The sequence below is a fragment of the Prionailurus bengalensis genome, chromosome B3 (genome assembly GCF_016509475.1).
Source record: "Prionailurus bengalensis isolate Pbe53 chromosome B3, Fcat_Pben_1.1_paternal_pri, whole genome shotgun sequence".
Taxonomy (NCBI): Eukaryota; Metazoa; Chordata; class Mammalia; order Carnivora; family Felidae; genus Prionailurus; species Prionailurus bengalensis.
In genome coordinates, this window is record NC_057355.1 from 146,714,334 (window position 1) to 146,855,255 (window position 140,922).

The following is a 140,922-nucleotide window of genomic DNA, read 5'->3' on the forward strand; positions in this document are numbered from 1 at the left end:
TTTACCTGGGGCCGCGCTGGTCTATGCCTGCGAGTAATTCACACCAGGCTCATTTCGGATGCAGTCAAAGACCCCCGTATGTCACTATGACAATGTAATCACAGAGCCACATTAAAAAGTCATTATTGTTTAGAATCCAGCTTGGTTTGAAAAACACTTACTATAAAATTCAACAGCCTTTGTAAATTACCGAAAGGTTTACTCAAGAATACTAGGTGCCGTGATTTAGACGGGGAACTTACCACTTTATTGATTCTGTGGGGTTTTGCCGGTTCCCGCATTTATGGGGAATGATTAGTGAGTAATCAGAGTAATAAACCCCTCTGTGTTGGTTCGTAAATAATGATGAATTGGGTCTGTGTCCTCAGACTTCCCGTGCAACTTGCTCCTGCTCGGAGTCTGGGCTTCAACTTCGGGGCCGTTCTGCAGAGCCGTCTGGAAATCAGTCATCTGCGGGGCGAGGGAAGGTGAGAATTTGTTTCTCCACCCGTCGTGCTTCGAGCCGCCCCGGGAAGGACTGGCCGCCGCGTCCTGGAGACATGCGGGTTGGCGGGACGGTGCCTCCAGCCGGCACCCGGCGCTCCAGGACGCCCGGCCCCAGGAGTGGCCCAGACACCGATTTCTGTCCGTACGAGCGTTCCGTCCCTGGCACGCCGTCGGGCTCAGGAGTTCCGTCTTGGTTTGGCCTGAGAGCGGGAAGCAGATCGGCCGCCAAGCAAGGCGCTCATGTGGGGGTCCAGCTCAGCGAAGGCCCCAGAACCGCACCATCAGAGCCCGCCCTCCTCCCTCCCTCCACCTCCACCGGCAGCCGGCGTGGGAAGAGACCCGGCGGCCCTCAGCGCCGTCAGGGATCTGCTCTCTGCGATAGTGCTCGTCTGGAGCTGGTGCACTGCTTCTAGAAACCTCTACCTCTGCCCCTTCCTAGAAGCTCGCAATGCCCGAAAACACGTTGGGGTCTCTGCAGAGGACGGCAGCGAAGGATGTGGTTGCACGTGCCCAGTTGTGTCCCTGGCGGCCTAGACACGCCTTTGCCCACAGGCACCTGTGCTCTGCGGTGCCTCACGGTTGGTGCCCCTCCGGTGGGCACAGGGTCACGTGGCCTCCACCCTCTCCCTGCCACCCCTGGGCCGCCCTCCGGGCGAGACCCTCCCCGTGTCCCCGTTCCTGGCTCCCGGCCCGGCGCCCGATCACAGGAAGTGGATTAGGCAGAAATTGAGTCACACTGAGCTGAAAGCAGACTGGAAAGGGACGGAAGTCACATCGGAACCGAACTGAATTGGATCGAGTTGGAAGTGGATTGAAACCGGACGCTGGGCCGGTGGTGAGGACAGGCAGGCAGGCCAGGGGGACACAGTCCTTCCTGCCCCTTGCCCTCGGGGACCCTGGGGTCAACGGCATCAATGGGGGCTGAAAATTACAGACACCGTGTGCTGGCGGGTTTTCTTTAACAAGGCCTGATACGGCGCACGCGGGATGTTTCTGGAAGAACAGCAGCCTGGACTTTGGAGGCCACGCTGCACACGCTCCGGGCCCCTGAGACGCAGTGTAACCAGCACAGTGGGACTTCAGGGGGGTGAGCACGTGCACGGTAAGAGCCGTCTGCCTCCAGCAAGTTCCGTCCAGCCCCGGCGACCGGCCGGCCGGCCAGCACGCAGGGATGGGGAGCCTGGCCCCAGGGGAGGTCTGGAAGCCACACCCAATGTCGGGAGGAGGCACCAGCGTCCTGTGTCCTGAGACGGGTCACGGCAGTCCCCAGACCGTCGACAGCACCACAGGCTTTGTCGGGCCCGATGTGGAAAACCAGTCCCGGTGATCTTAGGCGCCCGCTGGGACCCCAGGGAAGAAGTCGCTGCAGGCAGGAGGGGACCGGGAGCCACCTGGCCAGGGAGTGACAGGCCTCTGGGGGCGGATCCGGGGGACTGGGCCCAGCTCTGTGACACGGGCCCGGAACCAGCGCCCGCCGCAGCCCTGAGCTCTCAGGGCAGCCAGCGACCCCAGCAGGTGCGCAAACAGCGGACGGCGACCCCGTCTTTACCAGGGCAGTGAAAACGTGCAGCGTCACCGCACATCCTGTCCCCACTGAGCGGCTGGGCCTTTAACTTCCTGCCGTGACAAGTGGGGAAAGGAACACATTGTCCACCCCGAGGCCTGACTGCTCCCCCGGCCCGCCCGGTGCGTGAGCTGCAGCCAAGCTCGCCCTGCGGGCGTCCAGGACCCGGCCCCACAGCCGCTGGCTTTCGGCGTGGAAGGGGCAGCGGTGCCTGCCGGGAGGCCTTCCCACCCTGTCCCCGGGCTCGGGACCTTATCCTCAGGGAGCTTGTTCACGACATCTGCTCAGATGCGTGTCGCCCGCGGCCGCTGAGGCTGAGTGTCCTGACGCGCACTCGCACCCACAGGAAGGTGCAAACACCCGGTCCACGGAGCGTGTGAATAGGCCAGCCCGCAAGGTGACGGGGACCCTGCAGGAGGGACTGAGCTGGGCCTCTTGGGGGATCATCGGGCACTGTCTGGTCGGCACAGTCGAATCACACGAGCCCTTGGAGTGGACAGCCTTTCCCGGCTGGTGTCAGATTCGGCACAGGAAGGGGCAGGAGAGCCTGCGTGTGAGGACTCCACCGGCCCTTGTTGGCTGTGAGGACGGAGCAAGGCAGCCATGGGCCGAGGGCTGTGGGAAGCTTCTGGAAGCTGAGAGCCGTCTTCACCTGGCTGCCAGCAAGGCCAAAAATGCCTGGAACTGAGCTGAATTCTGCCAGCAGCTGCCAAGCCTGGAAGTGTACTGGCTCCTAGACCTTCCAGAAGGGATGCCACGGGCAGACGCCTTCCTGCCCCCCAGGGAGACTCCGGACTGGCTCCCAGTCTACACGCCTGCGGGCCTGGGGCACCTCTGCTTCCCTGACCCCGCTCGGACACACCCCTGCGGGGAGGGTTTTCTGCTCTGTCCATTGTCCCCCCACCTCCCCACCTTCCCTCCCTCCCTTGCTCCTGGAGGGGAGGTGCTGAGGCCCCACAGACCCCTTCCTCCCTCCGCCTTGCAGCCTCCTTCCCTCTTCCTCCTCCGCCCCTCCACCCCGCCCTCCTGCCTGCGAACCACGGGGTCGCCCTGCCAACCCAGTGAGGCGGAGATCGGCTGTCCGTCCGCAGGCGCCGAGATCCCCGGGCCCCGTCTCAGCTGGGAGGACCCAGCCTCCGACCCCACACCCTGGCCGCCTCGCCATCCCCAGGCCACGGGGCGCCCTTTGCCCCACACGCCTCGGCTGCTGCCCCCGTGTTCATGCTCGTGCCCTTCCGCCAGCCCCTGAACGCGGGCCGTGCTGGACCCCGGGCCCAGGTGGGGCGCAGCCACTCCTAGGTGCCCTGGGACGCCGCACCCACCAGCCCGCCGTGGCCCCTCGGCAGCCCAGCCCCGGACTTGCCGTCTGCTTGTGGGCCCCCCCCCCACCCGGCTCGGGGCGGAAGGGACCCCTCCCAGTCCCCGGGGCCTGGCTCTCGCAGGGGTTCAACTATTATTTGCTGACTGAATGAGTGTCCTTGAGGCTGTAGCCGGCCGCCAGGTCCACACGCATCCCTGTGATGGTCCCTTTCTCTGTCACCTCCGCCCGGCAGGTGGCTCACGTCCGAGCTGCCACAAGGCCTTTTGTCTTCTCCCCTTTCTCCTTAGCTTTTTTTCCCTTCGGGATCTGTGTTCTTTGTCCCCTGAACGTTCTTTATGGGGTGGCCGGCACGTTCAGAACAAATCACGCAGGATGCTGCGTGCCCGTGCCCAGACTAGCAGGTGTCAGCCTCCGTCACATCCCCTCCTTCCCTCTCTCCTCCGTGTCGTTTCGGCAGGGACTTCACAGTTTCGCACAAACCCATCGCCCTCCGCGGCCCGCGCCGCCGCCCCCCTGCTGGCCCAGGTCTGTGCGCGCTTGCCGGCCCTGTTTTAACTGCTGTGTGAACGGGCCTCACAGAGAGCCTGTCCCCACCTGGTCCCCGCCACGGCTCCCACTTCTCCTGTAAAACGAGACAGTGTTTCCAGGGTCCGGGAGGGAGGGGATCCCGGGGTGGAGGGGCCCGCCGGGTCCAGCTTCACCAGCAGACAGGTTGCTTTTCAAACGGTGGGGCCAGAATCCCCCCCCCCCCCGCCTCGGGTGGTCTGAGAGCTTACCTGCTGTGGGTCAGCACTGCTACCGCTCCCTCCTTAGTCTTGTTAACGCGAGGATTATAAAATCTTCGTTGCTTAAACTTGCATTTTCCTGATTCCTAGGGAAAGGGTGCCTTTTTCATGGTTTGTAGGATATTCAGTTTCCACCACGGTTAATTGCATGTTCCTATCCTTGGCCTGTTTTTTGGTTGGTCCTTTCTTTGCATCGTCTTGTTGATTACCATAAGCTCTTTATATATGCTGGACAGTGATCATTTATATGTTATGTTTATAGAAAATACTTCCTCTTGATCTGTGGCTTGTTTAACTTTTCACTTTGTTTATGGTGTCTTCTGTTGTACAGAAGCTACTAATTAGGAGATAGCCAAATGTACCAGACTTCAGTTTTATGGTTGACAATTTCATGTCTCGCTTAAGAATTTGTCCTGTACTCTCGATGCCATAAAGCCATTTCTCCTAAATGCTGCAAAGTCCTACCTGTCGCATGTAGGACTCTCACATCTATCATAGCTCCACACGGACGGTCGCTTTTGGATGGAAGGGGTCTCTCTCCTTTCTGCTCTGGCTTCAGCCTTGTCTGAACGATTCGTGGTCCTTCAATATCCATGGGAAGCAGCCATCCACTTGAGCAGGTGCCCCAAAGGACACTGTTAGGATTTTAAATGAAACTGTATTTAGTTTATAGGGTTTTTTACAGGGAAAATGAACACTTAAAACCGAGTCTTCCTGCTCATGGTCTATGTCTGCAATAGTTAAACCTTCATCTGTATCCTCCAATAAAATTTTAATATTTTCCCATTTGAGATGCCGCACGGCTTTATTTACTGCTAAGTACTTAGAGTTCTATCGCTACCGTGAGAGGTAAGGGTTTTTTCTATTGCATTTTCCAATTAGCGTCGGCCATCGGGTAGCGGTGCGTGGGTTTTTATATTGGGCAATTGCTCTATGTGGAAGGTTATGTTGTCTCCATAAACGAGTCTGTGTCTCCTTTCCAGTTCTTACCCATCTCTTTTGGCCAGATGGCCATTGCCGTGAGAGCAGTCATGCCCTTGGCCCGACTCCGCAGAGATCGCACCTGGAGTTTCCGGGGAAGCCAGAGGTCCGCTGTGGCTTGTAGGAGTTGCCCTTTAACAGGTAAGGTAACCTTTACATCTCTGCGTCCACTATGAAGGGAGATAGAGTTAAATTCAGTCTCATCCTCTGAGGGGACATAACTTCTCCCCTAAGATCTGCCAGCGAGGTGATTTCCTGGAAATCACGAGGGATTTCCTGGAACAACACCTACTCGGTCCTAGTGATCCCCTCCTGCCTCACTCCCGGTGGGGGACCGGTCAGGATGGCCGTGCACACCCACCCCTGCTGCCCGCTGGCCGGCACCCCCAAAACCCTGTGACTCCGGCTGCCCTGCCTTGTCCCCTGACCAGATGGCTCACCAAACAGACTCTAGGAGGAAAGTGGACCCATTATCCAAGTAATTACTGCCCAAGACCCTCCCATATGGAGATCATGCTACTGTTCCAGGGAAGAAGAGGATTTATTTCTGTTCAGAGCAAAAGGTTGGTGGAAATCTGTCCTCCCGAGTAAGCAGCTCTGTTCCTGATGAGCTCAGAGTCCAGGCACCCAGGGGTCCTTCTGGCTTCTCCACCTGCGCTCCTGCCTCACAGCCCAGCAGCTCAGGGCTCTCCCCCTGGGAGCAGCTGTTTCTGCTTTCTCTAGGACGCTGCATCCCCCTCCCCCTCCCCCTCCCTAAATGGGCTCAGGTTTCCCAGACAACAGTACACAATGGGCGGGCGAAGCGCAGCATCTGGGGCGGGGCGGGGTTGTGACCGGGGCCTCCCACATTCGGTCCTTTTTCTCTGCTCAGTGCCACTCACCCACCTCCCACGAGGAAGAGGTGTGGTCCAGGGCCGAGGAGGTGAGTTGAATTCCCACGTTACTTTGCGGTGCCCGGCTGTGCCAGTGGAGAGGTGGTCAGATGCACTCACGGGTCCGCAGTTCATTAAAGAGACTTGGGCATGGCGGCATGAGGTTTGCGGCCAAGGCCACAGGAGGACGTCTGACCCACGTACCGATCACAGGCTAAGGGGGAGTTGATAAAGGAAGAAAGGAAGGAGACAGCAAATGAATCAATTCTGTGAAAAAACACGGCAATATTGTGATTGATGGTCATTCCCCGAGCCTGTGCCTGCCCCTCTGTGACACTGAGGACCTGCCGTAGAGGCGTTCGGACCGTGTCGCAGGAGGTGGCTCCAAGCGTCCCTGCGCGTCTCATTACTCTGCTCCAGTGGTCCCTGACAGGTCACTGCTACTCGACAGAAAAGCCATCCCTTCATGGCACTTTGTTACAGAATTTGTGACTCGCAAAACATTAACTGACTGCTGCCTAGAACATGTTGTCCTTGATGGAATCTCAGGTGCCTCTTCCTTGGCAAAGCCCGCAACGGGTGGCCTTGGCCTCGGGCCCCACGATCTTTTGATCTCAAGGACAGAGACTTCGGGGGTGTGAGAGGGTGCGGTGCGACTCCCCAGGTTAATGGTGGGAGGGGGATTCTGGAAGCAGGGCGTTGTCCCCTCCCCTCCGTCTCGCTCACGTCTGTCTACCCGCCTCCCCTGAAGTGGATGCTGGCTCCCGGTGGCACAGGACAACAGGAGGAGACTGGGCGACAAGAGGTGCCATGCCCGTCTCGACACCGCTGCCCACGGGGTCCCCTCTCTGGCAGAGCTGCTGTTTGTGGGCAATCCAGCCGTCGCATCTGGGCTCCCAGGGCCAAGAAAGGAAATGGCCCAAGCGCGGGCAGGGGAGGGGCGACCCCGAGACAGAGAAGGCCAGCCAGAACCACGGGAACATTCGGGGCTGCCGGGCGACAGAGGACGAGTCGACTAAGACGGAGACAATGACGAGCATGAGGAGGTCGCGTGCAGTGGCCTGTTTGCTGCTGGGGTCCAAAAGAGCGAATCGTTTCGGTACAGAGACTGAAGGACGTTGTGGGCACTGCTTAGACCCAAAGCAACGGCCTGGAAGCTGAAGCGCAAAAAACATGAGCAAAGAGCAAAAACTAGGAGGCGGAAATCGTGGCAGATAAAGGACTTGGAGCCCCAACGTGGGGAACATTAGAGATACGTTTATGGAACAGCTCTCGGCTGAAATCTGAACGTGCTTGAGGTTTTCCTAACGATCGAGCGACGAAGGGATCTGGGCCAAGAGCCACTTTCATTCCGTGATAAGAAGGGCACACGTGGCCACCTTGACTTCCCGCTGTGGTCCTGACCGCGACGATCCAGCTGACGCCATGCTGTCAGGCCCCTCCGAGGCTCCACTCGGAAGTTTGACTCTTTTGCCTGCTTGTCCTCCTTTACCTCTCGGAGGAAAGTCCCCACGAGCAGCCCCCTCGAGGGGCGGGGAGGGTGGAGTGCTTACGTAGTTCCCTGGAATTCTTCTGCCTGGGACGTTTGCCCCTTCCCCCCACTTACTTAGACCAGCGCGGACTCAGGTGTTTTTATGCCTTGGGCTATAATCTTCGACTACTTTCTTTTGTTTTGTTTTGTTTTTCTAATTTTATTTTAGAGAGAGAGCAAGCAGGGTAGGGGCAGAAGGGGAGGGAGAGAATCTTAAGCAGGCTCCACACTCAGCTCAGACCCCAACACGGGGCACAATCCCATAACCCTGGGATCATGACCGGAGCCAAAATTAAGAGTCGGACGCTCAACCGACTGAGCCACCCAGGCAGCCCTACTAGTTTATTTTAATGCTGAAATTGTTCCAGCTTTGGCCATCAGGAGCCCTTTCGAGTTGGCTCCTGTGTCCCTTTGACATAATTCCATCCTTGCAGGGGTTTTAACTCCTTCTTTTTTTTTTTTTTCAACGTTTATTTATTTTGGGGACAGAGAGAGACAGAGCATGAATGGGGGAGGGGCAGAGAGAGAGGGAGACACAGAATCGGGAACAGGCTCCAGGCTCCGAGCCATCAGCCCAGAGCCCAACGCGGGGCTCGAACCCACGGACCGCGAGATCGTGACCTGGCTGAAGTCGGACACTTAACCGACTGCGCCACCCAGGCGCCCCTCTTTTTTTTTTTAATATTTGTTTTTAATTTTTTTTTCAACGTTTATTTATTTTTGGGACAGAGAGAGACAGAGCATGAACGGGGGAGGGGCAGAGAGAGAGGGAGACACAGAATCGGAAACAGGCTCCAGGCTCCGAGCCGTCAGCCCAGAGCCCGACGCGGGGCTTGAACCCACGGACCACGAGATCGTGACCTGGCCGAGGTCGGACGCTCAACCGACTGAGCCACCCAGCCGCCCCTTTAACTCCTTCTTTACTTTCTGGCACCACAAGATGTTCCAGGCGCCTCTTGTGTGATCGCTGACCCAGCCCTGGAATCAGCTGTCCCGCCAAGAATGTCTGGTTCCTTTTGCTGGAGAATGGTCTTAGAAACCAAGCTCTAGCCGTCAGGTGTGCTTATGGCGACTGGGACATCACTGGAAATTCCGGAGTGGAAAAGTACAATGAGTAAAGTGAAAAATTCACCAGAGAGGTTAACGGCATAGTGCAGCTGGCAGAAGAGAGAATCCACAAACTTAATGTGAGATCCAGAGAGATTATGCCGTGTGAAGGACAGAGAGGAATAAAATGAAGAGACATGAGCAGAGCCTCAATGAAATGTGGAATACCACTAAGCACATGTTGTATGGGAGCACCAGATAGGACTAGGGAAAATGCTAGAAAAAGTAATGGCTGAAAGTTTCCCAAATCTGATGAACAATACAAACTCCGCATCCAAGGAACTCAATATTCCAAGGAGGAGATACACAGAGGGTGCCAAAACACATGAAAACCAAAAAATGGAAGACAAAGGCAAAATCTTAAAGACTGCAGGAGAAAATCCTCAACTCCTCACGTACAAAAGAACCCCAATGAAATGAACAGCTGGCTTAGAAACATTGGCGACCAGACAGCAATGGGATGAAGTCGTTCATGTTGAAAGGAAAAGTCTGCCAACCAAAAGTCTTATATCCAGCAACGCTATTTTTAAAATATGAGGGTGAGATAGAGGTTTTCCTAAATAAAAACCGAGATAATTAGTTGCTAGCAAATCTGCCTCACAAGAAATACTAAAAAAAGCTCTTCAGCCTGAAAGAAAGTAGCACAAGATAAGTAATTCAAATCCGTACAAATAAAAATGTCAGTAGAGGTAATTACGTAGGTAATTATGAAAGACTATAATTGCATATTTCTTCTTCTTTCCTGACTTACTTTAAAAGCAAATCCATGAAACAGTACGTTGTACTTGGGGGCCTGTATCACGGATAGCTGTGTGATACGGCTGATAATCACAGAATAAGAGTGGTGGGGCAAAGCCACATTGTAAGAGGTGATGTGAGATGTGAATTCGAGTCCGCAGGAAGAAATGAAGACAATAAAAAAAAAAAAAGGTAAATAAGGTTAAAATTAGAAGCTCCACAAATATATACTTGCTCTCCATTCTCGTCTCAGCCTCTTTAGAAGACATGGTAAAATAAACTAATAATTTTAACGACGTATTGTTCAGTTTGTAACATATGTGCGTGCAAGGTATATAATAATAGCACAGAAAGAGGGAGTGAACCGAGCAGAACAAGAGCAAAGTTTCTGTATTTTGCTGGAACTAAGTCAGCATGAGTCTGAACTCGATTCTGATAAGTTAAAAAAATATACACCGTAAGCCCTAGAGAGACCACGAAAAATAACTCAAATAGGTAATTTTATTGTTACATAAATTGTTAAAGAAATGCGTGATTCTTCATGTTGCGCTAGAAAACATCTACTTTAAAATTTTTTTTAATGTTTTTATTTATTTTTGAGACAGAGAGAGACAGAGCATGAGCAGGGGAGGGGCAGAGACAGAGGGAGACACAGAATCCGAAGCAGGCTCCAGGCTCTGAGCTGTCAGCACAGAGCCCAACGCGGGGCTCTAACTCACGGACTGCGAGATCATGACCTGAGCTGAAGTCAGACGATTAACCGACTGAGCCACCCAGGCTCCCTGAAAGCATCTACTTTATACAAAGTACAACAGTAACACAAGAATAGAGGAGTGAAAATGACATTAAGAAATAGGAAACATGGGGCGCCTGGGTGGCGCAGTCGGTTAAGCGTCCGACTTCAGCCAGGTCACGATCTCGCGGTCCGTGAGTTCGAGCCCCGCGTCGGGCTCTGGGCTGACGGCTCAGAGCTTGGAGCCTGTTTCCGATTCTGTGTCTCCCTCTCTCTCTGCCCCTCCCCCGTTCATGCTCTGTCTCTCTCTGTCCCAAAAATAAATAAACGTTGAAAAAAAAAATTTTTTTTAATAAAAAAAAAAAGAAAGAAATAGGAAACAAAAATCAAAATGGCAGGTGTAAATCTAATTATATCAATAATAACTCTAAATGTGAATGGGTAAACAGTCCAATCAAAAGGCAGAGATTGTCCGATCGCCTGGGGGAAAAAAAACCCATAATCCAACCATGTGGGTCTATAAGAAACATATTTTTCGATTCCAAGATACAAACAGGTCGAAAGAAAGGATGAAACTAGATACAAGTGCCAGAGTGACTGCACTATGATCCGACAAAAATCAACTGAAAAACACAAAAAATGTTACTCGGCACGAGGAGGACCATTTCACAGCAATAAAAGGGCCAATTCATGGGAGAAATATGAACATACTTCTTTTTAAACATATGTGCAACTAGCAACAGACTCTAAAAATACATAAAGTGAAGCTGACAGAATTGAAGGGAGAAAGAGTCAATGAAACTCTAATAACTGAAGAAGTCACTTTCAGTAATGGAAAGAACAAGCAGGCAGAATATCAATAAGGAAATAGAGGACTTGAACAACACTCTAAAGTAACCGGACCTAAGAGACGTGTGTAGAGGACCCCGCACAGCAGTAGAATACATCTTCTCAAGTATACATACAACATACTTGGGGATAGATCCTATGTTAGACTGTAAGCCACACATAAATACATTTAAAAGGATTTAAATGATACAAAATATTTTCTCCTACCACAATGAAGCTAGGAATCAATAATAAAAGGAAATTTGGAAATTCACAAATAGGTGGAAATTAACCAATATACTCTTAAATATCCAGTAAATCAAAGAAGAAACCTCAAGGGATATTAGAAAATACACGTAGATGGGTAAAAATGAAAACATAAGATATCAAAAGAGGTGCAACTAAAGTAAATGAGGATGCTCAGAGGGGACTTTACAGCTGTAAACATCTATATTCAAAAATAAGATCTCAGGGCGCCTGGGTGGCTCCGTCAGTTGAGCATCTGACTCTTGATTTCAGCTCAGGCAGGCCATGATCCCAAGGTCATAGGATTGAGCCCGCATTGGGCTCTGTGCTAAGTGGAGTCTGCTTGAGATTCTCACTCTCCCTCTACCCTTCTCCCCGACTCATGCTCTTTCTAAAATAAAAATAATAGTAATTTTAAAAAAAGATCTCAAATCAATAACCTACCCTTTTACCTTAAGAAACTCGAAAAGAAGAGTAAGCTGAGCCCCAAGCAAGCAAAAAGAAGGAAATAATAAAGACTAGGGCAGAAACAAATGAAATAGAGACTACAAAACAATAGAGGAAGTCAGCAAAACCAAAAGTTTTGTTCTATTGAACACAAAGACAAATCTTTAGATATGCTGACCAAGAGGAAAGGAGACAAGACTCCAACTATTAAAATCAGGAACGAAAAGGGGGCCATCATTACTGGTCTTACAGAAATAAAAGGGATTATAAAGAAATACTATAAACAGCTGTGTTCCAACAAACTAGATAACTCAGATGAAACAAGAAAAACCTAGGCAGAGAAAAACCACCCAAACTAATGCAAGATAAAGGAGAAACCTTAATAGACTCGCAACCAGAGATTGGATTAGAAATCAAAAACTTCTCACAAAGGAAAAGCCCAGGTTCAGTAGGTTCACTGGTGAATTCTACCAAATGGAATATGAATCCTTCACAAAGTCTTCCAAAAAACAGAAGAGGGGAGAACACTTCCAACTTATTTTATGAAACCAGTATTGCCCTTCAACAAAAACCTCATAAAGACATCACAAGAAAATAATTTACAGACCAATATCCCCAGTGAATTCTCTTGTCAGTACAAACGAGAAAATCCTCAACAAAATAATAGCAAACTGAATCCGGCAACATATAACAAGGATTACACACCACGACCAAGAGGGATTTATCCCACGAACACAAGGTCAACTTACCGTACAAAAATCAATTAACAGTAAGAGAACCAAGGGCAAAAACCACATGATCATCTCAATAGATACAGAAAAGGTGTTTGACCAAATCCAACACTCGTTTGTGATAAAAACACTCAAAAAACTAGGAACAGAGGAACTTCCTCAACCTGATAAAAAAGTATCCACAAACCCCTCAAGCTCACTTCACACTTAGCGGCAGAAGACTGAAAACCTTTCCTCCTCAGAACAGAAAGGAGACCAGGATCTGTGCTGTTGCCTCTGCTACCAACATTGTACCGGAAGTTCTACCTAGGACAACTGGGCAGAAGATGAAATAAAAGGCATTCAGATTATAAAAGAATCAAAACGATCTTTATTTGCAGACGACGGTATTACGTGTATCAAAAGTCACGAGGAATCCACAAGATACTACTATAGCTAACAAACCAGTTTGGTAGGTTTTCAGAATATAAGATTAGTTACACAAAAATCAATTGTATATCTACACACTAGCAAAACAAAATCCAAAAATAAAATTAACAGTCCCGTTGACAATAGCATAAAAAATAAAATATTTAGGTACAAATTTAACAAAAGAAGTGTAAGATTAGCTCACTGAAAACTACATTGTTGAAAGAAATTGAAGACAAAACAAATAAAAATATATTCCACGTTCATGGATCCAAAGAATTAATATTGGTAAGATGGTAATATTCCCCCAATTGATCTACAGATTCAACATAATTCCTATCAAAAATCCCACCTGGCTTCTTTACAGAAATCAACAGACTCAAAATCCTAAATTTGATATGCAAATGCAAGGGACCCAGACTATCAGAAGCAGAAGAGTTTCAAAGAAGAATAAGGTTGGAAGACTCATACTTTATGATTTTAAAACAGGCAAAGGAATAAAAACAGCGTGGCCCTGGTGTGAGAGCAGCTGTGTGACCAAGGGAGTGGGACTGAGGATCCAGAAGCTCATCTTCACTTTCATAGTCAACAAGGTCTCAACAAATTTCAATCACTGTATTTCCAGCACAAGTAAGTAGAGTGGTCTTTTCAACAAATGGTGTTGGAACGGCCATCTGTCCACTTGCGAAAGAACCAAGCCAGACCCCCTAACTCACACTCCGACAGAATGGAAACTCACAATGGGTCATAGACCAACACGTCAGAGATAAACTATAAATATAAGATTCTTAGAAGGAAACTAAAGGGTAAATGTTCATGACCTTGTGTCAGGCAGTGATTTCTAGGCTGTGACACCAAAACCACAAGTGACACAGGAAAAAGAAGCAAACTGGATCTTGCCAACGTTTTAAACTTCCGGCCACAGATTATACCACCAAGAAAGTGGACGTACAGCCCACACACTTGGAGAACATGTTTGCAAATCATTTATCTGATAAGAGACTTGTATCCTTTTTACATGAAATCCTTACAACTCAATAATGAAATGCCAATGGCCCGATTTAAAAATAGGCGAAGGATTGAACAGACGTGTCTTCAGAGAAGACATACGAATGGCCAGTGAGCGTGAGAGGCGTTACTCACCATCATCGCTCCCCAGGGAACGGCACGGCAAAGCCACGGCAGGAGCCACGCTCAGCAGCCGGCTAGAATAAAAAGACATAATAGCGAGTGCCGGTGAGTGTTGGAGAAACTGGAACTCTCATAATTTGCTAGCAGGACTATAACGTGATGCAGCTGTTTTGCAAGCCACTCTGGAAGTTTCTTGGAACGGCAGACAGATTTGCCATAGGATCCAGTAGTTCTGCATTGAAGTGTATACACCCGGGAGAAATGAAACTCACGTACGCGATCCTTACAAATGAGTGTTCCCGGCAGCATTACTCACAGGAGCTGCAAGTGGCAGCCACTGACGATAAATGGCGCGCGTTATGTCCGCACGATGGAATATTACCTGGCAATGAACAAGGAATGGTGTGCCGATTAACGCTAGGAGGATGTGTGTGAGGATGAGCCTTGAAAAGATTATTTTAAGCGAGAGAAGCCAGTAAGAACAGTTACATATTGCGGGATGGCATTTATAATCAAGCGTGCCAAGTAGTCGTGGGAGACGGAAATCGCCGGAATTTGGACGTGAGGCTGCCATGCAGCCTTGCGGATACACCAACACATTGCCTTGAACACGCTACATGGGAGATTTACATGATCTGAAATTACATCTTTAATTTTTTTTAATTTTATTTCAGAAAGTGAGCGCCAGCAGGGGCAGAGAGAGAGGGAGAATCCCAAGCAAGCTTCCCGCTGTCAGTGCAGAGCCCGACTCGGGACTTGAACTCACAGACCGGGAGATCATGACCTGAGCCGATACCAAGAGTCGGACGCTCGACCAACTGAGCCAGCCAGGCGTCCCTGCAGATGCTGTATTTCGAAAAGGAGAATTAACGGGAAAATGTGAGAACCAGAGGATCTCACATCATCATGTGAGATCAGATGTCCTCTCTTTTCAGACAATAAGCATCTAGAAATGGAGACGGAAAACAGCCTCTTCTCCATAGTGGGGAAGCCAGGAGCAGCACAGGGGTCAGGGCGGAAGGGAAGAGCTGCCACCCCTCTCCCGTGCCTGCGGTCCAGCCCTGGGGTGGCCGTGTCCATCTGGCACTCCCTCCACCGCCCTGCCCTCCCCGCGGTGTCTCCTCTCCCCCCAGTCCCCAGCATTACACGCCCTCTGCCTGAAAGACCTGGAGTGGTTCCCCCCCCCCCCGCCCCGCCCCGACCCGTGTGAGGAGAGTGTAGCATCTCATTTAAGGACGCAGAACAGACTTTCCGCTGTCCGGGTAAGAACTCTGGAGATAAACGGTGCCATTCTATGGAGACTGATGTTCCAACGTAATACAGTTTTATTAGATCCCCAGCAGGCCTGAGGGCTTTGTTGCTGTCTTAGGTAAAAGTATTTTGAAGTTTACATGATAAGCGTCATTTGCTGAATGTCGTGTTCCCCCCTCCCCCATCCGCATGTTGAGGCCCTGACCCCTCCTGTAATGGTGTTTGGAGGTCAGGCCTTTCGGAGGGGATTTTAGACGAGGCCCCGTGATGGCGTCAGTGCCCTTGTAAGAAAGGCTCTCCCTGTCCGCCGTCTGAGGACCCAGCGGAAGGTGGACGCCCGCCAGCCGGGAGCGGGGCTTCCTCAGCAAAAGCCGGCCGTGCGGGCACCTGATCCCAGACTTTCAGCCCCCCGTCTAGGGGGTAATGGCAGCACCAGCCAGCCGACTCAGGAGTAGACAAGAGCCCCAGTGGCGCAGCCGGCCAGCACTGGTGAAGGAGAAGAGGCACCACAGCACGGCCCCAGCCTCCTGAGAGGCCGGACGGTAACGCGAGACCAGGGCCCTCGTTCCGGCACAAGAGGAAGCACCTTGTCACGCGTGGGGCCGGGACAGCCAGCTGCACCCAGCAGCACATAAAAGGGAGGCCGCCCCGCATCTTAATCGGAAACAAATTCAAGATGTCTTAGAGACTCCGAGATAAAATAAAGTGAACTAAAGACGCTGCCAGGAAGTCTGGGAGACCGCGAGCGGCCCAGGCAGGAGCGAGGAGTCCTTACAACGCAGGAGGCACTGAAAAGAAATTCTAAATATGCCGGTCACTCCTGCACTGTTGGTGGGAAAGGAATCCGGGGACGCGGGCTCAAGGAACTCCTGCGTGTGGCCTCAGCCCCCACGTCCCCGGCCGCACCCGGCCGCCCCGCTGCCCCACACGGGACCGGCCCAGGGCCCCGAACCGCATCTACCTGTGAGTCCTGGGGGCTGGGAGCCCGAGGTCCAGGCGTGGGCACGGCTGGGTCCTCCCGAGGCCCCTGTCCTGGGCGTGTGGACGGCACCTGCTCCCCCTGTCTTCACGAGGTCTGTGTCCAGATTTCTTCCTCTTATAAGGACACCAGTCGTGTTGGATTAGGATCCACCTTAATGCCCATATTTAACATAATCGCCCCTTGAAAGACTCCGTCTCCCAATACAGTTGGGGTCTGGGCCGTCCTGAGGGTCAGAGCGTCACCGTGCGAACGTGACGAGGGCTCAGCCCCTAGCACAGCCTTGGGCTTTGCTTCCAGAGAATCGCCAACCTCGTGTGTTAAGGGCTGTTTCCGCTCGTGGCCTGGCTCATCGAGGCGGGAAAAAGCACCTGAAAACGGAGAACTAGAAGACCCGCAGGCAAGTGGTCACACGAATAGGGTCAGGTCCACTGTGACGTGGAACAGCTTCCTTTGGGAAAGAGCCTGAGCTCGGCCAGGGGGGGCCCGGAGGAGGGGTTTGCTTCGTCCTCCCCGGGGTTGTTGAGATAGTCAGCAACACGTACCACTGTGCGGGTTTAACCTGGGCGCTGGGCGGGATCGCTGCATATATTCTGAGAACTCCTCGCCACAGGGAGGTCGGTTAACACTCCCTTCGCCTCACGTAATTACCGTTTCGTTGTTGTCATGGAGATGCCACGTCCACAGCAGCGTCGAACATACAACACGGTATTGTTAACGCCAAACACCGTGCTGTACGTGAGATCCCTGGACACTAACCATCTTAGAACCGGGGAAGTTGTTTTTTTTTAAGTTTATTTATTTATTTTGAGAGAGACAGAGACAGCGCAAGTGGGGGTGGGGCAGAGAGAGAGAGAGAGAGAGAATCCCAAGCAGGCTCCACACCGTCCGTGCAGAGTCCAACTTGGGGCTTGAACTCACGAAACGGAGAGATCACCACCTGGGCTGAAACCGAGAGTCGGATGCTTCACTGACTGAGCCATCCGGGCGCCCCATAACGGGAAGCTGTATCCTTTGTATCCACCTCTCCCCATTTCCCCCACCCCCCACTGCCTACCCTCTGCTTCTAGGAGTTCGGTTTTTTAAGATTCTACATAGAAGTGAGAACATACAATATTTGTCTTTTTCCATCTCGCTTGTTTAACTTAACATAACGCCCTTGAGATGCATCCACGTTGCCTCAAACAGCAAGATTTCCTTTTTCGTGGCTGAATGATATTCCTGCATGAGTGTGTGTGTGTGTGTGTGTGTGTGTGTGTGTGATCTCACATCTTCTTTATCCATCTGTTTTGTATGTTAATGTCTTGGCTAGTGAAGGTCAGATATCTCTGAGACGGTGACTTCATTTCCTATGGATGTGCACCCAGAAGGGAGACTGCCGGATCGTAAGGCGGCTGTCCTGTTAACTGTTTGAAGACTCTTCATACTGTTTTCCACAGCAGCTGCAACAGTTTGCATTCCCACCAATGAAGAGTGCCCGAGGGTCGTCACTTCTCCACGACCCGGCCAGCATTTATCCCTTTCTGGTAACAGCCATTCTAACGGATACAAGGTGAGAAAGGTGTGGTTTTGATTTGCGTTTTCCTGATGATGAGTGAGGTTGAGCACCTTTTCATGGGCTTACTGGCCATTCCGATGTCTTCTTTGAAAACAGGGAGGCTTTTGCCCGTTTTAGTCGGATTGTTTTCGCTTCGTCGTCGCCATCGAGCTGTATATTTATGTCTTTGGGGCACCAAGCCCTTGTCGGAGACGGGGTGTGCGAACATCTCTCATGCCGTAGGCTGCCTCTTCATTCTGTGTGTCGTTTCCTAGTTCGATGTGGTACCTCCCGTTCTTGGTGCCTCTGTTGTGGGTTCTCTTGCTGTCACATCCAGAGAACATCAGGGAGGCTGGACAGGAGGTCCGGGTGACGGCCGGGACTAACCCGAGTTCATCGTGGGGCTCTCCTGGGCCACCAGGACCCCGTCTGCTGAGGGGCACACCCCCGCCCCCCTGCTGGGGACCCCGTTCTCCCCGCAGCCCCCAGGCAGGTGGGCCGGACAGCGGGCGGCCTCCCCGTCCCTGGCAGGCTCGTCTGGCGGGTGGAGTGGGGGGTTGGCCAAGTCAAGGCGGGGGCCGGCCGGGGTCCCAGCAAGGCTGCCCTTCCAAGCTGGGTGGGGCCTGGTCCCCGAGCGGTGTAACTCGGCTGCCCTCCCTGCCCCGTCCGCCGCCCTGTCCTTCTGGACACCCGGGTGTGGCTCCCTCCGCTGGGGACGGGTGTACGGGTCGTCTGCAGCTCACACAACACAAGTGGATCATCTCCCGCTTCCCGCGCTGGGGACCTCGTGTGGGTACACGTCCTCTGCTCAGCTCGCAGGGCTGCGGTCCCTGTGTCAGGACCGTGCTCCTTCCTGCAGCCCCGGAGGCTGTCAAGGTCGTGGCGGAGGCCAGAGGAGTCCGCTCTCCGCTTTCCTGTGGGCTGCGGGCTGCGGGCTGAGGACCGCTGTGGGCTCCCAGAGGCGGCTGCGGACTCTGCCACGTGGCTTCTGTGGGCAGCTCACAACAGCCCTGTTTGCTTCTTTCAGGCTGCAGGGGTGTTTCTGGTTCCTCGCCTTCTACAAAGGCCCCCTGGGTAGGTCAGGCGCCCCCAGGGGTGTGCACGCCAGGGCAGGACCTTGGGGTCCCTGAGAGTCCTCAGTGGGGGGAAGACAGTCCAGAGGAAGGAAGAGACTGGGGACGAGGACGGCCCCCAAGAAAGAAACGGAGGCCGGGGATGCTCGTCCCTCTGAGCCTCGTGGCCTCGGAACCAGTCTCTGCCCCTCCCCCGACCCTGGGGTCCCAGCCCAGGGGAGAGGTGGGGGTGCCAGAACGGCTTTCCTGAAATGCAGCACTGACCGGGCCACCGTCAGTGTCCTCCAGAAGACGGCCAGACCCCTGACCTCAGCAGACGGGCCCCGGGCCACTCCCAGGAGCCGGCATCCGCACGTGGCCACAGGTCTCGGCCGCCGGCGCCCTCTGGGCCGTGGGGAGGCAGGTGTTAGCAGGTTCTTCACTTGCACAGACTTGACCAGCATCCCGTTCCTGCTCAGGGGGCACACTGGAGGCTTTGCACACCCCCCACGCACGGGAGACCACGGTGTCCTCCGCCCAGCCCCCTCCCGCAGCCCTGTTGACCGAGAAATGTCCGGGAAAGCTCTCGCAGCCAGAGGTCGCCAGGCCGCCTGCTTCCCCCGGTCACAGCCTCAGCTCCGCGGGGGACACCCCGTGCCCACCCCCGGGTCCCCTGGACCGGCCGAGGCTGGCCCCGCCAGGACACTCTCAGGGGGCCTTCAGCCTCCGTTCAGGCCAGACCCCTCCCAGTGCACGTCCAGCGTGCCAGCCTCTGGTGCCGGGGCCCTAACCGGCCTCCAAGCCAGCAGGCCTCTTCCACCGTGAGAGGGACGAGGCGAGGGGGCGCGTGAATCCAGCCCAGGCAGCTCCTCTCTGCTGCCTCGGGGGTGGGGAGGGCGGCGTAGTGCGGGTGCAGACAGGGGTTTTGTGTCGGGACGGGAGGGGTTCTTCCTCCCTCCCCCGGAGAACGGCTTCCATCCTGGGTCAGAGGCCGGCACTCAGGCCAGGACACAGGGTTCATGTGGCACCTGTGCCCCCGGTAGAGACCCGGGAGGGCTTGAAGCCACGTCCACGGCAGGCCGTTCCCAGCGGCCCACGGATGGGAACGACGCAAACGATGCGTAAACGATGCCTCCTTGCGCTGGGGTCGTCTTCCCGGTGAAAGGAATGTGGGGTCGACACGCTGGGACGCGGATTGAAGACGTTACCGTCCGTGGAAGAAGCCGGTCACGACAGACCACAGACTAAGTGGCTCCTTGAACGTGAAGTGTGTGGAACAGGCAGGTCCGTAGAGACGGAACGTGGGTTAGTGGCTGTGAGGACAGGGGTGTGAGGGGAGTGACGGCAAAGAGAGAGGGGTTTCTCTCGGGGGTGACGAAAATGTTCTAAAATTAGATTGTGGCGGAGGTCTGGTCGCACAACTCTGTAAATACACCAGAAACTGTCTCGCTTGTCGTTTGAAAGAAACAGCAGAGCCCTATTCTGCAGACAAGAAAGCTGCGGCTCCGAGGGGCTGCGAGAAAGCCGTCTTACCCTCTGCGGACGCTTGGCAAGGGCCACGCCGGCTTCGGCCGCCCACTCGGGAAGCACGTGACGGGCCTGGGTCGCATCAAGCCCCAGAGCCCCGCTCCCTGGGCAGGCAGGGTGCACCAGAGAACACAGGGAGGCACGGGCATGGCATGGGGACCCTGGACCGACCCCGGCCACCGCTGCCCTGCCTGTGCGCCTTCTCCTTGTTAAGGCGTCACGGAGACGGCGCCCTTCCAGGCACCGGGGACCCTCCAGGTGGAAAAAAAAAAAACCCTAAAGGATGGATCCAGAATCTCCCAGGACACTTCGTGCCAAGGCCTCTGATTTTTTTCTATCTCATTTGCTCACTTTTAGGCAAATGGGCAGGATGCCGTGGGGTCCCCAGCCGGGGGCTGACCTCACCTTGTCGCAGTTACAAGCCCGGGGGGGCTGTGGCTCCGGGCTCCCCCCTCGCTGCAGCCGCAGGACGAGGGGCTGACGGCTCCCAGCTCTGGTAACGGAGGTTCCCCCGGAGACGGTCAAATCCCGCCACGGGCTGAACGAAGCCACTGAATCCCGGGGCTGGACAGCGAGCCCCGTGCCGGGAGAGATGGCTCCCCGACAGCCCTGGGGGCCTGCCTGCACCTAGACAGACGGACAGACAGACGGCCGCACCTCGGCTCCCCGGAGACACGGAGACGAGCCACTTCCCGCTGTCGCCGCAGGTGCCCCAGGCCTGGGCAGGCACCCTGGAGCCTCTGCCCCGTTTGTCTGCCACGGGAAGGCTGGAGGATTGGAGCCCTGAGCACGGAAGGCAGAGGTGTGCCGGGCTGCACAGCAGGCGCCCCGGGAGCGGGGTTCCCACCGCACTTCCCACAGCCCCAGGCCCAACAGGGAATCAGAGAAGACGGGCGCAGGAGGGAGGGGTGGGGGTTGGGAGGGGACCAGGGCACTCCCCAAGCCTGTGCTCCCCCCTCGCGGGTGTCCAAGAGACCGCCCCAGGGGTGGGCAGGAGTGGGGGACCCCAGGGGCCAGAACAGGTGCCAGGAGAGGGGCCAAGACGGATGGGGCAGGTGGTAGAGGCGGCCACGGGCAGAGCTTCGCAGGCCAAACGGAGCGGACCCCCGACCACGGGTATATTTAGGATTCCTTCTCCGAAGGGTCCAAGGCCTTCCCTCTGCCCCCAGCGAGCACTCAGCCAGAGAAGGGTACACCGACCCGGGTGGATGGCCCCCATTCACGGGGTCCTCCCCGGGCTCCCCACCACCACACGGGAGCCTCTGTCTGGTGAAGAGGGAGCCGGGCGAGACTCCATGAGAGCGTGGACCCCCTGTCTGCCCCTCCTTCCTCCCCTCCTGCCCGGCACTGCCCCCTCCGAGTCTCCCTGCCCTGTCTTCTCCCGGGGAAGCCCCGTGCGTGCTCAGTCCTCAGCACGCAGGCCTGGGTCCTCCTCCTGGGGCAGCCACGGAAGACTTCAGGCAGCCTCGACACGCTACCCCCTCCCGGGTCTGAGTTTCTGCCTCTATAAAAGGAGGCGGGTGGACCAGAACTCCCCAGGTCCTGCAGGGGTCCCCCAGCTGAGGAAAAGAGAGCCTCTTTGGCACGTCATGGAGGACATCCCGAGGCCAGAGAAGCCTTCTGGCAGGGCCTCGAGGCCTTCCTGGAGGAGGCCTGTAGGCCTGTCACCACGATAGGGAGAGGGCCAGTGGGGAGTGACCCGGGAGCCCCAGGATGTGGACACATCCTGCTCTCCATGGCCTTCCAGGTGTGGTTTGTCTGGCCGAGTCGTGACGCCCCACCGCCCTTACGTGTTCCCGGCCGGCCCCACGGCAGAATCAGCCTCTCCGCGCCGATGGACCCGGCACGACCCCTAAGTGAGGAAGGCCTCCTACCTCTTTTAACGTGGGCGCTGCTGGGGACCCAGGACTTACGTGTTAGACGTGTTTAACGATCAGCCAGTGCCATAATTGGGTATAAAAATCTCACTGTGCCGTCATAAAATAACATGGAACGAATAATAAAGTATCATAGTTATAAAGTCATCAAAACGTAATAAAACGGTGTTATTACAAAGGCTTAAAATTTAACGATGGTTTTTTAGTGTGTCACTTATTATATAATTAAAGTTACAAAATAGGATAGAGTAGTTAAAATAGAGAGTTGAGGCTTTGTGGGGGTCCCACCTCCCCTCAGTGGGGGCAGGGAGAAACGGTCCAGCCTCCCAGGGGCTGAGGCCTCAGCCGGGGGTCCGCCTGGGTCGGGGCTGACCTTCTGCTCGTGGGAGGTGGGGGGCTTGGGGCTCGCGAGGCCCACCTGTACCCCCTCAGTGCACGCTTGGACTTCCCCCTGCCGGCACCCACATTTCTTTGCCAAATGCCCCGAAACCTGTCCAGGCTGTGCTGGACATGGGGCCCACAGGCGACCAGATCTGGTCCCAGGTTCGGGTGAACCACGGACAGGATGTGATGTGTCAAGGATGTGACAATCAGCAAATGTCCCTACCCAGCCCGGGGTTGGGAGAGGTGGGGAGGAAGGTGGCCGGCAGAGGGGTGACGTGTGCAGGGCCCAGGGGAGTAAGTTCAATGGCTTCCGAGTCCTTCCACAAGGCAGAGCCGTGGAGCCTTCAACTGAATAACGGTGGGTTCACTTCCACTGAGAAAACTGTCCTGTGCACTCTGCCAGTCCTCATCCCTGATCGGGGGGAGCCTCAGCCCAGGACGGGAGGGTGGGGGGAGGCCAGCCCCCCGGACAGGGCCCCGGGCCAGCACCCACAAAGGTGCCCTCGGGCCCGGGAGCCGGCGCTGGGCAGCCACCACTTTAGGCCCGGGTAAGCGAGCGTGGGCTCTCCAGGAAGAAGGGGCCTGTCGCCTCACTGTAGATCATCCTTAAAAAAGAAACCAGAGACACCCCGGGTGCCTCCCTGCGGCCCCATAAATCTGGAGAGGAGGGCGCTGCGCTCAGAGAACACAGGCTTTTGAATTTTAAATGGCCAATTTGGTCAATGAATCAATTTCGCAGGGCTGAGGCGAGCGTGCGGATGAAAGCAGTTTTAAGACCTATTTGAAGCGGTGAGGGCCTCTTTGTTCACGCTTTTCTCACACTGCCATCCTCTAATATTTCATCTGTATTCATTTTTATGGCTTTCCAAATTATAGATGTCAGCTAAAAACTGAAAAAGAGAGGTGCAGGGAGGAGGAGGAGGGAACTCGCTGCTCCTAGAAGAGAAGCTGAGTTTGGCTTGACTCACAGCCGATCCCTGTGTATCCGGCCCGGCTCCCTCATCCGCTCGGGAGCCTTGTGCGGCCTGGGGTGGAGAAAGAGGCAGACGTGCCCCTCGGCAGGGCTCGTGTCCTCGGGGTAACAGAGAGAGCCCCTAGGAGCTGGCAGGACAGAGACCCTGGTGCCCAGGGCAGCACAGGCTCTGGCCGCCGGCTCGTCAACAGCCCTTCCTCTGCGTCCGAACAGCACCCCACGGTTACGGCTCCCATCCCCGGGAACTCGTGTTCTGCCGATTCTGAACCCTTCCGACCCAACTGGCTGAAAATTAATATGCGCGTCACCTTTGAAAGGGAGGGTTTGCTCTACAATTCACAGTGTGACGAGATCCCAAATACTGGAAGCCGTAAATACTTGAAAGTCAGCAAAGTTTCTCTGGGAAGGGCCAGGCCTCTGTGGGCCGTGGCATCCTGGTTGCCACCACTCAGCTGCGGTGTGGGGGTGCGAAGGCAGCCACAGACCACGCACAGCCTACGAGGGTGGCTGCAAGCAGAGCTCATTCCCAGAAGCAGGCCAGCAGGCCGCAGGTTGCCGACTCCTGCTCTAAGCGCTAACGTGAACCCACTGGTTTTTTCTGCCGTGTCCAATCCCGTCCGGTGAGACGCTCACTCCAGATTCTCTACTTTCCATCTCTCTCGTAATTTACGTTTGGAATTCTTGTGTCTTATTTCTTTCCTCACTCTGGTCGTGTGTTTCTTTAAATCCTTGAGCATATGGAACATACTTATAACTGGTGTTTTTATATCCCTTTCCACCATTTCTGTCATTTCTGGGTCTGCCTCTATGAACTGATTTTTCTCCTGCTCATGGGTCACATCTCCCTATGCCTTTGCCTGTCTAGTGATTTTTGATCGGATGCTGGACATCACCTTGGATTTTGCACATTGAGGGCATTCCCTTCCTTTAACGAGTATGGGTTTCATTCTGGCAAGCATTTTGGTCTTGGATAACTTAGATAAGCTTGGCCCTTTGGTCCTTTGGAGGCTTGTTTGGATGCTTTGGAGACAGGTCTCGGGTAGCCCTTTCCCCAGGATCAGCTCAGCCCACTACAAAGGCAAGGCTTTTGTGGTGTCCCTACTTGAATGAGTTCTTTCCACAGCAGCTGGTGGAAACACAGATGGTCCAGGCCTGTGGGAGCTCTGAAAATTGTTCACCTTGAGGCATTCTGATCATTGTCCCTTCTGCAAAGTTGCTCTTAGAGTTCACACTCCATGCACAGGACAACCGCAGGCGGGCCAAGACCCATGGGAGCCCCTGTGCAGAATTCTGGAGCGCTTTCTCTGCCTATCTCACTCTTGTCTGGGTTTCTTCTCTGCAAACTTGAGACATCTCAGCTTCCCAGGTATGACTCAGGGAGCACACCAGGTCCTGTGCAGGTCCCTCCTCCCTGCCCTGCATCTGGAAACCATCTTCAGAGCACGGGAGGGCTCACACCGTGAGTTAGGGATCCCAGTTCCATGCTGGCCACTGTCTAATGTCTGAAAACAATTGTTTGTATTTTGTGTCTAGTTTTCGGGGTGTTTAAGGCAGGAGCGTAAGTCAGGATGCTGCAGTAGAGGCACCATCTATTTTTTGACATTTTTTTTTATCATGAGAAAGTATATATGACATACAATCTACCCTTCTGGCCCATTTTAAGGGTGCACTTCAGGGGCATTAAGTACGTTCACATCATTGTGCAACTGTCACCACCACCCATTTCCTGGACCGTTTTTATCTCCCCAAACTGAAACTCTGTTCCGTGAGCCCTCACCCCTACCCGCCTCCCTAGCCCCTGGCGCCATCCCCCCATCCTACTTTCTGTCTCTGAATTTGACTCCTCTCACGTGAGTGGGATTTCATGTAAGTGGAATCAAAGCACCGGTCATTTCTTGGAGGACGGCTTATTTCACTCAGCGTAATGTTCTCAAGGGTCGTTCGTGTCGTAGCACGTCGTGAACTGTCCTTCCTTTCTGAGGCTAAATAAGACTCCATCGTATTATCTACTGCGTTTGCTTGTCCACTCATCCACTGACGGACACCTGGCGGCCTCCACGGCGTGGCCTTCGTGAAGAATGCCGCTCTGAACGTGGGTGTGCCAACATCGCTTTGACCCTGCTCCCAGTTCTTTGGGTGCCTATGGGAAGGGGTCACCCGGTAATTTTTAACACTCAAGAAGTGCTCAAGTCTAGCAGGTCGCTTTACTACTTTAACCATAATTCTGGTGGGTTTGGTGGCATCAGGGTTTAGGCTGGACCTCAACTCACAAGCCTCTGGCTCACGTCTTTTGCTGTTCAGCAGGAGAGGGAGACCCCGAGGGTGGCAGGGCGAGGCACTCAGCAGCCAGTGGGAAAACAGGACCAAGGCAGGCCACGTGCCCCCCGGAACCACTCTCAGTGTTGCCCGCCCACGCACCTCCCAAGCCTGGGCACACATGCTCACACACAGCAACGCCCCCGCCCTGCGTGTCTCCAGGCCAGGTGGCTGCTTCTGGAGAAACTCTGTCCACTTCCACGCTCCCAACGGCACCGTGGTGCTGGGCCCAGACCCCCGTGCAGTCCCGTCCCTCTTTGGGGCCCAGAGGGGGTCTGAAGTGCTGACCCTCCAAGCTGAGGCTTCTGAGCATGCCGCCCCTCGGCACAGCCCGGGACACCGTGTGCTTTCCTTCCTGCGTCCCGAGGACCAAGGCAAGGCTACACGGAGGAGTGACCTCGCATCGCCAAGCCAGCCTGGGCTCTGCGTCCCAGCAGCTGCTGTCAGTCAGCGAGAGCCCCACACACAACACGAGGCACGTTCGGGAGGCAGAAGACCCGCAGGCAGGAAGGCCGTCCGGGGCCCGGTGATGGCCAGAGAAGCATTCGTTCACTTGCTCAGTCACCCGCTCCCTTGGGGCTTCTTGGCTGGCTGGCTGCCCCGAATCACGCTGCGTCCTGGGGGCTGCCACGCCCTCCTTCCATGAGCCCCTAGGGTAGGACTCCCACCCCCCCACCCCAGCAGGGTGACCAGCTGTCCCATTTGCCTGGCACCCGGGGGTTTCCCGGAATACGAGGCTTTGCCAAAGCCAGGAAAGTCCCAAGCGAACGGGGACATTTGTCCCCTACTCTGGTGTGGCCAGCTCAAAGACGGCCACATCCTGATCCCTGGAGTCTGTGAATGCGGGACCCTTCGTGGCGGAAGAGCTGAGCGGGGACGATTAAGTTAAGGGTCTTGCGATGGGGCATCAGGTGGGCCCTCGACGCCATCCCGGGGGCCCTTGTGAGAGAGGCCAAGGGACATAGACGCTTGGGGGACCCACCACACACAAACCGCCGGGGCCACGCGCCGGTCGGCCGCTCAGAGTCCGCCTCCCCGCCTAGAAAATGGGGACGAACGATACGAATGCCGGTCCCCGGCGCTGCTGTGAGGCCGCCAGGCGAGCAGCCCTCCCCCTGGCTCCGCCACTCGTCCCTGCAACTCCGTCGGGAAGGTGTCGGGACGGGCGCCCAGGCTGCGAGGCCCGCGGAGCCCGTCTACCGCCCCTGGGCCATGTGCCCCCTCCCCCAAGCCGCAAATCGATCTCAGCCCCCCCCCCCCAACGGGCTGCACGGGACCAGGCAGCGCTCGCCACCCACTCCCGCTGAAAAGGAGAGAGAGAAGAGGAAACATTTCTGTGCGGCGACGCGCTGTGGTCGCTGTAATTTCTCCAGACAATTTCTGTATCAAAACGCAATAGCCGCCCCCGCCCTTGCAAAGGGAAGGAGGCTCCCCGGAGCACTCAGGACCCCTGCCTGCCCCTGGCCCCCAACCCTCAGCACGGCCAGCCCGCGGCCAGGGAGACCCGTGAGTGCCCCGACGCGGCCCCCTCTTGCCTTCGGACGAGGCTCCAGGTCCCGCCAGAGACCCTGACACAGGGCAGGACAGGAGAGGGGGTCCTGAGGGCCACAGCCCACCCCACCCCGCCTCCGCAGTTACACCTGCAAGATCAGGCCTCCACGGGGGACACAAGGAGGCAGGACGCGAGTTTCTGAGCAGACTGGCCGCTCCCACACCCCTCCCCCCCCCGCAGCACTTCCTGTGCCCCCTTCCTCTGCCCTCTCCCTGGACAGTGTCTCCGGTCGAAGGCGTCCTGCCCACGGTCAGTTCTCTGTTCTCACATGTCAGCCCAGCAGCAGGATTTGGTAGGACTTGGGTCCCCCTCCCGCACCCCGCACCCGCTCCCACACCCACTTCCCGCACCCCCTCCCGCCCCCGCACCCCCCCCACAGTCTGGAGTCTCTCTTTGCTCTTGGAGGCATCCCCTCCTCCCAGAAGCTCCCGGTGGGGCAGTCATTCCAAATCCAGACCCATTTCCTCCAGCCCCGGGCTCAGAGCCACCCCTCACACAGGCACCACCACGGTCAAGGCCACACTGGCTGTGTAAGGCCTTTGATGTCAATGGTGGGACGGTGACACCTCATCTAAAAGCAAGAGGAGAGTCCCCAGCTGCTTACTTGACATCTCCCCGCGTGGCCGGGGCCCCTCAGTCCACACCCCAGAGACACTCTGTGCTTTCCCGCCACACCACGTCCCTTCCCTGGGGGCGCCCGCCTCTCCAGGGCTCGGACCCCAAACCTCGGATTGCCCTGGCCCCTCCATACCTCCTCTGTGCACCAGCAGGTGGAGGAAGGAGGCCTTGCCCACGCTGGAAGAATAAGGACAGCAGGGTCTGGGGTCCCCCGGGTCCTTGGGTCAAGGAGAGGCCCACCATGTCGGGGGTGAGTGGGTTCCTCCAGATGACCTCGGCGCCACAGGCCCCTCCCGGGCCCCACCTGCTCTTGGGGTTGTGCCCACCCGAGAAGGAGGCAGGACATTCTTCTGTCCAGGGCCCGGGTGGTATAAGGGGCTGGGACCAGAATGATTCTGTGACCAGTGCACCCCAACAGCTGAGGAAGTCCCTTTGCCGCGTGGCTCTCAGACCAGAAGCCCCAGATGTCATGTTGACCTCATCCTTCCTTCTCCCCTGAAGCTCTGACCGAGTCAGCGGGGAGGTGGGACTTGCCCCCAAGAGCGTGTCCCCGGGTGGCGGGCTCCCGGCTGCCGGTGGGCAGGAAGGAGAGAGCCCACAGTGCAGCTCCTTGGTCTGGGGATGGCTTCACTCCCCACGCTCGCCACCCCCAAGCTTCCCTGTGATGTAATCTGGCATATAGGGGAGAATAGGGTAAAGGCAATTCTACGACTGCAGTGAAACCAGCAAAGTGACCCTGATGGTTGTTAATGAGTTCCATCCTATCTCCGCAGCTGGGCAGGCAGACCGCAGCCCCACACAGGAGGTCAAGGCGAACACCACGCAGTCGCTGGCAGACGGGTGGAGCATCACCACAGTCTCCTAATCTTCTGCTGCCACCGACAGAAGCGATCAGAAGATACCTCACAGGAAATTATTTCCCCTCCTCGTAACCATAGCAACAGATGAGCGCTGGTCTGGCTCAACTTTCCGAGTGAGGGTCTTTGTCAACATGGAACCAAACCCTGAGAGCAAAAGCAGAGACCGTGCCCAGCTCACTCCCAGACAGGCTGTGGAGGAAGACACGTGTGGAGGGCTGGAGGGTTGTGGGCACAGGGCTGGTGTGGCTAAGATGCCAGTCGTCTCAGAGGGGTCCACGGACTCGGCACGGTGCCCTCAGAGCCCCAGCAGACCTCTCCGTGGGAACCGGGAGGTGGGTTCTAAAATCCATCTCAAAGTGCCACGGGTCCGGGAAAGGAAGAGCCATCTTGGAAAAGACGGGCAGAGCTGGAGTCTGACCCAGCACCGCCTGACCCAGGACGTGCCGCAAAGCCACAGACATCAGGGTGGCGAGACCGTGGGGGACGGGTGGACGTGGCTGGGAACAGGAGAGACTCCACAACCAGACCCACAAACACGAAGCCCGTCGATCTTTGACAAAGGAAAATTTCTTCTGCGTGAATGTGTGGAAGAAAAATAAACACCAACCCCTTCCTCACACCGTCTACAAAAATTAGTTCAAGATGGATCATAGATCTCAATATGAAAGACGGACTGGGGAACACCCAGGTGGACACGTGGAAACAAACCTTTGCGACCTCAGGGCTGGCAGATTTTCCTTGGAGAGCACACCAAAGAGACTGGCCGGGGGAAAAAAAATGATAAATGGAACTTCATCAAAATGTAAGACTTCAGATCTTCAAGACATGGGAAAGCAAAAAAAAAGAGGCAATCCACAGACCGGAAAGAAGAAATGGACATCCATCTATACACACATATATACATCCGTAGATCTTATATCCAGAACGCATAAAGGATTCCTACGAGGCAACAATAAAAAGGCAAACAACCCAATTAAAGCTGCAAAAGACCTGAGCAGATGCTTCCCAGGAGAATCCAGACGAATGGCCAATACGAGTGTGAAAAGATGCTCAACATCCTTAGTCATCAGGGAGATGCAAAGTAAACCCTCAAGGAGATGGCATTTTCACCCAGTGGGTGTGCGGGTGGGTGTGGGGAGGCTTCCACGGGCTCTAAGTGCTCCTGCCGCTGCAGAAACACCTTGGCCGTTTCTCACGTCGTTAAATCTACGCAGACCCTGTGACCCGGCCATTGGACTCCCGGCTCTCGGGTATTTACCCGAAAGAAAGGAAAACATACGTCCCCCAAAATACTTGCACTAGGATGCCGACAGCGGCTTCAATCATACTAGTCACAACTGGACAGTGCCCGAACATTCGTGCACCTACGAAACAGCATCTTGGTGTGGTTCCGAACGGATTATTAGCCAACCAGGAAAACGAATAACCTCCGTGAGTAAACCTCAAAACATCACGGTGAGTGAAGGAAGCCAGAAACGGAAGGATGCAGGCCGTAGGATTCCATGTATTTCAAGTTGTAGGACAGGCAAGACCCCGCAGAAGAATCAGGGTGGTGGCTGCCTGTGGGGGGTCGGGGGCGCCACTTCTGGGGCAGCCCGCCTTTGGGAGACGGAGGCGTGCTGCAGCTTAGCGGGGACGTGGGTCACGTGCTCGGTCACACTGGACCCTCGGGTCTCTGCTTTTATTCCATAACAAACAAGGCCACCCCAAAAGAGGATGTGACAACCGCACGGAGGGGCTGCCCATCCCCTGGGACGGGGCCAAGTCCAGGAGCCGTACTCTGACCCCACCTGGGCATTCCGGCCTTGAGATTAGCGCCCCCGATGGCCCAACGGTGCCCCCAACGGCCCAGCCGGGGTGGCCTTTGTTCTGTGCGCTTGAGTGGTGGCCTTGGGGGTCATCGGGAACCGAGTGTGAATTTAGTGCCCCCACTCAGTGGCACATGGCCTTAGCCTGGTCCCCTCCGAGCCGCGGTTTCCACCTGTAACCAGGGACCACGGCTCACCTCCCAGTGGCTGGTGCTGGGAGCCACCACACCCAGCGCCTAGTCCTGCGTCTGGCCTCTGGAGGGCTTCGCGGAGGGCGGTGGCCTGGGGCAAAGCACGCCTCACCCGTCTCCCCCAAGACACCCCGTGCTCCCTGCAGGCCTGCTGGGAATCAACAGCTGTCCCCCTGGGAAGGGCCCTGCACAGCAGGTCTTGCCCCACTTCTGACCTTAAATGCACAGCCTCTTGAGGCCTCCGGCAGGCGTCTCCCGGAGCCCCTGCTCCTGCGGCATCACCTGTCACCTCCAGCATCTGGACGCCCCGGGGTCCGGGTCTGCCCTCCGCCCCTCGAGTGCTCGCTGCATCTGGGGCTGGCCGGGCCCCTGCTTCAGGGAACCATGGTGACACGTCTCCATGGCAGCAAGCCAGGGCGTGTCCACCCACCTGCCCGGGCTCCTCCGTGGGCAGCGTGTAAAGGCCCCCGGTCTCCCAGCAGCCGGGCCAGCCGCGCGCCCCCGCCCCTCTCAGCCTGGTGGGCAGCCGGCCCGGGGCCAGATGTGGATGGTGGGCAATTTTCTCCCGAAACAAATGGAGAGAAATTGCTCTAACAGGCAGCAGCCTCAGTTTCAAGCTAATTTCCACATAATACAATCAAATGACTTCCCTTTCCTTTCTGTCCGCTCCCTCTGCATAATGTGACAAATTGCACGAGCTATTTGATTCAGGGGCTCAGGCGTAGGGGCCGATTCTTCTGAATAGTCACGGACAAATGGTGGGGGGCAGCGGGGGAGAGAAGGCGGAGGGTCCCCACAAAGCATGGGCTGGCTCCGCCGCCGAAGAGGACATTTCAGGGGTCCCCCGAGGCTGCTCCGCAGCCGGGACCCGGGCGTCAGGAGCCCAGAGGGCAAGGCTGCCAGCACATTCCACCACCGTTTCCCCCTGGCGAGCACAGACCCAGCCGGGAAGGCGGCCGTCCACGTGTCTGGTGCGCAATATGTCCTGTGGGGCTTGCCAGCGGGCTCCTGGCTCTGAGCTGGTGCCTGGCGCCCCCAGCCTCAAGCCCAGCCAAGACTTGGGCTCGTGCTTGTACTGCCGATCCCGCCGCGTGGTGAGAAAGCGCTGGCCCAGCCGGCACAGGCAGCTGGCACGCCGGTGCCCGCCCGTCGAGGCCGCCAGACCCCGCCAGCTCCGCGCGTTCACGGCCCCATCCCCCAGATCCCTCACACTCCGCCGGGACTCGGGACCCCCCACCGCACGGCGCACGGCCGGGCGCACGGTGGGCGCGCATTCGTGCGGCTGGGCTGGGGCTGTCCTCCCGCGTGGACCCCGCCCTGACGTGCAAGTCGCAGAGAGCAAAGGGGACAGTAAGGATCCACGGAAGGACTTCTATCGTCCAAGGCGCCGCCGTTAAACGAAGGGAATGTTTGTTTCGACGGTATTTATTTTAAAATTACACCAGCGCCATTCCAGGCTATTTCCGTGGGAGAGTCTCCCAGCCCCGCGCCCTCCCCAGCGGGATTCTTGCTGTGGGTTGGCGAACACCTTCCAGTCTCCCCAGGCATTTTTATACACATGTGCGTGTAAGAACACGCACGCATCGATGAGGGCGGTTACGGGATGGGCCCCACTCACCCTGTGGTCCTGTGCCTGGTATTTGCACTTAACAGACACTCCATTTAAATGAGCAGAGTCACTTCTAACTTGGGAAATGCCCTACTTCCTAAGGTCCCTGGGGGGGACAGTCTGCTTCCGCGGTGGGCTCGCCAGGGCGACAGGCGGCCTTCGGACCCTGATCGATCGCCCAGAGCACGGGACAGTCCACTCTGTGCAGGTCCAGGATGACCCAACCCACCAGCGTCCCCCGAGAGCCGCGGGCGGTGCTCGGGATCAATCACCCACCACCCCAGCCCCAGCAGCAGGTGGCCTGCGGGCAGGAGATACAGAACTGGGGTTCGGGGGCTTTCTGGGGCTCTCTGGGGAGCCGGGGATGTTGAGGGAGAAAGATGAAAGGAAGTCCAAGCCCAGGGCTGGAGGGGGTCTGGGGTCCGGTGCCCCCAAGGACAGCACTGGGGGGGCAGGGAGGTGGCACATGGGGTGGGGAAGCCCTGAACGTCAGGTCAATCAGGGGGCCACAGGGACAGAGGGCAGGGACAGGGAGCCTGGCTGGAGCGGCTCCCGCCTCCTCCAGGCCTGCGGTGACGAGGGCTGGAGCACTCTCCCGAGATGGAGACATTCTGGAAGCTGGCATATGCTTGGGGAAAGCGAACGGATTGAAATATCAGCCTGAGAGAGACATAATTAAGAAGGTAGACGTTGCCAAAACATCTACTGTGTTTCAAAGCCAAAAATGTGTGGCTGGAGGACAGTCTGCTTCTTGGTAAGTCTGTCCTCCAAGGCACGTGTTCAGTGAGTGCGTCTGTCCTCAGCGGGCATGGGCGCGCCCTGACAGCCCACCAGGCTGGCGGGGACAGGGGGCAGTCAAAAGGAAACCCTCCAAATCCTCGCTGCTGCTGAGAGCACACACACAGGAGCAGAGGTCCCCCACTGGAGCAAAAGGGGTTCAGGCCAGAAGGACTTGGGGGACGGAATGTTCTGGAAGGCCTTCTGGAGGAGGCATGCAATTCTGCAGGACAGGAGTATGGGGTAAGCAAATGTTTGGGGGAAGGCGGCGAGAGCACAGGAGCCCAGCTGTCTGAGGCCAACTACGCCCTCTGAGGGTCCCCTCGGCAGTGCGCTGGGGCAGGGGTCAGCCTCCCCAGGGAAACCCCCAGGGTGGCAGCAAGGTCACCTGGGTTTGGCTGCATGCGGTCTCTACGGCCCCAGGAACGCCGATCTGGGATTTTCAGATGGGTCCTGGGACCACCCAGCCTCTGGTGGCCCCCCAGCCCGCACCCTGCCACCCCAGCACTCAGAGGGACGGTGCCGGTGGGTGCTTCTGTGGGGCACCCAGAAGCCCAGCAATGCCTGCCCACAGGGGCCGCCTGGCCACGCGCTCCAGGCACCACTTAAGACCGAGTGATGAAAATATCACCCTCTTGGCGGACAAGGGGTTAATTCAGCCGTGTAATTGCTGGCAACAGCCTTGCGGATGATTTATTGATTTTTTTTTTTAAATAAAAATATGTCACATTCTCCGGTGTGGATCCAGCCCAATTACGGGCACGGGCCAACTGGATGAAAACTTAGGAGTTTATACCAGATGCCGGCCCGGACCCGATGCCAAGCAGTCCCAGCGCGGCCAGGACAGAGCGCTGCTGACTGACGTCTCTCTCGAGCTCAGGCGTGCCGTCCTCCAGGCCACAGCGGGCAGTGGCGCTGTGCCACACACCCTGGCACAGGGTGCTGGGTGCGCCAAGGCCAAGCGCACAGGGCCTCTGCCCTGCGTGGGCTGGAGGCCGCAGAGGCCCGAGGAGAACCCGCCAGGAGGCCACGGCTGTGGCTCGTGTGGCGGGGGCAGCGTGGCCCGGGGCCCCGGGAAGCGCGTCCAGACGGGACCTCAGAAGATGAGGACCACCGGGCAGGGCGAAGGACACAGGACGCCACCGAGCAGGGAGCGGAGGCAGCGCAAGCCGGGTGAGTTGGGAAGGGGAAGACCGCCCGCGGGTACGGAGCCCACGAGGACAAGAGCCAGGGGCTCGGGGGTCCCTGCGGCTGCAGCACGCGGGGTCTTGTGCGTTAAGACCCCGGAAGGCTCAAGCAGGAGAGACTCATCCCCAGCTGTGTCTTAAGAAGCTCCCTCCGGCTGGCACGTCCATCCGCAGAGGAAGCGGCCTGCGGGCGTGGACCAGCCACGCGCCGGACTATCACTCGGCCGCGAGAAGGAAGGGCATTCGGAGACAGGTTGCAACATGCGGATGGGCCTCCAACGCCTGCGTCTGGGTGAAGGAAGTCCGCCTCCCGCATGGTTCCGCTTCTGTGAGACACGTGCACGGAAAAGAGGCTGGAAGAGAGGGGGCGCGGGGCCCCGTCACCCGGCGCTGCTGGCGCTCCGGAGCTAGACGATGGCATCTGCACAACCCTGTCAGCGTCGTGAGTGCTCTCGTCAGGGGGAGGGCGGGGAGGAGGGGTCACAGGGCAGAGTCGGTGGTCCTGGAGGCCAGGAGAAAGGCCGAAGACGGACGCTGGGGCCCTTCACGGCGGGAAGGGCGAGACCCCGCGAAGAAACGGAGGCACAGCTCGAGTGGGGTGGGACCCCAGAGATGGTGGGTCCTGGAACCAGAGTTTCGTGGGCAGTGGGGAAGGCACCGAGCGAGGTGGGGGGGGGGGGTGCAGAGGGCGCGTGTCAGGGGCACCGGGGCGTGGCGCTGCGGGGAGGACAGCCGAGCACCCCAGCGCGGACCCCGTGGAAAGCTAGCTGTCCCCGCCTCCAGAGTCCCCAGGCAGGTGCAGAAGGAACAGCGGCCACCGCGCCCCGCCCTCCTCGCCGGGGGCTGGTCTCCCGCACGCCGTCTACGCCGTCCACACAGACAAAAGTGCGCGCAAGGTGGGGGCTCCCTCTTTTTTGGGTGGTTGGTTTCTAAAGGGGGCTCACGGTGGGGGGTGTGGAACCACGTGGGGCAGGCCCTCCAATCTGCAGGCCACTCAGGAAGGGGGGCAGCCCCTCCCCAGAGAAGCCCCAGCGGCCCCACGACTTCCCTGCTCTGTCTTAGGGCGGCCCCGGGTCACTTGGAGACCCGCCTCCCGGTGCCCATCCAACCCTGGCTTGTGAGGTGGTCTTCTTCCCACAATCAGAGCCCCTGCACCTCCCGCCCAGCTCACCTCCTGCCAGGTCCCAGCCCCACGGCCTGAGCTGCTCGCCCAGGTCTCTATCAGGGCCTGTAGGCTCCCCCCACTTCTCTCCGGTGTGGCTGCTGCCCGAGGGGGCTCCTCCCCCACCCCACTCCCACCCCCAACCCCTCACCCTTATCCTCACCCCACCCCCCCACCCCTGTGGGGACAGGGCTCTTAGTTCCCCCGCAGGGAGGCCAGCTCTTCCCTCCTGGGTAGAAGTCAGGCCCTGCGCCCTGGTCCGAACCCCAGGTTCCAGGTGAGCCCCTTGGGGGCCCCTCCACCCCTGTGGTGGCAGGGGCAGCCCCCCACAGCCCTCCCCTCAAGGACCACAGGTGGCTGACCGCACACGCACCTGCCCTGGGGCATCCTGGAGGCGAGTAAGTCTTCAGAGCCCCGAACCCGTCTTCAGACGTTTCTTCTGAAAATCCAGAGGCGCTCAGGGCACCTGGGTGGCCCGGTTGGTTAAGCGGTGGACTCTTGACCTTGGCTCAAGTCCCGATCTTGTGGTTGGGGAGATCCACGGCCTCTGAGCTGACAGGGCGGAGCCTGCTTGGGATTCTCTCTCTCCCTCTCTCTCTCTCTCTCTCTCTCTCAAAATAAGTATTTTTGAAAAAAGAAAGGAAAACCCCCAGGAGCTGTGCTTTACCGCCCACCTGGCGTCCGGCGTCTCTGGAACGAATCCCAGCCGGGGTCAGAGCCTTCTGACATCCTGTTCTACGCGGTTTTGAAATCCGCTGTCGTTACTTAAGGGACCCGGGGAGCCCCGAGTCGTCACGTGTGGCTTCAGCTACTCTCCGCCTGCAGCTCAGACACACAGAGACGACCTGGCTTCTTGATAGTCTGGGATGGACGCCAATCCTTCCCGCGAGGACCCCGCTGGGCGTAGGAAACAGCTCATTCCGTCAGCGTCCAGGAGGACCCTCTCACTTGGCTCTTGAGATGAATTGTTTGACTTCCGTAATATCCTTCTGCCCCGCTCCCCTCTGAGCTGGGCTCTGCTGGATAGGGACCCCGTGTTGGAAGGGGGTCACAGGACAGCGCCAGGCCTGTGGTCTCCATGGAGCCCAGCTGGATTCCTGGTCCAACTTACCAGGAAAGAACAAGAATTGTTCAACACTTCAGAGTCGAAAACTAAGACTCAGAGAGGTGATGTCACATGGAAAGGCTCACACAGGACAGCTGGCCCCTAATGCAATTGCAGCTGGTTCCCAGGCCCCAACAGTGCTGGCCTCCCAGGTGGCCCCCAGCTAAGTTGGCCTGGACTTTCTGTCCCTTCACCCGGACCGTCCCTCGTGTCTGCTGGCCCCGGGGTGGCTCACTCATGATAGGCCTACTGACTCGCTCGGCCGCCTGCTGAGACCCACTCTGGTTCCTGCACACGCACCCGCAGACTCGGAGGTCTGAGGGAGGGGAGGGAGCTTCATCTTTGCACCGGCCGAGCCCTGAGCCGGGAGCCGAGGATAAGGGACACACGTGGCCCAGCCCCGGCCCCCAGGATGCTCACGTGACATTGGGTGACAAGAGGTGAGCAGTGGCCATACGCCCCACTTGGGATGTAACGGAGGGAGGCCCGGAGGGCTCTGGGGGCACCAAAGAGGCTTCTGAGGCAGCTGGGCACCCAGGAAGACTTCCTGGAGGAGACGGCGTGTGGACCTAGGGCTCAGGGAACGGGACTTGCCTGTGAACTGCATGGCAAGGGGCGGGCCTCCCCCCTGCGGAGACATCGAACTGCTTCACTGCTCATTTGCCATCATCTCAGCAACCCCTCACGCTGCCACGTGCCAGCACACTAGGCCCCGGGCGGGGGGATGGGCAAAATGCTAACCAGCATCTGAACACAAGCTGAGAGCTGTCAGTCACCCAGACAACCCCCAACAGTAGCTGGATTTCTGAACCTGGTGTCGGGGAGCCCAAGCTCGGCGGGATCGCCGGGGCCATTATTAAAGCATCTCTGCAGCGCCTTCCGCGCCCCAGGCGCCACTCTGAGCCCCCAGCATAAACCGGCTCGTTTGCGTTTTGCTCTGTTTGGTTTCTGCAGACACAAGGGGCTGCCGGTCCCAGGTCCTGCCCCCAGGGGACCTCAGTTTCCCCCTCTGCACAGCAAGGGCGAGCACTTCGCGGCCTCCAGACCCCCCAGGCTCTGGCCTCGCCGCGCCGTGGCAGAGCTGGGAGCCTAAGCCTGAGAAGCCACCACGTGGAGACTGTCCGGCTGGAGTGAGCCCTCCGCCTGCTCCGGGGCCCTGCTGCCCGGAGGCTGGGCTGGGAGGGCAGCCCCGGCCGGTGTGGGTGTGCGTGCTGCCCGGCACAGGGTGTCCCAGAACCGGGCTCGGCCAGGAGAGGCCCGGAGCGGGGCTCACACTTAGCCCGGGCCCGGCCTCCACACTGTCTGGAGCACAGAGCCTCAGAGGGACAGACTCCGGGAGCAAGAGAGCAGGGGACGTGACCCCGGCCAGGGAGGGAAGGGCAGAGAAAACCCCTCCTCAGCCGGCACTGCAGCTGCAGAGAGCTGAGAAGGTGTGGCCAGGGGTCCTGCCTTTCCGAGGCTGGGAAACAGGATGGGACCGGTTCTGTCGGGTCCCAAGCGGATCTTTTGGGCTAAGTGTCCAAGGGGGAGAGTTTGGGGAGCAGGAGGTGAAGGCCGAGGGGGACGGTAGGGGTCAGGGCTGTTGGCTTCATGAAGACAGCTCGCCGGGGTCCCCGGGTCCCCTTCTCTGACCCTCCCCTCCACCCATGCAACCACACAGAGCGCCCGAAGCTTCTCCTGACGCCCCAGGCAAGACCCCAGCTTCGCCCGCCCCTCCCCAGAAAGCTTCCTCGGACCCTGAGAGGACCTCGCCTCTTGAAGCCCGGGGCCAACGAGGGCATCATGACGTGACCCTGTTCCCTGTCGCGCACATCATGCGATGCTCCAGCAGGCCACCCACCTGCGGACCCGCGCCCTAGGGGGCGCCTCCCAGGCAGCAGCACGCCGGCGGCTTCCAGAAAGCCCAGCGCAAGCCACCACAGAGCCTCCCCTCTCCGAGTAGCAGCCGGGGGGGTGGGCGGGGCTGGACCTCCCCTAGATCTGCTCCCATTTGGGGACCCACTGCTCCCTGACCCCGTGCATCCTGCGTCCTTCAGGGTCATGCCATGCAGCGGGAGCCCCTTCAGCCAGTGCTTCCTCGTGTCAGACCTCCTCCCATCCTCGGCCGTGTGATTTCTGGCTCCCTGCCGCGCCTGGCTGGCAGGGTTGGCCCCGGAGCGGGCCCTGAGGATGCGGCCCCCGAGGCGGGATCACAGACTCCATATGTGGTGCTTCGCGCTGGAGAGCAGCCCACACCCCGCTTCCTGCCCGTGGGAACCTGTGCAGACAGCGGGGGCGCGACATGGCCGTCAGCCAGGCCTCCGCGCCTGTGACCGTGTGTGTCCCGGTACCAGGGTGACCGGGGACGCGCCGTGCACTGGCAAGAGGAGAGGACGGCACCCCCTTCGGCTCGGTCCCGCTCCTGGTCCCGCTCCCGGTCCTGGTGTGAACAACGGTCTAGGGAGAACCTACCCCTGCAGCTGCCGACAGGCACTGGTGAACGTCAAGACGGCATCATGCGGGGCCAGGAAGGGAGGAGGCGCCCCCCGCACAGACAGACGGACGGACACACAGACGGACACACGGGCACACAATGGACACACAGACACAGACAGGCAGACGGACACACAGATGGACACACAGGTGGACAGATGGACACACAGACACAGATAGGCAGATGGACACACAGACGGACACACAGACACGGACAGGCAGGCACACAGACGGACAGACGGACACACAGACGGACACACAGACACGGACAGGCAGGCACACAGACGGACAGACGGAGACACAGACACAGACAGACAGACAGACAGACGGACAGACGGACACACAGACACAGATAGGCAGGCACACAGACGGACACACAGACGGACAGACAGAGACACAGGCACACAGATGGACACACAGACACAGACAGGCAGACACACACAGACGGACACACAGACACAGGCAGACAGACGCACAGACGGACACACAGGCACAGACATACAGGCACACAGACAGACAGATGGAGACACAGGCACACAGACGGACACACAGACAGGCAGACAGACAGACACACAGACAGGCAGACAGACACACAGACGGACAGACGGACACACAGACACAGGCAGACAGACAGACACCCAGACGGACAGACGGACACACAGATGGACACACAGACATACAGACAGACACACAGACGGACACACAGACTCACAGATGGACACACACGCACACAGACGGACACACTGACGGACAGACAGACATACAGACACACAGGCAGACACAGACACGCCCATTCAGACACACAGACACGCTCAGACACGCAGAGGGACAGACAGACGCACAGACATGCGACACGCGCGCCGTGGGCCTGTCGAGGCTGCGCAGGAGCCAATGGCGAAGCTACAACAAGCTGGGCAACGAGACACGCTGAACGTCAGCCCCGAGTGGAAAAACGAGTCACGCATCCACGTGGACACGCACAAGGGAGTCCGCACACGGTCGGGAAGAAGGGACACGTCTCTCGGCAGCAGAACCCAGTGCCCTCTCCCGGGCGTGGGAGGCGGAAAGGAGCCACTTTCCAGAAGCGACCCCGACCTGACAGCACCCGTCGGCCGGGGCCGGGGTGCGGGGGGTGGGCGCCAAGGTCCACGGCGGCGGGGTCGCGCGCACCCCGACGTGAGTGACGGGAAAAGACCCCCGTCTGCGGCTTCCTCCTAAAATCACACGTGCGAGTCCAGTCGTGGCGAAACACGAGACGAGCCCCTCGTGGGGATCTGCCCCCAAACTCCGAAGCAGGCGTCTCAACGCCTCAAGGTCACGGGACACAAGGACGACCTACGGAACCGCCCGCCTAGACGGGCCTAAGGAGACGTGATGAAACGAGACGTGGTGTCCCGGATGTGACCCTGGAACGGACAACAGGCGCGAGGGGGCACAGCGGTCTGCACACACCGTGGGCCTGACGTAACAGCCACGATCGGTACCGCTTCACGTGCTCTGGCCACGCGCCGCCCTCCTGTAAGACGTGAACTCCCGCGTGGGCTGCCTTCACGACTTTTCGGTTAATCTAAACCTGTCCTGAGGGAGGCAGCTTATTTAAAGAAAGCAAACCACAAAATGTGTATGTGCCGGCCGCTGACCTGTGACGCCAGTCGAATCCGGGCTCGCCATTCGCTGGGGGAGGGGCCGGGATCCCGAGGACGCGGGGCTGGACCCCGAGGGAACGGGCAGTCTTGCGCCCCTGCGTCTCTCTGAGACGGCTTTCCCTTGGAAGCGACTGGTCCGGCGTCTCGCGAGGCTCCAACCTCATCCGTCCGCAGCCCCCAGGCCCGAGCGCACCGGCAGGAAGCCCCCGTGAGCGCCCCCAAGCCTTTCCTGCAGCCGTTTGCGGAGCAACTGTGGACGGGCCGGGGGGAGGGGACACCGAGGTCTTTTAGGATCGGTAGACACCGGCCTCGAGCTGATGGGAACCCTGGGAGCCCACACACGACCCCAGCCCCCCGGGCCAAAGGGGGACTCGTGGCGGTCAGGTCATCGGTGGTTTCTTCACTTGTCAGACTCCGTCAGACGCCGAGCTGCCCCCCACCCCACGCTCTGGTTACCTCCCCGGTTCCAGAACGTTGTCATCGGAATGCACGTACTTTGCAACGGGCAGAATGCAAACCCCGTGGCTTCTGGGACCCGCGGATCGGGGGCCATTGCAGCAACTCCCTCACTCCCAAGGGCCGAATAGAAATCCTGGAGCCCTCCCGCCTGAGGACAGAAAGCGGGGAGCCATGCCACCTCCCTGGAGGGATGGCGGGAATCGTGGCCAGCCGCCAGGCCTGAAGGCAGAGGGGCGAGGGTGCCCGACGCTGTCCCCCCGGCTCGCCACCCGGGAGGGGGCTGCCGGAAACCCCCCCAGCTCCAGACGCTCCCCACTCTCGACCACGACAGGCACCTGGTTGCCCGCACTGACGGTGTCCCGCTGCCCGTGTCCCTGGAGGGCAAGTGGGAAGGACTTTACGCGTCTCGGGAAGACACAGGCTAACCAGATGATGTTAAGTAAACCCCACCAGTGCCAGGGGTCCACCGTGTCAGGGAGGTGGGCGACCCCCCCACATCCGATAATTCCTCACACGAAACCCCCCCCCCCTTTCCAAACTGCTGAGCCACAGCGGCGCCTAGGGGCACCTCCGTCCCAGCGCTGGGTCCTGAGTCCTCCCCTTCGGGCTCCGTGTCTTTCCCGAGGACCCCCTCACTCCCCTAGGGAAGGAAGCCTGATGCCAAATTTGTCTGAAAATGTGTTTTATCACCTGCATTCTCGAAGCGTGTTCTCCTGGAAAGAATTCCATATTTTGAGTTGTTTTTTTCTCGGCTTTTCCAAGATGACAGAATTGTCTTCTGGGCTCCCGAGTCTCTGGAGAGAAGCCAGGGGCGTTTCTGTGGCCCTGGAGAAGGTAGTCCCTTCTGGCCTTAGGGGTTTCCTCCTTGTCTTTTCCTTTCCACATTGTCATATAATGAGCCTGAGGGGCCCCTGGGGGCTGGGGGGGGCAGGGGCTCAGGGGGCTGAGCTCGATTTCCGCTCCAGTCGTGCTCTCACGGTTTGTGAGTTCGAGCCCCACGTCGGGCTCTGTGCTGACAGTGCAGAGCCTGCTTGGGATTGCCTCGCTCTCGCTCTCTCTGCCCATCCTAGCTCGCCCTCCCTCTCTCTCTCTCTCTGTCAAAATAGATAAACTAGATACATAAGGAGCCCGGAGCATTGCTGGCTGGGTGTTTCCGGCTGGTCTGGCAGCGTCTCTTGTATGTGCAGCTGGAAACCGTAGTGGGTTCCCTGCAATCGAACTCGAAATCCGTTGCCCCGCGGCCCCCAGGCTCTGCCTTTCAAGGAAAAGCTCACAGGAAGGCGGCAGAAACAGGAACGCATCAGCAGGCCAGGGCTGGGGAGCGGGGCTGAGTGTCATCCCACCCCAGGGCCGTCCCGGGGCCGGACACAATGGGGCGTCCCCCGGGTCAGCTCCAGAGGAGGGCTGGGCCACCGTGCTTCGTCTCCTTGGGGCAGTTGAGGCCTGTGGCCCAGGTGACAGGGGTCCCAGCCCCCAGCTAGGCCTTCTCCTTCCCTCCCTGGCTGTGGAGCCCTGTCCCTTTGAAGCATCTGGCCTGCAGCTGTCCTGGTCCCAGGGTCAGGTTCAGGACCTGGTTCTCTTTCCCCTGCAGTGGCCAAGACCCCGCCTTTCTGAGGACTCGGGGCCTGTGCTCACAGCCCCTGCCCCCCACCCCTGCTCCCTCCATGAGTGTGCTTCAGAGGTGACGTCTGGCCTTGGAGGGCCAGGGGTCGCAGCGGGGGCAGGGGGTCCCTGAGCCAATCACTGGGAGCAGAGATACTTAGATGGGCAGAACAGACTCTGAGACCCAGGTGTGAATTCTGCCCTCCCTCCTCCTCCCTCCCTCGTCCCCCCTCCCCTCCTTCTCTCCCCTCCTTCCCCCTCCCCCCACTTCCCCCCTCCTCCTCCCCTCTCCTTCCCCCTCCCCCCACTTCCCCCCTCCTCCTCCCCTCTCCTTCCCCCTCCCCCCTCTTCCCCCCTCCTCCTCCCCTCCCCCTTCCCCCTCCTTCCCCCTCCCCCCTTCCCCCTCCTCCTCCCCTCCTCCTCCCCTCTCCTTCCCCCTTCCCCCTCTTCCCCCCTCCTCCTCCCCTCCACCTCTCCCCTCCTTCCCCCTCCCCCCTCTTTCCCCCTCCTTCTCCCCTCCTCCTCCCCCCTCCTTCCCCCTCCCCCCTCTTCCCCCCTCCTCCTCCCCTCCCCCTTCCCCCTCCTTCCCCCTCCCCCCTTCCCCCTCCTCCTCCCCTCCTCCTCCCCTCTCCTTCCCCCTTCCCCCTCTTCCCCCCTCCTCCTCCCCTCCACCTCTCCCCTCCTTCCCCCTCCCCCCTCTTTCCCCCTCCTTCTCCCCTCCTCCTCCCCCCTCCTTCCCCCTCCCCCCTCTTCCCCTCCTCCTCTCCCCTCCACCTCTCCCCTCCTCCTCCTCTCCTCCTCCCTCCTCCCCCCCTCCTCAGTCCTGCTCATGGCTTCAGGCACAGGAGCCTGGACCGGGCTCAACTTGCACAGAGACACATAACCACCTGCTGGACTGCCAGCTGGACGTTCTCCCTGAACCACAGCGAATTAGAACAAAGGTCCTGTGGTCACACGTGGCCCCGGAAATGAATGAGCAGCAGCCTGAAGCCACCTGGTGCCCAAAGGACAGGCAGTCCGGGGTCTTCCCAGCCTACCCGAGGCCCCGCGAGACCAGAAGAATCACCTTTCGCTCCCTGTCGCAGGCCCTGCGTGGCTCTGGGCCCTGAGCCCGGGCCCCTCCCAGCCACCGCTGCCCACAGGTCCAGGTGGGCCCCTCACGGGCTGTTTGGCTCCCCAGCGCGGGCTGCTGCTGTGGGCGGAGGGAGGACAGATGTGCCCTCTGGGTGAGCTGTAACAGCCGGGAGACCCTGCACGGAGCCCCCAGGCCAGCCCCGAGCCCCGTTTGCCCCGAGCGGCCTCCCCAGGGACACAGGGCCAGGGGGATGAGCCTTGAAACACAGAGAGGTCCTACCATTCCCTTTCCCGGACTTCCCTGGACTCCAGGAGCCCTCTGTCCCCTGTCCTCGGCTCCTCGAGGGCCAGGGCGCGTGGGAGCAGACACAGGCCGGCCTCAGCAGGGCGTCCCTGTGGCAACACACCCAGCATCCCGCTGGCTCTGGCCGGCGCGGCACCCGGGACCCCCGCAAGCCCCCGTGTGCAGGAAACCCCACCGGACGAGGCAGCGGTGACGGGTCTCGAGCCCAGCCTCTCTGCTCCCATGGGACGCACTTCTCACCCCGCGGCCTCCTCCCCACCCTGGCCCCCTCTCCCCTCTCATCCCCCCTCCACCCTCCAGGGCTGCTGGGCCAGAAACTGAAGGCATCACAGTGCCTCGTTTGCGTGGGCCTGGTGGAGGGGCTCGAAAGAGATGCGGCCGGGCCCTGCACCTGTCCCCAGGGGCTCTGGTGGTCATCCCCCATCATCTGCCGGGTCCTCTGATCGGCTGGCCCTGGGAGGCTCAGCCTGGGGGTCCCAGGGCCCACCGGCTCAAAAGCTGCGCTGGGGTCTGCAGGGGGCAGCCAGGACCACGGGGCTGGCCGGCTGTCTCCGGGCCAGGGCCCTGCGTCAGCCCGGTGGCCCCACGTTGCTAGTCTGGTCACAGCTCCCCCAAATCACTTCCCGGGGCTCACTCCGCAGAGCCGGCTGGAGGCGAGGGAACGAGGGCTGTGCCCCAACAACGACGACACGGACGCTCAGATGGCTCCCAGCTGCTGGTTCGTAGCGGCTGAGTCCACAGAAAACAAACACAGTCTCCAGAGCCTCGTGGCACCTCGTGGCGGCCGAAGCCCACGATGCCATGTGCTCTGCGCCCCACCCCCACCGCCGCCCCCGCCGTGCACACGGCCACCTTCATGCCACACCGGCTGTGACCCTACGTGGCCCGTGGGTCACCCTCGGAGCCCAGAGGGCAGGGCCTGGGGCACGGAGTGTCGCTCTGCACCGACAGCGTCACGAGTGGCCACGGACCGAGGGCCTCGGACAACAGAGATGTGTCCCCCGGTTCTGGAGGCCAGGGGTCTGACATCAAGGTGTCGGCAGAACACGGCTCCCTCCAGAGGCTCCAGGGGACGGTCCATTCTGCCTCTTCCGGCTCCTGGATCCTTCCAGACACTGCCTCCACCTTCACACGGGCCCCTCGGTCTGTCTCTCCCCCATACGCTACAAGGACACCTGTCGTTGGATTTGGGACCCACCAGGTAATCCAGGATGGTCTGCTCGTCTTAAGTGCCGGGGAGCCAGGAGGACCAAATCCCCCTCAAAACCTGGGACCCAGGGGTGGGACAGGAGCAGAAGCAGGCGTGAGAGGCCGTGGGTGGGGTGGGCGCCTCCAGACAGGGTTCTCCTCCCACGTGGAGAACTGCACCTTCTTGTCCCCCTGCGCTGGCCTCCCACCGACGTCAAGGGTCGGGCGGCGATGGCAGGAACATCACGTACTATCTGAAGACAGGTCTACAACGTGTGGCCCAAGGAGTCTGTGCCAGTCGGTCTGTCTGCAGGGGTGCAGGGGGCGGGCACGCGAGAACCCGGAGGCGGCCCCCGCGTGGTCATCGGGATGCCCCTCGCTCTCCAAAGCGCTCTCGTGCGGGCGGGAAGAGGTGCGGTCCAGGACAGCAGCCAGAGTGTGGAATATGATGGTGTGTTAGGTAAACACGTCCCAGAAAGTTATGAAGCGGTGCCCACGCTGAGGTCGCGTAGACCAATAAATCCCCCGTTCTCAGGAATCACGCGGAATCATCTAAAAAGGATCACCCTTGGGGCGCCTGGGTGGCTCAGTCCGTTGAGCGTCCAACTTCGGCTCAGGTCATGATCTCACAGTCCGTGAGTTCGAGCCCTGCATCGGGCTCTGTGCTGATGGCTCGGAGCCTGGAGCCTGCCTCAGATTCTGTGCCTCCCTCTCTCTCTGCCCGTCCCCCACTCACACTCTTGTCTCTCTCTGTCTCAAAAATAAGTAAACATTTAAAAAAATTTTTAGAAGGGTCGCCCTCTGTGTCAGTTATCCTCAAGGTGTTCAGAAGTCTTAGGGGTGCTTGTGACAGTGAGCAAATGATAGTACAAATAAATAGGTGCATCTGATGAAGGGTATGCGGCTGTCCCCTGTGCTATTTATATTTTTAAGTTTATTTATTTAGAGAGAGAGAGAGAGAGTGGCACGCGCAGGGAAGTGGCAGAAAGAGAGGGGGGGAGAGAATCCCAAGCAAGCTCCGAGCTGTTAGCTCAGAGCCCAACACGGGGCTCGAACTCACAAACCTGAGCCGAGATCAGGAGTCAGACGCTCAGCCCGCGGGGCCACCCAGGCGCCGCTCCCTGTGCTACGTCTGCTTTTACCACTTTGGTGTCGGTTTGACGTCGCTTCCGAACAAGACAACCTGAAGAGGAGACGGGGGACGCGCCAGGTCGGACAAAGCCGCGTGGCCGGCCAGCGCGCGAGGCTCCCAACAGCCACGGGGGGGCGAGACCTGTCGCCGAGCAGAGGCCGGGCTGAGCTGGGACGCGGTGGGCCCGAGCAGGACGCAGCCGTGGAGGCCACGCCCAGGACGGCGGCCAAGCCAATCACGCGGAAACACGGAACCCGGTTAAGGAAGTAGGGGTGATGGACGGGTGGGAGTCGAAACGTGACTTCCAAACTGGAGGCAGTTGGTTTAAGAAAACAGCGTCTCCTTTCACAGTTCCTGGCGGGACCGGGGGGGGGGGCGACCCGGGTGGTGACACTTGTAACTTAAGCATGCCTTCAATTGTGACATTCACGTCCGTGGCGCGTCATGCCCTTTCCTACACATCAGGAGCCCGTGGCTGGGCGGTTTCCATCTGCGCCTCCCGCGGTCCGTCCCGCTGCGGCCTGAGGAGAGGGGACCTTCAGGGTGTGGACTCTCTGGAAGGGACGTGGGGGCCTGTTGGTAACTTCCTCTTACGTTGACGACGCGCTTCCTTGAACTCAGAGGAAAGGGGCGTTTCCCCAGCACTGAACTTTAAACGCAATTCACTTACAAAGTCCACATTTCACGCAACGGGCCTTCCCGAGGGCCGCAGAGGGACTTCGCGTCCTTTCCGGCAGCCTGGAGTTTGTAGAGCAGTTCGACAGAAAACCTGAGCAGTCAGAGTCAGTCACCCACACGGTCTCCCCGTCACCGGAACCTTCTGTCTGTGCGGCCCCGCTGCCTCCATGAGCGAACCACCCCTGATTCGTTAGTGCTGACTGGAAGCCATACCTTACCCAGGTCCCCTAGTTCCCCTGCCTTCCTGTGTCCCCGGATCCCACGTCCCCCTCGTCACCCTCGTCACCCTCAGTTGGCCTGCCTCCCCGGGCCCCTCTGCACTGACGGTCATCCCGGGCCATGAGATGTTCTAGCCCGCCACCACTGGCAATAAGCAAACCCCCTTCCATCATTCCTGACTTCATACTAATGAGGTGGCCCCGGAGTCACTAGAAAGCCCCAGGATGGGGGCTGGCGGCCTGAGGAACCAAGTGCGACCTCCAGCCCCTGACCCCGGGGAGGCGACAGTGTGGGGATTGTGGGGATGGAGTCAGTCCCCGATGGCCAGTGACTCAATCTATCGACCGTGCCCACGTGATGGGGCCTCCACCCTAAGTAACGGGTTCAGAGAGTTTCCTGGTTGGTGGCCGCATCCACGTGCCGAGAGCGTGGCATGCCCCAAACTCCACAGGGCAGAGCTGGCTCTCTTGGGGCCTCCCGTGTCTTGCCCTCGGTGCCTAGTTATCTGGCCGTTTGCTCGTGCCCTTCACGATAGCCCTTCGAGTCAACCAGTAACCACGGGAACTTGCTTCCCCGGACCTGTGAACTGTTCTAGCAAATGACGGAACCCCAGCACGAGGTCGCGGGAATCCCTGATTTGTATCTGGTCGGTCAGGAGTACAGGGTGGCCCGCACTTGTGCCCGGGGTGTGGAGCGGGGATGATCACGTGGGACCCGACCCTTGACCCTGTCCAGGTTATTAGCATCAAGACTCAATCGTAGGACACCCTCGGGTGTCTGCAGAGCATTGTGGGATTGCTTGGTGTGGAAAACCCCACACGTTTGGTGCCGGAATTGCCCTGCGTATGTAAAAACATCCCGGCAGTGGGAGGTGTTGGTCTCAGACTCCCCTTGATCCGATGACCTGGACAATCTTGAGGAATACTGGTCAGGTATTTCCAAATTCTGCTGGAAGTTGATGTCTTGCTCATGGTGCTGTGGGTCTGGGAAGTTGTCGCAGAGATGGTCACATCACTTCGAGGGAGCACACGGTCGACATGACGTGTCACTGCGGGCCTCGGTCACCAGGCTGGGGTGTGTCTGTCGGGGTTCTCCCCTGGAAAGTGACTCTTTCCGCCCCATCCACACTGTCCCTGGAAGGAAGTCACTCTGTACAGCCCACACCTAAGGGATGGGCCGTCCTTTGATTGAGGAACCTCTTTGATTCGGAGCATCTGCATAAATTACATGGAATTCTTCTGCATGGAGATTTCTCTCTCCTCCCCCATTTGCTTACTCAGTCATTTGAATCTGTTTAGACCCGAGGATATTTATGTTAGTGTTTGGATCATAATCTGTTACTATTTGTTTTGCTAGGATTGTTCCAGATTTGGCCCCTGGGCCCTGCATCACATAGCATGCCCCCTTCGGCAAAGAGCTCGTTGGTTGAAGCCCCTCCTCACCCTTCCTTACTATAGGCTCGTCCTGTGCATTTCCCGCCCCAGCCCCGGGGTCCGCCATTTCTCCAAGGAGCACGGGTTCCATTGACTGGAGAAGAGTGCTTAGAAGCCAAGCGCCAGACCCTGGGTGTGCTCACTGCTGCTGGGGTGGCATCGCTTCTCGGCCTCTCTGCCGACAGAGACGTGCGTGGGTGCTAATCCACATATGGATACGTCTCTGTAAATAATTCCGTAGTGATCATTTGTATCTAAAGCATGCTAAACACGAGGCCATGCTGAGGCCACCTGGACAATTTTTCCTGCTGTGAGTGTTGCAGATCCCACCCATTTCCCAAGTTACTTAGGCCAGCCCCTTCCCGCCCGCTCTCCTCCGCTGGGGCCATCCCACACGTGTGCGCCACAGTTAAATCCTGTCGTCACAGAGTGTAGCCCTTCCTGGAAGCCCTTCAGCCTTAACCCTAAATTGTTGGCTTTTAACTAGTGTGCATGAAGGGTCGCTCTGAGCTGTGAAGTTCTATGGGTTTTTGACCAGTGCACGATGTCCTATGCCCATGGTTACAGGATCGCCCAGATCCTGCCTGTACTCCAAATATTAGTCCCCCCCTTCCCCCAAGCACCTGGCATCCACTGACCCACTTAGTGACCATAGTTTTTCCTTTTCCAGAATGTCATACGGTTGGAATCAGACAGCGCGCAACCCTTCGGACTGCCTTCTTTCACTTGTTGATATGCATGTAAGGCTTCTTATATTTTCATGACTCGACAGCTCATTTCTCTTCGTGGCTGAATAATATTCCACGGTATGGAATTGATCCACTCACTGACTGAAGGAAATCTTGACTGCCTCCAGTTTGGGGTGATGATATGAAAACTGCCCTAACCATGCAGGTGCAGGTTTGCGTGGTGTGAGGGGGTTGTACGCTGAGGCTGCCGTTGCTGGCTGGTATCGTAACGTCATGTTTAGCTCGTAAGAAAGCGCAGAACTGCTTTCCAGAGCGGCTGTGCCATTTTGCATTCCCAGCAGCCACGAATAAGGGTTCTCACTGCTCCGCGTCCTAGCCAGCACTCAGTGCTCCCAGGTTCCTTTTTTATTTTAGCCATGATAATGACTGAGTAGCAGTATCTCTTTGTTTTGATTTGCAATTCTGTAACACAAGATGGGCCTGCGTCCTTCCTGCCATCTGCACGTCTTCTTTGGTGAGCTGCCTGTTTACCCTTCCGCTCATTTGTAATCGGGATCTTTGTGTTCTGGTTGCTGAGCAAGATTTCTGTATATATTTGGGACAGAATTGAGAGACTGAACATACAAAGGGACAGACTATATATAAAAACAGGACTGTGGCCCGCAAGCTGCAGCTGCCGTGGTCTATGGCAGCCGGCCTGCTCTAAGGCGGAACTACAGGAAGTCAGACCATCACCAGCAACAATCCAGGAAACCAAACTAACCCCTGTAGCCATCAACCCCAAAAGGTCCAAAGCCAAGACTGTATTTATGACTGACACTTCCTTACTTTTTGTCCCACTTCTAACTTGGGACCAATCAGAGAGAGACAAACAGGCTTCCCTGAGCAACCCTGTGGGACGCCCACTTCTAGAGCCCTGCGTCCCCGGCTCGGTCAGGGTCAGCCAGAGCTGCGTGCCTGACCTGCGTTTTCCCACAAGAAACTTTTCCTGCTCGTCTGTCTGCCTTCGAGTGTCCGTCAGACACGAATGATGATGTCTCTTGCTCTAACAAACTTTGAACAAATCGTCTTTGCCTCTTCTCATTTAGTTTTCTTCCTTTATTTCCACGGAGTCCTTTATCAGATATGTGCTTTGCAAAGATTTCTTTTCTCTGTCCTCAGCTTGTCTGTTCGTTCTCTTAACACTCTTTCTCAGAGCATAAGTTTTAAATTGTAATGAAATCCAACTTCTACTTTCCTTCATGGATCATACTTCTGGTGTTTTATCTAAACGTCATTGCCAGATCCAAGGTCCCTTAGAATCTCCTATGTCATATTCTAGAAGTTTTTGAATTTTACATTTTAGGGGCACCTGGGTGTCTCAGTCAGTTGAGCATTTGACCTCAGCTCAGGTCATGATCTCGCGGTTCATGAGTTCCAGCCCCGCGTCGGGTTCTGTGCTGACGGCTCGGAGCCTGGAGCCTGCTTCGGATTCTGTATCTCCCTCTCTCTCTGTGCCTCTCCCACTCACACTCTGTCTCTATTTCTCAAAATAGATAAATGCTAAAAATTTTTTTACATTTAGGTCTATGACCCATTTTGAGCTAATTTGGGGGGAGGATGTAAGATCTCTGTCTAGGTTGTTTCTGTGTTTGTAGGTGAATGTCCAGTAGTTCCAGCACCCTTTGTTGAAAAGTCTTTCTTTTTTCCTCTGTACTTCATTTGTGCCCCATGACAGATAAGTTGGTTATACTTATGTGAGTCAGTTTCTGCCATTTTGTTCCATTTGTACATGTTATATATTGCTGGATCTCACTGGCTAATATTTTGTGGAGGATATTTGCATCTATGTTCATGAGTTATCAGTTTGTAGTTTTCTATCCTTGCTCTCTCTTTATCTGGCCTTGGCATTAGGGTAATATTTGCCTCATAGGATAAATTAGGATGTGTTCCCCCTGCTCCTATTTGCTGGAAGCAATTGTAGAAAATCGGTACCATTTCTTCCTTAAATGTTTGGTAGATTTCACCAGTCAAGCTACCCGGGCCTGGGGCTTTTTTCCCCCGGAAGGCTATTAATCATGGATTCAACTTCTTTAATAGACATAAACCTATTCATATTATCTATGTCTCCTTGTGTGAGTTTGAGTAGGTTGTGTCCTTCAAGAAATTTGTCCATTCCATCTAAGTCATCAAATTTGTGGGCATAGAGTCATCCATAGTATACTTTTAATCCCTATGGGATCAGAAGTGGTCAGTGTGGCTCAGCAATCCTTAGAATTAACAGATGAGACCCACCTGGGCCTGGGTCCACAGCTTGTGCATTGGCCTCAGAAGATTTGGGGCCACCTTTCCAAAGTTTGGCATGGGTTACCGGATGTGCTCTGACCTTGCCTTGTTATTGAGTTTATTTTATTCCCAACTATAGCCTCCCATTTGGAATTAGCTTCTGGTATAAAATTGGATTCAAATCTTCCCCTTCAGTTTCATCCAGATCAAGGGGTTGTACTGGTGTCCCAGTGGTTCCACCTTGAATCAGAGCCATCCTCAGGATTGGGGACCACAGCCAGGAGCATGGAGATGCGTGTCAACGAGGTGATAGGACTCGTCTGTGTCCCAGCTAAGCCTGTAGGGGCCTCAGAGGAAGCTGTTCTGAGTTAGTAGGATCCCTGGCAAATGATGTGGAGGTGGAAAGCTGGGAGGGCAGCCCCACCTGACGGGAAGTGACCAGAGCTTGGAGTAGTGGCTCTCAAACTTGCCTACATATTGGAACTCAAGAAAAATACTGATGTCCAGGCTCTGTATCAGAGACCCTCACTTAATTGGTTTGGGGTGCCACCTATGTTCAGATACCTTGGATAAAGGTCCAAGCACAGGCACTGACTACATCTTGGGACATTTCACCTATATATGGGCCCAAATAATGGAAAGCATGGAAGGAAGGAATGTGTTGGGGCTCCTTGGGTGGTCACACCTTAGGAAGCCAAAGGGCTTCATTCGCCATAGGACAATGCTGCCTTCTTCACCTGTGAAGTCATCTACTGTCATCAGGAGAGCCTGGCAGAGCTGGTGTAGACCATTCCAACCCTGTGAGGTCATCGATAGAAGTTGTAACATGCTAAAGAGAACAAAACAAGCCTGATGGCTCCCACTCAGCCTTAGGAACATTTATTCCCTTAAACTTCTCAGTGGAAATTAAAGAAAGCCTCTGCCTGAGGGCCCTGGATGAGAAAGGAGTCCTCGGATGTCATTGCTGTCAGTCTGCTTGGGTGTAAAAGAAACATCGCCCGCAGGAAGGGGAAGCTATGGCTGGGTTGTTTGCACAGGGCTCGACGACAGAGGCACCTGGTTTTGCCTTTTCCTGCCTGGAGTCTGTGGTCTGGCTTCAATCCCAGATAAATGTCGGAGAGAACCCAGAACAAGCTCTAGAGTGTCTGAATGCAGCCAAACAAACAGAAATGCTACTATGAGATTAAGAGAAATGAACAGAATGTACAGGCTCGCCTGACTGAAAAGTCCAGCGGTAGTGACTTCAGACACAGCTCGGTCAAGGTACTCTGATCTGCCATCAATTGGCCTCCACCTTTGCCTTCTACTCTCCTCCGCATTGGCCACCTCCTCCCCCCAGGGTTTCTATGCATGGTAGCAAATGGTTTCTGCCATTGTCAGACTCAAGTCTTCCCAGCTTGGCAGCCCCGAGGGGAAGGGAATGTATATGCTTCTCACCTTTCAATGTCCATTTCCCCTTCTCCCATTGGAATAGAATTTTGAGCAAAACCCATAAACCTAATTACCTATTGACTGTCTACCTAGGCCTGCTGGAATCTTCTGTGAGCTCCTCCAGACCTATTTGTTATAGCTCTCCACCCTGCTGTCTGCTCTGCATGAGCAACAGCCACAGATTCGCCTTGCCCTCTGTATTCTAGAAAGGTCTGGTCAGTGAGAGGCTCCGGCAGGAAACTGTGGTCACATTATTTATTCCTCCAGCTCCCACGTGTCGGCACTGCCTCAAGCTGGCTGTGTTACTTGTCCAGAGTTCACACTTCCTGTCACAACAGCCCTCTCCACCTGTCTTTCCCTGTCTTGCCTCCTCCCCTCACCCTTCAGACAGGAGGGGTCATGGTCCTTGGTTGTTACTAGTTCGGGGTACAGCACTATCACTTGAGGGCTCCTATATCCCACCCACCGTTAGAATGTGCTCTCTGAATCCCCTCCCCCCAAATGCACTGGGTGCACAAGGAAAGGCTCTGGCTGGTCACACGTGCACAGAAACAAAGTGGGAAGCCTCCCAGGCCACAGCCTGCAAGGAAGAGGTGTGCATCCCACCACTCGTCTTGTTTGGAAAGTGGATTCAACGAAAAGCCATCTTGGACCCGCGGATGAGAACAACACCCTAGGAATGATAGCAAGACCCAGGACTCTTGCATGCTCCGGATGGCAGAGCCACCAAACCAAGTCAGATGGAGCTACTATTGGGGTATTTCAGCCATGGTGATTTTGGGCCTCTGTCCCTGCAGCTGAACCCATGTTCCGACCACACAGCAACCCTCTCTTTCTCAATAGCTTCTGTCAATATTCCAGAATTGTCTCTCTGGCCTCGAGCCACGTCTCCAATCACAATCCAATCGTTATGGCCAAGGAAACAGAATATCCTTACTGGCCAAGCCTGGGCCCATCCCTGGAGCTGGAGCTCTGTTACAAGTACAGGGGGGATTGGTGCTGGGCAAACCAAGGCAACTGTCCCTTGTAGTTGTGACCACAGCCACATTGAGCACCTCCTACGTGCCAGGCACCTGATACCCATGGTCTCATCATTGTGCTATTTTATTCTTAACTCTTGTCATTCCACGGGCCAGCTGGGCTTCCTTGAGCTGTTTTCGCCTGCGTCTCCCGTCAGTTGCGTCTCTCGTCAGGTGAGGTTCATCTGGGCTGGCCATCCAAAATGGCGACAGTCAAACCGGAAGCACAGCTGCAGCCTCAGACCAGTGTCCGCACACAGCCCCTTGACGTGGTTTGAGCTTCTCACAGAAAGGTGGTCCCAGTGTAGTGGTCCCACATTTCCTACATGGCAGTGGTTTCCAAGGAGTGGGAAGAGGAAGCCATCCGGTCCGTTGAGAGCTATGCCCAGAACTGCCATGGCATCACTTCTAACACATGCTTTCTGACAAAGAAGCCTCAAGGCCACCCAGTTTGAAAGCTGTTTAGAAATACGTTCCGCCCCAAAGTCGTAGTGGCAAGTCCACACCGCAAAAGGGAATTGTGGGAAGGGAGATATCGTGGCAGCTGCCTTTGGGAAATACGGCCTGGTGCAGTCTGCCCTATGGCCACAAGTCTCATCCCTCCCCCACACAAGATATGCTCCCCCCCTCAACCAAGACCCCAAAGTCTCATCCCATTACAGCATCAGCTCAAGGTCCGGGGTCCTACTCAGTTGGGTCTGTGTGTGCATGATACCCCTCAAGTACAACACCTCAAATATGGTTCTTCTTTATGAAGACCTGTATGATACAAGTGATCTGCCCCCTCACACCCAACATGAAACGAGGGCATGGGATAACTGTCGCTTCACTCCTAACCAAAAAGGGGCCTCACAACCCTAAAATCCAGCCAGGTGCATTGTACTTTGATTCAGACAAGTTCTGTTCCCTGAAAGTGACTCTCTGTGGTTCTGGCTCTACTCTTTGAACTCTAAGCTCTATTCCTAGACCGATTTCCTTGTTTTCCATAACAAATGGCCCACATTTTCAGCTGGGTCCTTTCCTCAGCCTGCTTTCGACCTTAGGAAGCTGAGGGCTCAAAGGCTTTTGGTTTTGAACTCTTTCCCTTGCAGCCTAGGCTGATATAATTTGTTTACAAATTGTGTGGTTTTCCTATATATCAACTTATAATCTCTTAAGACAGGCTCTTCTCTACCTTGGGTTGAGAATCAGGGTATATGGGACATCACCCTTAAGACTCTACAAAACTTTATTTATAGGAAAGAGTCTACAAGAGTGGCTCCCAACTGGAAGTGATTTTTCTGTTGCCTGAAGAACATGTGGCAATGTCTGGAGACATTTTTGCTTTTCACAAGCGGTGAGGAGCTGTCATATAGTGAGTAGAGAGCTCATATGATGCTAAACATCCAATACTGCACAGAAGAGCTCCCTACAAAAGGGAATTATCCATCCCCAAAAGTCAATAGAACCAAGGTCAAGAAACGCTGGTCTACAGAAATTGCCCTAAAATATTTCTAAATTCTCAAGTAAGTATCTTATAGTCACATGTTTATCTTCATTTTTACCCTGAAACATCTTGCTGTGCTCAATTTGATCTTTACCTTGTAGCCCCTCATTACTTGGAGAGTCTTTTGCTGTCTTGAGAGGCTGAAAATGAAGAAACAGCTTTATTTTCAAATCCAGTAAGTCCTAACAATAGCACATGACTACTCACTTCATGAAACTCCTTCAAATTTGTTGTTTATTATGTGATATTATAATAATAAGCCGTCGTGAAATAAAAGCCAACTTAAGAAGTGAACGTGGGAGTTCTTTCCCCTCCTGGATGGATGGTTAAGATGCGTTCCTGGAGCTACTGATGCACAGAATTTGACAATGGAGCCAACACCAAAGAACCAAAGCTGATGTGTGTATCATGTGACGATGCTTGAGAAATAAACTCATTATTGTGTACCACCAGTAAGGTGGCAGAATTGAGTTCTTACCACTATTCCCCACAGGGAATATCCATTTTGACAATTAATCATGGATGAGAGTGCCTTTGTGGGAGTCCATGAATCAAGTGGAGAAGTTCCAGCACACTACTGGAGAAAAAAAATACAATCGACACATTGAAAAAGTGACCTTACCTACATCACCCCTCTGTAGCCAGTACGGCTCAGTGCCAAGAGAGACCTCCCCCCAGCCAATGATTTCTCCCATGTGGTAAAGTAAGAGCATGTGAATGAGTGCCCAGGTTTCCCAGTTGTATGAGATGCTACCCAAAAAGCCCACTACTTTCTTCATCCACCCAGAATGGTGAAGTGATCTGCAAAGCTGAGGAGTTGAGGAAGGCTGGGAACACAGCAACCAGGACTCAGAACTCATCAGATCTTACTCACACTTCAGGGACTCCATCAGGAAGCCTGCCCACAAGCCAGTGGGTACATCTTGCTTGCAGAACCCCTCAGTGGCCCACGGGCACCCCCAGTGGTTCACGCACCTCACCTACCCTCCTCTTCTGTGGCTGGCTCCCTGCCCATCCTCCCATGGACAGCAAGTGTAAGCCTTTGCAGACAGCTAGAGAGCATGTACAGAAAACCAGCCCAATTCTGTGGGATTTGGAAAAGGCACACAAACTTGAACGTTCCAGGGCACCACCCTAGGCAAACAAACAGAAGGCTCTCAGCACCTGACTCTGCAGAATCACTAGAAAACATACAATCTCCAAACTTCTTCTCAAGAGGAAACAAGAAGTGTAGAGTGGGTGCATTCATAAGAAAGGTCTGATTAAGCCTCAGAATCCCTAGCCAGGCTGACTGGTGAAGACATCTCTATCCCAAAGCCAGGTGGAGGTGACTGCCTCTCCAAATGTGAACACAGCAACACACAGCTTCAAGGAACCTGAAAAAAAATCAAGAAACATTATGACATCATGAAAGGAGCACAATATATTTTCAGCAACTGACCTCCCCAAAATGAAGATCTATGAGTTACCAGATGAAAAATTCAAAACACCTGCTTTAAGGAATCTCAGTGAGCTACAAGAAAACACAAATTGACAACTCAAAGAAATCAAGAAAATAATACATGAACAAAATGAGAACAGAGAAATAGAAATTATAAAAAATGACACAAACAAAAATGTGATGGTTAACAAGAGGGGAGATGGGCAGGGGGAAGGGGGAAACAGGTGTTGGGGTTTAAGGAGTGCACTTGTCATGATGAGCACTTGTGATGAATGGAAGTGTTGAATCATTGGATGGTACACCTGAAACTAATATGACACTGTATGTTAATTAACTGGAGTCTAAATAGAAACTTTAAAAAATAGAGTATTGGGGCACCTGGGTGGCTCAGTCGGTTAAGCGTCCGACTTCAACTCGGGTCACGATCTCACGGTCTGTGAGTTCGAGCCCCGCGTCGGGCTCTCGGCTGATGGCTCAGACGTGGAGCCTGCTTCCGATTCTGTGTCTCCCTCTCTCTCTGCCCCTCCCCCGTTCATGCTCTGTCTCTCTCTGTCCCAGAAATAAATAAAAACAAATTAAAAATAAATAAAAATAAAAAATAGAGTATTTAGAGCCGCCCCCCCCCCCAAAAAAAACCTCACAAAGAACCAAACAGAAATTCTGGAGCTGAGGAAAAGAATGAATGAAATGAAAAATGCAGTCAAGAGCATCAACAGAAGACTAGATCTAAGCAGAAGAAAGAATCTGTGAACATAAACATAGGTCATATGAAATCATCCAGAGAAGAAAGAATGAAGAGTGCAGAAAATGTATGAGAAGGATAGGACATCATCAGATGACCAATAGACATATTATGGGAGTCCCAGGGGGAGGGGGAAGGGGTACAAAGCTTATTTCAAGAAACAACAACTGGACAATTTCCAAATCTGGGGAGAGATAGGGACACCCAAGTGCATGAAGCCCATAGTTCTCCAAACAGATTCAACCTGAGGCAGACTCTGCCGACACACACGAAGGAAAAAACTATCAAGGGGCGCCTGGGTAGCTCAGTTGGTTGAGCTCCAACTTCAGCTCAAGTCATGATCTCACAGTTCATGAGTCTGAGCCCTGCATCAGGCTCTGCACTGACAGCACAGAGCCTGCTTGGGATTCTCTCTCTCTCTCTCTCTCTCTCTCCTCCTTCCCCCACACATGCTCTCTCTCTCTCAAAAATAAATTAAAAGGAAAGAGAATAACTGTCAAAAAATCAAAGGCAAAGAATTTCAGAAGCAGCAAGAGGAAAGAAACTCGTTACATACCCCCATTAGGCGATCAGCAGATTTCTCAGCAGCAACCGTGCAGAGTGGGGTGAGATACTCGAAATGCTGAAAGAAAAAACTGCCATCCAGGAGTACTTTTCCAGGCAAGCTGTCCTTCAGAAGTGGAAAGGTAAAAAATTTCCAGGCAAACAAAAGCTGAGGAAGTTCCTCACCACCAGACCTACCTTACAGGAAATGCCGGAGGGAGTTCTTCAAGATAAAAGGACACCAGCAAGTAAACTAGGAATGTGAAAAACTACGAAAGTGTAAAGCTCACCGGTAAAGGTAAGTATATACATAGTCAAATTCAGAATAAAGTGTAATGGTAGTGTTTAAATCAGGTAGCTCCAGGGGCACCAGGGTTGGCTCGGTCTGTTAAGTGTCCGACTCTTGATTTCGGCTCAGGTCATGATGTCATGATTTGTGGGTTTGAGCCCCACGTTGGGCTCCACACAGTCAGTGTGGAGACTGCTTGGGATTCTCTCTCTCTCTTCCTCTCTCTCTCTGCCCCTACCCCACCCATGCTATCCCTCCCTCTCTCTCTCTCTCTGTCTCAGGAATAAATAAATATTTTTTTTAATTTTTTTGTTAATGTTTATTTATTTTTGAGACAGAGAGAGACAGAGCATGAACGGGGGAGGGGCAGAGAGAGAGGGAGACACAGAATCGGAAGCAGGCTCCAGGCTCTGAGCCGTCAGCCCAGAGCCCGACGCGGGGCTCGAACTCACGGACTGCGAGATCGTGACCTGAGCTGAAGTCGGATGCTTAACCGACTGAGCCACCCAGGCGCCCCAAATATTTTTTAAAAATCAGTTAACTCTAGCAAAAACGGTAAAGGAAAATGTATTAAAAGAAACACAGCTCGCACAATTTGTTAATGGATAGCAACATTAAAAGATGTAAATTGTGACATCAAAAATATAAAATATGGGGGCACCTGGGTGGCTCAGTCAGTTAGGTATCTGACACCTGATCTCAGCTCAGGTCCTGATCTCAGGGTTGTAAGTTCAATCCCCGTGTGGGGCTCCACGCCGGGCATGGAGTCTACTATATAAAATGTGGTAAGGAGGTTTTTTTATGTGATTGCAGTTAAATCGTTGTCAGCTTAAAACAGACTGTTATAACTATAAGACACTTCATGTAAGCCTCACGGTAACCACAAAGCAAAAATCAATGGGAGATGCATAAAAGGTAGAGAAAGGAATCAAAAGTCGGCACTGCAGAAAATTATCAAATCAGGAAGGAAAACAGTAAGGAAGAAAGGACCTACAACCCACCCAGGAAAAAAAAATTAGCAAGATGGTAATAACAAGTGCTTACCTGAATAATTGTTCTCGATGTAAATGAATTAAATTCTCCAATCAAAAGATGCAGAACGGCTGAATTCATTTGTTTTCAAAAACCCAACTGTATACTTTCCTGAAGAGATTCAATTCCGCTTCAAGGACACACATAGGCTCAAGGTGAAGCGACGGGGGAAGATATTCCAATCACGTGAAAACCGAATGACAGCAGGTTATCCTTAGGCAAAACAGACTTGAAGTCACAACCTGGAACAAGAGACAAAGAAAGTCACTATATGGCGATGAAGAGTTCAGTTCACCAAAAGTTTGTAATGGCTGTAAATGCATACGCGCCTAACATCGGAGTGCCTAGGCACATGAAGCAAATAACAGATCCGAAGGGAGAAATAAACAGCAGTGTAATGGTGGTAGAAAACATCAGTAGCCCGCGTTCAGTAATAGAGAGCTCATCCAGACAAAACACAGACGCTGGGCTTGAACTACACTTCAGACCAAACGGACCCAACAGGCACATACAGGGCACTCCGTCCACCAGCAGCAGAATGCACATTCTTCTCCGGGGTCCACATAACATTCTCCAAGACAGATCATGTGTGAGGTCACTAAACAAGTCTTAGCAAACTCAAGAAGACTGAAATCATATCATGTATCGTCACCGACCATGACGGTACGAAACTAGAAATCAATCAGAGGAGGGAAGGTAGACAGTTCACAGATGTGTGGAACTTACACAACCTACACAATTGGAGGGGTATTTGCAGACCACTTAGCTGACAGGGAGTTAGTACCTAAAATATACAAGAAAATCATACAACTGGATAGAAGAAAACAGAATCCAATTTTTAAATGGGCAAAGGACCCAAACAGACAAGTTTCCAAAGACACAGAAATGGCCCACACGAAAAGGTGCTCAATGGGGCTAATCATCAAAGAAACGCTTGCAGATCAAAACTACGGTGAGATACCATTTCGCAACCACTAGGACGGATGGTCCAGAAAGACAAGAGGTAACAAGCGTTGGCGAGGATGTGGAGACTATAAGTTGGCACAGTCGCTCGGGGAAGCAGTATGAAGGCTCCTCCAAAAATTCAAAATGGAGCTACTCTATGACCCAGCAATCCCTTCTGAGCGTATAGCCAAAGGAAATGAAATCAGCATTCCCAAGAGATATCTGCACCGCACCACCACGTTGATGGCCACGTTATTTACCGCAGCCGAGATTTGGAAACAACCGAAATGTCTATCAACAGATGAATGGATAAAGAAAACATTCTATGCAATGGAATATCTTTCAGCCGTTAAAAAGACAGTGAAATCTTGCCCCTGCGACAACATGGGTAACCCTGGAGGACATTATGCTAAGTGAAATAAGCCAGAAAAAGAAAGAGAAATACTGTGTGATCTCACTCATATACGGAATGGTAAAAAAAAAAACAAACAAAAAAAGCCACATTCACAGAAACAAAGTAGACTGGCGGAAATAGGCAGGTGTTGGGCAAAGGGTACAAATTTCCAGTTGGAAGATGAATAAGTTCTGGGGATCCGGTGGACAGCACGGTGACTATGTATTTCATGCTTGAGTATGCTTGCGAAGAGTAGAAGTTAAATGTTCTCACCACACGCACTCACGCTCGCACACACACAAAGGTAATTATGTGAGTTGATAGATTGTGTTCATTGCGGTAATCATTTCACAACGTGTGTGTGTGTGTGTGTGTGTGTGTATATATCAAATCATCACATTGTATACTTTAAATATATACAATCTGATCAGCCCAATAAAGCTGGGAAAAAGGAATAAAATGACCAATACCGTTAAATCTACCCGCACACCCCATCCTTACTCCATCACCCTGTCGACCCCAACGCCAGGCCCCCTGGATAAGTAACTATCATCCGAATTTGTGTTTACCATTCCCCTTGCTTTGCTGTAGAATTTTATCACACGTGTATCCTTAAAGGCACGTTGCTTTATTTTGGTTTGGAGGTCTATAAAAATAATATCATGGCATGAATATTTTCCAGAACCTTCCTGTTTTTACCGGGCATCGTTTCTAAGACGATGCCGAGCCTGACTATATTTCGTTTCTTATTGCTATATAATATTCCACTGTGTTGCTATATCACAATTTATGTATCCATTCTTTTGCTTATGGGAATATGAGTTATTTCCAGATTTTTGCTCTCATGCACAGTACTGCTCTTAACATTCTTGGATATAGCTTCCGGCACACATACGCCAAAATGTCTCTAAGCTCTATTAACTAGGACTGAAACGGGTGAGTCATAAGCACGCATTATCTTTAACTCCACAGGATATCAAACCGTTTTCTCAAGTGTGGCACCAACCCGACCAGATGGGCAACGCGGGTCTCACAGTCCCAGGTTGGGCAGCGCTCTAGGAGGATGGTCACGTCGTGCGTAACCCCACCCGAGCTGCGGTGACTTGGGATGAGGGTCCTGCCAGGTGGGCAACCCTCTCTGGTAGCCGGCAAGCACTCCTTAATGTGGAGCCTTGGCAAATCACGGCGCCTGACTTCATCACTTATTGTGGGGGCCTCCGCTTCAAAGTCTCTCTCTCCCTCTCCCTCCAACCTCCACCCCCAACCTCGTTTTGTGGCCACACCGGTGCTGTGTAATTCCCAGGCCTTGCATTTTGAAAGTTGCTCAGACTTTCCTGGTCCTTGTAGCTGAAAGGCATCCTGTGAGCCTAACGGGAGCCACCAGGATGGGTCTGGGCACAACACGGTTGTTAATGAGCCGAGACCCGCACGAGACAGGTAAAGAGTGGGCAGAGTCTCCAGGGCGCACCCACACCTCCAAAGAGGCAAGTGGGGTAGCTGACCAGGCCTGATGTGAGCAGGTTGGGGGTGGGGGGACAGGAAGCTCCCCCTACCTGCCGGCCGCCCCCCTGCCCTGGCGTAACCTGACACTCCTCATCGGTCCACCTTCCTGGTACCCAGCCAGCTCACCACGTTTGAAAAAGCCAGGAAATAGAAGCTTTGCAGAAACCTAAACTTCTGGGGAAGAGTGGGCCCAGAGCAGCCTCCGGCATCCGAACCGCGGCTGCTCCGTCTTGCACCATTCCCAGCCCTTCGTCCCCGCCTCCCACGCTAGTGTCCCCCCCAACCCACGAGAAGCTCCAGGAGGGGGTTCGAGGTGCCTGTACTTGGGGCGCCCCGAGCTCGGCTCCCGTGGGGACCTCCACGATCGGACACCCGCGGCGAGACCTCTGCGCCCAACCACGCGGTCTGGTCCCCGTTCGACACAACCTTCCCGAACCGGCGCTGCCCGGGCTTGCCGGCATCCGTCCCCTCCACGAAGTCTAGGGACGGGAAGGTGGCGGGCGACTTGGCCGGGGCCCAGGGCTACGCCTCCACTGCCAAGTGGCTGGGCATCTGGGCCCCGGTCGGTCGTAGGCCCTCCTTCCGATCATCGCTTTCATCGTTATCTTCACCCCTGGTTCACGGGTGATTTTCCGAGCAATTTCAGAGACCATAAAAGGTTATGGAAGCTACTAGTAGCTGCCCGTGGACTGAGACTGTCAGTCCCCTCACTGCATTTTATGTACACGTCAGTCTGCAGTTGTATCTTCTAGATTTATTCTTTTGATGTTGACAGACTACTCCTGCTGCCTCCTCCGTTAACTAGTCTGTTGTCCATTTTCCTCTTGGTTTGTTTCCTTATTGAGTTTTTTTATGTGTTAATAACACATGTTATTAATCCTGTGTGGTTGGTGGGCTGCTTCCGTCTTTTCCCAAATTCTGACCTGTCTTTTTACTTTATGGAGTCTTTGGGGGGAAAGTTTATAATTGTATAAGTCAACGTCTAATGTCTAATAAAATCCCTGAAAATTCTTCTCCACGAATGTCACACCCACTCCTAACCTTCTCTATTTTCATAAGGTCTTTGGAACGAGAGCTCTGTTGAGAGGGCACTTGGTGGCTCAGTCAGTTAAGCGTCCAACCCTCGACTTCAGCTCACATCATGATCCCAGGATCATAAGATCGAGCCCCCCCATTGGGCTCAGCGCTGGGCGCGGAGCCTGTTTGAGATTCTCTCCCTCTCCCTTTGCCCCTCCCCTGCTCACACACATTCTCGCTCTCTCGCTCTCTCTTTCTCTCTAATTTAAAAAAAAAGAATTAGAACTCTAAGTCTTGTTGAAATTTTGACTGAAATTCCAGAGATCAGCATACGAGGAACAGACATTTGTACGTCTCATGCAATTCAATTCATAAACACGGTACACTTCCCCACTTAACTTCTTTTTTAAACATCTTCCAGAAGATAAACTTTTCTAAAACTTGCTTTTTTTTATTCAACTTATTCCTACGTCTATTTGGTGGAGTTTTTTAATTGTATACTTTTAATCTTTTCATTGCCAGTGTACAGAAATACAATTAACGTTGCTCGTGGATCTTGGATGGGACACTTCATTCAACCTTCATTATTAACGTATCTGTAGAGCCTTTTGAATTGTGCTATATACACATCATGATCATGTCTTACTTTCCAAAGAAATTCTTTCTTGCCTTATAGACCAGGGCCTCTAGTACCAGGCTGATAGAAGCAGTGATAGTAAATATATTTTGTTGATTCTTTTGAAGGCAATGCTTCTGGTGCTTCACGGCTAAGAATTATGTTTGCTGTAAGTGAACAATACCCTTTATCAAATTAAGTTAGCTCCCTCTTATTTCTAGTTTTCTAATAGAGTATTTTCCCCCTAAAGAGATGTAAACATTTATCATTTTATTTTCTGTGCCTACTGAAATGATTGTATGTACTTTCTCCTTTACTAAGTTAGGGTGAGTGAATTCGATTTATAGACGTTCTAATGTTACATGACCTTATATCCTCGGGATAAAGCCTGGTTGTATTTGCTTAGGAATTTTTGTGTTTTTGTTCTTTTCCTTTTTTGTCGTACCTTTGTTTGCTCGTGATCTCAAGGTTATTATTGCCTCATGAATAAGTTTTGTGACCGACTTTCTAGTCTTTGAGTTTGTGAAAGACCAGAATAATCTGTCCTTGTACATTGCAATAGAACTTTCCTGGAAAACCAGCAGGCTACAGTGTTTTCTTTAAGAGATAGGTTTTAGCCCTGATTTGATTTTTTAATTGTTGTAAAATTGTTCAGATTTTCTTTATTCCTGAGTCGGTTGTGGTAACTTACGTTCTTCTAGAAATTCAGCCATTTCATCTAAGTTTTCAAATATGTTGGCAAAAGCAGTATTTATAATATTCTATGACCGTATCTTCTGTATATGTTATTTTATCTTTTTTATTCTTAATTTTTTTTTTTTTTTTGCATTGTAGCTCTTTTTTTCCCCCAAGGAATCTGGCCAGATATTTGTCTGTTTTATTTATATTAAAAAAATTTTTTTAATGTTTTATTTATTTTTGAGACAGAGAGAGACAGAACATGAGCAGGGGAGGGGCAGAGAGAGGGAGACACAGAAGCCGAAGCAGGCTCCAGGCTCCGAGCTGTCAGCACAGAGCCCGACGTGGGGCTTGAACTCACAGACCGTGAGACCATGACCTGAGCCGAAGTCAGACGCTTAACCGACTGAGCCACCCAGGCGCCCGTTTTATTTATATTTTAGTAAACATTTGGTTTATTTGAAACTTTCTACTGTTTCTTTGTGTCCTAGTCCATTCATAGTCATATCTTTATTTTTATTTCCCTTCGACCTTTTTTTCCTTTTCTACTTCTTTACTACTATTTTTATTCTTTGTCTTATCTAAGGGCTTAACTATTTTCAGCCTTTATATTTTTCTAATATAAGCATTCAAGGCTATAAATTTCTTTCAAAATACTATTTTCATGGCTTCCCACAAGTTTGCTATGTAAAATCTTCATTATTGTTCAGATCAAAAGATTTTCAAATAAATGTGTTATAACATTTTATTTAACTCATGATATATTTAGAAGTATGGTTATTAATTTCTTTGAGCGATTTTAAATTTACTTTGTTACTAACTTCCGACTTGATTACATTATGGTGATGGAAAGTGATCTGTATAATCCCAGTTCTTTGAAATTCATTGCAATTTGTGTCGTGGCCTAAATGGTCAGTACTCTGTTCCATGTTTTTGGTTTTTTTTTTTATCATTTTATGTATGCTATAAAGAAATATGTATTCTTGAATGGATGAATGCAGAGAAAGATCCCTTACCATTTTTATCATTTTAGTATTTGTAAGTGATGTCACCTTTCTCACTCCTGATATTTGGTGCTATCAATGGCCCTCTGCATACTGCCTTAGTAGTGTGCAACAAATTCTGATATGTTGTTTTCATTTTAGCTAGATTAAAATACTTCACAATTTCTCTTTGAATTCCTTCTTTGACCCATAGGTTATTCATAAGTGTGTTACATTTAGTTACGTATTTGTGGATTTTCCAGATTTCCTTTTGCCGCTGATCTCGGACTTAAATCTGCTATAGTCGGATAAAACACTTTGTACCATTTGAATACTTTTAATTTACTGAGACATTGACTTACTGCGGTCGGTCTTAGTGAATATTCTGTGTGCACTTGATGAAAATGTACCTTCTACTCGTGCAGAGTATCTTAGAAATATCAACTAGGTCAAGGTGGTTGATAGTTTACAAGTCTGCCTTTGATGGGTCTTTTTCTTTTTTTTTTTTTCTATCAATTATCAAAAGAGGAATAAAATTATGGATTTGTCCATTCTTCTTACAGTTCAACCAATATTGGTTTCGTGTATTTTTAAGCTTTGTCATTAGGTTCATGAACATTTAGGATTGTTATATCTTCCTCATTAATTCATACCTTTATCACTATGAAATGGCCTTCTTTATACCTAACAATAATCATTGTTCAGAAATCTAGTATTAATATAGCCACGTGGTTTTCTTTCAACTAGTGTTAGCATGCTAGGTCTTTTCCCCATCTATTCTAACTTGTGTCTTTATATTTAGTTTTTGTTTCTTATAGGAAGCATACACTTGTGCCTTGCTTTTTTCTGAACATCTTTGTCTTTTAATTCAGGTGTGTAGACCATTTTCATTTAGTGTGAATATTGATATTACCTTTCATCTTGCTATTTGTTTTCAGCTGTCCCAACCCAAAGGGGGCTCTGGGGAAGATCAACAGATTTGAATGGACACTTAACCGAAGATGATAATTAGAGTGACAGATAATGAAAGCATGTGAGAAGATTCTCAGCATCACTTTTCATTATGAAAATGCAAACTACAGCCGCAAGGAGGCACCACTGCACACTTATTCAAAGTCCTCATCCTTAGCTAGTGCTGGTGGGGATGTAGATGAGCTGGAATTCCCACATGCCACTGGGGAGAATGTGAACTAGTACAAACACATCGGAGAACAGTTCCCAGCCTTTTAAACAGGTAAGCATACCTACCATATGACCCAGCCGTCCTCTCCCAAATACTTACCCAAGAGAAAAGGAAACCTTATGTCCATACAAGTGCCTGTACGTTTATGTCCCTATCAGCATATTTGTCACAGTCCAATCCTGGAAGTAACTAAAATGTCCACCAACAGGGGAAGAGATAACTTGGAATGGAATGCTAGTCAGCAATAAGGAGGCATGAACTGTTGATAGATGTTACAACAGGGAGGGATCTCAAAATGATTATGAATGAAAGAAACCAGACACAAAGAGTACATACTTTATGATCCTATTTGTAGGAAATTCTGAATATTCAAACTAATCTGCAGTGACAGAAAGCAGATCAGTGTTTTCCTGGGGAGGGAGGAGTGAGGAAAGAGGTAGAAAGAACAGGATTTAACAAAGGACATGAAGATACTTTTGTTCATCTTCGTGATTGTAATGGTGGTTTCATAAACATATATATGTCAAAACTTATCAAATTGTACACTTTAAATATGTGCAGCTAATTGTATGTCAATCATATCTCAATAAAGCTCTTTTTAAAATACATCTTAAGCTTAGAATTTATCACCAAGAGAATACAAATAAGAATGAGGTCTTCCAAAACACTAGAGAAAATAAAATAGTAAACAGCTCACAAAGCCAAAGATGGGGAAAGAACAAGGAAAACAGAGCATAAATAACAGATGTCTCAACAAACATGTCTGTTTTGACAATACTCTAAATAAAACAATCCAAATAGGCACTCTTTGCCCAAGGTACACCTAAAATAAAATACTTGAATGTTCAAAAGGAAAGGATAGCAAAGACATGTTGTGAAAACCACAAGAGAAAGGGTCAGTAAGATGAAGGTCAGGGAAGGCTGAAAAGGACAGACAATAATTTGGTCTGAGGAACTATTCAAGACCCAATGAAGGCATAACAGTGATTAACCTTTAAGCGGCAAATAACTCACCATCAAAATCTATAAAGCAAAAACTGTAAGAAATACCACAGTAAATTAATAGCTAAAATGTGAATGTGAAGTCCTGAAAATGTTAACCCCAAGGCTCAAGTTACATAAATCATGTTTTGTTTAGTTCTTTCGAGGGCTGGTAGCTGCATACCTGTAGGCACTTGATCCAAATGGCCGAGTCTTCCACAGATTTGCCTAAGAGGGAATTAGCATGCTCTGCAACTCAAATATTTTTCGCCAACGTAAATGCCTGTATTAAAGCAGTCAAGAATAAATATCCACACCTGCCATTGCAGTGTGGTGAGACTATAACAAGAATGCTGACGATAATGAAGCCAGACATCAGCCGAGCCCCACCACTGTTCGCAATTTTGTTAGCCTCGGGCCCTGCACAAGCTCCGTGATCCGTTAAAAGTCAGGTGGGTGCCTCTCACCCTTCTGCAAATCCCCAGGGGGTTACGCCCAAGGCCGCTGACCCCAGTCCTTCCACAGCTCCCAATACTGTTCTCCTCCCTGAGTCGAGGCAAACTCAGATGCAGAAATGCAACCCTTTTCCTTGTTTCTTCAAACCCTCCTCCCAGAGCCCCTGTGTGGCAGCCGAGTCCACTAAGGTCTGGGGAAGAGGAAGGAGTTTGAAGTTCAGATGGTCAAATGCCTCACACGTCTAACCCCAGGATCCACAAAGCCCCCGTGTGTAGGGCCTTTCCCTGTGGTCAGAGCTCCTGCTTCCTTCCCACCAAGCCTTGTCCAGCTGAGCCGAACGTCTCCCGTCCCTCCCATCCCTGTCTCTCTCTCCAGTCTTCTCCTCTGGCAGCTCTTTGGGCCCTCTCCCTGAACAAGGATGACTCTGGTGCGGGAGGTAACAAAATGGCCCTAGTACCTACTTCAGAAGAAGTCCGTAAGACAACACTTGGCCTCTGCCAGGTCCTGGCCGCCTCCGGCTTCCCTACATCACAGTGTTGAGCCCTGTCCCAGCTCTGGAGGCACGTGTACTGCTGTCAGCCCCGATCAAATGGGGACACTGAAGCTGGGAGAAACTGAGACACATGACCGAGATCACAAAGGCAGTGTGCAGCCAGGATCCAAAATGGGATTCTCCTGCCTGCGGACGCCGGGGGCAGGAGGCTGGGTATTTAAAGATGCAGATTCCTGAGTATTTTTGCAGCACCCCCAGCACCACGGCAGCTGCTCCGTCTGGCTCGGGGTCGCTCTGTGTTTAAGCACACCACACCAGGCTTGACTCAAAGGAGTGAGAGAGAGAGAGACAGAGTGTGTGTGCACGTGCGAGAGTGTGCATGTGCATGTATGTGAAAGTGTGTGCATACGTGTTGTGTGTGTGCGTGTGTCCATGAACACTTAGGTCTGGGGACTGAGGTCCCTACCCTCGCCCCCACCTCGGTGGCTATGTCACTCCTCTCAGGCAGCCCAAGGGGGAGGCGGGCCCCCCACAAGCCGCACCCCTGCTGAGTGACTCTCCCCTCGACAATGAGACAGGGCGGTCTCAGAGGTGATCTGGGTTTGTGCCCTCCCTCGGACTGTAGGCACGCCACCAAGGCTGGGATGGCACTAACCCCCATCCCTCAGGTTGTGGGAGGGGGAGACGGATGAGTCTGAAACAGTAAGTATGGCTTTGGAACCAACTTGGCTCTTCTGATGACAACGTGCCTTGTTCCAGATGGTTCCTGTGCATGTTCTCCTTCGTTAGCATGCTAATTTATTCTGACTCATCGCGAAACTGCTGCAGGCGGGGCTGGCGCACACCTCAATGCCACAGCAAGACCCGGGGGCCCGTGATTCCCAGCTGGAACAGGAGCCCTCCCTGGGGGCTGTCACCAACACCGGGTATATAGAGAACAGTTGGGGACGAGGCTTCAGTGGCAGCCTGAGCAGGCTGTAATTTCCCCTCCGGTGGCCCTGACATTCTGCGACAGGATCGGGAGGGCAAGGCTGGAGACACAGGCTCTGCGAACCTTCACGCCAGAAAGTTCCGGATAGCGCACAAATGTAAGTTCAAACATAACGGAGGCATCTGAAACAAAGACCCGAAGCAGAGTCGGGAACCTGACATCTCTCGTCCGTCAGCGCGGGCAAGAGTCGGGCGGGGCAGAACCTCCAGGTGTGGGCCCAGGCCCCGGGGTGACACCTTTGTCCTCTGGTCCCGGGGGGTGCCGTTCACCAAAGCCCCTGCACTGGGACACGCGGGAGTGCCACCACAGACCCCCACTTCCCACTGTGCAGGTTACGGCTTAGCCCAGAGACATTTTCTGGTCACCAGGATTGGTCCAGACTCTGCAAGGGGCACCCGGGGATGCGGTGTGACCTCTCAGAGCAGCCCTGCAGCTGTGAAGTCCAGGCAAACACCTGGCCTCGAGCAGGACAGCCCTCGGCCCAGGAACCAGGCCCCCAGCAGTCAGCTGACCTGGGACAAGCCTTCCCTGCCTTGCCCCCACCGCACCCTGGGCACTGCTGGGATTGTCCCCAGGGCTGGCTTGTCCCCTCACCCCATCCCAGGGTCAGCTTCTGGGACACCCAGCCTACTGTCCCGTCCTACTGGGCAAAACTCACCGACATGGCCACCCTGACCGCTTGGGCCTGGAAAACAGGTATCCATTCAATCCTGGCCCAGGTTCCCAGGTAAAACCCCATGTCCCCCACGGCTGGCTTCCTGCCCAGACCTCCCCAGGTCCCCTCCCACCGAGGGCTGCTGGCTGCCCTCCTCGACCTTGGGGCTCCCTGCCCCTCAGCCCTCCGTGGCAAGGAGTTCCCGGCCCCCTGGGAGACAGAGTGACAAAGTTGCCAGGGCACAGTGAGCAGGCTTCTGGAATCTCCCAGAGCTCCATCGCACTGTCTATAGCTTCCTGGCAGCGGGAAGGGTCCCTTCCGTGAGGGGGAGGGAGTCTGAGCCTGGCGCTGGGGGCCCCCCCAGCGGGGCCGCCCTCGGTGCTGGTGAGGACTCTGGAAGGTGAGCACGGAGCAGGTCCTGAGACCCCCCCCCAACTCCTGGGAACGTGATGGAGGCAGAAGGCCGTGTGTGGGGAGGACCCAGGGACCAGGATGCCCGGGGAGGGCAGAGGCCAGAGCCCGTTGGTGACCTGGGTACTTGGTGACCCTTGAGGCCTGGCCCCGCCTGCACTTCCTGCTGGGAACAAGCACGTCCAATCAGGCCACGCTGCAGGGCGGCCGCTGGCTCGGGTCTGTCACCAGCCACTCGCATCCCTCGGGAGAACCCCCACCGCCCGGGCCGTAGGAGCAGCCTGCCCTCGGCCCAGGAGAAAAGGAGACGGACAGACAAGCAGGAGGCTGTGCTGTACCCTGTTCTGTCCACGGCACCCACACAGAACAGCGTCCCTCCTCCGGAAAACAGGCGTGGTAGGCCGAGGGAGCGTGACCATCCACCCCGGCTGGCCGGGGACAGTCCCAGGCGCGTCTGGGGCCCTTAGTAGTTGTTAGAAGCACCGCTGTCCCCCCGCTGTCCTGCCTGCACAGGACACCGTCTCCCAGCTCCGGGCGAGCAGCCGAAGGCTCAGTGCGGGAGGAAGGCGGGGGAGGCGGGAAGCAGCCTGGCTGGGGTGGCGGACTGGGCGGGACCCCCGTGCAAGGTGATTTCCGAAGCGCAGAGGCTTGGACCTCGGGGCCCGGGAGGGAGCCACGGAAGGGGCAACACGTGACATAATCAGCAAGGTCTTCCGGTGGGACCCACCAGCCAGCCACGGGGATACCTCCTCCTTGCGGGGGGGGGGGGGCGGGCTGTCACGTCGTGGGGGTCACCTGTCCTCACCCCGGCCGCTGCACCCCCAATTCGCTGGCAGGAATCTGCATTACCGTTCTGTTAACGCATGTTAAGCGGAGCACAGGCGCTAGACGAGGAGCCACCGCCACCGACCGGCCACAGAGGAAGTGAGGTAGGGACGTCCGCACTCACAGGTGCCGGAGGAAATGCCAGGACACGGGGAGACCGTTGACCACAAGGCTTCCGGGAGTCAGGTCGGGGCTCTGTGGCTGCCACCCGGGCGCTGTGCTGGCGGGAGGGGCTCGCACGTACGGCCCCCAGGCCGCACGGCGGAAGCCTGAAGTTCCGCCCCTTCCTGGAGGGATTTGGGGAGAGAGGCACCACCCCCGGTCTTTGTCCCGGGAGCGCACTCACCGGGGGCGCAGCTGGTCGCCCGCAGGTGGACGTGGGCGTCGAAGCCCCCGGTCCTCGGACGGGAGCCAGCCCTGCACCTGCCGCCCCGCGTGCAGGCAGATGGGAGCAGGGCTTTCTTCCTGCTCTTGTCCCAGGCACGTGCCACAGGCTGGCCCACAGAAGTCCGGATTGTTCCACGGTGACCCGGGCCACGTGGGGACTTCACCGTGCGGCCCGTGGTGCCTGCCAGAGGGTGGGGGATGGGCCCCATTAGGAGGCTGACCTCCCCGCGGGGCTGTGTGTCCGGGGGTCTGGCGGCCTGGGACTTGTCAGGACATCCCTCCTTGTCCCCCAGCTGCTAAGAGAGACGTGGCAGGCTCAGGGGCCTTTGTGGCCGCGGAGGAAAGGACTCACGGTGGAGTGCCCCCAGCTCCACACGGCACAAAAGCGGACCCCACGGATGGTCTCCGGTGACCAGGGGCGTCCCCGGAGCCGGACGGGGGGGTCGATGGGAATTCGGTGCAGGCCACTGCCGGGGCCCCTGTGGGTCGTGGGCGCCTGACGGTGGGACAGCGTTTGCCGAGGTGGCCCAGCTGCCCGGGGTGGAGGGCGTTGTCCCGGCCACCGTGCCATCGGCCCAGCTGCGCCCACTCTGCTCCATCACCAAGCAGGTGTACCGTGTGCCCTTCAGGAACCCGCTGCCTCCCCTGGGGCCTCCTCCACGGCCAGCGGGGGAGGGGGTCCAGCCGGAAGGGGCCCAGTTCACAGATGGCCCTATATGGTCTCAGGCTGTGCCAGAGTCAGCGAGGGTCCCCACCTGTTGCCTGCTTCCCAGAGCCCCACGGGGCCTGTTACCCGTCCGCGGACGCAGCGCCCTGTCTCCGGTCTGCTCCCGCCACGGCCCGCACGGCCCCCAGGGTCTGCGGGCCCCTGAAAGCCTCCAGCAACACCACACGAGATCCTCGAAAGCCCATTTAAAGCTCATGGTAATTACTTCCAGGGGGTTTATAGCCCCAAAGAGTCTCGCAGCCACGCCCCGCCGTCCAGGAAGGCGATATTTCACCATCAAGGACGCGACCCTGGGTATTTACAGACGGTAATGAGACTGTCCACTGCTCGATGTTGCCATAAATAAGCAGGAAAGTGCTGAGTTTCACGCAATTCTCCCTGATTGCCTGGAAGGCGTCATTATTTTAATAAAAAAACTAATCAGCCAGCCTCCCCAGATCTCAGGCTCGGTGTTAATTACAGAGGGGCTGGCGGGCGGGAGCAGCGCGTCGACTGTCACGGGGGTGGGGGCTCTCTCGTGTTGAAAGGGGGGAATTCAAAGAAAGAGGAAGAGTGTGCTCGCCTCCAAAGTAGCGGTGATGATGCAGGATGTCCTTGTGACCCCCGGCACGGACACCATTACCCCCACAGGGGGTTCAAGGCAGCCACACGCCTTTCTCCACGCCATGGTCCCCCGGGGTAGCCGGAGAGGGCCCCGCGGAGCCGTGTGGCCAATTCCACGGGAGCAAAGCGCCCGGCTGGGCTCCTCAGAAAGTGCAGGGGAGGGGGGAGACTTGGTTGTCAGGCTTCCTTCCCTTTTTCACTCCCCTCTGTGCTCTGCCCTGCTCTTCCCCCTGCTGGGAGCACAGGTGCGATGCTGGAGGTGCAGCAACCCTCTTGCGACCATGAGGCTATAAGCAGGACAAAAGCTGCTTCGGGGACCGCTGAACAGAAAGACGGAAGGCATCTGTGAGCCGGGTTTGGAGGCCGCCCGCTCCACTCCATGCTTCTCGTGACACAAGAGACATAAAGCCCATTTCATGAAACTGTTGTAAGTTGGGTTTTATTTAATCCCTAAGCAGTGTGTCCAAAAATAATTGTTACTAAAAACAAAAACAAAAACAAACACAAACAAACAAAAAAACGGGGTATCTGGGTGGCTCAGTCAGTTAAGTGTCCGACTTCAGCTCAGGTCATGATCTCACAGTCCGTGGATGGGTTCAAGCCCCACACTGGGCTCTGTACTGATAGCTTAGAGTCTGGAGCCTGCCTCAGATTCTGTCTCTCTCTCTCTCTCTCAAAAATAAACATTTAAGAAAGTAATAAGGCCACTGGAGAAGTTTTAAGTGGACTCATTTGTAACGGCACCGCTCCAGGTACCTGGACCCCGCGTCTTCCTGGGCACACGGAGGTCGGGGGCGGGGCTGGCTGTCTGACTTGGCTGGGCCGGTGACGTCGGGCAGAAGTGATGTGTCACTTCTGGGAGGCACGCTGAGTCGTCAGTCTCTCTCTTGTCCTGTTTCGACCAACGTGAGAACATGTGCTGCGCAGAAGTCCCCCCTGAGCCCTGCTGGGAGGGCAGCCGGCCCGGGACCCTCTCGGGCTGTGGGAGGGTGAGGGCTCAGCTTTCCGAGTCCCTGGGGCTCGGGGTCCGCTTGTCAGCCTCTCCCGACTAACACAAGCAGAGGCCCCGTGTCAGAGAACGTCGCGGGGAAAGGTAGGGGCTCTTCCTCCTGAAAAGTGAAGCCAGGAGAAAGTTTTCTGTTGAGCAGAGGCCGAGGCTTTCATGGCAGCTCTGCCCTGAGTTTCAGAAGGAACAGAGAATTGCACCCTCTGATTCCCGTTACTAATTTTTCCCAGTGCAAGTATTTGGTGGCAGGGCACGCCCCGTGGCCCGCCGCTGGCCCTCACCACAGGCCTGTGTCCCGCTGTCCCCAGAGGCATCTTCCCCCGCCCCTCCCCCACCCCCACCGGGCACCACCGCGGCTCCTGGACAGGAGCCCGCAGGGGCCGATGCGTCCAGGCTCTTCCCGATATCTGGGCCGTCCCTGCCTGCGTCTTCGTCGACCCCAGGAATCTCCACACGTCCCTGCGTCGGGGTCACACTGCATGTTAACGGGGTCCCCAGATCCGGCCACCAATGAGAGACTGACCGGGAAGGGCCGGGCGAGAGGGATGGCTTCACAGGCGCCCTGAGCCCTGTCCTTTCCCGGGGGTCCCGGGGCTCCAGAGGAGGTCCCAGCCCCCCCGCCCAATTGGCAGACTCCTTATGTACTTTCCAGTTAGCGGACCCCCCACGTCTTTTCCAGTTAGCGGACCCCCCACTGACAGTCAGGGCCAGGCCGCAGCCACACGGAGCCTTCGAGGGACCGGCTGATGGAACTGGTGGCAGAAAATCTACTTGTAATAAAACTGTTCATAAAAGTGAAATGTCTTTCAAAGGCTCCGTGTCCACGGGGAAACAGTTTTTACGTCCCCGTGTGTCTCAGAGAGCAGACATCTCTCCGCTCACCGTCCGCCGGGGACCAGCATGGGGTGTGGGGCCCAGGGTCTTTGCAGGGACCCTGCCTGGTGGGGGGTCTCTGGGAAGCAGCTGTTTAGACAGAAGGCCCAATGCCTCTGCTCCCCTGCCCTCCCCACCGGCAGCAGTGGGCCCCAGCGGGATGGGACCCAAACAGCAGGCCAGGGGCAGGCAGGGGACAGAGGGGCTGATTTCTCGACGACTCTGGACTCGGCGGGTCTGATGGCACCGGGTAGGCGGGGAGGCCCCTGGCCGCGGGTGAGGTGGCCCTGACACAGCACAGAGGGACACCCATGTGGCTGCGCTGGTGGCACCCGAGGCTGGAGATGTCACGAGTCTTCCTAACTCACGTGGCCAGGATGCTGAGTGGCTTCCCGTGCGGCCCGGGTGTCCTCACGGCGTGGAAGCCGGACTCCAGGGCAGAAGGTGATCTTGGGGCCGAGATGTCCCACAGCGTCACTTCCCCCGTGTTCTGTTCACCTGCCCAGACCCACCAGGACCCACGGAGACTGGCCCCATTCAGGGAGGGAAAGGAGGCTTCCGGGTGGGCACGGGGAGCACATTCGCGGGCTTGGGGGAGCCAGAGACACCCCCCCAGCTGTGTCTCTATCTCCCTGTCTCCCTGCATGTGTCTCTCTGTCTGCGTCTGTATCTCTGTTCTCTGTCTCTGTGTCTCTCTTCATGTTTCTCTCTGTCTCTGTCTCTCTGTCTCTGTCTCTTTCTCAGTCTCTGTCTCTCTGACTCTGTCTCTATCTCTCTCTCTTTCTCTGTCTCTCTGCCTCTCTCTGTCTCTCTGTCTCTCTCTTGGTCTCTGTCTCTCTGCCTCTGTCTGTCTGTCTCTGTCTCTCGGTCTCTGTCCCTCTGACTCTCTCTGTCTCTGTCTCTCTCTCATCTCTCGCCCTCCCCCCACCCCCCCGGAGAAGAGCCAGCTGTCACAGCCGTCACATCACAGGCAGTCCTGGGGAGAAGCCCACATGACAAGGAACCCGTGTCCCCGGCCCACAGCCACGGGGAACGTGAGGCCACCAGAAGGCACGTGAGGGGACGTGGAAGGGGGCGCCCGGTCGAGCCCTCAGCTGCCCGCAGCCCCGCTGACCCCCGGCCGCAGGCTGCGAGGCCCCGGGCCGAGGCTGTGCCCCCGATTCCTGAGCGTGGACCCGGCGAGGCGGCGTGGGTGTGGTCTTCAGCGGGGGAGGGCGGGGTCGGGGTCCCAGCAGCAGGAACCACCACCCCCTGACGGTCTGGGGGCAGCAGGGAGCACTCGCCATTGTTGAAAGAGTCTGTGTTGTTCAGGCTTAAGGTGGCTGACACACCGGGGGTGTCCTCCCGCTGGCCCAGGTGCGAGGGCGGGGGTGCGGGGAGTGCGAGACAAGCCCGGGAGCGAGGCCGGTGACCCTGGGTGGGGGGGGCCACGAGGAGCCCCCTGCTCAGCTGCTCACCCCGGGGCAGGGGGGGTGGGTGCATTCCACCGCTCACAGGTAGACACGCACGCAGGTCCCACGGGTATGCACAGACCGGCCCCACCGCCACCCACCCACCCGCCCTCATGCGGCCTCCCCGTCCTCCACGGGCCCTGTGGGTGGCCCCCCGAGGTCCCCGAGTGTCAGCCAGCTGGAGGTCAGGGTGGCACAGGAAGGCAGGTGGGGGCCCTGCTGGGGAGCCAGAGCTCCCTGGGGGCCCCTGAGTTTGGAGGTGGGAAGGCCCCATAGCCGCTCTGTCCTCAACACCGTCGCCCCCTCCACGGTGAGGGGAGACCCCAGAAGAGGGGGCCACCTCCGTCCCGCTCCCCTCTGTCCTTCCTGTGTGTGACCGTCCCCGCAGCCCCGGCTGTGCCTCCTCCTTCCGAAAGGTCCTCAGTGGGGGGCTGGCAGCCGCCACTCGGGGGGCCAGGGCGCTGCGCCGGACGCTCACGCAGACCCCCCAACTCAGCCCCGGCGGCCCCCACGGCCCCCGCCACGCCGCCCCTGCAGGCCACGCCACGGACTCCAGGCCAGGGCCAGAGGAGGCCCCCGCAGCATCCCTGCACGGCTCCGGCAGCCCAGCCACCGGGGCGTCTCCTGTCCCTCACACAGGCCAGGCGGGACCCCCCGGGAAACAGCGCCGAGGGCGCTCCGCCAGGCCCGCCAGCGCGGACCCGGTGTCCCGCCGCGGCTCAGAGATGGCTTGGAGACACCCGCGTGGGGACCGAGCATCAGGCCCGCCCACCCCGGAAGTCTGCTCCCCCGGCCCCGCCCACAGCGCCCCTACAAGCCCTCCCCACCACAGACGCCCAAACCACGTGGGGGCGCCCGCGTTTGCTGCCCTGAGCCTTGACCCGCCAGCCCGCGAGCGCTGGGTCCCCACTGCCCTGCTCTCTCCTCAAAGGGGAAACGGACACCACAGGCGGGCCACCAGCCCCAGCACGGGCATCCGTGGGCCGGTGGGCCGGCCCGAGACCCGCGGGAACCCCGAGCCCCCTGCACCAGGCCTGCCAGGCCGTCCTGGGCACACGGCCGGGGCCGGCCGGGCAGAAGAACCCGATTCCCGCCCGCCCCAGCCCCAGGCCTCACCTGGCGGTGTTCGAGCCCCGCCCGACGGCCCCGACCGTCTGCTCTCCAATATGCTCTCCTTCCCGGCTAATCCAGCTGGAGACTTTCAACCTCGTTGTCATTTACAAGGCAGCTGGAGCACAGGATATTTTTAATAAAAATTAGGTACAAGCAGATACAGGGGATTAATAGTTGTATTATGATTTTATAGTTCTCCATATACAGCGGCATGGAAAAGACAATCAGAGAGCAGAGCCATTTCAGGCAGATAAAATGGGGCATTTATTTTTAATGGAAAGAGAATTTCAGGACTCACCCAGCCGTGGAGAGAGCTGCTGATGGCCCTCACCGGGTGAAACGAAGAGGAGGCTGGGGGGGTGGCGGCTTCTCCAGAGACGCCCCCTCCGGGTAGGGGGAGAGCCCCCCGCTTTGCGGAGCACAGGAGGGAGTCGCCAGGTGGGTCTCTTCAGCCCCAAATCAGAGGGATCAGAGGGAATGGAGCCCTGCAGGCCAAGCCTCTCTCAGCCTCAGTGTCCCCATCGGCCCAGCAAAGACCAGGTGAGCTCTTCAGAAAAGTGGGTGCCCCTCAGAGCCCAAGGGAGGTTGACATCAAAGCTGCCACCCACAATCACTTCTGCTCTTTGCTGGGGGAGCCAGCACATATTGGGCACCTACTGTTCTCCCCAAACTCACAGCCGGGCCTTAAATTCACCCCACGCTGCTGGCCGCCTGGGCCTGCCTCAGCCAGGGGTCTGGCCCCAGCTCAGGCCTGGGGACAGCTTTCCCCCAAGCTCCCCCAGCAGAAGCCACGTCTCTCCAGAACCACCAGGCGGCTTCAAAGCTCAGAGCTCGGGTTGGAAGGGATCCAGCGGGAGCCCACAGCAGCCAGGAGGCCCCACGGCAGCACAGGAGGCATCAGCTGGCCCGGTGGGGGGGCAGCAAGGGGGAGGAGCTTTGAAGACCAGGGCTAGAAGGGGGGACAAGAGTGCCTGTCACCACCTTCCCACCTGGTCCGTCCCGAAGCCCGAGGGGAGCAGCCCTTACAGGAAGAGATTGTCTGGATGGGGACCGGCCTTCCCCGGCCACAAGGCTGCTGACCGCTGGCCACCTCTACCCAACCCCTGGCCTTCCACAGAGCTCCACCGCCCACCCAGGGCCTCCCTTCAAGCCCACGAGGTGAGCGACGGGCGGAGCTCACGGGACACCCAGGCCAAGCTGGTCCCCACCGTCCCATAGCCACCGCCTGATGGGACGCGGGACGGCCTCCAAAGACGGGCTGGGGGCCAGCTGGGTGGCACCCCTCCGGGATGCGCTGTGGTCCGGGAATCCGGGGATGGGAAGGAGCAGGGCCCCTCCGTGCTTACCCCGACTCACCCTGAGGAGCCTCACCGTCTGGTCCTGAAACCAGTCAACCGACTGACCTCAGAGCCCGCAAGGACTTGCCCGCGGCAGCCGAGCACCCCGGGGCCCCCCAGGCAGCCGTCCCCGCACCGCCGCCAGCCCAAAGGGTACCCGGCCAGTCTTAGAACCCGCCTCCCGGGACGTGGATGAAACTGAGCCCACAAAGCTCAGATCACAACAACTGACTCAGCTGGGAGCGGGGCCCCCAACACTCCGCCAGGGCACACGGGGCGGAGGGCATCAGTGGGGGGGCCCATGGAGGGAGGACGCCTCCATCGATCGATCCAGGAGAACAGAGGAAACTTCGCACGGGCGCCAGCAGAGGCCCCCCGACGCCGGGGCCCTCCGGAATGGGGAGGCGGGTGTGGAGCGCCCACTTTCTAAATCACACAAATTAATTTAGAAATCAGAGCGGCTCCCGCAGCTCGACTGCAGATTTCAAAACAGCTTAACAAATTACCAGACCCCCTTTAAGAAGACAAATTATGCCGGCTCCTCCGCCTGCCTGGTTAATTATGCATGCACTTTTGTGAGGCCTCGTTAAATATTCACCAGCCACGGGTCTGCACTTGTGACTCACAGCCTCATTTCTATGCGGGGCCCGGGCACTTGTGCCCCACTAGCCCTGGGACCCCAGACCCCACGGAGGCCCCCACTCCCTGACCGCGAGGCCCGTGGGGAACCGCGTCCAGCGAGAGGCGCCGGCCCTTCCCAGGCCCCCCACACCTCCTCACACTCTGCGTCTGTGTCCCCCCAGAGCAGACAGGGCCTCCCGCCTGCAGTGCCGTCTTCCTCACCCTGAGTACTCAGGGGAGGCCCCAGAGCACGTCCCCACCATCCAGTGACGCCTTCCCTGGGGATGGCCATGGCCCCGGCCTCCACGGGCAGCTGGAGCCCCTGCGCCGGCCTCGCTCGAGAACCTTTGGATCACAGGCCCTCAGAGCCAGAGGCGCCCCCAGCTGCCACCAAAACAGCCTGCCCTGGACAGACCGGAAAGAGGAGGCCCCCCCAGGACAGCCCGTCCCAGCCACGCCCCACCCTCCCTGCCCCAGTCCCGGGCTCCCGTGACTCAGACGGGGTGAGACCGTCCCCCGGGCGTCCCTCACAGGTGTCCCGCCTGGTCAAGTCCACATCAACAGGACGGCGGCTCTCGTCCACTGGCACCCACTCATCCCCACGGGACTGGGGGACACGACGTGACCTGCTCTTGGCCTCGAGTACCCGCGGGCCCCACGCTCACAGAGGGAAGGCGGGCCCTGCTGTGCACACACCCACACACGCCCGCGTGCACACACCCATGGAAGCCCCAGAAGCCACTGACAGAAGCGCCATCTTGTGGCTCCCGTGTGGGGCCCAGGTGGGGAGCCACGGACCGGCGGGGGTCATCTGCTCACGTCCAGAGGAGCTGAGGCCAAGAGAGGGAGGGGGACTCGTTCAGGGACTCCAGCGAGCTGGCAGCCAGCCTGCACCAGGCTCCCCCGAGGGCTGGACCAAGCAGATCATGCAGGGGCAGGGGCCCCAGCAGGTTTCCTGTACCTGCCACACGGGGGCGCCAGCAGGGCCCGTGTCCCCGCCACACACGGGGGCCCCCACAGCCCGGCCTCAGGGTGGTTGGGCCCAGGCCTGTCTTCCCTCCCTCTGCTGCCACCCTGCCCCCAGCCCTCCCTGGGCACCTGCGCCTGAGCTGGGGACAAGCCACGCCCCCTGGGGCCCGCCCACCCGCGCCTCCACCCCAGGGCACCTCCGGGAGGCCGGAGCACCCGCGGTCAGATGGGACAGCCTTGGCTTTCTCTGCAAGGAAAAGACACGGTAATTCTCTCCGGAGGGAGGCGCGGGCCTGGCGTGGGGGTGCCGGAGAGCCGCCGCGCGCCTTTGCGCTCACTTTGGAAACTGTCAGTTCAGCAGTCTGGCTAACTACCTGCTCGGCGGTGGCCTTAAAACTGTCCACGCTCATAAATCACCCCAGGATTTAAATAAGCGCTGGTGGCAGGTAATTTTTCAGAACTCCCCCACACTCACGCCCAGGACCGCGGGTGGAGTGGACAGAAAACGAATTAAGACAGGGCTGAGAGCGGAGGCGCACGCGTGAACGAAGCGGGGTGCCTCGTGTGCACAGCAGGGGGGCCTTGGGAGACCGAGGGGGCCCTCCCTCCAGGCTCTTCCCTGCCGAGCACCGCCCCCCCCCCCCACACACACACACAGCCGAGAGGCCACCAGCTCGCAGCCTGCCCACAAAGAGCTCTTCACGCGGGTCTGTCCCGATGGTGTGGCACCCTCCTCCCTCTGGGTTGTCTGGCCGATGGCAGGAAGCCTTTACTTAAGGCAAGGAAGTGCCGAGGGGATCAGGCGCTGAGCAGAGAAGTGGGCTCCCACCAGGCGCCTCCTCTGCCCCCCAACAAGCCGCAGGGCATTGGTCCCAAGAGAGTAGCCAAGACTGGGAAGCGAGAGAATCAAATGTCTCCTCGGGACATTTTCCAAGACCATCCCCCCCCCCCCCAAAGCAGGAGTGTGGCCCTCCATGTCTGCCCCGCTGCTCTGATGCTCACTCATTCATTCAACAGACTCTCAGACCCCTGCCTGAGGCCAGAGTCTACACTCTGTGATCTGAAGTCAGGACTCCATGTAAGCTGGGAGTGGGCTGGGATGTGAGCTCGTGTGAGCCAAGGACCAGGGCTCAGTGTGTGCTGGGATCAGGGGTCAGTGTGGGCTGGGACCAGGGCTCAGTGTGTGCTGGGATCAGGGCTCAGTGTGGGCTGGGACCAGGGCTCAGTGTGGGCTGGGACCAGGGCTCAGTGTGTGCTGGGACCAGAGGTCAGTGTGGGCTGGGACCAGGGCTCCGTGTGTGCTGGGACTAGAGGTCAGTGTGGGCTGGGACCAGGGCTCAGTGTGGGCTGGGACCAGGGCTCAGTGTGTGCTGGGATCAGGGCTCAGTGTGTGCTGGGACCAGGGCTCAGTGTGTGCTGGGACCAGGGCTCAGTGTGGGCTGGGACCAGGGCTCAGTGTATGCTGGGACCAGGGTTCAGTGTATGCTGGGACCAGGGATCAGTGTGGGGTGGGACCAGGTCTCAGTGTGTGCTGGGATCAGGGGTCAGTATGGGCTGGGACCAGGGCTCAGTGTATGCTGGGATCAGGGCTCGGTGTGGGGCTCAGTCAAAAGTCTGTGGCACAGGCTCAGAGAGGGGGTCTGACATGCTTAGGTCTCACAGCTGGTGACAGGAGTACTGGCGGACCCCGATGTGCTGCTGTCCCCCACCTGAGGACAGTGGAGCCTGGTGGAACCTGCCATCTGACCACCACGGGTCATCCCTTCCCCCTCTCGGCCCCAAGGGTTTGCAGACCCCGAGGAAGGCAAAAGCCGCCCACCTCCCTGTATCCTGTGTCTGGAGTGTGGGTCTTTCTGAGCTCCCTGGACACTGGCTGATGGAAGGGCCGGCAAGAGCTCACTGACCACACGGGAGGATTCTGGTGGACACCAAGGCTGTGGCCGCCACCGGAGGTCACTCCTCCAGGAAGGGCCCCTCCCCGTTGCCCAGATGGAGAAGGCCCCCCTGCCAGGTCCAGGCTGCCCCGGAGTGGGGAAGAGATTGGGGGTCCTCCTGACTCCCCAGCCTGGAGCTTTTTCCCAGGGTGGCCTCGAGGCACCTGTCCCAGCAGGAGCGCCCCATGCTTCCCATCTTCTGCCGGGCACTCTTGGGAGGGTGGTCCGTGACCCTATGACGCAGCACCCACACTGCCCCTCCAGGGCGAGACCGTGAGAAGGGCGTCAGGCCCTTACCCAGGATGCATCTGGCTCCCAGTATGGCAAAGAAAGATGGGGGCGGTGCAACCCTGAGGCCGGGCCCCATGGGGACACACCGCGCGCGGCCCCCACTGGACACCAGGACCGACGGCCGGGCCCCTGGAGCCTGGGATCCACTCCCCTTGCCCGTGGGCCTCCTGTAGGGCCCCTGCCTGCACACCGTTCCCTCCAGGCCCAGCCAGGTGACTCTGGTCACACATGGGCAGGAGGGCCAGCCAAGGATGGGGTGCCCTGAGGAGGGCTGTGATTCCCCGGGGGTTCCCGAGACCCCGAGCACACTGCCTGCCGTGGCCTGTGAAACCACGCTCCTGGAGGGGCCTGCCTTCGGGAAGTGCGCTGCCCTCACGGGCTCCCCCCGGGACTCGAGGCTGCTGGGCCTTCGTGACACTGAAGGGCCCCTGTGGCAGGAGCCCTGCGCTGCCAGCCCCTGGGTCCCTCCAGCAGCCTAGGACACGGCTGCCTCCTGGCCGGTCCTCCAACGCCACCTGGTGGCCCGTCTGCCCGCGTCAGGGGCCTCCTCCAGCCTCTCCTGGGTGACCCGGGACGACCGGCTGGGGCCTCACCTGGCCGGACGCCCCGAGCAGAGGTCGGTGTCCAGGGGTGTCCGGCCCCCTGTCCCAGCCGGGGCGGCGGAGCCCGGTCTGAGCGTTTTGCTGGAGCGGCACCCTTGGTCTTGAAAAGGGGTTTTGCTCGTCAGAAGGAACTCCATCCCCTGAGGGGAAAGGCAATAAAAAGCAAATAAATGCAAGAAATTAGAGCCGGCCCAGGCCGAGAGGGGCCCGTCCTGATTGCTAATCAAATTCCCATTCCTGAAGATCTTTAAAATCCTTCCTGTGCCGTGTTATTGTCTCCAAAGAGCTGTTATCACTCGTATAAAAAAAACTTATAAAAAATTCTAATCAACACTGGGTCTTAAACCGCAGCGCCCCTCACCCGGCACGGCAGCGTCGGCGAGGATGTTTATGAGGCATTTCATGCCTCCGGCTGCCCCCTCAGCCTCGCAGCTTCAGTCGCCCATCAAAGTGATAAAGGTGGTGTTCTGTGACTCAAAAGTTATTTATTAACACCCGGTGTTTCCCACACGAGTCTCTCGGGCAGTGAGGGCAGGCCTCCCTGACAGGCTGGAGAGCTGTCACCAGGCGGCCCCGCTCCCCCGTCACTCCCTGCTCCCCCCAGGCCACCTGGAAAGGCGGCGACACAGCCTGAGCAGCACAGCAGGCGCCGCCCGAAGAGCCTTCGCACCCGTCGCACACCCGGACACAGCCATGAGCCCTCGGGCCCCCCGCAGGCGAGCCGGCGGGGAGCTCAGAGCGGGACCCAGCGCCCCGCGGGACCTTGCCTGCTCACCCCATCTCAGACCTCGGTTTCCTCGTGTGCTGACTCACAGCACAGACCCGGCAGCCTGCTCCCCTGAACACGGGCCTGGGGCCACCCACCCCCCACAGGGCACCCTTGTGGCTGGGGCCGGGCTCTCGTCCCCACTGCTTCCTGACCTTCCCGCCAGGTGCCAGAGGGCCCGGGGTGGTGGAGGGCCCTCGCTGGGGGACACAGCCGGCAGCAGTCCACCCCCGTGGCAGCCATCGGCAGCCTGAGGGGACCGGCCGGGGGCCAAGGGAGCGGTGTCCCCGCTGCCCTCTGCGGCTCCCGCCCTCCGCAGCCCTGCCCCCGCTGTGGGTCCACTCTGGCCCGCACAGGCTTGCAGGGTCCCCAACCCGGGCGGTATGGAGGCTGTGGGAAGACCCCACCCTGGCCCCGGCCGCAGAAGAAGGCCCGGGGGCCTGCACACAGGGCCAGGCCAGGCCGTGCCCCCTGTGCGGGGAGGACCGCCTTGTTGGGGCCTCTGGCCGTCGGCAGATCCTCATCTCGGCCTCTGAAGGGCCCCTCCTCCCTCAGCGGGGCCTGCAGGGGGCCTTCCCAAGGAGCCTTCTTGCCCCCATCCAGGAGTGCCCCCTGAGGAGGGGGGCAGATGGGGGGGAGGCTGTGCACGCAGATGTACAGGGACAGCCCGCAGGTGGGCGCTGCCCCGTGGCCCCGAGGCTCCAGAAACTCCCAGTAGAGAACCCACGTTGTGTCCCTCTGGATCACCCGGGAACCACCATAACGTGAACCCCTGGACCATGACGGAAGGGAAGTCTGTGTAACACCGCTATTTCTGGGGCCTTGACCATCCCCCCAGGACCCAGAGAGGCCAGTCTGCTATCCAAGGACCAGCCGGAGCCGGGCGTCCCGCAGTTCAGGCCGCTTCCCAAGCCAGAGGCCGACCTGGGGTGATCCCGTGTGCCCCTTCCTTGCTTCCCCCGTGCCCACTGGAAAGCCTGCGTCTGGGATGGGGGGGTCCCTCAGAACATGGGGCTCCGGGTTTGAGGCCCGTGATCTTCCCAGGGAGGCATGGAGTGAATTACTTTGCCCCGCGGGCCCCCGTTTCTTCCTCTCCAGCGGCAAGCAGACGGGCTCCCACACAGAGGCATTTGCTCCTAAAAGCTTCCAGCGGCCCCCAGATGCCCAGGTCCCCCTCGGAGCCAGGGCTGGTGGGCTGGGGGTACGGACAGGCAGAGGGGCCTCGCCCACCTGGAGCCCCCCACCAAGCAAGACTTGTCAAGAAGGAAGCTCAGAATCCCTGCCCCCATGGAGGCAGCTCTGGGCAGGTGCTGGGGCAGTGCGGGGGGTGGGGGAGGGCAGGTGCTGGGCCTGGAGGGCAGGTGCTGGGGCCAGGGGGACAGGTTCTGGGGCAGGGGGACAGGTGCTGGGGAGGGGGGCAGGTGCTGGGCCGGGGGGACAGGTTCTGGGGCAGGGGGACAGATGCTGGGGAGGGGGGCAGGTGCTGGGCCGAGGGGCAGGTGCTGGGGCAGGGGGGCAGGTTCTGGGGCGGGGGGACAGGTGCTGGGGAGGGGGGCAGGTGCTGGGCCGAGGGGCAGGTGCTGGGGCCGGGGGGCAGGTGCTGGGCCGGGGGGACAGGTTCTGGGGCAGGGGGACAGATGCTGGGGAGGGGGGCAGGTGCTGGGCCGAGGGGCAGGTGCTGGGGCAGGGGGGCAGGTTCTGGGGCGGGGGGACAGGTGCTGGGGAGGGGGGCAGGTGCTGGGCCGAGGGGCAGGTGCTGGGGCCGGGGGGCAGGTGCTGGGCCGGGGGGACAGGTTCTGGGGCGGGGGGACAGATGCTGGGGAGGGGGGCAGGTGCTGGGCCAGGGGGCAGGTGCTGGGCCGGGGGGACAGGTTCTGGGGCAGGGGGACAGATGCTGGGGAGGGGGGCAGTTGCTGGGCCGGGGGGACAGGTTCTGGGGCGGGGGGACAGATGCTGGGGAGGGGGGCAGGTGCTGGGCCGAGGGGCAGGTGCTGGGGCAGGGGGGCAGGTTCTGGGGCGGGGGGACAGGTGCTGGGGAGGGGGGCAGGTGCTGGGCCGAGGGGCAGGTGCTGGGGCCGGGGGGCAGGTGCTGGGCCGGGGGGACAGGTTCTGGGGCGGGGGGACAGATGCTGGGGAGGGGGGCAGGTGCTGGGCCGGGGGGCAGGTGCTGGGGTCGGGGGGGCAGGTGCTGGGGCGGGGGGGCAGGTGCTGGGCTGGGGGGCAGGTGCTGGAGCGGGGTGAGGCATGTGCTGGGCTGGGGGGCAGGTGCTGGGGAGGGGGGCAGGTTCTGGGGCCGGGGGGCAGGTGCTGGGCTGGGGGCAGGTGTTAGGCTGGGGGGCAGGTGCTGGGCCGGGGTGGGGCAGGTGCTGGGGCCGGGGGGGCAGGTGCTGGGTCGGGGGGCAGGTGCTGGGGCAGGGGGGCAGGTTCTGGGGCCGGGGGGCAGGTGCTGGGCTGGGGGCAGGTGCTGGGGCGGGGGGGCTAAGCCTCAAGGGAGGGGGGCGGCCAGGGGAGGGGGCGGTGGGGAGCAGCGGGGGGCACCCAGGCCCAGGGCAGGGAGGAGCCCTCTCTGCCCATCTCCCCACGTTGCCTGCCATCCAAATACTGGCACTTTTCAAAGCCCCTCTGGAGGGCAGGTCGTGGGGTGTCAGGGAGGCGACACCCCCCCCCCCGGGTGAGGCAGCGGCTGGCAGATACGATCCGGGAAACCCATCACCCCTCCACCCTCCCCGGGACTCTGCCGAGATCACAAGCCTCGATCCTTTGAATCGGGGGCTGGAACGTGAGCTCTCCCTCAGCTGCAGAAAGCGAACGTAACTCAGCCGGCAGCGTGCAGATGGCTCCCCAGAGAGGCCCCGAGAAGCCAGAGCGCTGACAGGGGCTCTGGACGCCCCGCAGGCCCCTCCCCTAACAGGTACTGGGGGGGAGTCCCGCCTCGGGGTGTCCCCGGGCCTTCGTCCACCTGGACTTGCCGTCCCATCTCCAGAAGGGCAGGCCGGCCAGGTCAGGGCTCGCCCCGCTTTCCCACCCCGGGCGAGGACAGGACCCCGCCCCCTCCCCCCCCGCCCGATGACCCAGCACAGGGGTCACGGCAGCACCAACATCAGTCACCAAAGATGCTCGAGAAACGCAGGCTCGTCGGGTCTGCCCGGACCCTCCGGACCCTCCGGACTCAGAACCTTCCCGCAGGATCCCACACAAATCGCACAGGTGCACGCGGCCACGGGACACCTCCTGTGTCCTCAGTCTGGGATCCCCCGCGTGTGAAGTAGGGTGTGCCGGGTCCTGGAAGCGGTGAGGTGGCCCCTCCGTCCCTACAACAGGAGCCCCCCGCCCCAGGCCTCTTGGCTGCAGCCTCTCCCCCACCGCCCGGGGCCTTTGCACGGCTGTCCGACCTCCCACCCCAACCCCCACGCCAGCACCCCCCCAGTGGGGGCCTCTGCCCAGCGTTAGAAACACGGCCCCGTGGCCCCGGATCACCGCCACGGCCCCTGCCTCCTGTGGGCCCGGTCTGGTGGGGAGGTCCCCTGACTATTGTCTCCGGCCCCCACCTCCGCTCTGGGGACCCTGCCTGGGCCTGTAGAGCAGAGGCACGAAGGTGCTGGGTGGACAGCGGACAGCAGAGGGCAGGCCGTGCGACCCTACCAATGCCTCCTGCGGGAAAGTGCCTGCGGGTCTCGACCACCCCCCACCCCCCCGCACCTGCGTGCCTGCCTCCTCTCGCATCTGGAAACAGTGCGGCTCCTTAAACCGCTACACAGAAAAGGCTGCACAAAAGCTCTATATAAGCCCCAAAAAGGAAGAAAATAAGACTGTTTTACCACGGAATCAATTCACCACTAATTTTAATGCTCTGAAAAGGTATTTTATCTTAATGACTCCATTATTTGATCATACGGAGAGCAATAAACTCCCCCCACCCCGTTTCTTTGCCTTGTGTCCCCCCTCCCCCGCCCCACCCCCAGAGTGTGCCGGGCCCGGAGCGTTTACGGCCAGCCCTCATTGCGGGCTGATTTTATAGAAGATTCCACCGTTCCATCCACCATAAAGCCTGGCACTTAATTAGCCTCCCTCAGCCCCGCAGGCTGCCTCAGCCCGGATACGGAGCAGGGCCGCAGCAGGGCCCAGAAGCAGAGCTCGGGACTCAGAAGGGGGCCCCTGCCTCCTGCGCCGAGCAGCCCGTGGCGGTGGAGGGTGGGGGGAATACTGGCAGCCCCCTGACGTCCTTCCCGCCCCGGGGACGGAGGCGTCTCCCGCCCGGAGGTCTCAGTTCTGGCCGCACCCCAGCGTGCGGCGTGCCCGCGTGTGTGTGGATGTGTGCGGACATGCGTGTGCGGGCGTGGGCACACGCGTGCGGGCGTGATCCCAGGAGGGAGCCAGCAGTCACGGGAATGACCACCTGCTGGGTGCCATAGGGCCAGCGGGGGACGGCCCAGCTGACCAGGTTGCTTCCTGTCCCCTTTCTCCGAGCGCACGGGGCTGGTGCTGGGGCGGCTGCAGGATCGCAGAGGGTAACTACAGGTCCCCTCATGTGCAGGGCCATCGGGGGAGCCGGGCGTGCTGACCATGGGGCCCAGCACGAAGGAGGGGAGGCCCGCCTCTGCTCAGGCCTATGTGGTCCCTGAGCTCATGCCGGGCACCCCAGACCTGTGTGAATGGAGAGAAGCTGGGGGCAGGGGCGAGGGCGGGTGTGCAGAAGGGACGTGCATGGGCCCTGCTGAGCACGGCCCCTTCTGTGAGAGTCCTCGCATACTGGACCTTTGACTTCCCAACCCTCTCTTGGGCCTTCCGTACTCTGGAAGACGGGCAGGGCTGTGCCTCGCCTCCATGGCATCTCCGCCCCTCCGGCAGTAAATCTAAGTTGGTTCCTCATCTCACAACCTAGACAACGGCACATGGCCACCACCCAGGGGTCCTGGAAACAAACTTCCTCGTCGACTGAGGACGGGAGCCGTGTGCCCTGACCGGGCTCAAGCACGCCTCTTCTGCTCCGCCTGGCTGTGCACACACACCCACGCTCAGGCAGAACCCAGTGCACACCTGTCCTTCCCCGGTAAGGCGACCATGCATGAAGGAGGGTGGGAGCTGGCAGGAGCCAGGCTGAAAGAGCACCGGAGCAGGAGAGCGGGAGGGGGTGTAACCCAGGGGACACCCACGGGTGCGGGCTCGAACATGGCTGCGGGGTGCACCGTGAGGTGGGAACCGCCAGGCGCCCGGTGCACCGGCCAGCACCACGGCCAGCAGCACTCCCTGGGGGCGGCCTGGGCACTTCCACTAAATGGCCATTTTCGGGCCCCCCGCGGCTGTTCCCACGGACCCGACGGCTCTGTAGTGTGAACACGCACCCTGGCCCGGGTCGGTCTGCACGGCTCGGATCTTCTTGAAGCGATGCCCACATGGCCCGTGGGTGCGTGGACACCAGGCCACCTGAGGAACCTGAGGTCACCGGGATGCCCAGCCTGTGTGTGGCTGCATTCAGAGGCGGGGACACGGCAGTCCTCGCCTTAGAGTGAGGTGAGGGATACGGAGACCCAGGGAGCGGCCACGGTGGGGGCTTCGGCTGAGGGAGCGGGGACGCTCACGGTCCTCGCCAGGATGGAGATGCCAGGATTCAGGCGTCTGCTGAGGGTCTCCTGGCTGAGGGCTTCCCGGGAGTGGCGGGGGTAGGGAGAGACCCCGCAAGTGTAACCCCGCCACCGGCCCTGACCCCCTGAAGACCTCACGCTTCCGGCCAGACTTGAAATACCTGGGTGCAAGTCTGTGCCTTTCTCTGTCAGCTGCTACCCTGCCCCTTGGTCCGACCCTGAGCGGGCCCGTCCCCCGGCCCTCCCTCGTGCTGTGTCCCCAAGGCGCTCTCCCCCAGCACCAGGTCCCCCAGCTCCTGACAGTGATTGCTCAAGGGCTACTTTTAAATTACTTTTCCACTGAAACTTTGCGGCTGGTTTCCTCAGGTAGAGGCAGAGAAACCCGAAGCCGGGAAGTTGTCATTGAAATGCAAATGACGGAGTCTGTGGCACATCCAATCAACTCTGTCGCTAATAGGAAACGGAAATGGGGCCACAAGCAGAAAGCAGGACTCCAGCCTCCTTCCGGGCTTCCGGATTCCGCTCTGGCCACTCTGCACAATCCCCAGGCCACAGGGTCGACAGGTTCCAGCCTGGCTGCTGGAGGGGGGGTGCCCCTCCCCGAGAGCTCAGCCCATGCCTGCCCCCCTCAGCGGTGCCCCCCCCCCCAGACTCTGAGCCAGGTCTGGCTCCAGCCCTGGGGCAAAGCTCAGGAGCCCGGGAAGCAGCCCTCTGCTCAGATACCCCGGGGGTGGGTCCGGGGCCCGGGGGGCCACACGGAGGCGGGGAGGCAGGCACAGCCCCGAAGGGGGGCCCTCTCCCTGTCTCCTGTGACCTGCATCAGACCCCAACAGGCCTGTCTGCTCAGTTCTCTCCAGAGCCCCACGCTGTGTGCCTGCCCCACAGACCCAGCCCCCACCTGCTCCAGACCCCTTGTCCCCAGGCTCCCGTGGCCCCTCCCAGGCCCCTGACCAACCATCCCGGCCACTTCCAGGGTCCAGGAGCCCCCTGCCGTCTCTCCCCGTGCAGAGCGGGACACCAGGTCACTGCTTGCAGCCCTGCCCCCTACGATGCTCCCTGTGCCCATCAGGGACACTTCCGGAACCCAGGCCCGTGTTTTCCTCCGTCATCAGCTAATCATCGAGGACCCCCCCGCCACAATGCCCCCAGTCTGAGTTGAGGGAGTGTTGTCGAGGTGACGGAAGCTAACGGGTCTGGGCCACCCATCCGTGTGACCTACGGGCGCCCTCCGGCTCTCGCAGGCCCGCCCGTAACTCCCAGTGTGGTGTCTCCTGGGTGCCACGGCCACCAGGGCGACTTTATAAACAGGGAAGTTCCCCACCCGGGAGGCGTGTGCTGCCCAGGTGCTCCCATGGAGCCTGCCAGAAACCCCCTGGCCACGGACGGCATCCACCGCGGGTACCTCGGCCAAGCCACCCGACCCGTGTGTGGGCGGCTGGCCCCGCAGCTGTCGCCCTGGCCCACAGACGACTTCCCAGGAGACCTCCAGGTCCGTTTGGCTTTTGCGGGGGCCGCAGGGTGAACTGAGCGGGGACAGGGTGGGGACCGCCAGCCCTGCATCCCCTGAGTCTTTGGGGACCTTGCCTGTCCCCACCCTGTACAGGGTGCCTGTAACCACCCTGGGGTCTGGAACGGCTCCCGGCCAGGGTGGGCGGTTTTGGAAGCTCCCGCTGCTTTCTTTGGGGTTCATTCCACCAAAATGGCTTTCCCTGCACACGCCAGGGAACCCGTGAGCGCGCAACGCCAGCGGTAACATGCGGCCCAGGCGCACGCCAGGGGCTGGGGCTCTAACCTCACGGCAGGATGCACGTCCCTGGGCCTGCCGTCAGGAGGGCTTGTGGCCGGATGCACTTGTCCCGGCCCCCCTAAGCCTCACTGACCAAGGCAATGTCCGGTGCCCCTGAGATCGAGGCCCACCCGGGCCCTTTATCCGACAGACAGGCTCTCCCCGCCGACCAGCCTGGGGAGGCTCCCGCCTGCACGCGGCGCCACCGGGGAGGGCAGCGCCCAGTGACGAGTGCGCCCGGGCCAGGCGGGTGGTGGGCACCTCGGCCACTGTGCCCACCCGGCCAGCCCCGCCTGGTGCCGCGGCAGCCCCCACAGGGGAGGGGTCAGCGGCTCTCCGACGGGCAGTGACTGGCCCCAGGTCACGCAGCCAGGAGAAGGGGGGCGGGGGCGCCCCGGCCGTCTGGCCCCAGGGCCAGCTCTTTCTAACGTTTCGCACCAGACGTCCAGGCAGCGATGCAACCTTGGCCGCGAGGGAGGTGCCGGCGGGCCCGCTACAAACCTTCACCCTGAGCTGCCTCCTCAGGCTCCCGTGCGGGGCAGTCTCCCTGCAAAGCCCAAGTCCTGGTCAGCCAGGGGGGCCCACCCTGGCTCCTACCCACAGGGCTCGGCGAAGGTCGACGGGGGCTCAGCTACGGGAGGGCTCGGCGAGGACGCGCCGCGAAGGTGCCCACACACGAGTGACGCGGAAGGCAGATCACGTGTGAAGACATCGGGGCACGTGTCACGGTGTGAATACTCGGCCCCGGGGCCAGCCAGGGCCACGTGCCTGCAGTGGGCTCTCAGGGCCCCAAGACCGAGGACCAGAAGCCAGCCAGCGGCACCCCCAGGGCAGGAGCCAGGCCCACACCGGATGGCTCTGCGCCGGAAGCCCGCGCCCTGGGGCCGTGCGGTGCCCCCACAGAAGCCCGAACACAGCCCCTCGGCAGGCTGGGCCAGCGGCGAGGCCCCCCCACCTCCGCTCGCTGCCCCCGCCTCTGCAGCCAGCCCCGAGACCTTGCCGGAAAGCCAGCTGTGACAGGCAGATTTCCACGGCCCCTATCTCGGTTATGGCTTATGTACCGCCCCCCAGGCAGCTGGCTCGCGGGAGGGACCGGCTTTATAAATAAAATTTATCATTGTAATTATGGCTCCTGGAGAGAGCTGAGGACTTTTACAGCCTCTTGGAGGTCATGAATAATTTAGGAGATGGGAAAAGGGACCGCTTTTGTTAGTGCACAACGGGGCCCAGAGCCTCCCGTTATCACAGCTGTGGAGACAGATGACTGGGGCCCCACGTCCCGTGGTTCCGACTGGAGCGGACCAGCCACACGGTGACCCAGGGCCCCGCCAGGCTGGGGTGGAAGCACCACCCAGGCAGCCCGTCCTCCGAACAAGGGCTCCGGCTGGGTGGTAGGGTGGGCACGTGTGGCCCTAACCTCCCGAGCATCCGTTTCCGTCCGAGAATGACAAGCCGTGGGCTCCAGAGGAAGGGGCTCTGACCTTGCACGGGGGCCTGTGACCCCACCAACATCTGCACTGGAAGAGAAGTCTTTCGCCGGCAGCTGTGCGTCAAGAGCGCCCTGGCGGGCACACAGGCCACGGGCTCACCGCTGCCCCCCTCCCTCCCTCGGTGCTGTCCCCACCCCAAATGTCGTAGTGGAGTAGTGGAGTCGTGCCGAGTCCTGGAGAGTCCCCAGAGGCGCAAATCACTCTTTGCTTTCCTCCAGTAATGGGGGACTCACTACCTCACGGTCAGCTGTTCCTCCCTTGAACAGAACCCCCCCCCCCGCCCCACCCCACTGCCTCCCGCGAGGGGGAGCCTGTGCCCGGGGACCCCAGCCTGGTTCTTACCCAGAGGGCACACCAGCCCCTCCAGTGTGAAGCCTGTACTGCCCCCGCCCCCGCCGCCCCTCCGTTCTTTGCCCCTGAGCCCTCCCACTCTGGCTCTGCTCTCTCCAATCCACAGAAGAGCTCCGGCAAGTCCAGGGGGCTCTTCCCACTCCCCTCCTGGCCCTGCGGTGGCGCTGGGAGCCCTCTGCCTTCTCCCCACTGCCCAGCCCAGCCCCAGGCCCCCCAGGCCCCACACTCCTCTGAGCGCCCGACTTCTCACACTGGAGGGGCCCGGGGCTCACCCTCGGGCTCGTCTCTGTGCCTCCGTCCTGGGTGCCCGGGGCCACTCCTCCAGCCCTGGGGCTTCAGCACCCGCGCTGAGGCGTCTGGTCGTTCGCTGCAGTTGCCATAACAAAGTGTCACGAACAGGATAGTCGAGCGGCAGGAAACAACAGAAATGTATTCACTCACTCCCCGCAGGGGACGCAGCCCCATGGCCAAGGACGCCCGTGGGCTGTGCAGGGGTGAGTGGGGCAGAGTCTTCAGGCCAGTCTCCCACAACCCCGGCTGGGTGGCCTGCCCACGCTGGACCTGGCCCTGAGGCTGGGCCAAGGTGGGGGACCACACACGGGCCTCGGCTCCCACCTGCCCACCGCAGGGTCCCTCATCCAGCAGGACCTTGGTCCCAGGATGGCCCAGTAGTCGGAGTCAGTGCTGGGCCACAGGCAGGCGCCCGGACGCTTGACAAAAGATGGAGGCCATCGCGACGCTCCCAGGCCATGCCGAGTCGCTGCGGTGGCTGCATTTCAGAGCCTCTGCAGTCCCCCCGGAACTCCAGGTGGAAACCAGCCCTGCGATGGCTCGTCTTACGCGTCAGCGTGGCTGTGCCGCAGGGGCCCGGGTATTTGGTGGAACGTTACGCCCGGCGTTTCTGGGTGAGACGGACATCTGACTCGGCGAACTGAGGGAAACGGAGGCCGCCCCGGTGTGGGTGGGCCTCGTCCGATCAGTTGGGGCCTGAAGACGAAGGCGGAGGGGGAGAACCCGCCCCCTCTGCCCGTCTTCCAGCTGAGACACGGGTCTCCTCCCGCCTTTGGGCTCAGAGCGGGACCCACGGCCGGCTCTCCTGGGTCCGGTCGTGGGGGCTTGTGGCCAGCACGAGCACGGGGGGACCCGTCCCTGAGAGTGACAGCACAAACAGGGGGGGACCCGTCCCTAGAGCGACTCTCTTTCCACACGCACATGCTGTCGCTTCTGTTTCTCTGGAGAACCCCACTGATAAAGACACCTGTTCTCTCCTGGGCCTCACAGCTCCTGGGACCCTAGGTACTGGGACATCCCGCCTTCCTGGGAAACGACAGGCAAAGGAGGGCGCGGGGCCCGGCACGGGGCGAGGCTGCCGCGAAAATCTGTGGAGGGAAAGCCAGCGGGTGTTTTGGTCCCAGTCGCTTGCAGCTCACGGGACGGTCTGGAGGCGTGTTGCCTCCCGTCCCCCGGCCGCACCCGGGGCTCCGGGTCCCCCTCGGCGCCTCCCCAGGGACACAGGGACCGAGGCCCCTCGAGGACTCCCCTAGCCTTATCTCGCCCTGCAGACCCCAGGCAGGTACGAAACTCAGTCGGTGAAGGCACGTGGGGAGCGCGCAGTGTGTTGGATCAGATGAGACCAGGAAATACGACCAGGCTAGAGTGGAGCTTGGGCAGACCTCATGCCGCGGGGCTTGGGGCGCAGAAATCACCGGGGCGGTCTGCCGCAGAGACGTCGGCTTCCAGGACAGCCGGCGGTGGGCCAGCCCCGTCCCCGTCGGCAAGGGGCACGGAAGCAGCCGTCCCGGAGCCCGGGTCTGGGGGTGCGGCCCCGCCTCCCACGGATGGGGGCGGGCACCCGGGCAGGGGTGGGGTGTCACCCGGCCACGCACAGCGGGAGGGGGTCTCATCTGGCTTCAGGACCTCAGGAGGCCAAGCGGAAGGCGGGACACCCTCTGCCCCCGGCCCTCTGCGGTGCTGTCCCTAGAGCAGTGGCTGCCCAGCTGCCTCCCGGGGCCGACCGGCCCAGCTGACTTTTACAAATGAGGGTGAAAAGGGCTTTACTGGAACAGAGACACGCCCGACCACCATCCGTCCCATCCACCGTCCATCCTGACCACCGTCCGTCCCATCCACCGTCTGTCTCGACCACCGTCCGTCCCATCCACCGTCTGTCTCGACCACCGTCCGTCCCGTCCACCATCCAGCCCATCCACCGTCCGTCCCGACCACCGTCCATGCCCATCCACTCTCTATCCTGTGCACGGCTGCTTTGCCCTCTGAGGCAGAGCTGAGCATGACCAGAGACCCGAGTGCGTCTGCCATCAGACCCTTTGCAAGGACAGTCTGCTGCAGAGCGCGGAGATCGCCCACGGGCCCACCCCACACACACAGCACCTCACTGGCCTCTGTATACAGTGCGCACAAATGCTGCTTTCCAGGCCCCATGGCTTGCGTGGCCCTCAGGGGACCCTGGGACATTCCTCGGCCCACACTGCCCCTCCCAGCCCCCATCCTCCCTGGACACCCTGGGGGCCCCGAAGCTTTGCCTGAGTTCCCGACAGAGACAGGAGGTGGGGGTGGTCTCTCCTCGGGCCTCACCCCTTCCGGGCGGCCATATGTGCCCGCAGATCAGGAGCCAGCTGGGGCGAGCTGGGGCGGCGGCGGGGGGGAGGGGGGCGGCACTGAGACCCCGCCCCGCTGCCACCCCTGGGCTGTGTGGCTTTGGGCAAGTTGCCTCCCCTCCCTGAGTGGCACTTCCTCATCTGCTAATGTGGGACGGCTGCCGCTCAGACACAAGGAGCCCCCAGCCCAGAAGGACCCTGGGAAATGCAGGTGCCTTCACCCCTGCTGCCCCCCTCTGACCTGAACACCAGCCCCGCCTGCTGGGCTGATATGGGGCTCAGCCAGTGCACCCCAAATGGCAGCATGGGGTCCATGCTTTGCCTGCTCTTCCTGGGACCCCAGAGCAGGATGCAGGGGTGCAGGGGTGAGAAGCAGGGTGGGCGCCCTCCGCCTCGGGGCCCCACTCTGGGGCGGGGTCAGGCAGGGGCCGGACTCCGTTCACCCCACCCTCCTGCCGTCCCCACCCCCACTCCGCCTCCGAGTCCAATCCACGTTTCCCAAGGGCTGCCAGGCTGGAGCCCGCATGTGGGCCAGCAGGGCAGGGCCGGGGCACTGACCCCATAGCTTGTCCGTAGGCCTGTGTTCAGGGCCTGGGACACCAGTCCCTCCTCTTCTGCCAGCGGCCTATCCGCAGGGTCACTGCTATTTCTGCCAAAGGGGAGAGGTAATTATAGCTCAGGCGGCCTGACGCAGGCCGGCCACAGACCGCCCCGCAGCGGACCAGCAGCGGCACCAGGCCAGAGCGGCAAGAGGCTGGAGGGACTGGGTCTCTCTGGGGGAAGGTGGCGGGTGGGGGGGGGTGGGGTGGGGGGGGCGCTACGGCCAGGCCTGGGCCGGGACCACACTGACATCCCGTCACTGGAGACGCCACAGAGCCTGGCTTCACGGCCCCAGGGGGAGCCAGGTGAGATCCCAGCTCAGGGGGTGAGTAGAGGCTCACTTCCCATTTGGGAACGAAGCTGCTAGAGAAGATTCCCAACCAGAGAAGCAGGGGAGAACCTGCCGTGGGCAGGCGGGCAGGCGGGCAGGCGGGCAGGCAGGGAGGTGGACCAGCCCCCTCTGAACCCCAAGTCTCGTCTGAGAAGGGCGGGCGGTGGGTGCTCTCACTCCCCGGCGCTCTGAGCCCCCCTCCTCCGTGGCCTGGCCTGACCCGAGGACCCCGGCCAGCCCACCCTCTACACTCCTGCTTGAGGCGCAGCCGTCTGTGGGTCAACGGGGGGACTTGGCCAGTTCTCACCACAAAGCTGGGGCACGGGGTCTCGATGAGTCTCCCCCGGTGATGAGCCAAGCACAGTCCCTTCAGAAGCCACCCGTGGCCAGGAATTTTGTCATTTTGCAGGGGCAGCAGGCTCAGGCTCAGACGCCTGCCCCAAAGGCCCCCGAGGGTGCTGCTGAGGGTAGGTCAACGTGGGCACAGCCAAGCTGAGCAGGGAATGGTCTCTCACTCGGGCCATCGAGCCCCAGCCCCAGCATTCGGGACCCTCAGGGAACCGGCCCTTTTCTGAGCTGATCTCATCAGAAGAAGTCCCCATCCTGGCCCACTGTGCACGTGGGTCACCCCTCCAGCTCAGAACATGCCGTTCACTGGGCACCTACTCTGTGCAGGCATGTTATCTCCACCTTTACAACATGCTGGATGGCTTGCAAATGCCCACCATTGTACGGGGGCCTGGAACTCGGGCTGGGTGACCCCCCTGGGTCTCACTGTGGCCAGGGCTGGGGTCCACCTGCTCCCATGTGCCTGGGGCTCTCAAGGCCAAGGTCAGCCATTCCAGGGCACCCCACTGCACCCGGCAGGCACCCGGCCATCACCCTGAGCTGCTGTTGCCCCACGTCCTGATGTGCAGAGATTGGGGGAGGGTCCTTGGGGACTGTCAGGACAGCTCCCGCTCCCCGTGCCCCCGACCCCAGGCAGGAGAGCCCAGTGAGCGAGAGGCCGGCCCAGGGGGCGTCCCCAGGGGTTCTCCCCTTGCTCACATCAGAAGTGTGTGTTATCTGGGGATCTGCCAGACTGTTCCGCCCTGTGAGTGCTGGGCTGGGGGCGGCTGGCCGGGCCCGGGAACCCCCGCCCTGCCGCGGGGAGGCCGGCCTCGGGGTGTCCGTGGCCTCCTGTCCGCTTCTCCGGCCGGAAGAAGGTGCAGCTCGCATCTTGCGCGCTCAGCCCCCCACCCCCACCGTTCGGCCATGCCGCTCGGGGGAGGGGGAGGGCACACAGCCCCCACGGCCACCGAGCCCCGCTGTGATGACCTCCTCGGCGGCCAGACCCTCCAGAGGCCACTGCCCGCTGCTGTAATGGAAACTTCTCGGCGGGCTCGTGAGCCGCGACAGCTCGGGTTCCCGCTCGGCTCCAGGCTCCGATCGGCGGGTGGGGGGCCAGGCAGGTGGGCGAGTCACCCGGAGGTGCAGCGCCTGCAGGAGCCCAGGTGGGCATGTGTACGCGGTGTGGGCACGCACGGGGGTGTGGGGAGCTGTGCGTGTATGTGGTGTACGAACGGGGAGGGTGGGGGGGCTCGTGGCTCCGGCCTCTGTGCGGTGACGTCCTGCCACGGTTCTCCCACCTGCGGCAACCCCGGGGGCCCCTGGAGGAGGTGTCTGTCACCAGCCCCAGGTGAGCGGGGGGAGCCCAGGCCTCTCACTGGAGATGGGCCGGGGCACGAGGAGACCCTCAGCTTCCCCAGGGCTACGGGACCCGGCCAGGTCCTCCGTGGCCTGAACCCCAGGGTCCAGCGGGTGGACAGGCACGGCGCGGGGTGGGAGGGGTGACAGGGAGCCGGCGTGGCTGCTGACCTGGCCGCCCGCCACAAGGTCAGAGCTGAGGAAGGCCCCTTCCCCACGCAGGACTGCACTACATGGGGGGTCTCAGAGGGACCCCCGGCGAGGACGGAGACCTCCTGCAGGCAGTGGGTGGTCAGTGGGCGTGGGGAGGAGTGGGGCACAGAGTGGGGCGCACGGCCCCGGGCCCGGGTTGTGGGGGGAGGGAGTGACAAGCCTACCGGGTGGTCACAGAGCAACGGCAGGTCAGGTGGCCCAGCCCGGGGGGGGGGCTCGGTGCCGTCGGAGGCGTTGGGCCAGGCTGGAGCTGGCCCGCCCGCCTCACACACGCCCGGAGGTTGGCGGGAGAGGCGAGCCGGGGCCGGGTGCAGAGGCTCAGCCCCTGTGGGCCAACCCCCACCCTCTGCGGGGACTTGATGCACAGCCTCGGCCAGACCTGAGTTCCTGCAAGGGAGGGTGGGAGGGCCTGAGGCTCCCGGCTCAGCACCCCGGGCCCACCTGGCCTGGAGCAGGAGATCCGGGGACTCAGCAGGAGATCAGAGACCTGCGGCCCACCTGTGCCCAGCCAGGCAGGCCCCCACCAGAGACAAGGCTCCAGCCACCGGCAGGCCCCGTCCCAAAGGGGCTCTGAGACCTGGCAGGCCTCAGTTTCCCCACCCCCAGGGAGAAGCAAGTGTGGCCTCAAGAAGGTCAGAGGCTGTTGCCCGAGAAGGCCCGCCCTGAGGGGGGGGGAGGGGAGCGGCGGTGACACACTGCAGGCCCCAGGCCTGAGCTATTTTCCACCCTTTATCACCCATCTGTCACGAGCGGCCTCAGAGTGGAGAGCACTCGTGTTACACACTGTCGCTGCCAGAGGCCCGAGGGTGGGGGCCTGCCGGGCGGCCGGAGGAGGCCCGCGGGGGGGCAGGAGGGGGTACCAAGAGCAGTCTTCGCCTCCCCCTGTGCTACGGGGCAGGGAAACTGAGGCCCAGGGCAGTCACGCTGTTGAACGAGGTCACCGGGCCAAAGAAGGACAGAGCCCAGGACTCCCGCAAAGGCCCCCGCTTCCTCTCGGAGGAAATGACATTTAAGGGGGAGCCGGAACAAGACCACCCGTGGGGCGAGGCCGGCGGGGCAGGGGCAGCGGGCAGCCGGAGGGCAGGGGGACCGCCCAGCGGCAGACGGCGGCCCAGGCAAAGGCACTTGGCCAGAGAAGGCCCAGCGCCCCCGAGAGCCGCAGGGAAAGGGCACATCCCCCAGAAAGTCCTCACTGCTCTCGTGGGGGTGGGCCCGCCCCCGCCCCCCGCTCCCAGCACCCTCAAAGGACTAATGCTCGGTGCCCGGCTTCACCTGCACGGGTGCCTGGCGGGGTCTGTGCCCGGAGAAGGGCTGGGGAAGGTCTCAAAAGTCAAGAGCCCGTCAAAGTCTGCGAAAGAAAACCCACGCGAGAAGGGCCACAGGTAGGGACGACAGGTGCTTAGCAATCACAGGCTCACAGGTGGGAACGGGGAGGCTCCCACCTGACACCTGATAAGTAAGCGAGTTAAACCTGGGACAGAGAGGGAGGGACAGAGAGGGAGGGAGACGGAGACAGAGTCTGTGCAGAACCGAGGGGCCGCCCCACCAGCCCGAACCCCTCAAGGAGGACGGGACCCTCCGGAGCAGCGCCCCCAGCCCCACGGAACCCCCACAGTGCCGGCCCTTCGCTCACCCCCAGAGTCTCCCCCGTGAAAGGGGGAAGCAAGAGGTTTATTGCAACTTTACCCGAGGCCTCCGAACAGTGTGACGACGAGAATAAAATGCAAACTTCCTGCCCACCCAGTATCCGAGGCCGGCCGTAAATTACGGACGGCAGCCTGTGGGACGTTAGGCAGCCGTGAAAGCTGACGATGAGGGACCCTGTGGCCACCGGGGAGGGTGCAGCCGGTCTCCTCGTGGGCGGAGGGGACAGGAGAATCCCCTCCGGAATTCTAATCCTACCAGGGTCGCTTGTACAATAAGCAACGTCTTCGCTTGTCTTAGGACCATGCTCCGATAGATGAGGACTGCAGGGCAGACCTTGAGCCCCGACTCCCGGCCAGAGACGCGACATCAGACCAGAAAGAATGAAGAGGCCGCTCCGAGCTCGCCGCAGCCCGGGGCAGGGAGGGTAAGGCAGGGTCCCGGACAAGCCCGCATCCCAGGCTCGGCGATCTGGGCTTCTGCTGGGGCGGGAAGGGGGAGCAGGGGCGGGAGGCTCGGTCCCTGCCCTTGCCCTGAGCTGTCCCCGGCCCCAGGGGAGGAATCACCGGGGTGGGGAGTTCTCCAAAGGTGTGGTCTGGCAGAGAGGGCTGGAGCCTCGCAGGGTGGGACGCGGCAGAGGTGCACGGCCAGGGCGGAGGGCCGGCGTGCAGTCTGCAAGGGCAGGGAGGGCGGGCCCGGAGGTCTGCACCGGGAGAGACAGCGGAGGAGGCAGAGGAAGCAGGAGCCACGGAGAGCTCTGGAGCGAGGCAGCAGCAAGTCTGGATGCTTCCCTGGCAAGGTCCCCTCGCAGCCCAGGGAGGAGGGTGTGCGAGTAGGGGAGGAGGGGGTGGAGAGAGGAGGGCCAGGGTGTCCTGTGAGGGTGCAGGTGCGGAAGCCCAGGCCAGGGCAAAGTGGGAACCAACTTCAGACCCGGGTCCTGACCTAATGTCGGTGCTCACCGCCAGGCTGGGCAGGCCGCAGGCACAGGCGTCCCAACCGAGGAGAGGGGACAGCCACGAGCTGGGCCAAACCCCAGGACTAGGTGGGTCTCGTGTGCCCCCCAGAAGGCCGGCAGCAGGCTCTGTGCCGCCAGGGCCCCCCAGCCGGGAGCCACTGAGCAAGGGGCCTGCCTGGGCTCAGAACGGCCTGTTGTGGCCAGTTTACAGATGGAAACACTGAGGCTCAGAGCAGTCCAGTAACTCTACTTTCCAAACTCATTGTGGGTGGGAGGGTGGCCCCTGGGCGGGCCCCTGTGTCCAGGCTCCGTCCGTCCCCAGCCCCCGTCTCATGCTCAGATCGGTCACCCCGTCCACGGGGGAGTGACAGAGGCCCGCTGTGTGACCCACGCCAGGTACTGACCTCGAACAGGCCCGGCTCGGGGCAGGGGGACAGCGGCGGGCATGAGCGTGCTGGGACTCAGGGAGGTTTTGTGTGGGCGGCTCGGCCGTGAAGACAGGCCTCGGTGGATATTCACAGTTACCGTCGTCCTCATCACGACCGACCCGTAAAAGTTGTTACAGACACCATCGGGACTGGTGACCAGGAGACACGGGCCTGTGCGGCCACGGACCGCAGCCGTGGCACCGCTAAAGCCGCCGTCCTTTGGGCTGGCCCCGATGGCTTTGTTCCAGGCCCCACCAGTCACCTGGGGGGCTGGGGCTGGGGCTGCAGGTGGGGCGGTCCACGGGGGGCACCTCGTCTCCCGCGCCCCGGGGGCTCACGGCTCCCCTCTGCGTCCCCCCCCAGGAGGGCTACAAGAGGTGTCCCCCCTCCATCCTGAGGCAGAGCCGGCCGGAGCGCCGCAGCCGCGGGGCCGAGCCACAGAAGACCGCCAGGCACGTGCGGTTCCGGGAGCCCCCGGAGGTGGCCGTCCACTGTAAGGGCAGAACGCGGCCAGCAGGCCCGGGGACAGGTGGGGCAGGGGGACACGTGTCCTGGGACCCGCAGGAGGCCCTCTGAAGGGACCCCGATGACCCCAACGAAACCCGGGCCCACGGGTCAGTCTGCACACAGAGTAACAGTCAACAGAACGGCAACCGGCAGGAAAAAGTAAATCCACAGCTGCCCAAATCGCCACCGTCCTCTGGAGGGAAGGCCGGCGGGCAGACGTCCCCAGCGGCCCACCCACTCCTCCCTGCAGCGCCCCTCGGCTGCTCCCACCACCGTCCACCTCCCGGCCCCAGCCCCAGAGCCCCTCACCGCCGCCGCCCTCCCCGCCCCCGGCCCACCTCACGCCTGCTTCGGCCCTTCCCTTGGGACCGGCCCCTGTATCCGCTGGCTACACCGGGTGACCACGGACTTAGAGGCTTCGAGCAAGCCACAGTGACTATTGCAGTGACCCCACGGGTCAGGGGCGTGGACCCGGTGCAGCCTGTCCTCTGCTCAGGCCTGGCTCTCCAGGCTGCCGTCCAGGTGTGGCCCGGGACTGCCTCTCATCTGAGGCCTGCGTCCGTTCCAAGCTCCCTTGCCGTTTGCAGAAGTCGATTCCTGGCAGCTCTACAACTCAGCAGCTGCACCTCTGAGAGCAGCAGCAGGCCCTCCCTCCGCTCCTGATTAGGTCAGGCCCACCCAAGATCATCTCCCTTTGGAGGGGACTCCAAGTCAGCTGACTGGGGCCTGCATCTCAGCTGCAGAATCCTTTCCCCTTCGCTGTATTCTCTTGGGTAGAAACAAGTCACAGGCCCCACACCGGGGAGGGGACGTCACAAAAACGGGGACACTAGGGAGCTAGGAATCACGGGGGCGTCTTACGTTCTGCCCACCACAGCCCCCCCCGCCCCGGCAAGACCTCACTTCCTGAGACCTGCCGAGCTGTGGATGAAACTCTCTGCCCAACACGTGTTAGGGTCTCCCTGGATGGCCCGTCACGAGCATCCCGGCCCGGCCCCACTCCTCTCCCGATGCTGGGGGGCTCTTGCAAGGCTCCTCCTGCCTGCTCTTCGCGCCCAGCCCCCTGGCCTCCGCGCTCACCCCCAGGAGCCTCCCAACAGCTCTCTATGGATGGGGCACTGGGGCGCAGGCGGTCCGGGGGTGGTCGGGGCCCCCCCAGGAGACTGCGCAGGACGGGAGTGAGGGTCCTCTACAGGCTCCTCCCCTCAGCCACCCGTGGGGTCACCACACCCCACACTGCACAGGCCATGAGAACAGCGCCCAGCCTCTCGGGGTCCCCGAGCCCCGGCAGCTTGAACCTGGGGCAGCGAGGCTGGGACAGACCCTGGAGGGCCCTGCGCCTTCCCCTTGTGAAACGGGGTGACTGTGTCCGACCCGGCCGTTCTCGGGCTCCTTTGGGGGGTGGGCGTGGCACACGAGGCCCTGAGGGCGCGGGCAGGCTGAGGTCGGGTGCGCCCCCCAAGCCGGGGCCTGCCCGCCCAACCGCGTCTCCATTCTCCTCCGCAGACATCGCCAGCAGGGAGTCCACCACGGCCACCAAGGGTGAGTCTGAGCCCTCCCCACACCCCCACACCCTGTGCCCAGGCCACGCTCGCCACACCCCTGGTGGCTCCAGCAGCCCCCCCCCCAGCCCCTGACACACACGGTTGGCAACAGCACCCCTCTGGGGTCCTGCCCCCTTACTCCTGTCCCAAGGGAGGGTGCCAGAGGCAGGGCCAACAGAGGCCCCAGGCAGGGGTGGGAGACGGACGGCAGGGGAGGGGGGGCTCCACGCCCCATGGGGACCACGGGGGGCACCCGGGGACCCACCACCCTCCCTGCAGCCTCCCCGCCAGCCCCGCAGGAGCAGGGAGCCCCAGGCTCACCCGGGGCCCCCTCCGCCCCCAGCGCTCGGCCGGCCCAGGTCCCGCGGCGGCTCCCTGCTCCTGCGGCTGTCCGTGTGTCTCCTCCTGGTGCTCGTGCTGGGTCTGTACTGCGGCCGGGCCGAGCGGGTGACACTGGCCCTCGAGGACCTCTGGGCCCGGCTCCTCGCGCTTGCCCTGCGCCTGAGGCACACGGCTGTCACCTGCTGGCACGGCCTGCTGCAGCTGTGACCGCGGCCGGATGCTCGCCCCCACCCCCCACGGCCCCCGTCGTGCAGGGCGGGAGCCCCCGCTGGGGTCTGGGGGCTCCCGGGGGGGGGGGGGCCGGAGCCCTGGCTCTGGAGCAGCAGGCGGCCCACCCATCCAGTCAGGGCCCCGCTTGTATGTGTGGGGGTCCACCGTGAGGTTCTACCAGAAAACCCATTCCTCTGCCTGCTTCGGGCCCCGGAGAGCCCTCACGCCAGTGGGAACTCTCCGTATCCTTGGGCCAGGCCCGGAGGCGGACGCGTGGGGGCCCTTGAAGACAGGGACACCGGCCCTGTGCCCGCGAGACCCCTCGGAAGTAAAACTGGACCTTGCTGCTTGGGGCTTGCGGGGCCTGGACCTCAAAACCCCGCGGAGGCACACGGGTCTGGCTGTTGGCGTGGGGCCCTCCCCACTGCGGCCGCGAGCGTGCAGGGCGGGGCCTGGCATCTCCCCTTGGTGCTGGTGGTGGGGCCCCAGCCTCTGGGCCCAGGTCTGACCCCGAGGCCTCAGGGGCCCTCTCGTGCCCCGGGGGAAACATGTGCCGCCCGCGACCTCCGCTGTCCACCCGGAGCGGCCGAGAGGCAGCCCGCTCTGCCCGGACCCCCACCGCCCCTGGAGCATGGCGCGTGCGCCCGGACCCCAGGTGGTGCCACACGCCAGCCACAGTGCCTCCGAGTCCCGTGACCCCGTGCAGACACCGTGCCATCGCCGGTGCTGCAAGGCCATGGGGACCCGTGTGGTCCGGACCCCTGCCTGGAGGGGGGGCCTGGAAAAAGCGGGGAGGCCCGTGGTCAGACACCAGGAGGGACTGCCAGGAAGACGCCACCTCCCGCAGCAACCCGCAGACAAGCGTCCACGGGACGGCCAACGCCGTGCTGCTCCTTCCCGGGGTGACGCTCTACGTGCCTGTCCCCACTACCAAAGTGGGAACACACTGGTTTTCTATTAAAACGCACTGCCACCTCTTTTATTAGTCTGGGGATTCTTACCCAAAGGAGCGAAACAGGGACCAATTGCTACGTTATTGGCTTCATCGGCTAAAGCAGACGTGGGGGCAGTGGGGAAGCCTTTTCTGCTGGGCCTCAGGGACTGGGGCGGTGGTTACAGGGTTCGGGATTCAGGGGGCCCGGGGGGAGAGGAGGGGCCGGTCTCCAGAAGCAGGAGCCGACAGGGGCCGTGGTGGGGGGAGGACCCCAGCCCTCAGGGACCATCCAGGGTCACAGCTGGTTCTAGCACGACCAGGGTGGTTACCACTTCCCGCAGCAGCCCAGCCCTCCCCCCAGGACCCCACCTCGCCTCACCCCACCCCCCGAAGAGGACAGGCAGATTACTACCCATATTCCAGATGGGGAAACTGAGGCTCAGAGAGGTAGGTCACATGTCCAAGCCCGTGGGGCGGGAACAAGCCTCAGGCTCAAACCCTCCAGCCCTGGTCCCGCCCTGGGGCAGTCCCGCCATGAGGCGTGAGGCAGCCCCCTCCTCACAGCCGCTGCTCTCGGCCAAGAGCCCATGACGGCAAAGACATCCCGGGTCCGGAGGGTCCACAGGCCGTGAGCACCTGCTTTGGCGAGAACACTGCTCAGGCTGTGCATGCCCTGAGAGGTCCGAAATCCCGCGTCCAGCCGTGCGCCCCGGGAAGCCCCGGAGCCCGCGCGGACGCGAAGGTCCGAACCCGGAGAGGCCAGGCCCTCATCCCGGCAAGGTTCTGAAGCGACAGGAACAAACACAAGGCAGTTTTTACACCGTAGGAGCGGACGAAACACCGGAAGCCAGGACGCTGAAGGTGGATGGAGGTTGGGGCCGGGGGCGCAGAGGCTCCGTTGTCCACAACAAGGCTCAGGACTTTGTGTTTATTTGGACGTTGAACAACAGACACACCAGGCTTAGGAATCATTACTTTCGGTTTTCGTCAGGAGTGGAATTAAGACAAAGATGTCTGTTATCCACGCGCAGCTGGGAGAAGCAGAAGCGATCGGGGGGGCCCTTCCTGCCCAGCCCTGGGGGACCCAGCTGTCCCCTCCCTGGAAGCCCCCCGCTGGCCTGACACGGGTCTGTGCCAGCGACAACCCCGCTGCACCAGTGACACCTGCAGGTAAGTGGGCGCGCGTCTCCCCTAGCCTGACCGAGGAGGGGAGGCCCCAGACCCGGCCGGGCGCTCCAGGAGCGGCAGCCACCACGGGCGGGCCCAAACCTGCCGTGGACCCTGGGGCTCCAGGAGGCCGCGTCCCGCCCCTGCTCCTCTGCCCTGCCCCGGGGCCTGGCTGTTGCTGGGAGCAGAGCAGAGCGCTCAGGGGCTGGAGAGGGTCCCCTCGGCTCGTGCACGAGGGCTGAGCTGAGACCAGATCGGCTTGGGGGCCTCGGTGCTCCCAAAACAGCTCCCCCAGCAACCCAGCTGCTCTGTCTGACATTTTCGGCCGGGCCCTGGGGCCAGAGCGGCTCTGAGATGGCAGGAGGTGACGGGCGGCCTCCCTTCCCTGGCCCAGGCTGCCCGCCCCACTCGGCACCTCGCCCCGGACCCGCATCCGTGGCCTCGGGAGATCCGTGCCCCCATGTGGGAGACCAAACCAGCCCCTGGCAGCGCGAGGCACGGATGTGGGGAGCCGGGCGTCTCCTTCCCTGGAGGGTGGGGAGCAGCAGGAGGGTCAGCCCGGGAGACGAGAACGGGGTGCCCCACTCCTGCAGAGGAGCACTGCGTGCAGATGTGGAAGCCGGGGAGCCCCGCGAGGAGGGGGGTCCACAGCCCAGCAGCCCAGGTGGCTCATCACTGAGCTCTGGGGTCACGGGTCCCCCCGGCTCCTCCACCTGCCCCCGTGTGGACGGGGTCATGCCCTCTGGCGGCCTCAGTGCTCCAGGCTCCGTCCATCAGACGGGAAGGCAGCCCCTCCACCGGGGGGGGGGGGGCCGGGGGCACAGGGGGCGTCCTGGTGGATGAAGGCCAGAGGAGCCGCTGTGTCCTCACCAGCTCTGATGTCTGCTTACACCTTGCGACACGCACGCACTCATGCTCACAGTTGGGCACACACATTCCCATCCATGCTCACACACTCGTGTGTGCACATGCACGTGCTCACATTCCTGCGCACACTCACTCACACTTGTGAATGTGAGCTCACGTAGAGCTACATGCTCACACACTCACACCTTCCCGTGCACTTACATGCGTGTGCACACACTCGTGTCACACACGCACTAATATCACACAGACACATCCACACGCTCACAGGCACTCACACGCTCACCCAGACGCCTCCAGTGGCACCTGCCCCACCCCATCCTCCCTAGGGGGCGCTGTGCCCCTCAGCCCGTGTCCCCGCCTCCCCCACCTCCCCACCCTGTGACACAAACATTGGGGCCCGGGGAGCCTCCAGGCAGGGCCACCCGGGGCTCCCCCGGCAAGTCCCATGGCAGAGGACAAGGGGCACCGGGCGTGGGCCCCCAGTCCTGACACCACGGCCACTTTCCAGGACACCCACACAGCCACCACCTGACTCAGGGCAACACCACTGCCCTATGCTTTTGACGCTGAGACCAGGCCTGGCCACCTGGGCACCACGAAGCAGGAGCACAGGGAACCGGGCCCTGCGGTAGGGGCGGGGGGTGCAGGGCCAGAAGGTGGGGAACACACTGCCGGAGAGCTCCCTCCTGCACCCACCCCCCAGCTCCCAGGCCACAGAAGTCTTGGCCCACGCACTGCTCAGGAGCAAGGGACAAGAGCGACGCGTGGCCCTCGTGGGCTGGGGTCACTCTGGGGACGCAGGCTGCCCGACAGAATCGCACACAGAATCACACCCGGGCAAGCCGGCAAGGTGACGGAGACGGCACCCAGCCGTGGCGTGCAGGCGAGCCCTACGGCAGGGGTGCCCTAGAGTCTGGACCCCTGCTCAGCAGGCTTGCCCGGCCAGCGCCCCCCGGAAAGGCCGGCCGTGCAAGCACGGAGCCCGGAGGAGGCCCCTGCGTGGCCCTGTCTGAGGGCCGGCACCCACCCCGGGCAGCCGCCACGCTCGGGGTGGGGGTGGGGGGCTCGGTGAGCGGGCTCACTCTGCACGGTGCCGAGGGGGGGACATGCAAGGCGAGGGGCAGGTGGGGCCAGGCAGGGCCCCCGCTGCTCCCCCAGGTGGGGCTGTGAGCCCCGGGGCGAGGCGGGGGTGGAGGGGGGGCGTCCGGGGGCCGGGCTCCCCCGCCCGCACCTAGATGACCGCGCTCTTCTCCTCCTGGAAGGAGGTGCGGGGGGTCGGCCTGGCCAGCAGCAGCTCCTTCTCGTGGACCAGGCTGTCCAACAGGTCCTCCTGGCGGTAGTTGTGGTAGACTTTCAGGAAAGCCAGGATGGTGACGGCCAGCCAGGCCAGCCACGAGGCCCAGAGGCCGAACTACACAGAGGGCAGAGGCAGGGTCAGGAGGCCGGCCGGCCCGCAACCCCCCTGCCCCGGGGTCCGCCTCGCCTCCTCCCCCACACGCCCATCCCTCCCTGGCATCTGGCGGCCTGCCCTCTGAACCCCGAGCTGCACGACGCTTTTGGGGGTCTGCCCACCCTCGCCCCCAGGCAGCCCAGCCCACCCGGCCCCAAGGAGAGCCCGCCCATGACAGAGCCACCTCCAGCTGCCGGGATGAATTGACCTTTATCGGCTTCTCCCAAACAGCTGAAGGAGAAACAATTTAACGGAACCAGGCCTGAGCCACACGCAACAGATCCTCATGTCAGGTTGTCACCAGACTCAGCTCGCGCCTTCCTAATCTAATTGGCGCAAGTAGCCCCGAAGCATTTTCCATTCCATCTTCGTGAAGGAGTCTCTGGTGCTTTCAGCTCATGTCAGCAAAGAACCTTGGACCCACCGGATGTGCAGCCCCCCAGCGGGCTCCTCTCCAAAGGAAGAGTCCTCAGATCAGCCACGGGCCCATGTGAGCCCTGAGAGGCCAGTCTGGGGTCCAAACATGGACCTGGATGCCAGCAAGCCCTGCCCAGGGCGGGAAGAAGCCAACCCCACCTGCGGACCCCACAGCAGTGTCGTCTGCCTAGACACAAATGTGGACTCAGACACAGGCCCTCACTGACCGCTGACAAGCCTCGACACACCTGTATCCCAGCCAATGGGTCCCCAGAGAGGCACCGGGTCTCCTGGAGGCCAGGCAGGGAGAGGGTCTCTGCCCCCCCACACCGTTCCTCAGACATGGCATCTGCTTCCCCTGGCCAGGCAGTAACCACAAGCCCCCCAGCATCTACCGGAGGGTCCCCGCTCCAAGCGCCCTGCCCCGGACTGCAGACCAGAGATCTGATGCCTGGTTTCCTTTCTTGGCACAGAGCCACCCCCTCACCCCCTGAACCTCACTTCCGCAGTTAGCTCACGCTGGCCCCTCCTCCTAGGAGCCCAATGCCTCACCCTCTCCACATCCACCTGCGAGAACCCTCACTCAGTCTCTGAGATCCAGCTCTTCCAACCCCTCCTCCAGGAAGCCTTCCCGAATATATACCACTCACTCAGCTGTATCTCCTTTGCTTGGCCCCATCCTCGACCTCCCCTGGATGAGAGCGAGAGCGTTTGGAGACAGTCTGTGTATCCGGTGTATTCAGCAGTGAATGGAATCCTCCCCAACGATGCATGCTTCCCTGCCTACCAGAACAGCCCCGCCTACCAGGCACCCCCTCCCACCAGAATAGCCCCGAATACCTAGCAGCCCCTCCTACCTGAACATCCCCTCCTACCAGAACAGCCCCGCCTACCCGGCAGCCCCACCTACCAGAACAGCCCCGCCTGCCTGAACAGCCCTGCCTACCAGAACAGCCCGCCTACCCGGGAGCCCCGCCTACCAGAATAGCCCCCGCCTACCCAGAAGCCCCTCCTACCTGAACAACCCCGCCTACCGGGACAGGCCCCGCCTACCCGGCAGCCCCACCTACCTGGGCGATGGCAAACTGGTCGTAGAAGGCAGAGTTGTCCACGTTAAGCTCCAAGTTGATGTCCTGGAGCTCTTCGCAGCTGAAACAGCAAGGCGCGGGGTGGCAGGTGACGCCAGGACACGGGGCATGGGGAGCGGCATGCAGCACCCCCAAACGGTGAGGCAACTGTCCTAGCCCCAAAGGCTTCATCCCTGACCCCCTCCAACCAGAAGCTTCTGCTCCCGCTCCTCCCCATCCCTATCGCTGTCTTCCAAACCCTCCACGACCAAATCCAGCCCAGCACTCAGCCCAGGCCTCTGCCCTCGAAGGCAGCACAGGGCGGGATCTCCAGGGCCTGTGCTGTGTAGCCATATCCGGCCCTCCAGGGTCGAGTGCGCTGGGCCTACGTACCCCCTCCCCCCACACACATTCGGCTTGGCTCCACCCCCAGGGTGTGGGAGGTGCCCTACTTTCACTGAAGGGGGTATTGAGGCCAAGGGGGTGGGTCCCAGGAAGTCCCTGGCCAGGTGTGCACAGGGGGGGGCACAGGCAGGAAGGACAAAACCCGGAGCTCAGAATGGGATTCATGCACCAAGACGTCGGCTGGGGGCAGTGGGGGTGGGGCGGGGCCCAGGCGCACCTGTGGGACACGGTGCCCTTCTCGGTGATGGCATCGCACCACATGGTGAAGCCCACGCTCACGATGGTGCTGGCGATGAAGACGAGAAAGACCACAGAGGCGCTGACCAGAAGGTTCAGGAAGGCGTAGAGGAAGGAGCTTCAGCAAAAGACGGGAGGGGACAGTCACCGCGCGCCACCACCGGGGTCCCCCTGACACCCCAGCAGTGCCAGGAGACAGCTGGCGTGTGGGCCCGATAGGGTGACGGGGCCCTGTGGGGCCGCCAGGGCCACTTTCCCGTCCCTCACTGTCCCTCACCCCGAAGTCCCATGCTGACCCCAGGCTGCCCAGCCCAACCTCCCGGACACCCAGCGTGGGGACACGTGTCAGCACCGCCTTCCGGAGGAGGCAGAGCCAAGACTGAACCCCAGGACGTTTGGTCCCAGAGCGTCAGGACCAGCGCGTGCTGACAAAGCAGGACGCCCTTCCCAGGCCGTTCCTGACGCGGCTGCCCTGAGGCCACGTGCCCACGTGGCCATCGACGCGCTGGCCTGCACCTGCGTCAGGGGCTTGTGGTGTGACCCCTCCCTCATCTCCCCACTGCACCCTAAGGCCCAGCTGTGCCCAGGGAGGGGGTGGGGGACGCAGGAGGCAGGGCCAGGAGGACAGAGCTCACTCGGGGTCCACCCGGACACGGCCCCACCAGGGTGCCTACACAGGACACCAGCGTTTGCTCTCCGGCCGAGGGGCGCGTGTGGCTGGGGCACGGCAGCCCACCCCGCCAGACGCCCCTGCCCCACTACCCGCCATCTCCAAATCGCCCCCTGGAGACTCAGAGTCCCGGGTCTGGCTGAGCCTGGGGACCTGTAGGGTGGGGGGACAGGGACGCCCTCAGGGGGGGATGGCAGCCCCGGCCACACCTACCGCGTGGACATCTGTCCATCGACACATGGAGTCTGAGGGGCGAGATCGACCCAAACTGGCTTCACAGAGAACACATCCTGGAGGTCTCAGCCGGGGCCCCAGCCAGGAAATCGTGAAAGCTGCTGTCGGATGCGGTGGCTTCCCCCCGGGACAAAGGGGGATGCACGCACCGTCCATTTTGCGTTTGTCCCCGCCTGCACCCGCCACGCACTGACTGAGCACCCCCTCACCCTGTGCTGGGCCCTGAGGACAAAGAAATAACCATGCCCCGGTCCTGGCCCCGGGAGGCACCCCAGCCTTGGGCGGGTGATCAACCGCGGCCAGCAGCACGTCCAGCAGGGCCAGGGCTGGGGGCGTGAACAGGAGGCCGGAGGCCCGGGGCTGCAGTCCCAGAATCATAGCCAGCGGGTCTGTGCCCATGTTCACACGGGTGCGCGGCACGTCAGCACCATTCCCAGCTGACCGGGGCCATCGTCAGGGCCGTGACCGGACAGCTCAGTGTCCAGGTCACGCGTGTTTGCGGCGCAAACCTCCCTGTGTCCGACTCCCGTCGCGGCTTGAGCCGGCCGGGCGTTTCGTCGTGGGTGGGTGGGCTCCGTGCCCCCTGCCCACTGCAGACGGCCCGAGGGCTGCTGAGTTCCCCGACTCTGCAGATCATTGCCTCTCCATCCTCTGCCCAGGGGGCTGACCCAAGCAGACCACGGCAATGACCCCTCTCCCCGGCTGCTGATTGAGCCCAGCCAGTGGGAACCGGGCAGGGGGGGGAAGGAGAGGCAGTGAGTGTTCATCCCCAGGCCCCTGCTGGGGGGGACGTGGGGATGGGGGATGCCCCCTGGGTGGCCGTCCCTCCACTGAAGGTCATCACGTCTCTTCCGGTGCCTGCAGCCAGAGGAGGTGACAGGGCTGTCGCAGGGCCCACGCCTGGCCCACATCCTCGTCTCTGCCGACCGCCCTCCTCAGGTTACCCTCACGTGTGTGAGCCTGAGCATCTGTTCCCAGCTGGGACCCCGACAGACAGCTCCAGACCGCAAAATCCACCTGGCCCTGGGCGCTCTGAATAAGAGGCCCAGAGTTACAAAGAGGGGTACGTTGGGGCCAACCCCACCTCCGAGGCTGTCACTGGGGACAGCAGTGTGTCAGCTCCAGCCACCTCTTTGCCAGCGGGGTGACCTTCAGCAAGTCACTTTCTGCGCCTCAATTTCTCCCTCTGTAAATTGGGCAGCAAGAGCCCCCCACTGGGTCACTTCGGAAACTGAGGGAGCCTGCGTGGGCAGGGGGCTTCCTCCTGAGCATGAGCACCCCCTCCCTCCCCGGGACAAGCCTCCACGCGCCGCCAGAGCCCTGGGCTGGCGCACCTGCAGCCCTGCGCGTGGGGCTCGGCCTGTGGCCGCGGAGACGGAAGCATGGGAGCAGCATCAGCCACCAGATGCAAGGAGCCGGTGGCTGGGGGCCAGCTGTGCCCCCTGTGGACCGCGTGGGGCTAAGCAGGGCTCGGAGAGTCCACGGGGGGCCCTCCTTCCAGGGAGCGAATGCTCCAAGGAGAGCAGAGGCTACCCAGAGCCTACACCCCGGCTTTGGATGGCCACTCCGCTCCAGCCCAGGAGAATGAACGGGTCCCGGAGGGCCAGGACCGAGTGTCCACAGTTGGAGCAAAGAAGCCGCCCGCCTTGGGCACGAAGGCCGGCTCCCTAGGTGCCCACCACCTGCCAGCAGCCTTTCACCATCACACCAGGCACCCTGCCCTGCAGGTGCCCGGCATCCCAGATGAGCCGGCTGCTGCCCTCAGTAGGACTTCCTGGAAGAGGGGGGTATGACCAGGGTGCAGAGGATGGGTTTGCTGGGCAGTCCCCAACCTCAAGTCCTGCTCCCCCTCATGGGGGGGGGCGGCATCCCCTATGTCCGGCACCAAATTCTAGAGAGGCACACCCGGCTGGATGCTCCCTGTGTGGCCAAAACCACCCCCAGGGAAGCCTGCTCAGCCTGAGACACAGCTCCCACTCCCTGGGGGGCGGGAACAACATAACCTTCCGTAGCCAGAAACTTCCAGCCGCATCTGTGCTAAACAGGCACAACTGGGGGCTCTCCTCCCGTGACAGGAACACGGAGTCCCCGAGCCATCAGACAGGGGAGGGTGTGGGGCTGCGGTCATCCCAACAGCCTCCTCCTACTCCCCAAGTCCATCTCTGGCTCGTACCATGGAACCTGTCTGGGCTGCAGAGTTCTGAAGAACTGGGTGTGTCCAGAGCCTCATTCGACTCGGCCCTCAGAGTCCACAGTGCCCCCCCCACCCCGCCCTGCTCCCCAAGGACCCATCAGCTTGTGGCCCTAAACAGGAAACTCGGCACACACAGGGTTAAGTCCATCTTTCTCCCGCCACCACCACCACCACCACTGCCTCTCAGGGTGCCAGGCCGGATGTGCTGTCTCCATGGTGACAGTTATCCGGAAAGCCCTGGGAGCCACTGCAGGCTGGGGGACAAGTGTGAGCAGGCAGATGGGTTGTTCTGACCCAGCACTCCCCAGCTGTGGATCACAAACCGAGGCCACCTGTACCCTCCACTGCCCTGGGCCCCCCCGCCCCCGCCAGGCCTGTGACCCACCCAGGCCTCGCCCAGTGTCCCCAGCCAGCAAGCACCCGAGGAAGCCCCAGGGGCCTCTGTTTCACGGGCCCATTCCTTCAGCCACAACCAGGATGAAGCCTCCTGCAAGCTGTCCCCACCCTTAGCCCTTTATTCTCCTGGGCACAAGCTGTCCAGGGCCCCACTCTGTCCAGGGACATACCGTATGTGAGGAGGGAGCTGGCACCATGGACAGGGTCTAGCCCAGGCGCCAGGGACCCGGCCCCGAGCCCTTTCACACAGCCCAAAGGGCGGGGCTCTGCCCTGGGTCTCAGCAGGGTCCTGGCTGGTCTCTGAACGTGGATTCAAGAGAATTAGTGTGCACACAACCCCGAAGCAGACCCCAAGGCTGACAGCAGCAGTGATGTCCTTGATGAGCTGGACACCCTGAGGGCCCTCACCACCCCACGAGCTCACTCTAACCACCCTTCCCAGCCTCCTGTCTGTCCCGAGTCCCCTACTGTCCCAGCACCCGCTTGCCTGCTCTACACGGCTGGACCGACACCTGAGCCGGGACCGGCTTCTCCAGGCCCCCATCTTGCCTGCCCATGAGGCAGGCCCAACCTTTATGGGGGCCCAGGACTCGGCACGGCAGGCCTGCAGGGCTGACCCCTCGGCCAGACTATGGATCTGGAGACCCCAGGGCTGGGGGAGTGGCTGCGAGGGAGCAGACCTCACACGCAGGCCTCCCTTCCGTCTTCATTCAACAAACGCTAATCTGTGACTCCCAAGGTCAGCCCTGAGCACACAGAACCTGCCTTGGGTTCATCCGGCCCGGGGGCCCCTCAGACGGAGCCACTCCTGGGTATCCATCAGGGAGAGCTCTGGCCTTGTCCTACCACCAGACCCGGATGAAGGCTTGGCCCTTGGACAGATGTCACAGCGGGCTGGCTGCCGAGGGCCCCTCGTCCCTATAAGACAAATGGCCTAAAGGTGTTCAGGGTCTAGGCGGTGAGGGCCCGCAAGCAGGCAGGGCCCGGCCTCTGGGGCTCACAGCAATGTGGGGTTCCAGAGCCCCAGGGACCCCCAGAGACTGGGAGCAGGGCGGGGAGGGCTGAGAGCCCCAGAGCCTGTGGGAAAGAAATCTCGGTCACTCAGACGGGGCAGCAAATCTAGGGACAGCAGGAACAGCAGCTTCTGTCCTTTGTCAACTCACAGCTGTAATGGGGAGTCTCGTGAGGGTGCTTGTCTTACAGGGATGAGGTGGGACGATGGGCCTGTGCCCACTGCCCCCAGCCTCCCGGACGGCAGGGACCTCGGCTCCCCTACCCTGCTGGCCGTCCTCTCCTCCTCAGACCCTGTCTCACATGCAGAGAGGCTTCCCCTGTCCCCATCTGCACAGGGACACTGACTACGGTAACACCCAAGGTCGGCAACATGCACGCACGTGACACCTGAAATCCCTCCTGGGGACGCCAGCCGTCGAGTGGGTTGAGGGAAGTAAGAGGCCTGTGGCAGGGCAGGATGGCCCCCTGGACTGGCCTGGGCTCACCGGGGCAGAGTCCCAGCCCCACAGCGCGCCCCCCCGCCCCCCACCGCCCCCAGAGGCCCGCCCAGGCTGACACGCGGCTTCCCGCAGACCCTGAATCCAGAAACAGTGATGCGCTGAGCTGTGCCCTGACAACGTATGTCCAAGTCTTCGCCTCAGGACAGGTGCCTGTGACCTTAACTGGAGACGGGGCCTTTGCACGTGTCATTCAGCTAAAGACCTCAGGATAAGGTGCACCTTAAATCCAATGACTGGTGTCTTTATAAGAAGAGGGGAAGAAACAGAGAGAGCAAAGAGGCCATGTGAAGACAGAGACCGCGACAGGAGCGGCAAAGCCCGAGCCAAGGAATGTCAAGGGTTGTGGGCAGGCACCAGAAGCTGGCCTGGAAAGGATCCTCCCTCCAGAGGGAGCCTACCCTGCCAGCCCCTTGATCTCCGACCCTCGGCCTCCAGACCCGTGGGGGAATAAATTGTTTGCGGCCTCAGCATCTGTGATCTTTGCTGCACCAGCCCCGGAGACCCACACGTGTGTGTGTTGCTGGACCTCACCCTCCTCCGAGTGTGTCAGCCCCCACGCTGGGCTCTGCCTCGGCTGCTCGGGTCCTCTTCACCCTGCCACCCTGTCATTCCTCCCTGGCCCCTCTGAGGGCTCTCCAGAGTCCCTGCTTGAGCCTTCTACCCGCTCGGCCTCTCAGAGCAACAACTTCTCTCTCACGTCCCCGAAAGAAGAGAAAAGCCCCCCAAACTGCCAAAGAGTGATGTGTGGAGGCCAGTGGGGGGCGGGGGGGCAGAGTTTGGGAGAAGGCCCAGATCTCCCCTGTGGATGTGAGGGCAGGCAAGGGGCAGGAGTGGCCTCCTGGGAACACAGCACAGCAGTCCACGGCAAGGGGCGTGGTGGGTCCACAGAGGGTCCCACAGGCTGGAGGTGCCTGGAACGCTACTGGCTGAGGACCCCAGGTGAACCACATCCCACTCTCTCACAGAATTGTGCCAGGGCAGGGAAAGGTGAAGGGGGATGCGGAGGCCAGGAGGGAGGGAGGCCTCAGGGACCTGAGGCTCCCGTCTTACAACCCCAGCCAAGGTCCGAGCGCTGGCTGTAGACCCAGAGAGGGTTCCCTCTGGCCTTTGCCCCACCACCATCCTTCCCAGGAGGATGGGGGTGAGGGGAGGACTGCCCCGTCTGCCTGATCAACCACCAGCCTGGCCTGGTCCCTCCCCTCCACCAGAGGAGCACCCAGGCCCAGACCCACTAGGGGCTGTCGCAAAGCACTGACGGGTGTGGGCCCGGCTGAGCCAGCAAGCCAGGGAGGGCCCAGGGCTGCTCCCAGATGACAAGGCAACATTTGCGCCCCAGGGGCAGGGGCGGTAAATGCCCAGAGCGAGAGGTGACGCACACTCGGGGAGGGAAGCACCGGCCTTGTACGGAGCGCGAGTGACCCTCGGGGTCCCGGGTTCTGCGCAGACAAAGGGCAGTTGGCACGGAAGCGGGGAGCTCCGAGGGCTGACATTTTAGGGCCTGGGAGCTCCCGGGAAGAGGGAGGGGCCGTGGCTCCTCCTCGAGAGGGGAGGGCCTGGGGGGCGCTGCGGGCACGGCAGGGACGCCGTGCGGGGCTGAGGGCTGCGTCCGCCAGGCCCCACTTACCCCTCGTGTCCCTTGCACAGGAAGAAGAGCGTGCGCCAGGCGTGCGCGGCGGCGAGCAGCAGCGAGAGGAGGCTGGCGAGCAGGCTGAAGCGGCAGGCGGCCGGCGGGCCCCACTCCTGCACCGTGAAGCGCTCGCGCTCCTGCACCGTCAGGTTGGCGCTCAGCCACATGCCCTCGGTGAACAGCAGGCAGCGGCCGCGGAAGTCGTGGCCGTTCTCGGACAGCGGCACCACCACCACGAAGCTGAAGAGGAAGGCCAGGAAGTAGCAGACGCACTGCGCGAAGAGGAAATTGTTGAGCGCCATGGCTGGCCCGGGCGCGCCCAGGAAGCGGCCGGCGGAGGCCGCGGGGCCGGGCAGGCGGCGCGGGGCGCGGGGCGCGGGGCGCGGGCCGGGCCGGGGCCGCGCGGGAGACTGCGCAGTGGCGGCGCCGCGGGTCCCGCGCGCCCCGCCCGGGACGCGTGCGCAGCGGCCGGGCGCGCGCGGCGCCTGCGGTCAGCACCACGGACAGCTCCGGGCGGCCCGTGGGCCCAGGGGACCGCGCGGGGCGTGTGCGGACGCAGGGATGCGGGCGCGGAGCGGAAACGCAAGGGGGACCGGGCGTGTTGCTAGGTCCGCGTACGGGAGGCTGGACTCTGCCATTACTGGCACCAGGAGCCACCTGGGTGGGCCTCACATGGGCTGCCTGTGTCCCCAGGCCCCCGTGAGCCTTAAGGAAAGAAGGCTGAGAGGTCCAGGAGGGATGTGTCCGAGATGCCCACAGTGCTGGGTGGGAGTCAGGTTGCAGTCCAGGCCGGAATGATTTTTTTTTTTTTTTTTTTTTTTTGCTCCAGCGTCCTGGAGTGACAGAGGTCATCTGCAGAGAGGTGGGGGATGGTGAGGCCTGGGTGTAGGGAGGAGGGAGCAGTCTGTGAGCTATATTTGCGTTTCTCCAGCACCTCACCCTCAGAGGGCACATCTGTTATACCACCTGACACAAGTAGGGCCCTGAGTTGATATTTGTAGGATAAATAATGAATGCCCCGAGCACCTCATTAACACAGCCTTTGCTGAGACGGAATCTGCTGATGCATTAATTAATAGAATTAATGCCTTGTCTGCTTCCCTTAAAGACTAAGTCACGTTTAGTCCAATTCCCAGAGTGAGGAAGCTCTACTCTTGCTCTTTCTAAAAGGAATTGCCAAATGGTTTAAATTACATCAGCATTTTTGTTGCAAGCTCTAAAAAAATCTCTTTTATTGCCAAAGTAATATGTGCCTTTTTTTTAAGTCAAGCAATATAGATATAAATTAAGTAAGAAGATAAAGTGTCCTCATTCCCCCGTCCCACCCTTTCACACTACCAGGAGTAACCACGTTTCTAGAGATTTTGCTGGGCAACTAAACGCACACCAACACACACAATTTACACACATGCTTCATAGTATACATGCCATTCTGCAGGCCGACCCTTTTAGTCCACAATACATCATGGACATTATTCCCTGCTTGCACATAAAGGTCTATTTTTATTCTTCTTAATAACTGCATAGCCCTCTATAATGATGATGATTCCACAATTTGCTTAACTATTCCTCTTTGAATGGGTGTTTAATTCGCCAATATCTGCCATTTCAAATGCTGCTGAGTGAACATTCTTACGTATATAGGCTCGCGTACTTGTGCAGGTATTTCTCATAAAGGAAACTCCTGGAAGAGGAATGGCTACATCACAGGGTATGCACATGTTAAGTGTCGACAGAAATTGCCAAACTGGTCTCTGAAAATGTTGTGCGAATTTACTCTCATGTCTGTGTCCTAGACACCTTCTCCAAAACTGAGAAATACCAGTTGTTTTAAAATTCTGTCAGGGTTACGTGGAAAACAATATCTCATTGATTGTACATAAACTTGGATTCTCCTTATCGTCATGAGGTTGAACATCCTTTCTTATGCTTGCCACCATTTGTAACAAGTCTTCTGTGAACTGCACGTTCCGTTTGCGTTCACTTTAATTTTTTTTAAGCTCATTTATTTATTTTGTGAGAGGGGGAAGGGCAGAGAGAGAGGGAGAGAGAGAATCCCAATCAAGCTCTGTGCTGTCAGCATAGAGCCCGATACGGGTCTTGAGCCCATAGACCATGAGATTATGAAACCAAGAGCCAGACGCTTAACCGACTGAGCCACCCAGGCATCCCTGTTTACGGTCACTTTACAGCATACATTGAAGACCAGCCATGGGCTGTGACAGCAACCCTTTTCCTGGAGAATTCACTCAGGGTTTCTGCTATGATGGAGCACCCCAATCCAAGCAAAGGGAACCCACTTAGGAAATTCAGCTCCCACACACCCACACGCACCTAGGGCAAGAGTAGAAATCCCATCCATCTGTTATCTGGCGGGTTGACGGATTTGAACATATCTGTTACACTTGAGGGTTTGGCCAAAACAAATGAGACCATGACAATGAAGAAGGAAATGGCCAGTGGGAAAACTCTAGGCTAAATTGGAAAGATTATTAAGTTTCTACATTTTAAAAGGTACAAGACCCTGGCATTTTTAGAGATGAGTTCTATTTAACTTTCAAAAGTCAAGGAATTCTCTTGTTATTGAAATAATTTGAAGCTATAAAAAATACAGAAAACTCATTTTTTTTTAAATTCACTTCTTAAAAGTTGGCATTACATTAATGCTAAAGCCTCATTAGAAGAGTGAGCCAAAGAAAGTAGCAAGAAATTTTAAAATATTGGCATATTGAATACAACTCGACATGGCAAGAAATTTTAAACACGAACCAGTTACATTTATCACAAACGCAAGAATAGCTTGGCTTTATGAAAACTATCCACAGTTTATCACATCAACAAATAAAGGAGAAAAATCTAGGATTTTTGTTTTGTTTTTTGTTTTTTGTTTTGTTTTGTTTTGTTTTTTGTCAAGAGATACCTAAAAAGCATTTCATACAATGGAATGGCTATTCATTATTTAAAAAAAAAAAACAAAACTGTGTAAGACAAGAAGAAAATTGCCTAAATATGATAAAGACTACCTTAAAATAGTATCAAAAATATGCAGCTACTTTAATAAGGAAAAAGGATGAGAATTCTCACTACTACAACCATTACTGACAATTTGCTTGGCAATTCTACCTAATGAAACAAGTCAAGAAATTAAAATATGCAGTCTATCTAAGGGGTGCCTGGGTGGTGCAGTCAGAGCATCTGACTCTTGATTTCAACTCAGGTAATGATCTCACAGTTGTGAGTTCAAACCCCACATCAGGCTCTGTACTGACAGTGTGGAGCCTGCTTGAGATTCTCTCTCTCTCTCTCTCTCTCTCTCTCTCTCTCTCCCTCTCTCTGACCCTTCCTATGCAATCTCTCTCTCAAATGAACAAACTTAAAAAAAAATTTAAAGATACTCTCCAAAGAATATTAGAATTTGCAATTTTATACAATGACTAGATATAAGATAAACATACAAAATTCAACCCCGGGGTGCCTGGGTGGCTCAATTGATTAAGTGTCCGACTTTGGCTCAGGTCATGATCTCATGTGTCGTGGCTCCAAGCCCCGTGTCGGGCTCTGTGCTGACAGCTCGGAGCCTGGAGCCTGCTTTGGATTGTGTCTCCCTCTCTCTCTCTGCCTTTCTCTCTCTCTCTCTCTCTCTCTCTCAAAAATAAATAAACATTAAAAAAATTCAACACCCTTTCTCTGGTATCTTAGGTCAGGTTCTCTGGGAAATTGACTCTGCGACTCTGAAATTTACATGCAGCAACACACGTGATGAAGCAGGTCACAGACCCGGGCGCAGGAAGCAGCTGTTCCAGAGGCCTCAGCCACCACCAAGGAAGTTCTGAGAGTCAGACGGTCCCTGGGAAATGTCCCAAGCTGAGGCAAGGAGACCATGTCTATTCTCTCACATTTTCTGGTGAAGGGATGTGGCCTTGGGGAGGATGAGTTCTGTTGGGTGAAGCGGCTGTCTTTGGCAGAGGGCAATTTCTAGAGGGAGTTGTGGTTGTGGGCAGATGGCGGCCAACATCTCTGGGGGCCGAGGAGTAAGTGCCTCTGTCCTGAAGGGGGGGCTAGTGACACACTGCGGCATTCAGTCCTCGGGCAGCCCAGGTCTACGAGCGGCATGTAGGAAGTTCCCCTGGTTTGGGAACAGCTTCTCTCAAGCTCTACTCTTTGGGAACGTTTCCCGTCGCCTCCCTTTGGGGGCCAGAATTAGAGGTGGGGCTCTGCTCCCACAAGCCTTTCTCTTGTGACTTTTCTCAGGTAAAGGCCAGCAGAATCCTGCTCCCGCGGCTCACCTGTCACTTTCTGCTGTGACTGTTCCTGACCCACTTCTCTGTTCTCACTGGCGGCCATGAGCTTGTGCTTTACTGGGTCAGACCCGCGGTGAGGCGCATGCCCGTACAGGGCGCGCTGGCCAGCCGGGAGCTGTTGCGTAGGTGACATTCAATTCTCCTCTGTAGCCGGCAGGGTCTTGCTCCAGAACCCTAGTGTCTACACTGTGATGATCCCATTGGCTTTATCTTCAACTCCTCACGGCATCTTCCCCACTATAAACACCTCTAATACCGTAGGCATAAGATCTGCCCATTTGTATGTCCCAAGGGCTGTTTGTACCATAGCTTTGCATTTCTACAGGGTCTTGTCCTGCTCTGGGACCCGGTCTGGGACTCTGGCAGCCCTCCGTGTCACTCAGATACCGAGAGGTGGAAAAAGCGGGCTTCAGAGCCCAAAGAACTCTCTTCCTTCTTGGTGATGGCAGGTGCAGAATGCAGTAATTTGTGCTTTTCTTCATAGACGGTGTCCCAGCATGCTAGCGACCTGAAAGATGCCGGTGTGGTGGGATCCTGAGTCCTGTAGAGCTCACGCATCTTAACACGGCCTCCAACATACTTGCCACTTCTCGTCACGTCCACTCAGATTAGAATGCTGTCGCTGATACGGTGGCCGGTGTGACGGTGTGAAGCATGCCCAGATGGCTGTGTCCTTTCAAGTACATCATGACAGGACAGGAGAGTTAACACAGCCCTGGGGCGGGACTGAGTGAACGCTGTTGTTCCTCCCACACGAAAGCAAACCGTTTCTGGTGGGGGTGGAAATGAACATGTGCTGGATCGACCACCGAATGTCGTGTATGGGGGTGGGGGGGGTATGTTATTCTGCTCTGCAAAGACAGCACATCTGGAAAGGAGGCTGCATTCAGACTTCTGCTTGGCTGTGCTTGTGGGCATCCCCCTGTCCCCCTGCAGAATGTCCCCAGTTCACGCAGGCACCAGGCTGGTGACGCTGGTGACTCAGGTGGGGATGCGGGGACCGCCCCCTGCCCCCTCTTGGTCTTCAAAGTGGCTCTCGGCTCTGCCCCTCCCTCCAGGATTTGAGATTGCTTCTGGTTTACTCTCTCGGTGGGTGCGGGGGTGACTTCCAGACGCTTGGCTGGCCTTTCCCTCCAGGAAACAGAGTGCAGGTTCTTCCAACTACGTGTGTACATTTCCAACCATTTATACTCTCGAGAACCTAGTAAATGACCACAGGTGACTCAGAGCCCAGAAGTCTCTCTACCACCTGGGTGTCTGACAGAGCAAGCAGGCCAAGATGACACTGTGCCCCGTGGGCATTAGTCTCAACCCAAAGCCTGTGCCAAACCATCCTCGAAATGGGTGGCCATGTCCTTTCCCCCTCGAAGGTGCCTGAGCAAACGGCTGAGATACTGTCAGGAAAGGACGGGGAGCCGGCACCCAAACGTGGGTCTCAGTGTGGCCGGCCCCATCCTGCTCCAGCCAGTGGGTTCTGCTCTGTAACCTGGCTCAGGTCTGGAAAAGGGACCTTTCCTGCAGCGGAACGTGACGTCGTGTGGGGGAGGGGCTGCCTCGGGCTCATCCGCTGTCACTTCCCCAGAGGCCGTCCGTCCCCGGGGACACCAGACAGATCACCTATCTCTGTGGCTCTCTGCCACCGGGACACAGCTGCCCTTGCCCGCACACACCCCATCCCACACCGGTGCATCTTCTCTGCGAGCCGCAGGTCCCCAGGGCATGCTCGCTCTGCACAGCGGTCCCACTGCCCGCAGGGGGAGTGCGGCAGACCCCCTCTCAGAGGCTGTGTGCCCCTGCAAGGCAGGATTGCCACACCACCTCCAAGCAAGACGCTAAGGGCTGAACCAAAGATGTAGTGCAGTCCTGAGCCCGTGGGGCCCTCAAAACGTGACTTTGTGTGGAAATAGGGATGGCCTTTACGGAGGTGATCAATCAAAATGAGGTCACCAGGGTGGGCCCTCACTACCACGACCGGTGTCTCGTCAAAGGTAGGAACTGCAGACAGGCCCGCGCGCAGGGAGCCGCCTCGGGAAGACAGAGGCAGAGGTCACCTCGGTGCGGCCTGGAGCAGCCCTGCCCACACCCTGGCCTCCGACTTCCTGCCTCCAGAAGTGGGAGCCAGTAAACGCCTGCTGTTTATGCCTGCTCTTTGCGCCCGCTGTGGGGGACTTTGCTTCGGCAGCCCCGGGACGCTGATCCCCCAGGGAGGCGCCTGCCTTTAACGGGTGGGGGGCACTTCCGTGGGGTCGCGAGGACCTGGGGCTGTGGTCTCTGAGCTGGTGCAGGTCTGGCCCCCAAGGAAGTGGTTTGGGCCGGGTCCCTGCAGGGAGGGCTGTGGGCGCTGTGCTCAGTGGCTGGGAAAGGAAAGGAGGAAAGCAAGACGGGCAGAAGGGTGGCGACCTCCAGTGACCCTGCGAGCCTCTGGCCTTCATGGCCACGTGCTGACCGGTCACAGAAGCGGCCACCCTGGGATGGGGGCTTGACCTCGGTTAGGGGCCTGAGGAGAGGGCAATGCCCGGGGCCACTAGAAGAACGAGCACTTCCCTTCTGAGGCACGGCTGCTACCGAACCGGATGCTGGGGGGGGGGGGGGGGGGGGCTTGCCAAGGCCGAGACCCGTCTCCTCCGGAGCTCTGCTGCCCTCAGAATCAAGGCCTGGGCCTGGACCCCGCTGTCTCTGCTCTCTTCTCCTAGGCTGCCGAGAAGGCCCTCTGGCTGTCACGCCCGTCACACACATGCTCTGCGTGCACGTCCTTCTCCGAGAGCACCTGCCCCGCACCAGCATCTGGTCCCACCCTCCGTACTTCCTGTGCCCCCCACCTGTCCAGCTCCCGAGTTGGGGCACCAACCAGCGCATTCCCTTCCCCTGGTGCCCACCTGATGCGGTGGGGCTGTCACCTCTCCACCAGCCACCAAGATGGAGACGCTGGCAACCAGCCCACCGGTGGCCCACGGCCAGAATCCCACGTTCAGACTGCGTCCCAGGACTCCCCCCCCCCAGGTCAAATTCTGGGAAACAGAAGCTGGGCTTTGAGCTCCACAGGCAGGAGGACGGAGGGCAGGGGGAGGGTCCTCTTGGAACAGCACCTGTGAAGTGACCAAGAACAGCAAGACTGAGCCACCTGATGACACAGCAGCAGCAGAGAACTGATCCCACGGCGATGACCCTTCCAGATCGTCCCAAACTGGGGCCTGGATCTTTGTATCCCCAAGTTGGCTGCCTCCCCTGGGAGGAGTCAAAGCCTGAGAGGAGGTAGTTATCTCCCGGAATCGCCAAGGGGGTTGCAGCTGGCGGCCAGCAGCGGGGGAGGGAGTGGGCACCTGGGTCCTGCCGGGGCTCCGCATGGGTCTGCCCAGCATCCCCGGCAACAAACCCCCACAGGAGGCGCAACCCACTCACTCTGGCCGCAAGACCCGTGAACCGGAGAGGATCGCACGTGACAGGCAGCCAGCACTCCAGATGGAAGGGACACAGGGTCGCTGGGGCACATAGAGCAAGATGGCGCATGGTGAGAAACCCAAGGTCAGGGTGACGTGCCTGGGTGACATGTCTAACTGCCACCAAAGCGCCAATCTTTTCCAAAGGAAACTGGCCAAGTCCTGTTTTTAATGACCAGATGTAACTATTTTAAGGTCTAGTCATAAAAGTGAATGCACAATGATTGCTGGAAATTTTTGCAAAATGTTAAGGTTCACCATGAAGCCATGCTGGCTAGCAAAGACGTGGTGAACAGGAGATAGCAGCAGAATGGACCAAAACCCAGTTCAAGTGCACATGGGAACTGGTCTGGGACAAGTGGCCTCTCTGTCCTGAGGGAGGGAGGGCTCCCTTCACAAGGCTGGGGTGCAGCGGACCCACCATCGGACAGAAAACACCTTTAGCCCGTACCTCAAACCGATACAAAAATAAACTCATCATGTTTTAAAAGGCTAGGAAGCGAAACAAACAAAAAAATTAAGAGAAAAAAATATGTAAGAGTCTATTTGCATAACTTTAGGTAAGGGTGACCTTTCTAAGCAAGACAGGGAGCCCAGTAACAATAAAGGAAAAGACAGAAAGACCAGACCATATACAATCGTAAATCCTCAATGGCAAATAAACTATGTGAGTGTTAGAGTCACAAGACAAACAGTAGATAGGACGAAAATATTTGTAGCCCACATAAACGGGCACGCTTTAGTCCCCCAAAAGTACAAATGAGCTCTGGCAAATTGACACGTAAGGGGAGAGGGATGATTCACGAAAGTGGAAACTCAGGCATGAGTATCAAAGACGCTCTGTCTCTGTGGCAGAAGCAAATCGAAACGGAAATGAAACACAGAAGCTTCACAAAGTTGGTTGTGTGTGCTCCTGGCCGGGAGGCGCCGTGGTGGCTGGGCCGGAGACCTCGCTGTCCCTCCGGAGGGCAAACCGTGAGCCCCGGGACACGTCCCCTGACCCCGCTCTGACACTTCTCAGAAGCTGTGGTTCAGCAGAAAATCTTCCTTCGTGGGGACATATGTACACAAGTGCTTATTACGAAGACCTGTGCATGCAAAAAATTGAAATAACCAGCACGTTTATAAACCAGGGAGAGGAGTGGCTGGGTGGCTCCGTGGGTGAAGCATCCAACTCTTAGTTTCGGCTCAGGTTCCTGAGATCACACCCCACGTCGGGCTCCGCACTGACCGCACTGGGACTCTCTCTCTGCGTCTCTCCCGCTCGTGCTCTCCCTTTCTCTCTCAAAATAAATAAATAAACAAACAAAACTTTTTTTTAAAAATTACTATAAATCAGGGAGAGGTTGAAGAAATTCTAGTAGCTCCTTAGGAGATGGGAGATCACACAGCATCAAACAGGAGGCAGGGCTGTGGGTACTGGCTTGAAAGATTGTCACCGAGTTAAACTGAAAAGCAAAGTGCAAAGTAACATGTGTAGTATTATCCCTTTTTGTACACAAAAAGTATGGCTATGCGCTTGAATACGTGTGCAAGAGCCCAGACAGAGAGAGAAGAGCCACTTGCTGCCCCCTGGGGGACAGTAGAGACAGCGGCTGCCCGTGTTCAGTTTGTTTCCACGACTTTGGCCCACAGCTACCCAATACTGCTGTGATTTGAAAGAAGGCTCTGGAAGTTAGAGACAGTCGGCATGGCATTTACGTCAGCAGCTGGACTCCCACGGCAGCAGCCCAGGCACCGCGAAGACAGGGCCAGGACACCGTGTGGCGTGCACAAAAGTCCAAGAGCCCGGCCTCATCCTGGCCCGGTGGCCGACTGCCGGGAGCACTCACCTCGCTGGGCCTTGGCTTCCTCATCTGCAAACTGGGACAATAACAACCCCCACACTGGGCCAGGCGTCCACCAGGGGCTGCTGCAGAGCTGTTCTGAGGTGCTGGGAGGTACAGGGGCTCCTCCGTCTCCCTCCCGTGGGCCATCCCCGCACGGCTGCTCCATTACAGGCCCTGAGCCAGGCACGGGTCCTGCCCTCCAGGAACCCCAGGACTTCCAGCTACACGAAGGCCATGGGAGCCACAGGTACTGATGGCAGAGGCAGCAGAGACTCTGAAAACAAGCCCAGACCATCACACGTCTGCTTCGTGCCATTTTCTCTGCTGGTATTGAGGATGCACATAAGAAAGTGTCATATAGGAAAGAAGATGTCTTTCCTCTTGAAAGGTTGCTGAGGACACAGTGCTTATTGATCATCCCACTCACTGTGTAGCAGCTGAGTACTACCTGACAGACACCTCTCAGCATAGGGAGGGAAACAAGTGTATCACTCTGGAAGGGCTGCTGACATGGTAGATGGATGGAGGGGCGCGGGTGCGGGGCATAAGGAGCCATCCAGTTTTACATGGATGAAATGAACTGATGCATCAGTAGGTGGTTTGACAAATGGATCAGAGGGTGGGCAGATTGGTCAGTGGATGGATGGATGGATGGATGGATGGATGGATGGATGGATGAGTGAATGGATGGATGATTGGATGGATGGATGGATGGATGGATGGATGGATGGATGGATAGATGGATGGATGGATGGGTAATTGACTGGTTGGATGACTGGATGGATGGATGGGTGGATGGGTTGATGAGTGAATGGATGGATGATTGGATGGATGGATGGATGGATGGATGGATGGATGGATGGATAATTGATTGGTTGGATGACTGGATGGATGGATGGGTGGATGGATTGATGAGTGAATGGATGGATGATTGGATGGATGAATGGATGGATGGATGGATAGATGGATGGATGGATGGATAATTGACTGGTTGGATGACTGGATGGATGGATGGGTGGATGTGTTGATGAGTGAATGGGTAGATGATTGGATGGATGGATGGATGGATGGATGGATGGATGGATGGATAATTGATTGGTTGGATGACTGGATGGATGGATGGATGGATGGGTTGATGAGTGAATGGATGGATGATTGGATGGATGGATGGATGGATGGATGGATGGATGGATGGATAATTGATTGGTTGGATGACTGGATGGATGGATGGATGGATGGGTTGATGAGTGAATGGATGGATGATTGGATGGATGGATGATTGGATGGATGGATGGATGAATGGATGAGTGAATGGATGGATGATTGGATGGATGGATGGATGGATGGACGGATGGATGGATAATTGATTGGTTGGATGACTGGATGGATGGATGGGTGGATGGATGGATGAGTGAATGGATGGATGATTGGATGGATGGATGGATGGATGGATGGATGGATGGATAATTGACTGGTTGGATGACTGGATGGATGGATGGGTGGATGGATTGATGAGTGAATGGATGGATGATTGGATGGATGGATGGATGGATGGATGGATGGAAGGAAGGATGGATGGATGGATAATTGACTGGTTGGATGACTGGATGGATGGATGGGTGGATGGGTTGATGAGTGAATGGATGGATGGATGGATGGATGGTAGATAGGTAGGTGGATAGGTGGATGGATGATGGACAGATGGACAGGTAGATGGATGGGTGGATGGATGGATGGATGGGCAATTGATTGGTTGGATATATGGATGAATGGATGGTTTGATGAGTGAATGGATGGATGGATGGATGGTAGATAGATAGGTGGATAGGTGGATGGATGGATGGACAGATAGACGGGTAGATGGATGGGTAGATGGAAGGATGGATGGATGGATGGATGGATAATTCGTTGGACCATTGGATGGATGGAAGGATGGATGGATGGATGGATGGATGGATAATTGGTTAGACCATTGGATGGATGGAAGGATGGATGGTTGGGGGATGAAAGTGGATAGGAGAATGGCAGGAAGAATGAAGGATGAACAAAAGTATTGAACAAGCAGTAGGGGTGGATGGATGGGTGGGTGTGTGAATAGGCAGGTGGATGAGACTGCAGATGAAGAATGAGTAAAAAATTTGGGCGGCCACACTTTGGTTCTGAAGAGCTCTCACAGAATGATACTCATGGCCTTTTGAGTTTGCTATTTTGGGGTGTGGACTTCAGCACTGCCAGCTCAGAAACACATATTTCTGGGTTCACCATGAGTGGGGCTAGTAACCACACCATAACCAGATTCAGATGGCTGACATAGTAAACCAGAGTATCAATGTACAAATATACCCAGACAGGGGACTGTCAGCAGGACGAGAACACCAGGCATCCGTCCGCAAAGGGCGCTGGCTCCCAGTCAGCAATCCCACGGGAGAAGGCATCTTCAGAAGGCATCTTGTAGAGCATGGACTCCGATGGGGAGTGAGATCACCGGCGTGATCATGAGCTCGGGCTAAAAGGAGCTGATGCCTGCGTGTCCCAGTAGTATCCACCTGCCCAGGTGACTGGAACATTCGAGCCCAAAATGGGGCTGCAGGGGTGCTCGCTCGCCCTCAACCATGCCAGGAAAGGCACAGCCAACGTGAACCTCTAGGTCTGCTTCTGTGGCTGCAGCTGCCTTTCTGCTAACACTTTACTTCTCGGAGCCCGTGTTGTTCTTTTGCTGGCTCTGCCCGTTAAGAATCTTAACCCATCGACTTTCGGTTTTAAAAAATGACCTCAGCCTGTCCATTTTCCTCTTGGTAACACTTTTATAGCCCATTCGCTTCTTTGATTTCTGGGGGGGGCATCTCCTATCACGACTACGAATTTATAAGTTTCTCTTGGCTTCGCGTATGTTTTCATCCTGTTTCACTCCATGACCCGTGGGCCTTCTTTATGAGCTGTTCTGTTTGCCAAGTTGAAACACCCCGTGCTTCTCATCCCTTTTAAATATTTTGCCTTGAACTTTATTTTGTATGACGTAAATGTAATGAGGACTGCTGACTCTGTGGTGGCATTTTTCACAGATTTTCTTCAGCCTTTTAGTTTGTAATATCCTAGCTTCCTTTAACGGTTTCACAATATTTTGTTTGGCATTTGACATTTATTTCCCTTGAATCTGAAAGCCTAACCCAACGGCACGTATCATCATTACTGGTAAAAGGAAATTTTACTCTGTATTTTCTATTTTATCTGTTTCCAGTCCCCTTTCTCACATTATTTTTTTTTTAATTTTTTTTTCAACGTTTATTTATTTTTGGGACAGAGAGAGACAGAGCATGAACAGGGGAGGGGCAGAGAGAGGGAGACAGAGAATCGGAAACAGGCTCCAGGCTCTGAGCCATCAGCCCAGAGCCCGACGCGGGGCTCGAACTCACGGACCGCGAGATCGTGACCTGGCTGAAGTCGGACGCTTAACCGACTGCGCCACCCAGGCACCCCTCTCACATTATTTTAGAGAAAAGGTTCATCTTATTCCATCTTTGGCTTAACTGGCTTTGAAATATTTACATCCCGTTTCCAATCTTCTCTTGGTCGCCGACAGGCTCACCAAACACAGACTTCAGCTTGTGTTTTCCTGATGGTGTCAAGCCTCAGTCAGGACGTCCTTCCAACGAGACGATCACATACCCTCCTTCCTTCCGGTCCTGGAATGTCCCTCAAGCCCCCCACGTTCCTCCCACCAGGGCGTCGGTTCCAGGGTGTGAACCATCTTTCACGAGCGATGCTGGTGCTTACACTTCTGCACCTGCACGACTGGAGGCACAGCCCTGCCACAGCCCTGCCACCAGAGGGTCCACGGAGAGAGCCCGCAGACGGCACGTCACAGGTCTCAGAGATGACATCGTCACCATCACCGCCAGCTCCCGGCTCCACTCTCTTCCTCCCAGGGAGTGTCTTCCAGGGACCATGGGAGCTAAGTGTCTTCACTTTCCGTTCACACATAAATCACAGGTTGTCTGAGGATTTCACCTCTGAACTGGGAAGATTCTGCTGTCCTGATGTGTCCCCGCACCCCAACACTGGGAAGACAGGTGTCCATCTGGTCTCTGTTCCTTTTCTTTTTTTTTTTTTTCCAATGTTTATTTATTTTTGGGACAGAGAGAGACAGAGCATGAACGGGGGAGGGGCAGAGAGAGAGGGAGACACAGAATCGGAAACAAGCTCCAGGCTCTGAGCCATCAGCCCAGAGCCTGACACGGGGCTCGAACTCACGGACCGCGAGATCGTGACCTGGCTGAAGTCAGACGCTTAACCGACTGCGCCACCCAGGCGCCCCCCTGCTCCTTTTCAATAATCTGGGGGTGCCCTCCCCACCCAGCCCACATCGGAAGCCCTCGGGATCTTCTCTGTAGCTGGGATGATCCACGTTGCGCTCTGATGGGTCAGAGGGCCAGTCTGGGTTCTGCTGGTTTGTATTTACCTGCGTGGCATCCGGTGGGGCCGGTGCCTGTGTTTAGCCCCAGAAACGTCCATAAAGCCTTCCCGTACCTCTCCCTGAATCCGAGTAGATGGGTACAGGGACTTCGGGGTCTGTCCTCACACCTCCGGGGCACCTGTGCCTCCCCACTCCTCCCTGCGTGCCGCTTCCAGCTCACCGCCCCCCCCCCCCCCATGGCATGTCCGTCCTCCATGAGCCCATCTGCGAAGACATGAGATTCCTAGACCTCTCCTTGTTTCTCTGGAACGCTGGCTGCCTCACTCCTCTTGAGGATGCCGGCTCCTTCGGTCCTGATTCACTCTCTCTCCTGGTGGGGATCGTCCCGGAAACTGGGTGACGCCTGGCTGTGACACCAGCTTTGCAGCCGTGCTGCCTCGGGAGGGCACCTGCTGTGTCTGTTTGCCATGACCCTTGGGCGTGACAAGGACCCCTCCTTGACCGAACTTGAGTCGGCCTCCTCCAAACCCAAGCCTCGTCCTTGGCCAGCTGAATCCAGTTTCACAAAGACTAAACCCACCCGTGTCTCAAGAATCCCCCACCCCAGGTGCCCGTCAGGCCCTTCTTCCTCCCGGCAGTGCTCCACTCATCCCCTCCCCCGCCCGTCTCTGTCTCGGCAGAGTCCAGCCCTCTCTCCCCTGCCGCAACAGTCTTGAACAAAGTCTTCCCTGGCTCTTTCACAGTGTCCAGTGCCAAGTTACAAGGGGCAGGCGACACTTTTGGCTAAGACTTAACTTCCTCGTGTCTTTGCTCAGTAGGAGAGCAGGCCAGGCCTGGCCGGCACTCTTTCCTTCCGGCTGGGGAGGGCTGTTCCTGCCCCCAGGGCCACCAGAAGCCAGGACAGGCCCTGTGTCTTTGAACTAAGACCAGGCCAGGGAGGAGAGGCAGGTGGAGAGCGGCCCAATGGGCCGGCACTGCAGGGGTTCTGTGCCCCTTCTGCGCCCACAGTGCCCCACACCCAGGGACGGCCGGCTCCCTGTCCCGGGGACCAGATGTCCCCACTCGCTCTTGGTACCCGCAGCCACAGAAGGGGTGTGGAACCCATCTCCCATCTCCAGCTGGGGGGGCCTCTGGCCCCGGGGAGGGGGTGGGTACAGGGCTGAGGGCAGGGAAAGCAAGTTCGGGGAACTTCTGCCTTTCATCTGGCACTTCCGTTTTTAGAAGAAACATGTTATTGTCTCAGGAAAGCAAGAGAAGAACCAAAACTAACAAATTATCACGCCCTACTATGCGAAGGCCGGTTGCAAGGCAGCAAATTTGTGCACACAGGCAAAGAAACTGTTCCTGAAAAAACGTGCAAATTGCTACGTGGCCGCATGTAAATGAACCGCTAATTGCTTTCTGCAAACAATATTTATGCAAATGGCCCCACACTCTGCAAAGCTGCACGCGCATTTACATTTGTCACCACCCTGCTTTCATCAGGACTGCGCACCAGCCCAGCGAGGGGAGCCCCGCCCCACACGTTCACACCTTGTCCTCTGCACCCCCTCCTGGGGCCTCCGCCTGTGACAGCGCCCTCCCCTGCGAGGAGAGCTCGGGTCCCGCCTCCCGCGGGAAGGCCCCATTCTGTCCGCTGGCCCTGCAGTCAGAGCTGGCCACACGCCCCCATCAGCGAATTCAGTAGACGACCACGAACTTGGGGAAAGTCTGGCGTGTCTGGATTTTTCTAAGATGTAAGGGCGTTCTGAGAATCGGGAAGAGAAGGAGGCCCGCAGGTAGCAGAGGAAAACTCACAAGCAAGATGAACAATCGCAGAAAACACGATGGGCTGATTCCGACGCATGTGAGAAGGAGCTTGAAATCGCTCATAGTGAAGAAACACACGTGGAATCGGCCCTAAGGGGCCCTCTGGGCACCCAGGGAGGGGGGAACCTGCCTGGGCCTGCGTCACCCATCACCCGAGTCACCCGAGCGGCCGCCAGAACCCGTGCTGAACAAGAGGGACAAATAAAGCCACACGGAAGCAGATCCGTCTGCATAATCAGAAGACGGGGAATGCCCGACTTCAAAGCAAGGGTGAGAGAGGAAAGAACAAAAAAGATGAACATCCCAGCAGGTGGTGCCTCACACTCGGAGGAGCCCAGGAATCATCACTAATTCCGAGAAACAGGCGGGGGAGGGGGGAGCTGCTGGGCAGGACAGCTGCCTGCGTCCTCGTCCTCGTCCTCGTCCTCGTCCTCGTCCTCGTCCTCAGGGATGGGGCACTAACCACACACACGCTTAGGAGCATGTGCAACTTTCCGTGGAATCTTGCAAAGGCAGAGCGTCCAGAGGAGTAGGACCGAGGACAGAGCAGAGGCACCTTTCTAGAGGGATTGGGGGCAAAGGCAAAAAGGAGTGAAAAGGGAGAGTTGCAGGTCCTGTTAGGAAAAAAGGAACCACAGATCTGGAGGACGCACAACCCCTCCCACTCCCACCGCCAGAAAACACATCCCCACGGGATCCACTGTAGAAACCAGGCCTCGCTACACACATGAACCACAAGTCCCATAAAAGCACCCAAATCCGCAAAGTGAACAGAAGGAAATTAGGCCTAAGTCACCACAAAAATCAGAATGTGAAAATCAACACACTCAGCCCACACAAAGCCCCTTCCTCCACAACAAAAAAGCAGGGCATTAAAAACTGTGAGACGCTGGGGGGGGGGGCGCCTGGGTGACTCAGTCTGATGAGCTTCCGGCTCCTGATTTCAGCTCAGGTCGTGATCTCAGGGCTGTGGGATCGAGCCCCGTGTCGGACTCCAAGTTGAGTGTGGAAACTGCCTGAGATTCTTTCTCTCTCCCTCTGCCCCTCCCCCTGCCAGCCCTCTGTCTCTCTAAAATAACATTTTTTTCTTTGCAAAAATAAAAATAAAAAGTGTAAGAACAGAGGGAATCATGATTGTAAAACTACAAATACTTTAAGAAAAACAGCAAAAACAAAAGCGCAAAGAACACGCATCGCATAGCAAACATTACAACACGCTCATAATTGAGGGCTTTTTCACGCGAGAAGACACGATTCCCAACGAAAACAAAAGTGACAAATCAAATAACACAGGGACCACCTTATGAGGCAAAAACTGGCACCTTACAAGGAGTCTGGAAGCGCGCTGATCACGGAGACGGTGCCCCCCACCCCCAGGGCCGGACAGACCGAGGGAACGAGGGAAAAAGGACCGTGCATCAGCACGGGTCCCCCAAAAGCAGCAGGAGTCAGGGTCAGGAACACAGGAGGCTTACTGGGGGCCACTGTCAAGGACGAAGGGAGGGACACAGGATTGGACAGGAAGAGCCTCAGACTGGGAGATGCACGTCAGACAGACTCCACCAGCCCCGGGGGGGCGGGAGGGGTTGAAGCCCACACATCCGGGATCCCATGTGGGGCAAAGCTGGCCAGGTGCTGGTGCCCCCCACCCCAGCACTGTCATCGTCAAGGACGCCCAGGAGCGACGTGCCCTCGGTGCAAACGTGTGCGGGTCCCACAGGTGCTGCAGCTGGTCCATGGGCCAACTGCTGTCCTCACAGCCCAGCAGGTTCTTCCTTTGAGCGACACGCCGCAGGGCCACCAAAGGAGGGTAGAGAAGAGCCACACACATGGCCGGTAGGTGGAGCTTAAGGACATAGCTGATATTTGCACACACACAGCTTTAAGCCTGGAGGATTCCAGAGGCACCTTCTCTTTTTTGTTTTCAACGTTTATTCATTTTTGAGAGAGAGAGAGACAGGGCATGAGCGGGAGAGGAGCAGAGAGAGAGGGAGACACAGAATCCGAAACAGGCTCCAGGCTCCAAGCTGTCAGCACAGAGCCGGACACGGGGCTTGAACTCATGAGCTGTGAGATCATGTACTGAGTTGAAGTTGGAACTTAACAGACTGAGCCCCCCAGGCGCCCCAGGCGCCCCCAGATGCACCTTCTCGACCATTTGTGGAACATTCACAAAAAAACTGATCTTGTACAAATTGATCCAAAAATCAGTAAGTTCCATAAGGTAAAAACATTACAATCAATTGTCTCTGATCACCATCCAACAAAACCAGAAATTGTTGACAAAATGAAAAACAAAAAGGCCTTTCCACTTGGAAAGAAAAAAATTTTTTTTAATCTATGAAACCATTCTTGGGTGAAAATGGAAAACACACGGAGACAACTTACTTGAAAAAAATAATGATGGTGAAGATATGTAACATTGGCTCTGTGGGATATACTTAAAGCAGTGATCAAAGGAAAATTCACAACTATGAGCTCACGCAAGTAGGAATGGAACCGCAGAATAAACCAAAAGAAAGCTCAAGGAATTAAATGGAAAGATAAAAGTAGAAATTAATGAGATAGAGGAACAGAAAAGCACTCAACCTAATTAATAAATCAAAAGTGTAATTTCTTTAATTAACAAAAGAGGCAACCCACTAACTAACCTTATCATAAAAAAAAAAAGGAGAAAACTCAAACACACAAAATAAGAAATGACAAGAGGAAGCAACCAATGGAGAAGAAGAAATTCTTAAAAGTCATGGGACTAGTTTGCATACTTCTCTGCAAATAAATTTGAAAACATTGTTGTTATGGGTTGAATTGTGTCCCCTGTCCAAAAAAAAAGATATATTGAAGTCCTACCCCCAGCTCCTCAGGACATGACCTTATTTGGAAATGGAGTTGTCGTCAGTACAATTGGTTAAGGTGAAGTCACCTCAACTCACCTTAACTCCTTGGTGAGAGTGAGCCCCTAACCCAATATAACTGGTGTTTGGTGAGAGGAGGGGACTCTGGGGCAACAGAGAAGGAAGATGCCGTGTGAATACAGACAGAGAGGGGAGGGATGCATCCATGAGCCAAGAAATGCCAAAGATTGCCACCAACACCGGACGCTAGGAAGAGGCCAGGAAGGGTTCCTACAGGTTTCAGAGGGAGGTGGCCCACCTGATATCTTGTTTCAGACTCCTGGCCTCCAGACGGTGAGACAATAAATCTTTGTTGTTTTACGCCCTCCAGTTTGTAGCCCTTTGTCACAGAAGTCCTAGGAAACCAACACACATGATAAAAGAGATAAATGCCCACAGAAATACTTATTACCAAAACTGACCTAAGTGGAGGCAGGAAACATAAACGGAATAATTTCCAGAGAAAAAAACGGAGAAATTGCCAAGGAACTTCCCCACGAGGAAAGCACCAGGCCCAGGTGATTTCACAGGGAAGTGCTACCAAATTTTCAAAGACCGAATAGTTCCAATATCTCATATATTGATCCAGATCACTGAAAAAGAAGGAGAACGTGAAAATATAACATTGAAACCTCAATCTTATAAAAGCAGTATAAACAAAAAGAAAACTACAGAACAATATCATTTATAAATATAAACGCAAAAGTTCTAAGGGAAGTATTAGCAAACAGTGCGCAGTACCACATAAAGAAAATAATGTATCATGACCAAGTGGAATTTATTCCAGGGATGCAAAGTTGATTCACTATTAATAAATATGTGCACCGTGGTGCACGTGTACAGGGAAGACTCCATGTGAAGACATCTATATACGTACCTTGTCCTAAAGCCTGTATCTCACTAAATGTAGAAATAATAAGGAATTTCCTCTCAGATTAAGAAGAAGGCAGGTATATCTACTATCTCTGCTGCTATTCAACATTGTACCATAAGTATTAGCCAATGCAATTAGATAAGAAAAATAAAATCGAAGCATAAGTATTAGAAAAGAACTAAAACTCTGTCAATTTACAAATGATATACTAGTATTTCTTGAACACTGTTAAGAACCAATGATAAAACTAAGTCATACCATAAAGTGTTCCAGTAAGGTAGCAGGAGAAAACAATAGCCTTCTTATACATAAAACACTGACCAGTTAGAGGACATAATGGGTACAGAAAACCCCAATTACAATAGCAACAAGGAAGATTAAGTAGTTAGAGATAAACTCAACAACAACAACAACAACAAATGTGTGAAAACCTATGTGAAGAAAACTTGAAAATGTTCCGGAAGGACTGAAGCTAAAGGAAAGACAACCCTGTTCTTAGATAAAATGGCTCATCACAAAGATATCAGTTCCCTTTCAGTTAATTGATAAATTTATTGGAATCCCAGTAAAATACAAACAAGGTTTATTATGGAGCTAGAAGAGTTAATACTGAAGTTGTTATGGAAAAAAATATATACAAATAGTGCCAGGAAAACTCTGGAAAAGAAAAGAAAGCTATGTGGCAAGACTCTCCGCACCAGATCTTCAAGCATACTACAAAGCCACTTGTGGAATGGAATTGAACGTCCAGAAAGAAACACATGCATATATGAAAATTTAATATATCATAAAGATGACGGTCAATTCACAGGGACAAAGATGGAGTCTGTGTGTGCGTGTGGCAGTTCTGTGCTCTTCCTCACATGTTCCATGCACATGCCCATCTGCCACCACAATCACTCTATAACCCCCCAACCCCTCTACCTCCAAACCCTAACCCCTGACAACCACTAATCTGCTCTCCACCCCTCTTACTGCATTATTCCAAGAATATTTTATAAATGGACTCATATAGTTGCCTACCTTTTGAGATTTTCACTCGGTCTAATTCCCAGTCATTATATATTATCAATAGCTTGTTCCTCCTTATTACTGAGCAGTACTCCCTGGTTTGGCTGAACCAGTCTGTTCAACCATTCACCTGCTGAAGACCATTTGGGGGGTTTCTAATTTGGGGGTATTACAAACATGGCGGCTGTGAGCTCTCATGTACAGGTTGTTGCACGAACTTAAGTTTTCATTTCTCTGACATAAAAGCCAAAGCAATTGTTGGGTCAGAGTAAGTGTGTCCTTAGTTTTAAGAAGATGTTGCCAAAAAGTTGATAAACTGGACATCATCAAAATTTAAACCTTTTTCTCCAAAAAATCCTGTTGAGAGAATGATAAGACAAATACAGACAGGAAGAAAGTACTGGCAACCACATATTTGACTAAAGGCTTGTATCTGGAATTTGTAAAGAATTGTCAAAACTAGGGGTGCCTGGGGGGCTCAGTCGGTTAAGCATCTGACTTCAGCTCGGGTCACAATCTTGCAATTCCTGGGTTCCGGCCCCATGTCCGGCTCTGTGCTGACAGCTCGGAGCCAGGAACCTACTTCGGATTCTGTGTCTTCCCCTCTCTCTGCCCCTCCCCCCACTCATGCTCTCTCTCTCTCTCTCTCTCTCTCTCTCTCTCAAAAACAAATAAACATTAAAAAAAAATTTTAAAAAACTGTCAAAACTAAAAGGTAAAAAAATAATTCTAGTCCAATTTAAAAATGGGCAAAAGACACAGACATTTCACAGAAAAAGACACGCGGACAACAGACAGGAATGCAGGAAGTTGTTCAATACAATTAGTAGTTAGGAAATTGCAAATCACAACCACAAGTTGCTGAGACTGCACACCTATCAAAATGGCTAAAATAAAAAAAAACTTGATAACACCAAGTGCTGACAATGTTATTGGATCCCTCATACAGACATTGCTGGTGGGAATGCAAGCTGGTGCAGCCACTCTGGAAAACAGTATGGAGGTTCCTCAAAAAACTAAAAATAGAACTACCCTACGACCCAGCAATTGCACTACTAGGCATTTATCCACGGAATACAAGTGTGCTGTTTTGAAGGGACACATGCACCCCCATGTTTATAGCAGCACTATCGACAAGAGCCAAAGGATGGAAAGAGCCCAAATGTCCATCGATGGATGAATGGATAAAGAAGATGTGGTATAAAAACACGATGGAGTATTGGTCAGCAATCAAAAAGAATGAAATCTTGCCATTTGCAGCTACGTGGATGGAACTGGAGGATATTATGCTAAGTGAAATGAGTCAGTCAGAGAAAGACAAAAATCATATGACTTCACTCATATGTGGAACTTAAGATACAAAACAGATGAACATAAGGGAAGGGAAGCAAAAATAATATAAAAACAGGGAGGGAGACAAAACATCAGAGACTCTTAAATACAAAGAACAAACTGAGGGTTGCTGGACGGGTTGTGAGGGGGGCATGGGCTAAGTGGGGGAGGGGCATTGAGGAGGACACTTGTTGGGATGAGCACTGGGTGTTATATGTAGGGGATGAATCACCGGAATCTACTCCTGAAATCATTGTTGCATCATATGCTAACTAACAGGGATATAAATTAACTTTAAAAAATACACAAAAGGGGCGCCTGGGTGGCTCAGTTGGTTGAGCGACCGACTTCGGCTCAGGTCATGATCTCACACTTTGCGAGTTTGAGGCCCGCAATGGGCTCTGTGCTGATGGCTCGGAGCCCGGAGCCTGCTTCAGATTCTGTGTTTCCCCCTCTCTCTGCCCCTCCCCCGCTCATGCTCTGTGTCTCTCTGTCCCTCAATAATAAATAAACGTTAAAAAAAATGTTTTAATAAAAAATAAAAAATAAATAAAAGACGGACTCTTTTACAAAAGGTTGAAGCAACAGGGCAGCCATTTAGGAAAGACAATGAGGTCCTTCCCTCACACCACACACCTGCCTGAGGTCCACATGGCTCAGGGATCTACATGTAAAACTCAAACCACACCAGTGCCAGAAGTAAATAGGGGTGAATCCTTGTAACTTGGGTGCAGGGAAAGGATTCTTAACTATGACTCACTATTCAGAGACAAAAAAAGACTGATAAATTTTATAAACTTAAAATTTTACATGGAAAAAACACTGTAAAGTCAAAAGATGACAGGAAAATTGGTAAAGAAAAGAATATTTACAATTCATAGCATAGACAAAAGGTTAATATTCCTAACACTAAAAATTCTTAAATA

At 57.8% G+C, this 140,922-nt stretch overlaps 2 protein-coding genes across 7 annotated transcripts; one reads left to right on the forward strand and one right to left on the reverse strand.

The window, feature by feature from the left end:
• Positions 1-59,819: 59,819 nt before the first annotated feature.
• TMEM179 (transmembrane protein 179) lies at positions 59,820-118,480 on the reverse strand. 2 transcript variants are annotated; one of them, XM_043554421.1, is made up of 4 exons: positions 118,093-118,470; positions 111,441-111,578; positions 110,822-110,900; positions 59,820-60,060 (listed from the first exon to the last, which is right to left on the reverse strand). In XM_043554421.1, the coding sequence occupies exons 1-4, from the start codon at positions 118,395-118,397 to the stop codon at positions 60,001-60,003; spliced, it is 582 nt and encodes a 193-aa protein (XP_043410356.1). In that variant the 5' UTR covers positions 118,398-118,470; the 3' UTR covers positions 59,820-60,000. The 2 variants fall into 2 exon arrangements, with proteins under 2 accessions (XP_043410356.1, XP_043410355.1); XM_043554420.1 differs by lacking the exon at positions 59,820-60,060 and adding an exon at positions 106,765-109,295 and having other exon boundaries at positions 118,093-118,480.
• CB3H14orf180 (chromosome B3 C14orf180 homolog) lies at positions 97,257-105,893 on the forward strand. Of its 5 annotated transcripts, none has more exons than XM_043554422.1 (5): positions 97,257-97,361; positions 101,231-101,357; positions 102,677-102,806; positions 104,327-104,362; positions 104,708-105,020. In XM_043554422.1, exons 2-5 carry the CDS (start codon positions 101,247-101,249, stop codon positions 104,911-104,913), a joined length of 483 nt encoding a protein of 160 aa, XP_043410357.1. In that variant the 5' UTR covers positions 97,257-97,361; positions 101,231-101,246; the 3' UTR covers positions 104,914-105,020. The 5 variants fall into 5 exon arrangements, with proteins under 5 accessions (XP_043410357.1, XP_043410360.1, XP_043410358.1 ...); XM_043554423.1 differs by lacking the exon at positions 97,257-97,361 and adding an exon at positions 98,520-98,880; XM_043554424.1 differs by lacking the exon at positions 97,257-97,361 and adding an exon at positions 100,543-100,668.
• Positions 118,481-140,922: the final 22,442 nt, after the last annotated feature.

Coding starts and splice junctions, on each gene's coding strand:
- CB3H14orf180 (XM_043554422.1), top strand. CDS start 101,247: ATGAGGACTGCAGGGCAGACCTTGAGCCCCGACTCCCGGCCAGAGACG. Junction 101,358..102,676: donor CGCAGCCCGGGGCAGGGAGG/GTAAGGCAGGGT, acceptor GTCCCCCCCCAG/GAGGGCTACAAGAGGTGTCC. Junction 104,363..104,707: donor GTCCACCACGGCCACCAAGG/GTGAGTCTGAGC, acceptor CTCCGCCCCCAG/CGCTCGGCCGGCCCAGGTCC.
- TMEM179 (XM_043554420.1), bottom strand. CDS start 118,397: ATGGCGCTCAACAATTTCCTCTTCGCGCAGTGCGTCTGCTACTTCCTG. Junction 111,579..118,092: donor CTGTGCAAGGGACACGAGGG/GTAAGTGGGGCC, acceptor CTTTTGCTGAAG/CTCCTTCCTCTACGCCTTCC. Junction 109,296..110,821: donor ACCAGTTTGCCATCGCCCAG/GTAGGTGGGGCT, acceptor CCCTCTGTGTAG/TTCGGCCTCTGGGCCTCGTG.